Genomic DNA, 144,179 nt, shown 5'->3' on the forward strand with positions numbered 1-144,179 from the left:
CAACTTCTTGGAGAATCAGTTCCTACTGTTGTACCATATGTATCATATCCCTTTAATACCTATTTGATGAATAAATGAATGATTAAACAAATAACATTATAGTTCCATTCATTCAGAATGTCTGAAGAGGTTTTACACAATTGAATAGTCTTATTAAGTGAAAGTTACTATCTATACAATATATATGGATGGTCATTAGAATGTAAAATAAGTCAAAATTATATTAAACATAATGTTATTTTTTAGGATTCAAAAGGCACTTCAAAATCTTTAAATTACAAAATAAGAGAAACTAACTGGTCTTCTAAAAAATACATCTTCAGTTTTTTTGTTTTGGTCTACCAGTACTTTACCATGCCTTTGAAATAAATCTGCCTTTTCAAGTTGTCTAGTATGGATTATGAATTTTTAAAAAAACACAACAATTTTATACTCTGGATGGAAAGATTTAAGAAGGCTGAAGTACCTTAATAAAGACAATATAGCACTGAAAGTGATTAAAATGATTGTATTTTAATTATTCTTTAATACATTCGTATCTCGACATTACATTTCTAGACCAAAACGGTTTATACATCTCTGTTGCTTGAGCAGGAGGAAATCATTATTATGAAAAGAGTTATTGAAAATGGTCCATGTTGTGTAATTCCCAGGATAAATGGGCTGAGTAGCAAATATTTCTGTTGTGAACTGTTTTATACTGAAATGTGCATTATTAAACCCATTTGTTGAGCACATTGGAAGATCCAATATCCTCCTGACCCCACACTGGAAAACATTTATTTGCCATTCCTCTCCTTCCTCTGCTCAGATCTTGTTAGTTATTGTTTCTGGGTTTCCTGGAATCCATCCACATTAGAGGTGGAAGAAATCATAGATGAAGAAACTAGAAAAACAGAATTTACAATTTATAAACACATATTTTTAACAAGATCATAAGAAATTTAAAATAATATACATAATAGAAACAGCATGTGGGAAAGAATATAGGATGATGTGGTGGCTTATTTTTTACACTATTATAAAGATCCTATATGTCTGAAGAATGCACACAAAAATTCTGGCTCTGAGAATTTGAATACAGCAAAAGATTGTTAGTGTTCAGGATGGCTTGGGGGTGATGTTATGTTCCTTTGATTTTATAAGTATGTTACTTTATGTATACTGTATTTAAGTAATATGCATTTAAGTACTGCCCTTTTAAAACACTCTTTGTGCAATCAAGTTGTTTTTATTTCATTTAGGATAATCATATGTGGGCCTGATTCCATGTTGCAATTACCTCCAAAAAAAAAGTCTATGTTGAAAAATCAATGGAACACCCAAAGACCAGGAATGAAGGTGATAGCAACAGCTGGGGTAGAAGCTACAGAAAGCAGTCTTCCTCTTTGATAATCTTTTCTTCTTGAATTAATACCACTTAGCCTAGAGTTGAATCAGAAGTAGAACATCCGGGTATCGATTCATTTATTTACTAATTCATTCAATAAATATCTACTGCGTGTCTACCATATACTAGCTTGGTACTAAGCATGGGGACATGTTATCAGAAGTTGTTAATGTGACATTGGACTTATGGAGAGATCCCAAGGTTAAAAACATAGAATTAGAAGTCTGATAAATGGTGGTAAAAGTGACTTTGAAGCAGACAAAAATTGAGGTAAGTTCAGTGGAGAGACAGGTGCATGTTGAGGAGATGTGGAGGGGAGGGGAGAGCAGTTACATTCGATGGCTTCAGGAAGTTTCTGCCATGAACGACACAGGAAATATACAGGAGGTTTTGAGGTACACGGGCAAGAATTATTTGTGTAGACCTGTTGGGGAGAATGTCCCTAGCAATGAATCAGGGGATTGTTGTTGGCATTCTGGTGCGGTGAAAGTGAGCATGAGCATGTTGCAGTTATCTAGAACAGTTGCAGGTTTTTCTCCAGCAGTGATCTTGGCATGAACAGAAACATTGGACTGTATGTAAAATGTGGGTTTGCTCACTGAATATGGGTCACAAGAATATGATGGGGGTGTTGGTGTTAGAGAGGGCAGTGATGGGCTGAGAAGAGGACTCCTGAGTGGATTAAACTGTGAAGAATTTAGTGTTGATTGGACCTGGTGAACAGAAAGCAAGAAGAGGTTGGGGGTTAGGGGGAGGGATGCCGTGGTAGTTATGGGGGTCATGTATGAAAAATGAGAATTTCAAGTGCCTGTAGTGGTTCACTTCAGGGAGTGAGCTTGCTGGTACGTGGCTGAGTAGGGTGGGGCTGGAGGATTGCAGTGGACAAGATCATGGGACTGCACAGTTGAGGTAACTCCTGGGGTCCCTAGAATGAATTCTGAAGTTGTCAGAAGTGATGATGAAGAATGAAGCTGTGGAAGAAAATCATAAGCCAGGTGCTGCATTCATCTAGAAGGATGGGAGTGGGTCTCACAGGAGTTCAGTAAACAACAGCTGTGGTGCCTTTATGACGGTGGAACAGAGAACGGATGTCAGTTTTAAAGAACGAGGAAAAGAAGTGGACAGTTGAGGAGTCCAAAAGTTTAAAGTATGGGCTTATAAATTTTACTGGAAAAAAAAATCCCAAGAGGGCCAGAACTTATTTCAAAGATATCCATATAATACATATCATCAGACAGCCACATTTTTTTCTAGATTCATTCAAATAAATGTTATTTGTTGTTGTAAATTTGACTTCATCATTACGGATACTGCCAGTGGTAAGAAAAAGGTTACTTTATAATCTGCCTGGATTTCTTTCTGACACTGCTTTTGTAGTTTTTTTCTTAGTTCTTCAGCTTTAAGTGTCAAATAGTGGGAGGAAACACTTTCCCAAATATCAGATATCCTAGGCTTTTTACATACATCAAGAATGAAATCCAGTTGGCTGAACCACTAGAGAGGATGTCATTTTTCCAAGTAACACTCTCTATTTAAAGGAAATACACTGTATGATTCTGAATTTTTCACCCCTAAATACTGTAGCTTATTTAAACTTATGTATATAATCATAGTCTTGGACTAGTTTTTGAAACCACCATTAGATTAAATATGTAAAATACAACTGATGTGATTGTTGAAATGTGTACCTTTTGCATTAGAATAGAGAACACAAATTTGTATGAGTTTCCTGATGTATGACTAGTGGTCTGATGACTTTCTACACACACACTCGTATATCCATAGATACTCTGATTATTGCAAAGTCAGTTTCTTGCATGGGTAGCTACCTAATTTATTTGCAAAGTTAACAAATGCTATTTAATTCACAGTATAATAAAGCCCTCCCAAGGAAATTCCTTAGTAGGGGTAGTTTATTGTGGCAGTAAAGCTGGACGTTGACAAACACCTGTCCTTTATGTTAGGTGCTAAAAGGCAGGTGTTCTTACCATTACTATGCTTCTATTGTGCTTTTCCTCACTGGTGTTAACACTTAACTGAAACTGTTGATAGTTTGAAAGACTTCATAGCAACAGTACCGTTAGAGCTTTATCACTAAGAGCAAACAAATCCTATTCATTCATTGGGATGCATTTATTACTTTTTAATCCTTATGTAAGCAAACCAAGTTGGTAGAATGCCAAAGTAAGATATCATGACTTTCCTTCTTTCCTTCCTGCAGTGTTATTCTCCTTTTGGAGACAGTCATCTTGCTTGCTAGATTCTTCTCTCAGTCTGACTCTGTTTGGTATGAGATCAAAGGGCTTCCATTTTCTGTATCAGGCTGGCTGTGTTGTTGCACTGAAATTAAGTAGCCTCTGGAGACTAGTGACACCACAACAGTGGTGTAGATGAGCTGATGCCTAGCAAACAATATGGCTGCCTTAATTCTTTCTAAATGATCGTTTGTCTAGTTTGATGTCTATCTTTTATGATTGTGCCTGTGGCTCATTTGTTCAGGGCAACTATGCAGCACACAACAGACCTGATAACCAGTGGTTGGAGTTTCTAAAAAGGCTGCAGAGACACATCAGTTCTTTCCTAGGCTTAACATGATTCCCATAATAAGGAAAGGACCGACGTTTCTGTTTCTTTCATTTTTTTCTTCTAGGATAAACAGTACCAGCATATTTAGTCCAGATAAATTCTAAATCTTATGTGCAGAGTTTACCCCAAGTTGCTTAAAGGAAATGTTATGAAAGCATTTTGAGCTCCAAGCAATGTAAGCTGTGTAAGTCGTGCTTGTCCAGCTATATGGAGACCCTCAGGCAGAAACTCACAAGAGTTCTTCTTCCTCCCTTCTTCAGACTCCTCTAGGCTTAAACCTACTCTTTCCTTCTTCCCTGGTATGCCAGAGGAAAAATTTCTACCCCTTTCCAAGTCTCAACCTTCAGCCTGTGCCCTAAAGATCTGACTCTCAGTAACTTGTCTCCTCTCATGTTTTTGACCAGTCCTTTCTTTTCTGGGCACACGTGTGCTCAAGACTCCCCCAGACGTTAAAAAGTAAAAAACAGTGACAAAAACAACCACTCTTTCTTTAGCTCAACTTCCTTTTTTTCTGGGCTAATGCTTTACGTTTCACCTTTTCTTTATCATCAAATGCTTAAGAAAGAAGACTACATGAGTTCTATTGATTGGGTCCTATTCTCTTTTTAATCCACTGCCACCTGATTTTTGACCCCTCCCCACTGCTCTCACCCAGGTGGGTAAGAACATTCAGCTACCACTCAGTGGACATTGTGCAATTCTGCTTGCCTCTCTTCTCCATTTGCCAGTAACGATCAGTCTCTCCAGCAGGAACGCATCTTGTCTTCTGAGTTCTGTCTCACTTCCTTCTCTTGGTCCCCCTTGAATATACTACTAAGTGTTCTGGCTCTTCTTTATCTTCTGTCCCTCTGTTCACCCCTTAGAAGGGCATTCCTGAGAGTTTCGTTCTCGTCCTCTCCTTGTCCCCCTTCACCCCTTGGCAATCTCATGCTTAGATCTGCATCTCCAACTACTCACAGGAATTCTCCTTGAGGCACCTCAAAATTCAACACACAGTAAAGAACCGATCTGGTACCCCTCCCTATGTACTGTTCATGCAAATTTATTTTCTCATCCTCCTTGGTTCAGTCAGGACCCAGTTATCCTCCCAGATGCCCAAAAGTGAACCAGGATCTATCTTATCTCCTTCCCACAGTTCTATTTTCTGAGAAGCCTTCTTCTGTCCCTACATTCTTCATTCTTTTGCCTCAGTCTAGATGAGAGTTCATCTGCTTACCCCTGGAAGGTGGCATTCAGGCTTTTCCTTAGTCATATTTTTATCATGTCACTACCAGAATGAGAGACTTTCTTCAATTTCCAGCTGCCTACAGGATATACCTTAATCCAAGCTCCTTCATGTGGCACGTAATCCCCTTCAGAATACAGCGAAGTCTAGTTTTGTAATTGTACTCTGGTCTCCTACTCTCTTATGCCTTTACCCACTCCAGAATGTTCCCTGACTATGCCTTCATAACTAGGAAAAAGGTGCTTTCCCCTGGAATGTTCATTTTCCTTCTCTCCTCTTCTCTGCCTGTCAAATCTCAATTCCTCCTTTATGTGGAGCTCCTGTACCAGCTCCCTTGTACCGCACTGGTCTTCAGTGACCACAGCCCCCACCCTGTTTCAACAACTTTCACAAAATTAATTGTTCTGCTTTGGTGTGCACAGAACATTTTATGTACACTTCTACTTAAAGCCCTGTCTCATTGCCTTACAGGTATTTGCCTGCTGATTTGTCTTTCCCACCAGGCTACCAGCTCCTCTAAAGCCATGTTCGGCTTTTTCCTTATGTCAGATTTGCTCCCTGAGATCCAGCTCTGTCTTCAAAAGGAACTAGAAAGCCTTAGCTGACTGCCTCAGGCAACATTAGTCTTCTGTCCTTGTACATTTTTCTATTTGTGTCCTTTAGTATGGCACTTATTAATATTGAAGTTACATATTTACTTTTCCATCTCTTCCCACAGGGACCTCACCTTGTTCATCACTGCTATCCAAATGGTTAGCATAGCACCCAGAACACAATGGGTGCCAAACAAACGTCTGCTAAATAAACTGTCAGCTCCCTAAACCTTATCATTTGTGTTTGAGGTTTTTTTCTCTGTCAAAGGTGCTTTTGTTTTGAACAGCCATACAGGACACATTTTATAAAGTGCTTATTACATTTATTAACATTCCCCACCTATGACCACCAATTGAAAAAATTTCAATTGCTAGAGAAGTATCTATATTAAGTTGGCAGAAAACAATCTTGGTTTGTGGGAAACTGAGCCTGAGAGAATGCTGGGTTAAAAGGAAAGGCATGGACACACAGAGTGATATACAGTGCTTACTCATGGCTTTGCAATGCCAATACATGTGTAATATCCCACACCCTGGAGTTCCTTTTTTTTTTTTTTAATAATTATTAACCTCATATATTGTGAAAGAAAAAATAAAAAAGAAGGTAACTATAGTTACTTAACAAATTTATGCTAAAATGCAAGATAAAAATGACACAAAAAATCCCTAGTCCCAAGAAGCACAGTGTCTCTGTAGAGTGTATTCCTAGTGTTTTTCTCATAATTGCCAAGTTACGGGATATAAGAAAACATAATCATATTCTTGATGAGCAGAGGAGGGCTTGAGGGTGAATGGAGAAAAGTTATTGGGGGAGAACGGATCAGAAGAACCAGCCCTTCTCTCTTCCCCTACATCCCTGACCCTTGTAGATTTGTGCAGCTAATGCGTACTCACTATATAAAAATCAGTCAATGTGGATCAGCCCCTTGGGCTATACCCTGCAATACTGACCGGACTGAGTCTGGTATCAGAGCCCCCATCTTCTATGTGCAAACAAACTGAGTTATTTTGTGAGCTTCCCATTACTATTTGGTTTAAGTGATTGAAATCATGAGTAATACAGATTAGTAACTGTATTAAATAACTCCACATTTCTTCAAGCCTGGTGAGTTCTCTTAGCATAGGGCTGTTTCAGCCACCCAATACAGCTACTATCACTGTATTTTTCCTTTTCCTTTTTTTCTCTTTTTCTTTGAGTCATGTTGTGCTGTGTATGGGTATTTCCCAATATTACCAGCCCATGTACATTCATTTTCACTTAGCCCATATCCTGCTTCCTACACTCTTCTAAGCTTTATTTATGAATCACTCAAAACTTTACATATTCCAGAAATTACACATTTACTTGTCAGTATATAGCAGCCACTCTTCCTCCCTTATTTGAAATATTTTAACATTCCTTCCTAAGTGAACTCACCATTGCTCATCCTAGTTTGCATAATTATAGTTGGCTTTTATGAGTAATTATCAATACCTTTTTTCTTTCTTTTTCCCTTGCTCATCTTTTTTTATTTTTTGTAGATGGTGGGGAGTTGGAGGAGTTCTCTCATAGGGAGAAAGCACCTGGCTGTGAGGGCACTTCACAGCTCATTCATTATCTACTGGGCATTGGCTCATTTGAAGAGTATTAGGTTGGTTGTGATTTCAGACTGTAGAAACCAGGGTAGAAAATAATTTACCTACTTTATAAAAGAATCAAGATGTTGAGCCTAGATTCAGATAGTTGACCCAGGCCTGTAAAAGGATTTTGGATTTGGGAGTTTTTAACAGCTTTGAAGGATGAAGGTAGCTCCTAGTATACTAGAATTAGAATTAGGAAATGTTTCAAGTTTAAAAAGAATAATTCAGTTTTGCTCAATGAGATGGAATTTGGGGATTTATATAAAGAGGCAGTTTAGGCTAAAATTATAAGAAGTTTCCTGGGAATGAAAACATAATTTATTATTGAAGGGTAGATGCGATGCTTGGGAGTTCATAACTGTCAATGTATAATAAATATAAATAAAGATGTATGTATAATAAAGATATAAATAGGTCATTTTAACTATGGCTTTAAAAAAGTCAGTCAATACAAAAGGGTATACAATGAAAGTAAGTCTCCCTCCTCCTTTCCTATTCACAGTCTCCCTTCCCCTCTCCCTCATCCTCCTAGTTCCCCTTGCTGGGCAAAACCACTGTTCTGTCCTGTTGTTATCTACTTGTTTACTTTCCTTTTGGAGAAATCCTTTGCATTCACAAACATTTGTGTGCGTTATTTTTTTTTCCACCATGTGAATGATAGTATACTATGTACACAGCCTGCACCTTATTTTCTCCTCTTATCAATGTGGCTTGGAAATCTTGCCTGTGATCCATATAGAGCTGCCTTATGCTTTACAACCCCTGTAACCATTCCCTCCTGATGGACATTTTAGGTTATCTGCATACTTCTACTGTTACAAGACTATGCCGTATCACGATTGAGCAGAAATAACAGCATGAAAACCTCCTGGTGGGAAGGTTGGAGGAAGGTTAGGACAGAACGAATTGCTACTCTCACATGAAACAAATATTTCCAGGTTCCAGTTCTCTGTGTGCCTCATTGTCATGCATAAAAGGGGGAAAACACACAGGAGCTCCATGAGAAGGCCACTTACTGTTGTTTCTCTCTTAGGTTAGGCACATTTCCATTGTGTGGAGTCATTATGCAAAGTATCACAAGTTTTGTATGGCAGTGAGGGTACATTTAAGGAATATACCTGAGTTTGAGGAGAGAACTACAGTATTGTGGAAAGAACACAGGGTTTGGGTCACAAGAACTTGTTAAAAGCCTCAGCTGCCTTTTACTGGCATGACTTCTCTGAGCCTTCTGTGAGCTTCTTTAGTTTCTCTGAGCCTTATTTTCTTCTTCTGTAAAATTGGGATAATAATTCCAAATTCATGTTTCAAGGATTTTATGAGATAACTGAGCTTATGAAGTGATTATGTAAGCCACTGGTTCATGGCTTACCTAATTTAGAGAGTTTCTGATTCAGAAGGTCTGGAGTGGAGCTTGACAATTTACATTTATAATAAATACTCATGTGTTATTGACACTGGTGGTCTGCGGACCAGAATTTGAGAAACATGGCATAAGCCATACAGGACTTATAGGCTGTGGTTTGCTTTGTCACTGTAGTTATTCTGTATAAAGAAAGAACATTACCTTTACAAATGTCCTGAGAGAAATGAGAGAGACCCTGTTAATTAAAGTAAAAATTCTCCTAGCCAATTAAGTACAATGAAAATCATAGAAATCTCTAAAGAAATTTGATTTGGTGGAGACATATTAAACACATAATTATGTACACTTTGAGTTTATTTAAATGTTCATGCACCTCTGAATTTGCTGGTTAACAGCACTTGACAGGAAGTGGAAGTACAAAAATAAACAAGAAAGGCTCATCTCGTGGCATTGCTGCCTTAACTGAACACAGGAAGTCCTGGAAATCTTGCAAGACTGTCTGTTCCTTCATGATGATGTCTAGCCTGATTTTAAGATCCCAAAGTATTCTGTTTGTATTTGTCAGTGTTCTCCAGAGAAACAGAACCAATTGGAGAAAGATATATATGCAAAGAGATCTATTATACGGAATTGACTCATGCAATTATGGTGGCTAGAAGTCAAGACCCAGGAGAGCCTGTGATATAGTTCCAGCCTGAGTCTATGAACCAGGAGTGCCAACTGTGTAATTTCCATTCCAAGTGTGAATCCAAAGACAAGGGAAGACCAATGTCCCAGCTCAAAGACAGGCAGAGAGAGACTCTTCCTTATGCACCCTTTTATTCTTTTAGGCCTTCACCAAATTGGATGAGGCCCACCCACACTGGGGAGAGCAATCTGTTTTACTCTGTCTACCATTCAAATGTTACTCTCATCCAGAAACAACCTCACAGACACACCCAGAAATAATGCCTAATCAAATATCTGGGCATCCTGTGCCCCAGTCAAGTTGACACATACAATTAACCATCACAATGCTGTTGATGAGCATCTGAAATGAGCACCTTTCAGTTTGCTTCTCATTGGTTTTCCAGTGCACAATGCTGCTTCAAAACACTTGAAGTTTCAAGGACCACAGACTTCAACTGTGGCTATTGGTAGACTCAGTTTCATATTCTAGCTGTTATACATCTTACAGCAAAACATTTCAGTGGACTACTTACAGCTAAAGCTCAAAATATTTCTTAAAAACAGAAAATTTTAGGTGAAGATAGCCAGTTGCTGTTGTTACCACCACCACCACCATACTTATACTTATTACAAGAAAGATGATGTAACAGGTCCATCTGCCAGCATATAAGTACTGTTCAATATTTAAAAACATGTTAAGGATAATTCAGAATCATTGATTTATTATTGTCACAAATATGTAGGAATTTAGATATTCAGCTGTTAGCACTGAAGTATGATCTTCTGAAATCTGCCATAGATATTATCCCATCCCCATCCCAACAAATAAATACAGTTTGTGGAACAACAGACATACCACAATACATTCCTGGGATCCCAAGAGATGTTTTTAAAGATGAATATTAAAATTAATGAGACAGCCACAAAAATTTGGAGGTAAATTCATATGAGGGGTGAAGCAAAATTTTCAAACCACACTATAGTAAGAAGACACAGTTGAGTTTGTAAGTGAATAATGCTTTTGTGAAAAGGGCATCTTATTATGGTGGGTTTCCTTGCTTTCCATCTCGCCGATTCCCTTCTTGACATTGTACAGCTATTTCCTTTGTAATACAGAAACTCTCCCTTCCAGAATCTTTTTCCACAGCTGGCTTTCATCAGTTTTTGATAGGTACCTAAATATTTCAGTTTCTTCCACTTTATTTTCCCTTAACAATAACTGCTGCCCAATCAAATCATTCATCTTTCCCCTGTATAAGTATTTGAGATATTGAATGAGTGTTTATCAAGCACCATTTGGAATCCCCTCTTTTCTCTTGTTAGGCATTTTCTTGATTTCAACTACACTGAATGTTTGAATTAAGTTTGTTTAATCATTTAAAAATTTTGAGCTCAAAATTCTTTGTGTTGTTCTATAGAGATTTTTGTTTGTAAACAAAACACTAACCTTAAAACCTAAGACTTATTTCACAACCTGTATACTAGACTGTGTACATTTATAAACAATATTCAGACATGGGGCACAGAAAAGCAAATATTATGCTTTAAATCTCCACAACTGACAATAAGAACATTTATTTTCTATTTGTTATGAAGTAGGTATATGTCTAAGTTCTGTATATGCATTAATTTATTTCATCTTTCCATCAATCCTAGAAGTTAGGAATTTTATTTAGTGTTTTCTTGCCATTGGTGTCCATGGGAAATCTTAGGATTATTATAAAAGTTTGATTTGAATTTCTGATATTTGTAACCCAGGAATATTCATTTATGTAAACATGCTACATGTTATTATGTACACATGTGTCTTTGTAAATGCGTAAAACATCGTATATCCTGGGCAAGGAGAGATCAGATAGAAAAGGCCTGTGCTTTCTCTGTCCCACCCATTTACAGTGGAGTTTACGAATCTCCAGAGGAACTTCTTGGGAAATAAAAGAAAACCAACAAGGACTGGGGCCAGGAAATTCACTTGTTAGGACTTTTCTTGCATGGACCCTTGGAAAGGACTTGACCTGAAGAGAAGAAATCTGAAGACTGCATAGGTAAAACATAAATATGGTTTAAAAACCAAAAAGTATAAAAAGATATACAATAAAAGGTCTCCCTTTTTACTCTCCATCTGACCAATTCTCACCCAGTCCCTACCATTTCATTGGTAAACACTGTCCTTAATTTCCTATGTAAATGTCCATAATTTCTTCAAGCATATCAAGCCAAAACAAATATAGATTCTTATTTTTATCCAGTTGTTTACAAAGGTAGTGTATTTTACAAACCATTATGTACCTTGCTTTTTTTTTCTTTTTCTAATCTTGGTTGTCTTTCCCCATTGCTATGAAGAAAACTTCCTCATTCTTTTTTACAGCTGCTTAGTGTCCTATGGTATAGACATTTCATTTATTTAACCAGTTCTTTTTGATGGCCATTTGGGTTGTTTCTAATCTTTGGCTATCACAAACAATGCTGCAATGAGTAACTGCACAGAAGTAATTTCTCACCTGTGCATAAACATCTGCATGATAACTTCCTAAGTGATTCTGAGTCTTACGTAGCTTTTGCCATTTGGAAATTGGAAGTAACTGCTTACCAATCCTCTCTGTGGAGATGCATGCTGATGGGAGAAAGAATGCATTCTATGTAAAGCTAGAGAGAGTTACAACACCTGATGGCCCAAGCTATCCTATTATTAGAACTCACCAACCCAGGAAGAAGAGCTATATTTCTGTCCCCTTTCAGAGGAACGAAGAGTATGTGTTCTAAGAGTTGCTAAAGCGGTGACACTGGAGTGGAAATGGTGGCCCGAGTGAAGCACAGAGCTGTGATTCAAACGTGAAGCAATGATTGTGTTGTAGGCTGCTGAGACTTGAGTACAGCTTTGCAACAATTAGTGTCCCAGCACTGAAGGTGGTCCTGGGACAAAGGTTGGCACAAGGGCAACTCTTTCCCCTGTTCTTATATTTTCTCACATGGTACTGACCAGCTAACAAAAGCCATAACACTGTGATTTTTGCATTCTATATGCTTAGAAAAGGTCTTAAAAAAAAGAAGGAAGTTAATAGAAATTTTCTCTAGGAGCACAGGTAAGAAGTTAATGTCCCACTTTGCCCACCTCTTGATGCTAATAAATATTAATCAACTCTACTGAAAGTTAATATTATCTTTCCCGAGTTTTTCAGTATAGCTACATATAGTCACCAACATAAATATTTTTTCTTGAATAAATAGGATATTTCTATATATACATATATTCTTTAATTATCTGTTTTCCTTTAAATATATTTTGGAGATCTTTCCAAGTTAATATATAAAGATCTACTTCAATCTTTTTAAATGCTGATAGGAGTCTGCTGTAATTTATCTGACCATTTCTGATGCTTGACTATTACCAACAATGCTATAGTAAATACCTTTGCGATTGGCTCTGGGCATATATGTGAATGATTCTCAAAGACTAATATTTAGACATAGAAATCCTGGATTGAGGGGTATGCACAACTAAAATTTTGATTGATACTGCCATTTTGTCCTCTAAAAAGCCTGTATTAATTAATTTTCTTCCCAACAGTGTAGAAGAGAGATTGCTTACATTCTTACTACTATTGGATCTTATCAATCTTTTAAAGTTTTGCCAATTATAGTTTTAAAATTACAGCACATTCTTGTTTTAACTTACGTTTCCTAGAATACTTGATGTTGAACTCCTTTTTATATGATTTATTTGTATTACTTCTGTAAGTTGCTGTTTATTTCCTTTGTCCATTTTTCTATTAGGTAGTTGTTTTAACTAAGAACTTCATGTTTGTTTGTCCTATTAACTCTGAACTTGGTTATATTATTAAGACTCAGTTGGGTTTTAGTTTGTTCAGCTCTATAACAAACCTCCACAGACTGGGTAGCTTATAAACAGAAATTTATTTTTCACAGTTCTGGAAGCTGAAAAGTCCAAGATCAAGGTGCCAGCATGGATGGATAAGGCCCTTTTCCTGGTTCAAAGCTGGCATGTCCTCACATGGAGGAAGGGGCATGGGATCTCTCTGGAGTTTCTTTTGTAAGGGCATTAACCATGTCCATGAGGGCTCTGCCTTCATGACCTGATCACTTCCCAAAGGCCCAACCTCCTAATCTTTGGGGGTTAGGATTTCCATATATGAATTTGGTGGGGGACAATAGCATTCCAACTCTGGCCCTCCCATATTCTATCCTTTTCAAACACAGAATGCATTTATTCCATCCCAACAGTCCCCAAATTCTTAACTTGTTCGAACATCAATTCAAAAGTCTAAATTTGAAGTCTCATTTAAATAACATCCAAGTCAGAGACTGGTGAGATATTCATACTTGGGCAAATTGCTTACTTGCTTGTGACCCTTTGAAATCAAACAAGTTGTGTACTTCCAATATACAAAGGAGGACAGGCATGAGACAGGCATTTCTATTCCAAAAGGAAGAAATTGGAAAGAAGAAAGAAAAGAAAAATACATTAAGTCCAAAACCTTACATGGGGCAGAGGTCCCACCTTTGGACACACGTGGGTGAAAGTTGGGCCCTCAAGGCTCTGGGTGGACCCTTCTGCATAGCTTTGCTGGCTGCACTCTTGGGCTTGGAGTCCCCCGCCTGCCCTTCTTTGGGGCTAGGGTCTTTGCCCAAGGGCTTCGATGGTCACTGTCCTAGTGGGATCTCTTGGCAGTGGCCCCTTCCCATCCTGAGCCCGCTGCTCTGGAAGGCTCCATCCTTCCAAGCCTAGGTGGAGATATCCATAACCCCAAGGCCTAGTGGTTGGTCGTTAGTGCTCTGTGAGCTGGGTAGGAACTTTGCCAAGGTTTACTGCCTGTGCCCTCACCTCTGCGGGGCAGCCACCAAGGCCGCCTGCACAGCATCTGGAGGCTGAGGCATGCAGCACCAGTGCTGGGGGAGACCAGCCTACAATGTAAGGCAGCCAGCAGCCTCCCTTTGAAATTGGTCAGCCTTCCAGGCCCTTCAACTCTGCACCTGTGTGGGTTGGCCAGTCCGCAAATGCCTGCGGGGTTATTCTTCCATTGCCTTGAACAACAGGTCTTGGCTTCACTTTCCAAGGCCCACCCATCTCCCTATTATACTGATGAATAGATCCTGTCTTCCACTGAGATGGTCATTCCACGCTAATCTCCTAAGCAAATTTGGCCACGTACTTTATGTGCTTTCCCAAAGGAGCTTTCTTCTTTCTTTCAAAATGATAAGCTGAGAATTTTCCAAGTTTTAAAATTCTTCTTCCCTTTCAATTAACAATTCCATCTTAAAACCATTTTTCTATTTGAATATTACTAGAAGCATTCAAAAGAAACTAGGCCTCTCCTTCAACACTTGGCTTAGAAATTTCTTTAGCCAAATACCCTCTACCAAATACCCTGTTTTCATTACCTAAAAGAATTCTACCTTCAACAGGACACTAGGACAGGAACACAATCCATCTAAGCTGTTTGCTGCTTTGTAATAATGATAAGCTTTCCCCCGTTTCCAGAAACATATTCCTCATTTCCATGCGAGACCTCAACAGGATGACCTTTACCATCCATATTTCTAGCAACACTCTGTTAACAAGCACTTAGGTGTTTTCTAAGAAGACTGGAGCCTTCTTTACAGGGCTCCTCTTCTGAGTTCGCTCCAGAATCGCCCTTTACGGTTCATTCACAGTAATGTAGGCTGTCTCTATCCTGCCTCTCAAAACTCTTCCAGCTTCTACCCATTGTCCAGTTAGTGAATGAACTGAGTAGACACAAATCCCTGTCTTGGTGGAGTTTGCATTCTACCTTTAGTTGTGATAGTTTCACTCTCAGGTTCGGCTTTGTAGATCCCAAGCTCGCATCATTCTACTACCAAGTCCAGTGGAAGCGGGAAAAATCCACTTCTCCAACAGGTCAAACCAAACATGAACCAGCAATTGAATTTGTCTTTGATATTTCTGACTTGTGTTTTCTTCCAGTTTCTGAAACAATCACTGCCAGGTAGTTGTGTTGCTTTATTACCTAGGCATGGATCACCTGACTTCCCTGGAACCAGGGGAAGAATCAAATTGCACTGGAACCACAGGAGCTGAGAGTAGGGAAGGGTGGGTGGACAAGTAGGAATCAGTTGCTGCTTAGAGAGTATTTAGATTTAGGGCAGCCTAGTTCAACCATTATCCACTGGTTGGGATGTTTTATTGAATAGAGTTTAAAATTTTTCTGGTTCTATCTGTCTATCCTTTCCTTTATTATATCCGGAGTTTGTGCCTCATTTAACACAAAATTTACAAATATATTTTCCCATACTAACCTCCACACTTTATCATATATTTAAAATATGTAGCTCTTAATCCCTCTTGACTTTATTTTTGAGAATTGTGTGATGTAAAGATTGTCTCTTTAAAAATGTGCATTTATCTGATACTCTGAGTTTTTATAGGGAAAAAGGATGGACTTGTATGATTGAAAAGTGTTCTAAAAGATTGACTTTATAATCATCTATGTGCTAGGATGTTTATCAGGTAATTGTTTAGCAAGTTGATTGAGATCACTGGAGTCAAATGGACCAGGGATTAAACTCTGCCACCAGGTAGCCATATATGTTGAGCGAGTCTCTGAGCCTCTATATCCTCCCCTGTACAATGGTGATAACATCACCTCCTCGTTGGACTGTTGTCATAAATAACGTGATAACTTTCATAAGAGATATAAAATAGGTCCTTGTATGTAATGAACATGAATACTGAATAATAGCTATAACATTTATCTGTGAAAAGGAGGAACAATGTTTAATAAAAGGAAATGGTTTAAATAAATTAGTAAATCTATGTGATGGAATATTAGGCAGGCACTGAAAATCGTACTTTAAACAAACGTTCAATGATAAAGAAAAATGCTCAGTGTAAATTAAAATAACTAAGCAGGAGTACAAAAGTGTACAATGTTTGATTCTAATGTTGAAAAAATGTGTGTGTGTGTGTATGTATAATTTTTTATTATACTCTTAGACAAAAAGGCTAAAATGAAAGCCTCTAAAATGTTAAAGGGGGATATCTCTGGGTTCTAAGCTTATAAATTTCTACATTTGTCTTTCTACTTTTTTATTTAAAAATTTCTGTAACAAGAATTATTTTTATAATTAGAAAAATTGTTACAAAATGCTATGTGATTTGTGCTATAATGTAGTACCTATGGGTATTTGCAAAAGGGGAAGAAAGACAGGAAATCCACAATAGGAGGTTGAAGAAGTGGGTTTTGGAGTTTTGTAGGGGGAGCCAATAAAAACCACCCATCTACCCAGGGGCTTTGGCACCAACTGTGAGAAGCAAACGGGGATCAAAACAGTTACTTATATTACTAATAAAGGTTGGATGACACGCCTTTAGGTCTGTTAGCTAAGCAGGCTTGTTAACAGATCTATAGAGTCTGATGGTGTCAGCCTCTGACAGCCTCTGAACATCAAGCAACATTATAGCCTGAGAACAAAGAGGGAAAATTTGGAAAAGAGAATAACTGATGGTAGAGTCTAGGAGCTGGTTGGAGGCAATATGGGAAATGTATTTTTTTCTGAAGTAGGAGGTTCCATCCTTACTTCAGTCCAAGAGAGAAGCCATAAAGAGTCACTGGGAGTTGACTAAAGATAGCTGGTTAAGTGTGAAGGCCCCAACAAATTTCTAATTGAAACAGTTAATACAGTTATTTAATTTTTATATGAGTGCAGAAGCAAAGGAAATAAATATTTTGGTACATTTGGCTTCATGAATTGGCAAGGTAGAAATGACTTTTAAGGATTAGGCAAAAAGACCCAAACAAATGAAATAAATAAAATTTAATGGGTCAAGATTTTTTTCCTTCCTGAAAATAAACCTGTTCTAGGGAATAAAATTCAGAAGGAATTTGGGGAAACATAGGCTTAAGTTATGGTAAGCTTGAAAAATAAAGGTTCATTTTGTTGAGCAACTCCCTAAATTATGCTTTATTGTTATTATCAAATCTAATTCCATTGAAAACAAGCATATCTAATAAAGCTAGCTAATATGTAATATATATTAGAAATCTGTAAATAATGCAGGTGCTGTAAATGATCTGCACTGAGAGTATGTGCCTGTAGCAGTACCTGATTTGGATTCCAACTGCAGCTTTGGACATGTTCAATGAGACAAAGCAGACAAACATACATAAGCTTTGGTTTTATCTAGTTACTATGATCGTTAAATCCTTTGCTCTCATGGAACTTCAAAACTGGCAAAAGAACAAAGTTAGAACTTAACAGTGCTGCTATTTTTAATCAGTCATGTGTTCCAAATACATTAATTGCATACCAACTCTTTAAAATAAGTGTGCTTGGCTAAGAGACAGGACATTGTGTTCTAGAAAGAAAGCATTTTCCCAAGTGACCACTTTTCATACATGTAATTCATGTGAAGAGTTTATTACAGATTGATCATGGATGTAATACTGACTACTATATGAAGTGAGGAAATAGTTCATACTTAGTGTCTGACCTTCTCCACATTTGATCCTATTTGCTCTGATAGGCTCTTTCTGTGGAGGACTGTTTTATGTATGTGGAGTGGCTCATCCCCCTCTCCTAAATCAAGTAACAAGGAAGTAACAGAGATTCAGATTCAAGTTACTAGGTTTGAATAAAAATATGGAGGGGAGAATCTAGGAAAGATGGAGAGCAGAAGCAGGTTGCCATGTTTAAATCAGGACTTAGAAAACAAAGTCACATTTGCCAAGTCAAGGTCAGGAACACACAATAATTAGTAAAGTAGGAAAAGGAAGGAGAAACATTGCAACAAAGAATAGGCAGATTGCTGGAAGAGAGTGTTTTAAGTAGCTTAATAATTCTTTCATCTCCTAACTGACTTCACCTATCAGATAAGCTCCATTTGGTCAAGGCATGTGTTTCTCTAAATAAATAATAGCATAATCTATGAAAACAAGTCATCTTTCATAGGTAAGCAGGAATCTTCCTGAACCATATATAAAGGTATATTTTTTGATTGTATCAGTAGTGATGATAAATTTTGGAGAGCCAAAGTGTCACTTGGGATAGCTTGTGAGCATACAGGTGCTATTGACTGGAATATACAGCATGACTGGAATTAGCTATTGGTCCAAATTCAAGGCCACTCAACAAAACAAACATCAGCACCCAGTTAGGGGTCAAACTCTTAACTTTGGTTTCATTAGCACCCTTCTCTAATCAGTGAGCTAATTTGCAAATAGACAGACTGTTATCAACAGACAACCAAGTTGCGTACATACAAAGTCAAGGGGAAGGGAATTTTCTGGCTCTTCATTTTTAAATTTCAATTTTGCAATTATCTCAGGCTTTTTCTCTTTAGTCAAGGCAAAAATGAAAAAAAGAGAGAAGAGAGTGGATATGGATGAAGAAGAATATCTTTTACACTTGTTTCTGAATATTGTGCAATGAATTCTAAGAATTCTTTGGGAAAAACTCAAGTTTTACATACTGTATGTAATTGGATATCTATTCTTGTGAATATAAAGCAGTTTCATTTAATCTCTTTCAAGTTACCACTTTCATTTTCTAAATCTGGGGTCAGTACTCTTTCTCTATAAAGGGCTAGAGAATAAATATTTCAGTTTTCATGGGTCATACCATCTCTGTAGCAACAATTCAACTCTGCAGAGCAAATGTAGCCATAGAGAATATGTAAATGCTGGGCAAGACTGTGTTCCAATAAAACTTTATTTACAAAACAGGTGACAGACTAGATTTGGCTTCATTTGCTGACGCCTAGTCTAAATTCATGAAGAGTGCTTCAAGTTTATTGTATTTAGGAAATTGAAAATAATAATAGATAGTATTCACTGTATTCTTACAATGTGCCAGGTACTATTCTGAAATCTTTATTAATTCATTTAATATCTATACTAATTTTCTTCTACAGATTAAGTAACCTGCCTAAAATCTCATATACTCCACAAATGGTAAAGCACAGATTTGCACCTTAACAGTTTAACTCCAGAGTCTGAACGTTTAACTGTGGGAAGTAAATAACATCCAGGGGACAGTTCACCCTTCTCAGGTGTCTCCTAATTATTCTGCATTTGTAAAAGACTGGCAGGTGGTTTACCTCACAGTACTTCAGCTGTCCACCCAGTAGCTTTTCTTCCACTTTATGACAGGGTGGCCCAGCTTCATCAGGGTGCAGCTTTTCCATGTGGAGAGCCACAGGAAAATGGGGCTCAGGCCACATCCCTTTGTACTATCCTGGATCTTCAGTCCTCACAACACACCACCTGAGCTTGCAGGGGTGCTTCCAAACTGTGGGGAAGTCTTGGTGTGAGCAATAGGAGTTCTGATATAAGTGGACAGTATGTAGGACTGTACACTATGTGGGTCTGCCCCCATAGCCCAAAAGAAAAGCACAAAAGAATCCAAACCTTTTACACAGAAGACTCCACTAGAAACACTTGTTTCTAACCTTACTCCCCAATTTTGAAGCTCCTCTCCTCTTCAAGGAGCTCCTTTCTTCAAAACTGCTTAGTCTGAATCCTTACTCATCCTTGTGGGAAATCTCACATTGGGCCCACAGAGTGTGGCCTGGAGCTTGGTTCTCCCTTCCTCCCTCACATGCCAGGCAATGTGTGGAATCTCGTGACCTGGAAGGATTCCATCAAGAGGCTCTGCTTCTGGCTCCTGGAAAGGCTCAGCCAATGAGGAGGCTGGAGAGTGAGGGCTGAATGGGTGTGGCCTGGGTCCCTTCCTTCAAGTTGGCCAAGATGGTCAGTTTCATGATTCAACGAAGCTATAGTTCCCAGTTATTCAATCAAACACCAATCCAGGTGTTGCTGTGGACATATGTCATAGATGTGATTAACACCCATAATTAATTGACTTTCAGCAAGGGAGAAGATCCTAGGTAACCTGGATGAGCCTGACTTGATCAGTTGAAAGGCCTTAAGAGCAGAATTTAGGCTTCTCAGGAGCAGAACAAATTCTGTCTGTGGATAGGAGATTCATTCTGTGCCTGAGAATTCCAGCCTGTCCTTTCTGAAGGCCTACCATACAGATTTGGCTTTGCCTTGCCACCCCCCACAATTACATAAGCCAATTCCTTGCATTAAATCTCTTAATGTTTATCTTCTACTAGCTCTGTTTCTCTGGTTGAACTCTGACTAACACATAGCCTTGAGCTGGCGGTGTCTCTTAACCAAAGGCCAGTGCTCTTGTCAAATGGCTAACTCTGGATGACTCTCCTTCCTAGTGTGTAACTGCTTCTGGACTAAAGGTGGTAAGCCTAGTTACTGTATCATTCCTGCTGGTTCTTCTACACCCTGTACTTGTACATAACCCTTTTGTAAGTCACCTGTCCCTGAATTAACTTATTTTGAGTGTGCTGTTCCCTTTTGGAACCTAAGTGATACATCTACTAATAAGAACATTAACATTAAAAAAATCATTAAATAGATTAATTTATCAAAAATATTATTGAGTGCCTATTATAAGTAGGCCAAGTACTAGGCTCAAAGATATGATAGTTAATAAAAACAACATGTTTCATATCTTCAGGAGCTTATAGTTTGGGAGAAGAGGTAGACAAGTAAATAAGTACTGTTTTTGTAGGAAATTCTACAATAGGAAAGGATAGCATGCTATCAGAGCATGAGGAGGAACTCCTAACCCAACCAAGAGTTGAAGCATCTAGGAAAACCTCCTTGGAGGAAGAGATATCCAAGCTGAGGCCTGAAGTAGGAGAGAAATGAGTCAGGCAAAGGGAGGTGTAGGGAGATGGTGTATATGTATGATGGGGGGAATGTTTCAGGAAAGGGAGTAACATGTAAAGGCATGGAGTCCTAAGAAAGGGTGGCTTCTTTAAGACCTGAGAGTCATTGGGTATATAGGGGAGACGGTGCAGGCTGAAGAAGCCAAGCAGAAGCCAGATCATGAAGGACTTTGAAGTCAGGTCAATGAGTTTGGGTATGGGGAGCCACTGGAAGGTTTCAGGCCTGGGGATAATGTAATCAGACGAGTTTTGGGAAGACTACTCTGAAGAGTGGAGAAGATACTGAGGGGTGAGGCTGGAGTTCTATTTACACAGAAAAGAGGTGACAGTGACTTGTATAATAGCAGGGGCAAGTCCAGAAAAAGAAAAAATGACAGATTTCTAGAAGTGTTTGGAAAGTAAACTTGACTGGTCTCAAGGAACAATGGGATTTTGGCTCTGGGGTTTGGGGAAGGTGAAGGAAAAAGAAGAGTTAAAGTGTTCCTTAGTTTTTGGCAGAGGTTGGACAATGATGGTGTGATGTCTGAGCTAGGGGACACAGGTTTGGGGAGAAGAAAAAGTGAATTTAGTTATGAGCATGTTGAATTTGAGGATATGCAGGGGGAGGATGAGTAGGAGGATATACAGGTTAGAAGCCCAGAAGAGTGTTTTGGATAAGAGGCAAAAATCTGAGGTTCATTAGCAAATGGATGGTGACTGATACTACGAAATTGAATAGGAAATTTTAGGGGAAGATATAAAGTAAGAAAAAATAGGGTCTGAGACCAAACCAAGGAGGGCCGTATTGGAAGGAATGGTGAGGAAAGGATCCTCTGAAGGAGTTTGAAAAGCAGGAGAGGTAGGAGAAAAACCAGGGGAGGAGGAGACTCCTCAAGTCTGGGAAGAGAATGTTTCAACCAGTTTTTACACAAAAGTGGAGCAAGAAGGGTCTGGGGATTGTACTGGGAAATGAAGAAGGCATTGGTCAGATGGAGTGGGGTAACTGAGGAACTTCCACTTGAGAGACTGCAGAAGTCGTAGCCTCCTTAAGGATGAAGTGTGCCTCGATTAAGGCAAAGTGGTATATGTTCAGAGAAGAGTCTGGGAAGAGAGGAATTTATTGCAGAAGGGATTTCCAGAGGTTATAGCTGTAAGTTTGGAGAAAATGCCCAGAGAAGCATGACGATGTGTTCATAGGGCAATGGTGTGCTTGAAGTGACCCTGCCGTCTCTCCTCCCACAGCTGTCGTGTTCCTAGCATACCAGCAAGATAAACCACCATCTCTCCACATGATAATAATATTTAGACATATATACAATGATTATCCAGCCGTGCAGGACTCCAAAGTAGTGACCAATGGGGCTGATAACATAAGGAAGAAGCACACTTTGGCAAAATAAAACAAATAGGAAATACACAGAGTTAATTTGACAAGTTCCCTGTGTTGCTGTGTACACCAGTGATTCCCTACAGACCAAGAAGACTTCCCTCATTCAAGACAAAATGATAAAAATACAAATAATGTAGTGAATTTTTTTGAACTACTAAATATATTCAATTTCAATAACTGCCTTTTGCTGTTAAATTACGGTATTCCTTTACTTTTTCAGTTGCTACATTTTTTTTCTTTAATGAAGAAACGATAATAATAAATGACAATTTATTCTAATGATATTTTTGGCAAGATAAAACAGTGGCAACCTACTTATTTTACTGGTCTTTGAAATCTCCAAATTGAAATCTCTCATTGGTTTCCAGCTTGTGAATTTTCTTTGTCAGTGATATAAATAGTCCACGCCCATTAGGAACTGGGAAAACAGGGCCTAAATGTAACTGGATGTAATACTCATTCTGTTAGTTGCCTAGTAACATCCATTAGCATCCCCTTTGGGACACAGTTTGGGGAACCTAGTAAATGTACTAGAACTCTGAGAACAAGGGATTCTGCACTCAATTACATTTGATAAACCTTGCATACCAAAATCTCCTTCCTGGGTTTCATAAGGCAATATCACATGAAAGACTAAGAAGTCCCGGAATCAAGAAATCAATTAAATTTTGTGTAGTGGATGAATAAACAAATTTGTTTGCTGTAGGAAAAAATTTTTTGGCACACTTAATTAACATCTGGCATAATCTGTTAAGACCAGTTTGAGAAGTGTTTAAATAGTTGCTCTTGAACAATAATCAAATACATGCCTCCATGATGTAATATTACAGCCAGATACCTAAGGAAATCCAGTCAAAGCTAAAGCCTATTTAAGTGCAATTTCATTTGCTTTTAATCATATCATACTGCTTTTTAGATACCTCAGTCTGTTGGCCATGCTAAAATATAATAGTAGCAAATATTTATGTAATATTTATCATGTTTTAGGTGCTATTCTAAGCATTTTTTATATGTGTTAACTCATTTATTCCTCAAAATCACTTATGAAATATGTACTATTACTATCCCCATTTTATGGATGAATGTACTGAGGCACAGAGAGGTTACCTTACTTGCTCAAGATCACACAGCTGGGTCCAGGGCTCTCACCCTTGGTCCCTTTGCTGCGCAGCTCTCTGATGGGCTCTTTGTGGCCAGTATTGCCTGCCAAACTCAGTTTCCCACTGCACAGTGGGATTGGCCATCTGTAAACTTGCCTAAAGAATGGATGACGGATTGAAGCGCTCTGAAACTATTCACGAAGGGTCCACCTGACCTGGACTGCCTGTTTCTCAGGCTTGGTCCCACCACAAGACTTCCTGAACTTTCCACAGACTTTGGAAATAGTAGCAGCTTGGGGTGAACCCTCTTTGAAAGGAGTTGCGAGGATACAGACTGTGAACACTTCTAAGGAACCAGGAAGAGTCTGCCTCTGGCCTCTGTTGAAGGAATTGGGTTGCAGGATTGGAGTAACTTTTTGATCTGAATTTACTCTGGGAGAAGTTTTGGTTTCAAGACACTTGGCACGAATGCTCCTGGGAAGTGGTTAGACTGGAGCTGGCTAGTTTCTGAGGCTGGGCAGACACAGCTGGTGGCAGGGGGTAGATGGGGGAGGCCTGCTGATCCCTAATTGGACCTCCTCTCCAATTCTCTGCTCAATTCTTAGGCTGTCATATGCAATTAACCTTTCATTTGAGAAGAAATAACATTCTGCTTTCATGCCCGTTAAGAAATTGCTCACATAAAACCAGTGACTCAGTTGGCCTCCAATGAAACAATTATATGTCACTAGTAGAAAGCCTGTAAACTTTCAGTACTAATTTAAGTCCACGATTGTTCTGCTCCTATTTTGTGGCCAAATTATATTGGGAAAAATACTTCTGAATACCTCTGGATACCTTCAAAGTTCATCGTGCATTTCAATAATATGTAGTTTTTTTAAGCATATCAAAATCAATCCTGCTGGGAGTGGGGGGCACAATGAAACACTTCATTTAAAGAAATTAAAGCAAGAACTAAGTGAAGAAAGTAAGTAGAGAGAGGAATTGAAATTAAAGTCATACTTATTGGACAGCAAGCATAGTTTTAACAAAACTATATATAACATAGTTACACAAAAACCCAGGGAACCCACAAATACAAGTAGTAAATCTACTTGGCTAATTTGGAATGTAAGCAGGCATAGGAGGCAAGGAAGGGTATTTGCCTGTTCCTAGGACATTAGCAATAAAGTCCAAGGATGGGTGAGAAGAAAATCCTCTTCTGTGAGGGGATAGTTCACAGGCCATTTACTGATGGGCTCCTATGCCAGAGGAATTCAAATTTTTTAGAAATCTCCTCCTAGTATTCTTTAGGGTTGCCAGTTTGTTTTTACTAGTAATTGCACATTAAAAGTCCACTTTGTTTCACTAAACAGATGACATCTAAGACCAGAGATGACCAAAGACAGATTATCAAGGGAAGTTGTGGAAAATCTTTCTAAACTATTTAAAAAAAAGAAAAACTGTAAACCAGGAGTAATTAAACCCAGCCTGGTCTAAAGCTGAGATGCACAGGGTACATATCATAGTCACTTCTATGCCTGTAATCAAATGATGTTGTGGTTCAGCCCAGTCTTTCATGCAAAAATCAGTCTGTTTGATAGAACAAAATGAAAGAAAAATCTTAAGTATTAGATAAATTAGGATTGACAATAGATTATTTTCTTAATTATCTAATTATCTGTTACTGTAAAAAAATTCAATGTAAAGAATGCCTATAAATGTGTCAAACCACATACTCGTGTCTATTATTCTCTGAATAGCTTTGTAGCATATTTAGTGCCTTTTTGGTATTTATTTGACTCTGCTTCATTTTTAGATAAGGGTATATATAAATACTGGCTTAATAGCATAACAAGAATTTTATTTGCATAGAAGAAAATGCCTAGAGGGTATTGCAGGCGTTTTTCTGTTCATTCTCCAAGACCCAGCTAGAAGGTCCCCTTCACAGAAGCTTTCTCAGCTTTACTTACACAAAGTCAGTTGCTCCCTCCTCTCTGATCGCACAGCACTTAGTCCAGACCTCTACCATAGCATGTAACTATTACTCTAGTGTAATTATTTGCTCCCCTTTAAGGTGAGAACTTCTTAGAAGCAGAGAACTTGCCTTACTACTCACTGTTGTCTCTAGCACCCGACACAGTATGTAGCATGCAATAGGTACACAACCATTACTATTTACCAACAGTCTTGTCAATAGCAAGCAAAGGTAGAAACTCTGTTCAGCTTGCAGATACAGTTGCAGCTCAGAGGCTGAAACTGTTTGAGACTTCTTTTTTGCCTTTTAGTTTCTCTAGTATCTCAGTTCAGAAAGTCAGCCCATCCCTGATTTTTATGCTTGATCTTGTTCAGTCTTCTAGTCTGCCAAAACTCCCAGGGAGTAGTCCAAAACTTTGATTATACTGAATTTGTGCTGAATTCAATTCGACATTGGGGAGTATAGGTGAAAAATCCAGAAATCTTTGGACTTTATATAAAGACTTGGGTGTAAGAGTTAACCAGTTCCATATATCCAAAAATGGTGCACCTTTATAGTTACCCCATCCACTCCTTGTAGGACTATGGTGGGGCAGTCTTTCTGTCTTCCAGTCTTTAACTTAATTTTACTGCATTTTTAAAAATAACAGCTTTATTGAGATATAATTCATATCCATACATTTTGCCCATTTAGAGTGTGCAATTCAATGGTTCTTGGTTTATTCATAGAGCTGTGCAACCAACACTACTAATTCCAGAACATTTTTATTACTGCCCCAAAACTGTACCCATTAGTTGTTATTCTCTGTTTCCTTCCTCACCCCTACTTCCCAGGCCCAGGCAACCACTAATTTACTTTCTATTTCTGTAAGTTTGCCTATATGGACATTTCATATAAACAATCATACATTATGTGGTCAATTGTGACAGGCTTCTTTCATTTAGCATGTTTCCAAAGGTCATCTATATTGTACCTGCATCATTATTTTCTTCCCTTTTATTGTTAAATAATATTCCATTGTATGTATATAATGCATTTTATTTATCCATTCATTAGCTGATGGACATTTGGGTTGTTTCCACTTGGTGGCCTATTCACATCTGAGTTTTTGTGTGCACAAGTTTTTGTGTGGATGTATGTTTTCATTTCTCTTGGGTATATACCTACAAGTGGAATTGTTGGATCACATGGTAACTCTATATTTAACTGTTTAGGAAACTGCCATTCTGTTTTCCAAAATAACAGCACCATTTTACATTGCCACCAAAGGTGTATGACTTTCCATTTTTCCACATCTTCACCAATACTTGCTATGGTCTTTTTTTTTTTTATTATTGCTAACCTAGTGGATGTAAAGTGGTAGCTCATTGTGGTTTTGTATTTATTTATCATGGCTAAGGATGTTGAGCATTTTTTCATGTGCTTATTAGCCATTTGTATATTTTCTTTTGAGAAGTGTCTACTCAGATATTTGGCCCATTTTAAAATTTGGTTGTTTTTTTATTAGTTGTAAGAGTTTTCAAATTCTAGAAACAAAGTCCCTTATCAAGTATATGATTTGCAAATATTTTCTCCCATGTTGTTGGTTTTCATTTCACTTTATTTTTTAAGGTAACATTTGCAGCACAAGAAGGTTTCCATTTTGACGTAATCCCACTTAACAGTGGTTTCTTTTCTTGCTTGTGCTTTTGGTATCATACGTAAGATAGCACTGCCTTATCTAATGGTGAAAGACTGAATGTTTTCCCCTGAGAGTGGGAACAAGACAATAGTGTCTGCTTACCATATCTATATAGCATTGTACTGAAGGTTCTCAGTAAACCAATTTGGGGTGGAGTAAGAAATAAATAAAAGGCATCCAGACTTGAAAGGAAGAAGTTAAACTATCTCTACTTACAGATGACATTATCTTATATGTAGAAATCCTATGGAATTCACTGAAAAACTATTAAAACTAACTAATGAGTTTAGCAAAGCTGCAGGATGTAAAAGCAATATACAAAAATTGACTGTTTCTATACACTTGTAATGAACAATCTGAAATGAAATTAAGAAAATAATTCCACCTACAATAGAATCAAAGAGAATAAAATACTTAGAGATAAGTTCAGCAAAGGAAGTGAAAAATATTCTGGAAACTATGAAACATTGTAGAAATAAATGAAAGACAACCTAAATAAGTGGAAATATATCTCATTTTCATGGATTAGATGTTACAGGTATACTAATGTTCAGTACTCTCCGAACTGATTTACAGATACAACTCAATCCTTATCAAGATCCAACATGGCTTCTTTGCAGAAATTTACACACACACACACAGAGGCTATTAGTTTTTTATATAAAAGGTGGCTGAACAAATATACCCCCAACTTACTGATAGTGAGTATCTCTAGATGGGAAAGGAATGGCAAAGAGGAGTGAAGGAGGACTTTTCAGTTTTTAGCCATTACTACCAATGCTGTAAGAACATGATTTATATACATCTTTGTAGGAAACCAACCTCAGCAAAACATGAAATCTGAAGGCTATAAATGAGAAGATTGGTAGACTGACTATGTAAAAATACTCTGTATCAGTCAGGGTTCAACCTGAGAAGCAGAACCAACAGGGACACTAAATAAAAGTATAAATAAAAATATTATATAGATTGATTGATTGATGTGATTGCTGGGACTGGCTAAGGGCAGGTCTTCGGGATGGGAATATCATAGGTAGGCCAGAATTATATCTTTTTTTTTCAATTGAACTTTTTAAAATTGAAGTTAGTTGTTATACAATCTTATATTGGTTTCAAGTATACAACACAGTGGTTCACCAGTTATCCACATTATTAAATCCTCACCCGACCTAATGTAGTTACTGTCAACATAGGAAGATGTAACAGAATCATTGACTATATTCTCTATGCTGTACTACCACCCCCATGACCAATTTATATTATGATTGAAAACTTTTGTGTCCCTTTACTCTCTCCCCGCTCCCCACCCACTCACTATAACCCCTTCCCTATGGTAACCACCAATCACTTCTCAGTATCTGTGAGTCTACTGCCCTTTTGTTCATTTTGTTTTATTTTTAGATTCCACAAATAAGTGAAATCACATGGTATTTTTCTTTCTCCACCTGGCTTATTTCACTTAGCATAACACCCTCTAGGTCCAGCCATGTTGTTGCAAATGGCAGGATTTCTTTCCTTTTTTATGGCTGAATGATATTCCATCCTATATATGTGCCACATCTTCTTTATCCATGGAATTACATTTTCTCCTTTTGGGAAAAGCCTCAGTCCTGCCTTTAAGGCTTTTCAACTGATTGAATCAGGCTCCCCAAACTATTCACAATAATCTCTCTTACTTAAGGTCAACTGATTAGGGGCTTTACTTACGTCTGCACAATACCTTTACAGCAAGGCAAAGATTAGTATTTGATTAAATAACTGGATACTATAATCTACCCAAGTTGACACATCAATAAAGCCATCACATATACAAATTGAAAATTTATGTTTGGCAAAAGACACTGAACAAAGAAAGACAACAGTTAGGTAAAATATATTTATAACATAGGTAATGAAAGGATTAATATTCCAAATGTATTGACAGTTCCCCCAAATCAATAGGAAAGACAAGAAACAGCTGATAGAAAAACTGGCAAGGTATATGAATAGGCAATTTATAAGGTATAATAGTCAGATGAGAAATGTAAGAAAATCTTCAAACTCATTAGTAATTAAGAAAATAAAATTAAGAATGATAGCTATATGTTCCTGAACATTTTGGCAAAGAAAAGAGAAATGGGCATTTTTATTTATGTAGAAAGTTTAGTGAGAGTATATATTGATAAAGCCCTTTAAAAAGGAAATTTAGCAGTATCTGAAAATTTTAAGTGAATGTACCTTTCACCTGGTGAACTACTGCTAAGAATCTACCTTCTTTTACCCGCTTTGTTTATCACCAAGTTCCAATATTTAATGTTGTATGATTGGGCCTCCCAACAAATTACCTGGTTCTTCTCCCCCTGAGTTCAACTTATACACTACTGCTAGACAGATATTCTTAATTCTCTCTCTCTCTCTTTTTCTCTTACACACACACACACACACAAATATGCTACAGCATTGTTTGGAATAGTCCCAAGCTGAAAACTCAAATGTCTAACAACTATAGCATGGATAAAAGAATTGCGATATATTCATGCAACGTAATATTTAGTAAAGAAAGTGAATAGACTATTAATTACAAACCTCAACATAGATCACTCTTAAAAAACATTGTGGGCAAAAAAGCAAAAAAGCAAAGGAAACATAAACCATGATTGCATTTTAAAAAGTTCAAAAAAGGCAAAACTAAACTACCTTTCTTAGGGATGCATACCTATGTGGTAAAACCCTAAGGAGAAGCATGGAATAAATGGTTTTTCCAAATTTTAGGGTGGTGATTACCTTGGGTGGGAAAGGAATGGAGTTGTGATTGGGAGGCAAATTCAGAAGACTTTTGGGTTGCTGCTGGTCTTAGGCTTTTGGACCTTGATGGTAATGACATATAAAACTGAACATATGTGTTTTATGCTTTGTCCTTATTCTCACAATTTTTAAAAATGCCACCAGGGAGCTTTCTGAAGTGCTGACAGTCTTCTATTCCTCTCTTTTTTCCAGCTTTATTGAGATATAATTGACACATAACATTATGTAAGCTTAATGTGTACATGGTTGACTTGATACATTAATAAATTGCAAAACGATTACCACCATAGTATTAGCTACCACCTCCATCCTGTCACATCTGGTGGTTGCAAAGATTTTGCTTTACCAGTTTGTAAATTAAATTTACATATCATGTCCACACTTCTCTGTTGTATTAGAATGAAAAATTGTTTTAAAAAAAACTTAGATTTAAAAAACCTTTATGAATTACTCCCTGCCTACAGAATAAAGTTCAGACTCCTTAGTGTGAACTTTGAAATTCCTCCTTACACTGTTATCAGCCTTTGTAATCCTAACTCCCACTACTGTCTTCAGGGGAAACCAAAAAAAAAAAAAAAACCCAAACAAAACATAACAAAAAAAGCCCCAATAGATACTAATTTTACTAAATGATTTTACAAAAAAAAATCGACCTTTCCTCTTAACTCCTTATTTGAAAGTAAATGGGGGAGGATTTGAATTGCCTACCACACATTCTTCTAAGATGAATCAGAGCAGGATGAGATGCCTGCTTAGTCTTTGGCTGTGATGAGTATGTGTCTGTAACACAGTTCTCAGAAAGAACACATTTCTCCCAAGTTATTATCTAGTTGGCATTGCGTGTTTAGACTAAGAATTTTCTTTCAGTTTAAATAAGCTGAAAAAACTTGTTAGATGCAAGTATACATGATGTCAGATGTAAGTTTGTGGCCCGCCAAAGCACAGTGAAAAATAAATGACCTGAACTGAGCCCTGTGTCCTCATGCATAGACTATCCATTTCACACTTAGTCACAGTCAACCTCACACTTAGATGCCACTGAAAGAACCAGGGCCAAATGTTCCTGGAAAATAGGACTTCTTAGGCTCACAGACATTTGCTGCAAATACCTGAGCCCCATGCTTGGGGTGGAGATCTCAGCAAGAAGATTGATGGGTAGCTTCCAGGGGAAAAAATGAGGGAGGGGCAGGATGTGGTCTTGGTGATTCAGAAGGGGCCCCTTTCCACCACCAGTCTGAGTCAGCATGCAGCCACACGGCTCTACATGGTACATGATGGCTCTCCATGAGCTGTCATACCAGGTCCTCCCTACTTGCTTTCATTAAGGCTGTTGGTGATTTCAGAACCCCAGTTTGCAGAAGAGTATTTTACTCCCTTTTGGAATTAGTCAAGCAACAAATTGTTGAAGATTTCTGATCTACATGATTTGGTGGCATGAAGTATTGTTGGGCATTTTAAATACTTGCTTGTCTCACCTGGTCCTTAAAGTGGTAAAGCAGCATCAGGAATTTGGGGGCAGCCTGGCATAGCCCCTGGGTGTTGGAGCCAAACTGACCGCATTCAAATCCCTGCTTGCCACCCCTGGACTTGTGATTTTAGATGTGTGCATGTATCTTTTTTTTTTTTTGTCCTCAGGCATGAATTGTGTGCTCTTAATGTGACTGGAACCCAGAGTCATCCTTGTTGGTGCAACAGTGGCAGAGATTAGAGCGAGCTCCAGCAGAGCAGAGGCACTTCTGCTGGTGGCCTTGTCTGAGCTCCAGGGCTGGTCGGGTGGCATAGTGAGTCACACAGTTCAGAGCTGGGCATCAACTTGCCATGACTTACTTTGGGGTATCATTCATGACTATGGAGTCCTCAGCCTGGCCATGCTGACCATTCTGGAGTTAGGCAATGACCTTTTAATACATTCTTTTTTGCTTAAACCAAGGTTTTGATTTCTTCTAAATGTTACTGAGGATATTGACTAATAACAATGACCTTGGGAAAATTTGTCTTCTTAGCCTATTTTCTCATTTGTAAAGTAGCTTGGGAATATCTGTCTCTTAGGGTTATTGGGAGACTTAAATATGTTAATGCATGCAAGCACTTGGTATGGTGCTAACACATAGTAATGGTCCCTAACATATTAGCTATTATTATTAATAATTTGTTAGGCACAGGAAGAATATTTGGACAGTCTGTAGGAAGGGTGAATCTTGGTATGAGGAGGTCCTCCCATTTAGCTTAGCATTAAGAATGATGGCTTGGAGTCTTAATAATTGGAAGATCATTACATGTCAGTTTCAAGATTCAAGTCTAGGTGACCCCATGTGAATAGTTATGGAGAAGAAATAATTCCCTCTTTATTGCCATAATAGGATTAAGAGTAACCTAGGAATTTTTATGGCTCATGGCTTTAGTTATGGGTAGTTGATTCAGGCAACCATGTATCTTTTGTTGTACTTATTTAAATTTAACATATGGACTGAAACAGGCAGAAATCTTAAATTTGTACCCGATTATCACACAAAGCAAGATGATGAACATTACCAACACTATGGAGGCCTACTTTGTGCTCCCATCCTCTAAAGGGAACCACTACACAGATTTTTCATACCATGAGCTAGTGTTGCCTGTTTCTGAACAGTTATGTAAATGAAATCACATCGTATGTATTCTCTTAGTTGCTAAATGTATCTTTGAGATTCATCCATGTTGTTACCCATGAGAGAATTTTCTTCATCATTGTGTAGTACTCCATTACATGTATATACTACACTTTATTTATCCATTCTACTACTAATAGACATTTGGGTTGCTTCCAGTTTGGTGTTATTAATAATAATGTACCAAGAATATTCTTGTAATTGTCTTTTCATGTACCTATGTATGCATTTCTTTCAGATTGAAACCTAGGGTTTAAATAGCTGAGGCATAAGGTGAACCTATGCTTAACTTTACTGGTAACAACATTTACAAAGTAGTTTTACCAATTTACACCCCCACAGCATTCTGATTTCATGGGTTCCTGGTGCTCTATATCTGCACTAACACTTGGTACTGTCAACCTTTTAAATTTCAGCCATTCTGGGGTATGTATAGAGATATCCATCTGTTTTATTTTCAACTTGCATTTTCCTGATAACTAATGATGTTGAGCATCTTTTCATGTTCATTGGCCATTTGGAGATCCTCTTTTGTAAAAAGAATCCTGTATATGTCTTCTACTCATTCTTAAAAAAATTAATCTTTCTCTTCCAGATTTATAAGGGACCTTTATATAGTCTAAATATGAGTTCTTTTTGTGATCTGTATACGTAAAACATCTTCTCCCACTTTGCATCTTTTCTTTTCATTCTCTTAATGGTGTCTTTTGATGAACGGTAAAATAAATAAGACTTTATTTTGTAAAGCTAAAAGTTTACAGAAAAATGAGCAGAAGGAACAGAGATTCCCATATACTTCTCTCTGTGTTCTCCTATTATTAACATCTTTCCTTGGTGTGGTACATTCTTTACAACCAATGAACTGATACTGTTACATTATTAACAAAGTTCATAGTTTACATTAGGGTTCACTCATTTTGCTGTACACATTTTTGGGTTTTGATAAGTGTGTAATGTTATTTATCCACCATTATAGTAACATACCAAAGTTTCATTGCCCTAAAAATCCTCTGTGATCCACCTCTTCATCTCTCCCCAACCCCTGGCAACCACTGATCTTTTTTACTATCTCCATAGCTCTGCCTTTTCTGGAATGTCATATAGTTGGTATCATTCAGTATGTAGCCTTTTCAGACTGACTTCTTTCACTTAGTCATATGCATTTGAGATTCCTCCATGTCTTTTTATGGCTTGATAACTCATTTCTTTTTTGCACTGAATAATATTCCATTGACTGGACATACCACAGTTTAACCATTCACCTACTGAAAAGACACCTTGGTGGCTCCAAGTTTTGGCAATTATGAGCCCTAAAGCTGCTATAAACATCTGCATACAGGTTTTTGTGTGGGCATAAGTTTTCAACCCCTTTGGGTAAATACCAAGGAATGTGATTGTTGGATCATATGGTAAGAATATGTTTAATTGTGTAAGAAACTGCCAGACTGTCTGCCAAAGTGGCTGTACCACTTTGCATTTCCACCAGCAAAGAATGAGTGTTCCTACTGCTCTATGTCCTCACCAGCATTTGGTATTGGTCCATGTTCTGGATTTTTGCCATTTTAATAGATGTTTAGTGGTCTCTCGTTGTTTTACTTTGCATTTTCCTGATGACATGTATTATGGAGCATCTTTTTCACCTGCCTACTTGCTATCCATATATCTTCTTTGGTGAGGTATTCATTAAGGTCTTTGGCCCATTTTTAAATTGAGTTGTTTTTTTCTTTTTGTTGAGTTTAAAGAGTTCTTTGCATATTTTGGATAACAGTCCTTTATCAGCTGTGTCTTTTGCAAATATTTTCTCCCATTCTTTTTCTGGTCTTCTCATTTTCTTAACATTATTTTTCACAGAGCAGAAGCTTTTAATTTTAATGGAGTCCAGCTTACTTATTTATTTTTCATGGGGGTTGCTTTGGTGTTATACGTAAAAACTCAAGGCCATACCCATGGTCACCTAGGCTCTCTCCCATGTTATCTTCTAGGAGTTTTATAGCTTTATGTTTAGTTCTGTGATGCATTTTGAGATATTTTATGTGAAGGATGTAAGGTGTGGGTCTAGATTCATTTTTTTTTTTTGTATATGGTGCCCAGTTGTTCCAGTATCATTTGTTGAAAAGACTAACTTTGCTCCACTGTATTGCCTTTGCTCCATTGTCAAAGATCAGTCAACTCTATTTATGGGGATCTATTTTTGGGCTCTCTATTCTATTCCATTTATTAATTTGTTCTTTCACCAAAACCACACTGTCTTGATTATGAAGACTTCTTTTTTATAGATGCCTAGATACCCTGAGTGTGGAAAATAAAGCTCATTATATAGAAGATGCAATTATAGCCCTACATATTTATTTATCATGTATCTATGTATTTATCAGCATCTATTTAGACTTATCCATAGAACCAGAGATTGTTTATTTGTAACCAACTTGAAATTTACTAGTCGGTCCTCTTTCATTGTCAAGTAACAGAAACCCAGCTCAAACTTAAGCAAAGGAAGGAATGTTTTGACTTGTGGGAAGTAGGAACAGCCAAAGTGGAATTGGCATCAGATATATTCCAAATTTGCCCCTCTGTCTGTCTTTCTCCACCTCTTTCGGTCATTTAGAAGATTTTCAATTAGATTTGTTTTCAAGAAAAATAAAAAACTAAAAAACCCACCTCCTACTTGCTTAAACAATAGTCCTTTATTTCCTTCAAGTGATTGTTCAAATCTCATTTCCTCAGCGAGACCAACCAACCTTCACTTTATTCAACACCAAAACCTGTCTTCTGTTCCTTTTTACCATGCTCTACTTTTACATTTTTTCCACTTACTATTTCCTAACATATTATAGAACTTTCTTATTTGTGTTTTTAGTTTATCATCACCTGGCTAAAATGTTAGTTCCACACGGGCTCTTGTGCATTTTGTTCACTGAGATATTCCAAACACCTAGAACAGGGCACCTATAACATCCTACATGGTAGGTGCTCAATAAATAGGACTGGGTCAATGAAAGGAAAACTTATTATACCATGTAAGAAGAAGTCTTGAGTTGGGTGGTCCCAGGATTGTTGGTTCCATGGCTCAGTGACATAACTGTGAACGATGTTCTCCTCATCTTTCCTATTTGTCATCCTTAGCATGCTAGCCTAATTTCTTAAACTAACTTTCTTCATAGTTGCAAGATGGCTGCTGCAGTTCCAGGCATCACATGTCAACAGGACACATCCAGCAGTGTGGATGGATGGCTGCTGTTTCTCATTTATCTCCTTTTTTTAAAAAAACACAAGGGCACATAATTGCACTGATTTCTAAGCTAACCCTTACAGGCAAGAATACATATTCTTAATATAAATTACATAATTGCAACAATGTTAGTTTTGAAATAAATATATCAACGTAAATTTATGAAATGTCAGGAAGGCATTTCTGGGCATAGTAAGTATAATAATTTGGATATTGCTCTTGAAAAGTTTAATAGCTGGAAAAATTATTTTTTCAAATCCGTATTATTTATTTTGATAAAATTCTTAGAGAAAAAAATGGATGGGGAAATTTGCCATGAAGATAACTAAATGGAAATACATTAAATAAGAAAAAGTGTCTTTAAGAATGGTAAAAATTTAAAAATACAAAATTTCCATAAAGTATGATACAGCCCAAAACACAAGACAATTTACACATTTTCTTTTTGGTCTGATCAATTAAATTCATATTTTGACTTAGGTTATAGGTCAAATGGATTAAAAAATTTACTTCTGCTAAGAAAATGAGATAGTGGTAAGGGATTTGTTGAACTCATTTGATATTAACTATATTGAAAAAATAAAGAATATGTACTGTGAAAGTTCATTAAAAATGGACTATTGGTTGCAATATTGTTCAACATATGTGTAAGGCTCATGCTTATAAAATCTGAAGAGAAAAAAATTACAAATCACCCTGCTAATCTGATGGGCATTTCTAGCTAAATTAAGTTTGTCCTTGTTAAGGAAATTATCTTTGTCTTTTCCCCCTCAGGAATGCATGTAAAACAGATCCTGTCTCGATGTACGCCTAAGGCAAAAATTCAGGGCTCAATTACCTGCTGTCTGAAGTTTCATATTTTGCAGTGAGTAAGTGAAATAGCATTTTAATCTGGAGTCTTGACCCATGCTCTTTTTTTCCCTTCACCACTACACTGCCAGCTCTTTGGCATATGAAGATCTTGGCCTGAGAAAACCATCGTGGATGACCACGACAAGGGGAGGGAAAAGGCGACACCTAGGAGACTTCAGGAAACAGTAGAATCATGCCAACCTAATCTGTGTTAAAATGCTTGGAATGTGGGAGCCGCTGATGATGCCTGTTGTCTGTGTGTCTGACTGAATCCTTTCTTTTCGCAGAGCAGCAAAGCAAAGCCTGGGAACCAGGCCAAATGCCTGCCACTTACCTTAAATTGATCAGCCACTTTGAGATTAAAACCCCTGAAAGCTGCCACACCGTGAAAACAAGGCCTCCTTCACATTAAAGGCAAATGGCGACTTTGGGTTTGCTGTGATCTTTTTTCCATTTTATCCAGTTTTTCACAGGGCACACTTTTTTTTCCCTTTCCATTTACGCTCCTATGTAGAAGCCAATAGTTACAGCCTCTTGGCCAAGCACTCATTAAGGTTTATAAGAACAAAATTTATGGTTATTTAGGAATTGGCACAAAGACAGACTGTTGTTGGAAAAAGAAAAAGAAATACAGGTGGGAAATTTAAGCCTCAACAAAGGCCCAGACTATCTAGTAGTGTGCTAAGTTCTCAGTAGTGGTCTGGGAGGAAAATTATATAGTATTTAAAACCAGCTACTCTTCTATTCGGAATCCCTCCCACTTTATGGCCCTGCAGATGATTGCAACAAGTATACTGGTCATTTCAAGAGCTTTTTCTAACTTGTGTAAGTGCTACCACTTGCAGAAGCTGGCAGCTGTAGCCATAAATAGATGTCTGTCAATCTGGGTGATAATCTGTCAGTTTGGTTAATGGATGAAGTACATTTAAAAAATATATATGATGGATTGGAATAAATGCTTTTCCATTAAGAGAAGAGTCACATTATTCTTCTCAGTAGAGAATGGCCTGAAATTTAGGGTGTGGGCAAAACACACCCTTAATCTTTGAATTTGGGTAGTAATGTGGAATTCTGGCACAGGATGGAAGCCTATGTTCTCCCTCAGGAAATATTGCTAATGATTCTTGGGGTTTTTTGGTCTTTATTTTTGTTTTAATACTTTCTGATTTCCTGAACTAGGGGAATAAGAAGGCGCCTTGTACTGTCATTTGCAACATTTGTGAAACAAACATTTTAAGAATATGTCTTATTTTCTACTCATTGTTTTCCAACAAGTACCTAGGAGTACTGACATGTATTGAAAAAATACACAGCTTCTGTGCTTCATGATGTAAACTGCTCCCAAAATATCACTTGTTTTAGCTGTGCCAGTAATTTGCTGTATGGTTTAGGGAAAGCTAATTTAAATGACCAGCCATCTCCTATTACCAAATGGGAATATTAATACCAGTACCAATACTAACAATACTAGAATTAGTACTCTAACTACTACTACTGTATATTCTCTCAGGTACACTAGGGTAAGGTATTTGTTTCCACTGCCATGACCTTGCACATACTAGAATGTTTTCCTCCTTCCTCTTCTTGAAATGAAGTTCACTTATTTTACTGATTTTGTTTTGGAAATCTCCCACCTAATTCTCCTAATTCTCCTTATTCCTTTTTAGCAGTACCACCTTAACATGGAAATGCATACAGTGTTACATAAACTTGCATTTGTTCAGTTGTTGCTCTGCAAAGGACCTTTTTACTTGTGCAGACACATGAGTACTTTCCCCTAATTACACACACTTTTGGCTCCTCAAGGGCAGGGGTTGTGATCTTATTATCTCCTCACCAATAAGACAGTCATTAAATTTGGAAACTTGGATATACACACAATCTTTTGCATCATTTCACTGAATGCTCAGTTCAACTGTGGCTACATGAGTGCACAATGTGATCATCATTTGCAGGTGATACTGATTACTTCTGAGCATGGTTGGGCCTGTTTGTTAAGGAGTGATTAAAAGTCACTTCTCTTGTTTTGAAGAGTATCCGAAAGTCTGAGCCATTATAGAAGGAATAGAAAGAGCTGTTGTTCAGTCTGCTGCCAATCTCTGTCTCTGCATCTTTTTAACCAGTTTGCCATACAACTTTGTCATTTAACTATTCTATGATGCCTAATGGACCTTTATCTTGACTACCAGTTTCATCATAACTTCTAAGTCTTCATACTTCGTATTTCCTATTAATTCTGATTCTTTCATATTTCATCAGTTATCAAATATTTATGGAGGGCCTGAAACATGTTCAGGGCTAGGCTCTGGGTAATCAGAAAATCCCTATATAAGAAGTAGTTGGTAAGAAAATAAAAGGCAAATGAACAACTATCTGCAGTAATTTGCTTTGTATTTTGTTGCATAGGGTAACAATTTGAGGACAATTCAAGAGCATGTAAAATAGTCATATTTCGCGATGAAACAGCCAATATGGCCATTTAGAGAGTGTGCATTGGAACAATTACAGAATGAATAAGGCTTGAACAGGCCCTAGAGGAATGACAGAGAAGGGAAGGAAGTCTCTCTAAGAGAGGGGAATGGCATAAACAAAGGCACAGAGGTGGGAATTAACTTCGTCAACTCACAAACCAGCCAAGACGTGTGGGTGCAACGGTCAGAGTGTGGCTAAGAGTGTGTTGGGAAAGAGGAAAGGAAACAAACAAGATGTGACTAATGGAAGGCCTTGAAAGTCAGAGGAGTTGTGATTGTCTAGGGGGAAAAATGGGACCCTTTTAAGGTTTTGAGTTGAGAATGAAAGATTTAAGATGACTATCAATTCTTTTTAATGCAAAGAGCCCTGGACTTGGTATCAGAACACCGAGGTTCTGGCCTTGGTTTCACCATTTTCAAGACATGCAGCCGTGAGCAAGTTAGGGAATCTGTCTGAGCCTTAGCAGTTGCCTTCATAGGACAGGAATGATAATAATACTTGTCTTGCAGTCTGGCTCAGCACAGCACTGACAGCCATTGCAGCCACACAGGTGTGGAGGAATTAAGATCTAGAGGGCAGAAGTGGCTGCAGAAACTGAGTGGAAGACACAAACCAGAGGGACCTGCAGGTGCTGACACCATATCATATAGGTGACTCTGGTCTGCTGGCCTCTGGAAAAAATAATGCTTCCAATTGACTTTGTTCCTTGAAACTCCATCTCCTCACCTGACCGCTCTACAAACCCTGACATTTTTCTGCTTTCTCTTCCCTTGTCCCTTTACAGGAGTTCTGTTGTCCCTACTTACATCACCCAAGAGACTCAGACACTCTCTGAGAAGTCACCAACAGACCCCAAAAGGCCTGCTGCCTATTGAGTTTCTCCTCCACTTATCTTATGCACTCCTTCCATTAACACTCCTTAGTACCATGGCCTCCTCATTTTCTGTAAATCTCCGAAGCCTCCACTGAGTCTGACTAAAATTATTTTCTATTTCCCATCTAAAAGAATTTGCTTTCATCCACTTTCCCAAATCTCCCACTGATTCCTTTCCCTCCTGCTGTTCCCCTGATCTTCCTGATTACTCATTGCCAGCACACCTCTATTTTCTCCCATGCTTTCTTCTCATTCTTGGATCTTCTGGCATTTGAAAGCATCAGGAAGCCACACTACTAGTTCCAAGTCCTGGGGAGGATGTGGAGGACAGAAGCTCAGATAGTTCTGGTGAAGAGTGTTAATTGGTACAACCAACTGGAAATCAGTTTGGCAATACTTAGGCCAAAGATGCTCAGACCTCTTCCTAGGTGTCAGCCCCAATAATAAAAATTGCTGTCATATAGTGAGTGCTTACTTTGCATAAGACTCTGTTCTCATTGCTTTATACTCTTGAAGAAGGTGCTATCGTGATCTTAATTTTACTGAAGAGGAAACCAAGGCACAGAGAAATTAAGCAACACCCCCAAGTTGTGTTACTTACACACAGTTACACAGTTGTGATTCTGTGGTGGAGCTTGGATTAGCAGTGGGCAATTGGGCTTCAGAGTCTAAGTGTTAGCCACCAAACTCTTCCTGGAGAAGTTCATGACCCAGGAGCAGTATTTATGAATGTTTGCTTCAGTGCTGCATTGAACAGCAAAAAGCTATGACTGGCCCAAGTGCCCCTCCAGGGAAAATGGGTGGATATGTCCATGGATTTTGATTCAGGAGTCAAAATGAATGAACTGGAACCACAAATATCAACATGGATGAATCTTAAAAACAGAATCTTGTGTGAAAAAAGGAGCATACAGCAAGGTATATACAACAACACCAGGATGTAAAATTTTAATATAACTGCAATAATAATACATAACTTATAGATAATCACATATGTAGTAGTTAAAAACCTTAAATGTGAATGAACTAGATCAACTGAAAGTTATCTTACTTTGAGGGAGAGAGAGAAAGAGTTTTAGGAATGGGGGTGATTTCTCTGGGTTTATAACATTTAAGCACAAAAGAAAGGGTTGATGTAAATATGGCAAAAAGTAATATTTGTTTAATCTAGGTACTGGATACATAAATATCATTTTATCTTTCAGTTCTTTACTCTATGTTGGAAATATTTTATATCCACAATTTGAAAACGTTTATAAAAGAAATGAGCCATTATCCAAAAATATCAGGAGGGACCATCATTCTTGTGGCTTTTCAAGCCAAAACGAGTAATTCTCGAGCACAGATTAAGTGCTCACTACTGTGAGACAATAAAAAAGAAGGAAAAAGCACTTTCCAGGAGCTTAGAGATTAGTTAAGAAGACAGAACCAGACCCATATGGCAATTAGGAAACCACATATACACAGGTAAGAAGTTGTGAAGCACACCTCCTCCTGCTAGGGGAGTTTCACCTGAGAGGTTCCAACAGCCTGGCTGCAGTTGGTGTTGTAAGGGACAGAGAAGTGTCCTGGACTAGTCTTTGAGCTCTGGCCAGCCCTCTGAGTACAGCCCCTGCTGTGAGAGCTGCAGCTCTGCTCTTAAGAAAGTGGAGGTTAGGATACACATGGGCAACCCATTCACACTGACAGCTTGTTACCCACAGGGATAGCCAGAAACGTAATTTCATTATTTTGTAGCCATCCCTCTGTTTATACATCTCATGTCACAGATCTGGTATAATCAGGGCCTGGAGATAATTCCTAAGGTACTTTTTGAACATGTTCATTCTGACTGTGTAATGTATGTTATTTATTTAACTCTCTAAATATACAGGATACTTGACAAATATGTAGAAAGACAAGTTTCCTGCCCTGGGGAGCTTATGCTCCAATGTGGACAAACAGAAGGGGTGGGATGTTGACTTGAAAAAGACTTGGCAGGCAGGGAGAGGCTACCTGGGCAGGAGAGAAGAGCAGCTGAAATCTGGAAGAGTAGGTATGGGAATGTGGGAAGAATGGAGGACTTTTAAAGAAATTCATTAACATTAAACATGATGTTCAGTTGGGATAATGCCCTTGAAAAAGGTTTTTGAGAGCAGGGGAAAAGTTTAAGAAAAATGAACCCGACTGTGACAATAATAAGATGAATAGTGAAGAAACGTTAGTCTTTGGCAGCAGCTATAATGTATTAAAAGTACCATATGCCAGGCAATGCGTGTGACTCCTTGCGTACAGTATTTCCCCAATTCTGAAAGGCTGATTTTAATGTCATCACTTTACACATGTGGAAACTGAGGTTCAGAGAGGTTAGGTAACTTGCCCAACATGACACAGCTAGTAATCTGATGAGCATGAATTCAAAATCAGGTCTGAGTCCAAAGAGCATGCTTTTTACTCTATACTCCCCCAAAGCAAAGAGAACATCTAGGAATGAGGAATGGACAGGAGAGTAGGAACACAGGCTACTTGCACACCCTGGGTAGCTATACAATGCAACCACCTTAGCATTTAAGGAAGTAAATTGCCTTGTGTGAGAAAAAGAAAAGTCACAGCTGGTAGGTTAAATGACTGAACTGAATTGCATTTGTCACTAGCAAATAAAGAAAAATCTGTTGAGACTTATACTAATGTCCTGGAAGAGCAATCAAAGAGTAGAAATACAGGGCATAACCACAGAGAAAAGAGCAATGAAGAAAGAGGAACGGGATAAGCTACAAACTTCCTCAGCAAGTAGACATTTAAGAGTTCTGGATTTGCAAGTAAATATATCTATCATTCTTGAGTCTGTGATCAGGCTGTGTTTTGGCTGTCTGCCTACTTTTTGCCCCAATTGTGTAAGAGTTCATTGGCATAGAAATCTGCCTGTTTGCCTATGTATTCTATCATCTCCCATCTCTTTTCCAAAAGGACTAAAGCAATTTTTTACAAAATATATTTACCCAATAAGATTAATACAGTTAAATAATTATACATTTATCTGCAATGCTCTTTCCCAATCACTCATCCCAGTCAACCAGCCACCATCAAACTCAATCTCATACTTAAAAGATCCAATTCAAAACTCCTCATCAGTCTGGAGTCCTACTCTATCTTGTCCTACTACTGTTCCATGGGCATAATTTTATCATAGCATTTATCACATTGTCTTGTTCCATTGAATTTTCTCATTAGACTATGAGGTCCTTGAACGTGGGAACCAAGTTGTGCTCATCTTGTATTCACTATACTTGGCCAACTGTCCAACACATAGTAGGTACTCAAACAGTTATCGAATAAGTGAGTGATTAAATAACAAAATCAAGGAAAATAAGCAAGCATTCTAAACAAACAGATTAATATATATTCTTGCTGATCTTCAGATTTGGCTCTGGAAGCCAAGACAAAAAGAGAAACACAGAAAATTATATTATTGTTATAAAAGGAAAGGGCACACATTATCAAGGAAGCAGTGTTTATACATAACTATACCTAATTAACCTTTGTTTGGGACATTTAAGTAATATGTTATAAATTGATTTTTCCAAGCAGAAGTTTCATTAAAATACATTTTAAATAATGCAAATACATATTAAATAAGTGTATTTGCAAATGATGACCAGGTTGTCAAAGAGTTATGACCAGAATTTCCCAGTATCATTGTCAAAAGATTCCTAAATTTGTTTTTCAAATGTGACAATATTACCATGAAAATGCCTTCTTGTTTTGCTGTTGGTGAGTCAGTATGCCACCAAAGGAAGTACATTCTAATTACGCATCAATGTAATTCACAACAGCATTATTTTTTAATCATATGTCAAGTGCCATGTCTTTCAACATATTTGTTTTGAGACAACTGTGGTTAGTAGAGGATGCACTTGGAACAGGGTGTGCTTAGGCTCATTTCTAGTTCTGCCACTTTTATGCAGGGTGATCCTGGAAAATTATAACCTCTCTGAGCTTCAGCTCTTCATCTGTAAAAATTATGTAAGTGGTATATGTCAAGTACCTAATATAGTGGCCCTCATATAATAGTCACTCAAACAAACATGGTTATTAGGGGCACAAACCCAACCATCCCCGCTCTTAGCTAGGGCACTTGAAACCATTCCATACATTTTTAGGGCAATAAGTAAGGAGTGAACACATTTCACGTTGTTCCCCGGGGGCATGTTGCCTTTGACTGTTGCTCTGCTGATATTGCCAAAATAATCACTATCTCAGCTCTCACCCTGAGGATGTCATCATATGTTGCAACAGGCAAGCTGGAATTTTTGCCTATCTGAAGCTCTCTTGCTTCCAGTGGCACTATTTTTCCCTGGCATCTATCATACAAATTCTACTGGCGCAGACAGGAGAATTTCCTTAGATTTATGCTGCTCTTTTTTATCTCCACAGCCTGCATCTTGGGCTTTATCGCTTACCTTCACTCACTTTGTTCCAATTCTTTCTATCCAAATGACCAGGACAATCTTCCTCAAACTCTTGAGTTCAGTGTTTGTTTACCACTTTTTAGAATTTAAGAGATAAAATATGCTAACCTATCAGATTCAGGGTCCATCCATGTGAGTATTTTATCTCTACACCAAGGAAAATCTTATGGGGAATCTTTTTGAAAATACCTTAGTTACCTTTAACAGTTTCCTAGTGACCTATTATCTATATATCTAGAATTTTTTTGTCTCCTCAAGATTGGTTTCTTGGTATAGATAGTGACATACTATATTGTGGGAAAAGCCCCAAAGGAGAAAGAAAGGGTCCAGATCTTTCTTTTGGTTTAATTTCAAGCTTTCTGCAGAGAATGGGAATCAGTGACCTAAGGCCTGTGAGCTAGAGGTGATTGAGCTGGGGTGATAATTGGTGATAATTTATTTCAGCAAAGAAGTGGAGAGAAAAATGCTCTGATGTGATTTCTGCTTCTCTTAGAAAATGAGACTTCAGAAGGAAAGGGCAAGAAGATATCTACCTATGCCCACATAGGTAAAGCTCTGCCTATGAGGAAGAATAGCAGTAACTGCCTTAACAGGCACCTTAGAACTCTCTGATCTTAAGTTTCATTCCCTTTAAAATCCTGATTTGTGCTCATCAGAAAAGACTCAGGATCGAGATGCTGCATTCTGTAGCTTCCTGTTTATTACCTATATAGTTAAATTTAAACCAGAAAGCACTTTGTCAATCACAAATCTTTATTCATTAACTACAGCAAGAAAGCCAGGCATTATAAGCCAAATAGATTAGCATATGGCTACAGTGGCCATTTGTGGGATTTTTGGATTTGCTTTTTGGCCGCTCAGTGTTCAAGCTCCTTCCTACCTGCAGGAATGCCCCAGAGTGGGCATTGGTGGGATGCAAAGAGAATGGGGCAGATGTCCCTTTTGTAGCTACGGCGTGGACATAGGATATAGGCTGACCGAAGGCATGTAAACTAGAGGCGATAACATCTCCCCTTGGTACTTTTTATCCTGAACGCAGTGAAACAAAGACACAGGGATTGTGTAAGAGTTATTTATGGCAGGCAGCAGAGAGACCGCAGCAGCAGGGATGTTGGGGCAGGGACCGTGTGCCAGCAGTAGGGTTAGACTGATAGTTCCTTTGGCCTGAACAGGACTGTGATTCTTATTGTGGTGTCTCTGGCTCCTGTCTGCTTTCTGAATCTACTTCACTAGCCTCTCTTTGTATTTTTCCCGAGTTAGTTAGAGAAGATTTCTGTTGCTTATCAGCTAAGTGTGACTAACGAAATACAGATAACAGCTCCTTTCCACACACCCTGCCTCAGGAATTCAGTCTACCTTCGCCTCGTGGCTCTGCTGGTCCACCATGGCTTCCAGGGCACTGCAGCAGAAAGAGAACGGGAGAACTTGCACTGCCTCTTTCATGCTTTGGCCCAGAAGCACACGTGGCCCTCCTTCTCCTGACCATTAACCGCGATCAGTCACATGACTCCCCTGACTGCCGGGAGGCAGGAAGACTAGGAGGGAGAGGAGAGTTCCACCTGGTAGATGCTCGAAGTCTGGGCCACAGAGTAGACTAAGTGCTACAAGTTTGCAAAACGTGAAAAGTGAAAGAGGCTTAGAGAGGCAGAGACTGTGTGTCAGAAACAGCCTGGGTGGTTCCTCTGGGTCCCTCTGTACTAGCGTCTCCTGGGCCCTCCTCCACCGGCTCGGCCTCCGTCGCAGCTGCAGAGCCCACGCGGCTCCAGCATGTGGTGCTGACCAGTCACTGGAAGTAGCTTCTCCTCTTCTGGACTCGAAGGAATGCTGCACGGCGGCACGAGGAAGCTGGCTTTTGGAGAGGATGCCAAAGGTGCTGAATGTGGCAACCTGGAGGGGCTGGGAGGCTAACTGCCTCTGAGTCAGACTTTGAGTAATGGAAAAAGGGAGTCAGGAGGGAAGCAGGCAGCTACATCCCCTCATCTTCTCTTCTGTTCAAGCTACAATTTATCTGTAAGGTCAGTCAGGAGACCTGCTCTATCTGGCCCATTGTAAAGCAGTGGCCAGCATGCAAATCTTTCACCTAGTGTGGCTTCCTATCTTTTCCCGTTTCAGTTTCTTTTTTCCTTGCTTTTGCTGGCTTGGGATTGTATTCCCAGATAAAACATTGTGAAAAACAAAAAACAAAAAACCCCTCAGTTTCCTCCTCTGTGGCATTGCTCTGTACTGTTACCGCACTCACTTTGGCCACCAAAATTGCAGGTTTTCCCACACATATTAGCATTTCCCTGATTCTTGGTGGACACCTCTTTGAACTCACTTCTGACACTATCCACCTTGAATTGTCATCAGATCCCATACGCTAAGGGCTCAGTCCCACAAGACTGTCCCCACTTCAGAGGCCAAGCAAAAGCTCAGTTTGTTACCTATACTTCTGACTGACTGGCTATAATTCAGAGTTCCCATGACCCCCTTCTCAAGTTCAGTAATTCACTAGAACAGCTTACAGAACTCAGGGAAACACTTACTTTTATATGCTGGTTTATTATATAATAAAGGCTGTGATATAGGATACAGATGAATAGGCAGATGAAAAGGTATCTAGAGCAAGGGTTAGAAGGGTTCTGAGATTACGATTCTTGCAAATCTATACACAAATCTGATAAACGTGCAAACTGTTCTGTAAGGTTCTGAATGGGATGTGTGCCTGGAAAGAAATAACTTCTATTGGAATCATGTCAAGCAGATTTAGAATCTGGAAAGACATTAAGAGAATATCATACTATAGGCATTTACTATATAAAAGCTCCAGTCAGAGTCAGAAATTCAGTCTTCTACACCTGACTCCCTCCCACGATATCCTCACAGAGTGGTCCTTTAGCTTCTGTTTGCAGAGTTCTAATCATGGAGAATTTGCGTCCTCAATAGAAAGACGATTTCTGATGTTATCATGTGTGAAAGAATGTTTTAAAAGCAAAATCGTCCTTCCTTTAATTGATCCTAGGTCCTTAAAACCAGACAAAAATGGTCTAATTCTTCTTCCATATGACAATCCTTAAAATACTTGAGGACAGTTTTCATGTTTCTCCTAGGTTTCCTGTGCTCCAGGCCTAAAGTCTACTACTTCATCAGTCACCTCTCCTATGAAAATGTGATTTTGTTTTGGCATAGCCCATATTTAGTTTCTAAGTGAAGGTGGAGAGTCTTAGTAAGACTTTCTTTCAAGGAAAATTGTATCTTTCAAAAATGTGATGCCCAGATCTGAGCCCAGAATTTAGGTTATTTTCAGACCAGCAGAATGGATTGGATTGTCAATTCCCTTATTAAAGATTATATACTTCTATTAATGTAGTCTAAGATTGCATTACTATTATTTTTTGATGGCTACTGTTGACTGCTATAAAGCACAGTCAGCTAAGCCATTAGTTTTTTTCCCTTCTGTTGCTTCTCAGCGCCAGTTCTTCTCAGGTCTCTCCTATCTTGTCATTGGTACTGATATTTTTATTTTTTTATTTTTTTGAGCAGGCATCTCTCATATTTATTGCTCAAATGGTTGTTAACAACAATAAAATTCTGTGTAAGGGACTCAATGCACAATCATTAATCAACCCCAAGCCTAATTCTCAACAGTCTTCAATCTTCTGAAGCATAATGAACAAGTTCTTACATGGTGAACAAGTTCTTACATAGTGAATAAGTTCTTACATGGTGAACAGTGCAAGGGCAGTCATATCACAGAAACTTTTGGTTTTGATCATGCATCATGAACTATAAACAATCAAGTCAGATATGATTATTCATTTGATTTTTATACTTGATTTATATGTGAATCCCACATTTCTCCCTTATTTTTTATTTTTATTTTTAAATAAAATGCTGAAGTGGTAGGTAGATGCAAGATAAAGGTAGAAAACATAATTTAGTGCTGTAAGAGGGCAAATGTAGATGATCAGGTCTGTGCCTATAGACTAAGTATTAATCCAAGCTAGACAAGGGCAACAAAACATCCACGGATGCAGAAGATTTCTCTCAAAACAGGGGGGTGAGGTTCTAAGCCTCACCTCTGTTGATCCCCAATTTCTCACCTGATGGCCCCCCTGTGACTGTGCCTGTCTTAGGTTGTTCCTGCCTTGAGGAATCTTACCCGTCTCTGGCTAACCAGCCGTCTTCCGGGACCATACAGGGAAATGTAAAGTTGGTAAGTGAGAAAAAAGCAATATTCTTTGAAAAGGTTAGCTTTTTACTTCTTTGCAGATTTATGTCCTGTGGCTTCTATGCCCAGCATTTGTCTTGAGGTATCTTTACCACTTAAGAATTATGATACTCGGTAATTTTCGATATGAGGCACGAATTCTACTAAAGGGCTGTACTTAGGAAGGAAGAAGAAAAACTGTAGAAGTGGCAGATGGAAGAAAACATGGGAAGATTGATTATTTCTTTGACATAACTTCTTGTAGAGTAACATAAGCATGTATAGGTTTTAACAAACTACTAATTAAATTGTGGTACTGATATTTTTTAACTCAAATCAAGCACTTTTCATTAATTGTTATTAAACTTCATCTTATTTGATTCAGGTCATCATTAAGGCCTGTAGAGTGTTTTTTCTTTTTGATTAAAAATCTGTCACCTGATATATTTACCATCTACTTAAATTTTTATTACATGCCTTCAATAAGCAACTGACAAGATAAAACCATGGACGGTGCCCTGTGGTATGCCCAGAGATAGCACAGGTTCATCTTAGTCTGAAATTCAATCAGTTCTTACTGGGTGCAATCATCAATCAGTTAAAATGCCATCTGGTTGTACCAACTTCCAAGAGACTTTGTCAGAAGACCTGTTGAAATACATTTCCACTTTGTTTAGAAAATATTTTTCTCTTCTGCCATGTTAGAGACAGACTTCCCCCTCTATGCCAGGCACAACCAGAAAGGCCTGAGTGTTGCTGACTGAGCTGGCATTCACAGGTAGGTCTTGGTGCTCATTTGTTGGGCATAAAGTTTCAGAGAATATCAACCACAGACCAGGCCACTGTTTGACCATGATTGATCAAGACAATGACTCTGTCACCATGTGTGAACACAGACAAAATGTGAACACTGTCAAGTCACAAATTACCCTACACACCCCTCTCCTAGCTAGTGAAAGTACTCCCTCTTTGGCTTTATCTTCACTCTAGTCTGTCCTTCTTATAGATAAGGCTTACTGAGATACCTAATCATAGAATTAGCCCTGCTGTCTGACAGCACCAGTTTAGAATGGACTCCCATTTCCCTTCAACCTCCCCCAAATTACCCAACCAAAGGCCCAAATCCTATACGCTCCTCTGACACCTCTGACTGAGATGCCCCATGGCTCCCACATGGAGTGCTATCCCTGGGTCTAGGAAGCAATAAACCCAACTTGGTCAACTACAGGTGTGTTCCTGGTGGCCTTCGGTTGGAGAGCATTGACACCTGTTAGAAAAGAAGAAAATGGTATTCTCTCTCTCTCTTTCTCTCTCTCCCTCACACACACACACACACACACGCTTTTCCTCAGGGGTTAGGCATGAGTCCACAGTCACAGAAGCCTATTATTATTTCCCCTGCTTAGTGTCCTGAAGAGCCCACTGGCCTTTCATCAGGAGACAGCCTTCCCTCAGCCCTTGTATGGGTGCAGCTCTGCTCATGCCGGTTCAGGCACAGGATGGTGGGTGGAATCCCTGCTGGCCCAGGTTCCTTAGCACAGGTCTTCCATCTATGCTGCTACCACCATCGGCAATGCCTGCATTGGCTTCCAGAAACTAATCTGCTTATGGTGACTGATGTCCAGCTCCATGACAGCAATTCTTGTCTTGGGTTGTAGGCAAGCTTGGCTCATGGGCTGAGGTCAGGGGTGGGATAGAGGTGAAAGCTTTTCTCCCCTCTGCAGAACCCAGCTAGAACCAGACTCACCGGACCAGACCCAGCATTACAAATATTATACTCATATGTAGTTTGATATATTCACTTTGTGTCATGGAATGTCTGTGTTTTCCTGGCACTGGAGTCCATTTGCACTTGAAGACTCTGATTCTTTTGTCTACCAGTTTACTCACCAACTGTTGCCTCTTATATCATAACAATCTTTCTTTTCCATTTAATCAACAAGTATTTATTCAGTATACATCAAAGAGCTGTAGAAAATACAAAGATGAATCAAACACAGCTCTGATCTTAAGTTGAATCTAAAAAACGGGATCAGACATGTATATAAGTGACTGGACATCACCCTGTCAGTCAACAAATATTTATTAAGCACCTACTCAATGGCAGGCACTGGACCTAAGTTGCATATTGATAAATGCTGTGAGACTACATGCTAAAAGGATAGTGTTCAAGGATAACAGTATTTATTGAGCCCCTTCTATGTGCAGGATTGAAACAAGAACTTGTACCTGAATATCTCCCTTAACCCTCAGAAGGACCCTTTGAGATAGATACTATTATGGCTCTGTTGTGCAGATGCAGTAGCTGTGGTCATGGTATAACTTGCCAAGATCCCAGAGCTAGTTGAGTACTGGAGTCCAGATTCAAACCCAGACAGTCTGTCTTTGGCTCTGTGCCCTGAGTGAATACTTATAATTTGTGATTTGTTAATGATTGGTCTACAGTTTTTTGGTAGGTTATTGATCTCTGAGAACTTCTGCTTTGGGGAAGAAGAAAAAAATCACAATGCAAGCTGACATCTTAGAAGGTGTTTGAATTCTTTTCCTGCAGTTGCTTCATATAGGACCCCATGTAAATTCATGGGCACCAAAGCAGAGCCTGGAGTCCACAGCTATGACTATACTCCCGTTGTTCTATGTATTCTGTACAGTCTTGGGAGGTTATTTTTAATGCAACATGCCAGAGTGGCATGTTGAAAGATCCATAGTAACCAGCTAACAGTAACAGCAGGGCCTGCCAAGTCAAAGTTCCGTAAATCAGTCATAAATGCAGTTACAAAATCTGGCCAGTGTCGTGTGCTTTAGGGAGTGTCTTTGGGGGAGGCACAATTCACTCACAGTTTCATGGGATCTCCTTGAAATTCCATGGCACTAAAGAGCTCTTGTGGCCCAAAAAAAAAAATTTAAGGGGAAAAAAGTGAGAAAGAGGCTTCCTGTAACTTTATTCTAATGGGAAACTTTCTCCCATGTGATCTGGTAGCTTGGAGAAGCTAAGGAAAAGTGGCTCAGATAAATGAGTGTTTCAGATACCAAGTGCCCCCCTTTCTTGTGTTTTTAGTATTTTTGGAATCATTCCTTTTCCACCACCACAGCCCATGTTCAGGCCTTTGTAACTTGGTGTACTGAAAAACCTCAATGCTTTTATCTGTCCTCCCTCAAATCTACTGAATTCACAATGGTAAAAATCTCCCCAGGCAGGATTCTGGATACCTTACCCTTCCAGTGAGAATTTTACTAGGAGCTCCCAAGTACTACCAAACTAAATAAAAGCTCACACTTCAAACCCTGAGGGGCTTTCTCCTATGGTAGACTGACAGCAAACTGTGAGGGAGCAACATGCTCTACCGGGGGTTTGAGAATTATGAGGCTTTGGGATAAGAACTTTCACATCAGCCAATGGCTACGTCATCAGTGAATACTAACAAGTAATGTGTTACCTTTGAGAAGTCAGAGAAATCACCTTTACTTATTTGGCTTCTGGCTATTGCAGAAAAACTGGGAATAGAGAGCAGGCTGTTCATTACTGACAGAGAATATTACACGAGTATAAAATACACCATGGACAGGACACTGGGTCATTGATCATTTAATGTTCAATAAAAGATTTAACCCATGCTTGCAGGAGGGGATTTCAGTGCCCTTCCCCACCCACCCACAACCATTCACATCACACATACCTTCTTCACTGGACCTTACAAGTGGCTGGTTCTCACCTTGCTTACCTATTTGTCTACAAATCACTGTCCTCTTTGAGAGGCAGATGTTGGGTAAGTGCATGCAGGAGATGACTGAAAAAATCTGAAGGGAAAACTTTTCCAGCAATGCCACCTGAAAAGAAATTTTAAATGAGATAAAACCTCTCTGACTATATAACCTACGTTACTGGGAAAAGATGAGTTAGCCTCTAACTTTATAGGAGGCTGGTACTGGTGAAGCGAGGTGTGTTTGTGTAACCAGTTGCAAAGGCTATAAATAAGTTTCAGTGGAAAGCTCTCTCCCAGATGCTCACACCGGGTGCCCACCTCAGGTGGGAATTCCCCACTTCAGGTTTTCCCCCAAAAGGAGATTCTTATCAGACGCAACGGAGTTATGAAACTGAGTTTTCTTTGTTTATTACGAAAGTTTTAATTTCAGTGAATTTGATACTTTGGATACTTTCTTTATTCTATTGTGATGAAATACATATAACAAAATCTATCATTCTAACCATTTCTAAGGTGTACAATTCAGTGGCATTAAAAATATTCACAATTTTGTACAAGCCTCACCACTACTCATTTCCAGAACTTTTTAATCATCCCCAACAGAAACTCTGTATCCATTAAATAATAATTTCTCATTTCTCCTTCCCCCAACCCCAGGTAACCTCTATTCTACTTTCCATCTCTATGAATTTGCCTATTCTGGGTACCGCATATAAGCAGAATAATATTTATTAGTCCTTTTGTGTTTGGCTTACTTTACTAAGCATAATGTCTTCAAGGTTCATCCATATTGTGGCATGTATCAGACTTTTATTCCTTTTTAAGGCTGAATAATATTCCATTGTATGTCTATACCACATTTTGATTATCCACTCACTATTGATGGGTTTTGAGATTTGGATTGTTTCTACCATTTGGCTATCATGCATAATACTGCCATGGATATAAAGTGCACAATTGTCTGTTTGACTCCTCATTTTCAATTCCTTTGAGGAAATTTGGGCACTTTTAAATTAAGAGTATAAAACACAGAGGTAAACTCGTTTTGGAAGCTGAGCTTTACGAACCCAAATGAGAAGTGTCAATTGGGTTTAGGAAAAAAGAAAAAAATGATTGGTGACTCTGATGTGAGCAGTTTGGTGCAGCAGTGAAGACAGAAGCCAGGTGGGAGTGGAGTGGCCAGTGAAAGCAGTTGAGTAAGTAGAGATAGTCATTGGTTCAACTCTTGAGAATTTGGATTGTGAAAGGTGGGAGAAAAGTAGGGTGGTAGCTAGAGGGTCAAACTTGATAACAAGTTTTTTTCCATCTTTTTTAAGATGGAAGAATCTCAAGCAGGTTTAAGCACTGGTGGGAGGTAGGTATGAATGTGGTGATAGTTAGCAGAGGCCTCCAGGAAGGCAGGAGAGGACAGTGCTAGGAGTCACCTTGGCCTGCACTGAGTCTGCTTCTGTATAATGAAAGAAAGAGGATGGGGTAGCTTCAGGTGCAACTGTACTTAATCATTCAAACACTTTTTTTGAGTTTTGTGTGGGGTATGTAAAGTGAAACAGGACCTGGATTTTACTATGAATAGTACAATAAAGGAGGGAAGACCTGAACTTCCAAACTACAAATAGGGCACAAAATGCTAAATGTCACAAAGGAAAGGTGCAGAGAAGGTATTATAACCTTCAGCAGAGGAGAAAGTACTTCCAGGTGTGGTGGAAGACCACTAATAACAGAAGTCTTCATCACATGGTAAACTATTTGGGATGGGATTTGAGATCTAAGTAAGTGATGATGGCTAGGAAAGTGGGGCAAAGTTCATGTTTCCCAACTGTTCTAGTGATTTTAAATACTCGATGAGAAATGGGTGTGCTGGTCAAATTAATTTAGAAAGCACTATATACAGGAGAACCATATTACACAGCATGAGGCATTTAAAAAGTTACAAGAGACTCTATTAATTATTGCTGGGGTAACAGGTGTGCATTGGGACCGTCCCATGCAAACTGGGATGAGCCGTTACTCTTATTTTATGCCATAATCCCCATTTGGAGATTTAAATGAACATTGGGATGTTAAAAGTTTCTGAGAAGTAGTCTACGAAAGAAACCTGTTTTATATTGGTTATTCCAACATATCCCAAATTTATTTGACCATGGAACCCCCACCCTGTTTTTCTCCCCTCTGAGGAGCACATATTAGCACCTAATAAGTGCCCCAAAAGCAGAGAAATGAGAGATGTGGGAGTCAGGGAGAATGTGGTCTGGCATAAAGACAGCGATATGAGATCAGAATGTGGACTGAGCCACGTCCTGAAGGCCTTGAAGGCCAGATTCAGCACTTTTACTTGACAAAAGCCATTTTCCATAGCAGCCCACAGAATATGTGCCTATAACTTGGAAAGAATTTCAAAGAATCATTACTTTCAGGACAGTAAAACTGGTATACTTTTCCTTACTTTCCTATTCTTGTTCCTTCCCTAATCTCTGAGATGAGGGAAGATGAAAAACTCCAACTGAGCAATTTTCTTTAGTTCATGGGATATTAAGGGCTGAGTTATAAAACTCCTTTCTGAAGTCATGACTTCTTATCTTACTTTGGTTTCATTTGTATGGTCTAAAGGATAAAGGGATGGAGGAATGCAGGTTTTGAAAAGAACAGTCATCTTGAGCCCATTTGCCTTTGTGGGTACTAAAGTTGAAGATGTAGATTTGAATACAAGGAATTTGGGCAGAGTAGAGTGGCAATAAAGCAAACATGAGTGATTATCATCACTTGACCACAGTTAGGGTCCTAACTAGGGGTCACTTAGCTGGCAACCTGATTTAAAGGACAACAGACAGATAAGAATCAGGAATATAGTTAAAAATAAACTCCTTGAGAGGCACAAACTCTACACACATTAGGAGCCACAGACAATTCTCAGAGAGATGCCCCTTACTCATTTGCACACACTTCCAGTAAATTTAGTAACCCAGATTTCTAGCACACAAAAAATTTAACAGCAAATTAAAAGGGAAGGAAAAATTAATAGTGGTCAGTACATCTAAGTGAAAAGGGAACATGTAATACTATAAAAAGTCAATAAAAGGACTAATATGCTGTAAGGATCTGAAGGCATTTTAGAGGCAAAAGTCAACCAAATCTCAACTGTGCCCTCCGAGGATACACTGTGCTATACCATGCAATCCACACTTTTAAGGGTTATTTTGATTCATCAAAACGTATTTCAGTATGTTCCATTATACGGTTAAGATGGTAAAAAGCATATAAGACAGTTTAGACAGATTTCAACCCAAAAGGCTTATGATTTTAAAAGTTTGGTCACTTAAAGGTGTCTGTTATCTGAAGGAGTCGTGTGAAATGATATTCCGTCCAGGTGCTGTTTCCTTTAGAAAGAAGTTCATTGTCAATTTTTTCCCAACTGTATTTCAACATCAATTATTACTCCTGTAGATTAAAAGAGGATTAACATGGCAACAAAGTGTTTTGAAGTTCGCCTCTTGTGATTTGAAAATTAAATAAATCATTAAATTAAATCCCTCCACAATCAAATGTTTATGACTGTTTAAAGTTGGCCAGCTACTGGCACTAAGCAAAGGAACACCAACTGAATTATGTCATAAAATACAGCAGCTAAGCTCTATCTTATCATCTTAAAAGCCACTTGTGGTTCTTATATGGGAATGCTGGCTGTTCAGGTTGGCAGGGGACAATCCTGTGGGTAAAGAAGCGCCTATGGGCACTTTATCAGCTGCCTTCCACATGGCAAAGGGCCAGTGGTGCAGTCCATAGGCAGCTATTTTTTTCCTTACTATTTGATTTTGGAGTGTTTTCACTCACTTTAAAGACACTGGGCAATTTTAACCACATTAAAAAGTGGGAAAAAGTGAAATAAAGGTGCCCATATAATAAACATGAAAAGAGTTCAGCAGTTCTGAAAAATTAACACTACTGAATGCTGTTTGCCACTATTAAAAATAATAAAGCACAGTGTATAACATATGGCTATCATCCTTATTTCTTCACAAAGAACAGCATTTCCACTTCCCATTCCAAACTGAGTTAGACATTGAAGAATGAATCATATTAGAAAAGTACATTTCCTAATTTATATCTCATAATTTAATGAGATTTGCTTTTAACCATTCTTTCTTTAACAGAAATTATACATGGATTTCTAAAAAAAAAGCTGTCTCTAATGTATTAGCAAACTCTGGGAACTGAAAAAACTAGCTATAAAAGTCTACTTTACAAGATGTGGGACACTCTATTGACTGGTAGGTTGAAGAAGAAAAAAGGAACAAGCCTTGCTCTATGGCTGAGGGGCATTATGGCTGCCATTTCAGGAGAGAAGTTGTGAGGGACACAAAATTTGTCCAATCTATGGAGTGTGATTTTTAGAAAGTAATAGAATTTTAGGTTTGAAGGACTATCAATGTGTGATCCTGGACCATCATCACTGGCATCACCTGGGAGCCTGACAGAACTGCACATTCATGAGTCCCACCAGCCTGGGACACCTACATCAGAATCTCTTGGGGTGGAGTATGGGAATTTTATAAAGCTCTTTCACATGATTCCTGTGCATACTGGAGTTTGCATACCTCTCACATCACTGCTGAACATCACTAAACCTACATTAAATGTATAATGGGACATTCCTTCTCTTCCAAGGCAACCCATTCCAGAGTTGAACAGCTTTGATTTTGCTGAGATAAATCTTCTGAGTGTTGAGCTGATGTCTGTCCTTGAATCTTTCTTCTGTGGTCCTAATTCTATCCATTAGGAGTCACACAAACAAGCCCAGTCCTATTTCCCTTTGTTGCAATGCCTTATGTAATGGTAAGCAACACAAACAGGTTCTGGGTTTGAAGGTGGACTCTGTCACTAATGTACGTGTGACTTTGGGCAAGTTACCTGACCTCTCTGTTCTTCAGTTTCCTCATCTTTAAAGGGAAGATAATACTAGTATCTTCCTCATAGGGTTATGGTGGGGATTAATTTAGATAATGCATGCACTTAGCCCATAGAGAGCACTCAATAAATGATAGCTGCTTATGATTATAATTCTAAACGATGACCCTTTAAAAAATTTAAGAGCGCTATCATGTTGCCTGAGTCTGTTTCTTTCTAAGCTAGAAATCCCCCATTCTCCCCACAATTCAGACTTTGGATTCTTTCACCATTCTGATTGCTGTTCTCTAAACACCCTTCAGTCTCTATGTCAATGTCCACACCAAAGTGTAGCTCTATATTCCAGGTCATATCTGATTTCTACATTGTTGAATGTGACAATAGTCTCTTTATTTTAAATACTCTTCTTTTGTCAGTGTAGCCAAAGTTATGTATTTTGACAATTATTTCATCCTGTGGAGTCATACTGATCTTGCTTTCAGCTAAAATACTCAAATCTCTTAAGATAAATATTATTTTTAATTACACAGGTGATATACATCCAATAACCAAAAAGAAAAATAATGTCACCAATATCCACTACACAGAAATAACTATGGTTAAAATTTTGGTATGTACCTCTCTAGACTGTAAAAAAATTATGTTAGGTAGTTTTTTGGAATATAGCCAAGAAAATGGACTTTGAAATAATAGCTAGCTGTGGAACATTTGAAAAGTTCTATAAGCTGTCTTCACTGGTAAAATGGAAATAGGAACATCTACCTTAACTACTTTATACAAAACAAGATTTTAGAAAATGGTATTCTATTATCATCATTATAATTACATGAATTACATGTATATTTTATATGAAATAGAATTGCCCTTTCTGATTTATTGCTTTTTTCAATTGTTGAAATATTATTAATAGCTTTCTATTTCAATAAGCTTACTTTTTCTACTTTTTATTTTGAAATTGTTACAGACTCACAAGAAGTTGCAAAAATATTACAGGGAAGAATAGTACAAAAATATTACTGTATTCCTCAGGTAACTTCCCCCAGTGGTAACACGTTACCTAACTATAGTACATTATTAAAGTCAGAAAATTGATATTGGTCAATAATGGTTTAATATCACTAACTAGACAATAGAACATATTTGCATTTCACCAGTTTCAATAAATTTATTTCTACAAATTCATTTTAAATTGCTGCACATATAAGAACACAATGTATGCCTCTATTCCCACCTTATGACATTTATGTGCATATCAATGTATATGTGTGTGTGTATGTGTTGCCATTATTAACAATGCTGTGATAGTCTCTTCAATAAATGGTACTGAGAAAACTAGATATTCCTGTGCAAAAGAATGAAATTGGAACTCTATCTTACACCACTCAAAAATAACCCTAAATGGATTAAAGACTATATGTAAAACCTGAAACTAAAACTCCAAGATGAAAACTATGGAAAAAAGCTCCTTGACATTGATCTTGGCAATGAATATTTGGATAGGAAACCAAAACCACAAACAAAAGCAAAACAAAAGAGTGGTATTGCATCAAACTAAAAGGCCTCTGCACAGCAAAATAAACAATTAATGAAATGAAAACACAACCTATGCAAGAGGAGAAAATATTTGCAAACCATCTATCTGATTAGGGTTAATGCCCTAAATATATAAGGAACTCATACAACCCAATTACAACAAAATAATCTGATTAAAAAATGGGCAGAAGATCTGAATAGACATTTTTCCAAAGAAGACAACCAAAAGGTCAAAAGATACAGGAAAAGATACTTGATTTCACTAATCATCAGGGAAATAGAAATCAAACCCATGAGATATCACCTCACATATGTTAGAATATTACCAAAAAGACAAGAGATAAGTGTTAGCAAAGATGTGGAGAAAGGGAACCCTTGTTCACTGTTGGTGGTAATGAAAATTGGTGCCACCACTATGGGAAACATATGAGAATGGAGTTCCTCAAAAAATTAAAAATACAATTGCCATAATGATAAAGGGGTCAGTCCAAAAAGATGATATAACCATTACAAAAATCAATGCACCCAACACAGGAGAACCTACGTATGTGAAACAAATACTAACAGAATTAAAGGTGGAAATAGAATGCAATGCATCCATTTTGGGAGACTTTAAAACATCACTCACTCCAAAGGACAGATCAACCAGACAGAAAATAAGTAAGGACACAGAGGCACTGAAAAACACACTAGAACAGATGGACCTAACAGACATCTACAGAACTCTACACCCAAAAGCAGCAGGATATACATTCTTCTCAAGCGCACATGGAACATTTTCCAGAATAGACCACATACTAGGTCACAAAAACAGGCTCAGTAAATTCAAAAAGATTGAAATTGTACCAACCAACTTCTCAGATCACAAAGGTATAAAACTAGAAATAAATTGTACAAAGAAAACAAAGGCCCACAAACACATGGACGCTTAACAACATGCTCCTAAGTAATCAATGGATCAATGACCAAATTAAAACAGATATCAAGCAGTATATGGAGACAAATGAAAACAACAGCACAACACCCCCAACTTCTGTGGGACGCAGTGAAGGCAGTTCTAAGAGGCAACTATGCAGCAATGCAGGCCTATTTAAAGAAGGAAGAACAATCCCATATGAATGGTCTAAAGTCACAATTATTGAAACTGGAAAAAGAAGAACAAATGAGGCCTGAAGTCAGTAGAAGGAGACACATAATAAAGATCAGAGAAGAAATAAATAAAATTGAGAAGAATAAAAAAATAGAAAAAAATGAATGAAACCAAGAGCTGGTTCTTTGATAAAATAAACAAAATAAACTCCTAGCCAGACTTACTAAGAGAAAAAGAATTTACACACATAAACAGTATCAGAAATGAGAAAGGAAAAATCACGATAGACACCACAGAAATACAAAAACTTATTAGAGAATACTATGAAAAACTATATGCTAACAAACTGGATAACCTAGAAGAAATGGGCATCTGTCTAGAAAAATATGACCTTCTAAGACTGACACAGGAAGAAACAGAAAATCTGAACAGACCAATTGCCAGCAATGAAATTGAATCAGTAATCAAAAAACTACCCAAGGACAAAACTTCCATACCAGATGGATTCACTGCTGAATTTTACCAGACATTTAGAGAAGATATAATACCCATTTGCCTTAAAGTTTTCCAAAAAATAGAAGAGGGAATACTTCCAAATTTTCATTCTATGAGTCCAGCATCACTCTAAAACCAAAATCAGACAAAGATGACACAAAATAAAAGAACATTTCAGACCAATATCCCTGATGAACATAGATGCAAAAATCCTCAACAAAATACTAGCAAACTGAATTCAAAAATACATAAAAAAGATTATCCATCATGACGAAGTAGGATTTATTCCAGGGATGGAAGGATGGTACAATATTTGAAAATCAATCAATATCATAAACCACATCAACAAAAGGAAGGGCAAAAATCACAGGATCATTTCAATAGATGCTGAAAAAGTGTTTGACAAAATTCAGAATCCTTTCATGATAAAAACTCTTAACAATATGGGTATAGAGGGTATGTACCTCAGTGTAATAAAGAACATATATGACAAACCCACAGCCAACATCTTACTTTATAGCAGAAAGCTGAAAGCTTTTCCTCTAATATCAGGAACAAGACAAGAATGCCCACTCTCCGTGCTTCTATTCAACATAGTACTGGAGGTCCTAGCCACGGCAATCAGACAACACAAAGAAATAAAAGGCATCCATATTAGTAAAGAAGAAGTCAAACTGTCACTGTTTGCAGATGACATGATATTATACATAAAAAACCCTAAAGAATCCACTCCAAAACTACTAAAACTAATATCTGAATTTAGCAGGATAGAAAATTAGTACACAGAAATCTGTTGCATTACTATACACTAACGATGAATTAGCAGAAAGAGAAATCAAGAAAACAATTTCATTCACAATTGCATCAAAAAGAATAAAATACCTAGGAATAAACTTAACCAAGGAAGTGAAAGACCTATACTCTGAAAACTGCAAGACATTCTTAAGAGACACTAATAAATGGAAATTCATACCATACTCTTGAGTAAGAAGAATTAATATAATCAAAATGGCCATCCTGCCTAAAGCAATCTACAGAGTCAATGCAATCCCTATCAGAATACTGACAGCATTCTTCAACGAACTGGAACAAATAGTTCTAAAATTTATATGGAAACATAAAAGACCCTGAATAGCCAAAGCAATCCTGAGAAGGAAGAATAAAGCAGGGGGTATCTCACTTCACAACTTCAAGCTCTACTACAAAGCCACAGTAATCAAGACTGGTACTGGCACAAGAACAGACCTAAGCATGTATGGTCAATTAATATATGATAAAGGAGCCATGGATATACAATGGGGAAATGACAGTCTCTTCAACAGCTGGTGTTGGCAAAACTGGTGAGTTACATGTAAGAGAATGAAACTGGATTACTGTTTAACTCCATATACAAAAGTAAACTCGAAATGGATCAAACACCTGAATGTAAGTCATGAAACCATAAAACTCTTAGAAGAAAACACAGGCAAAACTCTTGAACATAAACATGAGTGACTTCTTCATGAACATATCTCCACAGGCAAGGGAAAAAAGCAAAAATTAACAAGTGAGACTATATCAAACCGAAAAGCTTCTGTACAGCAAAGGACACTATCAGTAGAACAAAAAATCATCCTATAGTATGGGAGAATATATTCATAAATGTCATATCTGATAAGGGGTTGGCATCCAAATTATATAAAGAGCTCATGCAGCTCAACAAACAAAAAGCAAATAATCCAATTAAAAAATGGGCAGAGGAGCTGAACAGACACTTCTCCAAAGAAGAAATTCAGATGGCCAACAGACACATGAAAAGATGCTCCACATCGCTAATCATCAGAGAAATGCAAATTAAAACCACAAGGAGATATCACCTCACACCAGTTAGGATGGCCACCATCCAAAAGACAAACAACAACAAATGTTGGTGGGGATGTGGAGAAAGGTGAACCCTCCTACACTGCTGGTGGGAAAGTATATTTGTTCAACCATTGTGGAAAGCAGTATGGAGTTTCCTTAAAAAAGCTAAAAATAGGAATACCATTTGACCCAGGAATTCCACTCCTAGGAATTTACCCTAAGAATGCAGCAGCCCAATTTGAAAAAGACATATGCACCCCTATGTTTATCGCAGCACTATTTATAATAGCCAAGAAATGGAAGCAACTTAAGTGTCCATCAGTAGATGAATGGATAAAGAAGATGTGGTACATACACACAATAGAATATTATTCAGCCATAAGAAAAAACAAATCCTGCCATTTGCAACAACATGGATGGAGCTAGAGGGTATTATGCTCGGTGAAATAAGCCAGGGGGAGAAAGACAAATACCAATGATTTCACTCATCTGTAGAGTATAAGAACAAAGAAAAACTGAATGAACAAAACAGGAACAGACTCACAGAACCCAAGAAAGGACTAATAGTTACAAAAGGGAAAGGGACTGGGGAGGAAGGGTGGGAAGGGAGGGAGAAATGAATAAGGGGCTTTACAATTAGCACACATAATGTGGGGGGCAGCATGGGGAAAGCAGTATAGCACAGAGAAGACAAGTAGTGACTCTACAGCATTTTACTGTGCTGATGGACAGTGACTGTAATGAGGTATGTGGTGGGGACTTGATGATGGGGGGAGTCTAGTAATCACAATGTTGCTCATGTAATTGTATATGAATGTTACCAAAATATAAACAAACAAATAAATACCATTAAAAAATACAATTGCCTTAAGTTACTCTACAAGAAGATATGTCAAAGAAATAATCAATCTTCCCATGTTTTCTTCCACCTGCTACTTCTATAGCTTTTCTTCTTCCTTCCTAATTATAACCCTTAAATAGAATTTGTGCCTCATATTGAATTTACCGAGTATCATAATTCCTCCAAGTGGTAAAGATACCTCAAGACAAATGCTGGGCATAGAAGCTGCAGGGCATAAATCTGCAATGAAGTAAAAAGCTAACCTTTTCAAACAATCGTAAGGCTTCTCTCTCACTTACCAACTTTACATTTCCCTGTATGGCCCCGGAAGATGACTGGTTAGCCAGAGACGGGTAAGATTCCTCAAGGGAGGAACAACCTAAGACAGGCACAGTTGCAGGGGGGCCATCAGATGAGAAATTGGGGATCAACAGAGGTGAGGCTTAGAACCTCACCCCCCCTGTTTTGAGAGAAATCTTCTGCATCCATGGATGTTTTATTGCCCCTGTCTAGCTTGGATTAACACATAGTCTACAGGCACACACCTGATCATCTACATTTGCTCTCTTACAACACTAAACTATGTTTTCTACCTTTATCTTGCATCTACCTACCACTTCAGCATTTTATTAAAAATAATAATAATAATAATAATAAAGGGAGAAATGTGGGATCCACATATAAATCAAGTATAAAAATCAAACAAATACTCATATTTGACCTGATTGTTTATAGTTCATAATGCGTGATCAAAACCAAAAGTTTCTGTGATGACTGCCCTTGTACTGTTCACCATGTAAGAACTTATTCACTATGTAAGAATTTGTTCACCATGTAAGAACTTGTTCGTTATGCTTCAGAAGATTGGAGACTGATGAGAATTAGGCTTGGGGTGGATTAATGATTGTGCATTGAGCATTGACTCCCCTATACAGAATTTTATTGTTGTTAACAACCATTTGATCAATAAATATGAGAGATGCAAAAAAAAAATACAATTGCCATGTGATCCAGTAATACCACTTCTGGGTATATATCTGCAGAATATGAAATCAGGATCTCAGAGATATCTGCACCCCTATGTTCAATGTAGCATTATTCACAATAGCTAAGACATGGAAACAATCTAAGTGTCCATCAATGTATGAATGGATAAAGAAAATGTGTTATGTGTATATATGTGTGTATATGTATATATAAAATATTGCATTGTATGTACATGTATACACACACATACGTATAGGCAATGAAGGAAAGCCACGAAGAAGGAGTGTAGAATGGTGGTTGTCAAGGGCTGGGGGCTGGGGGAAACGGGGAGATGTTGGTCCAAGGATACAAACTTATAGCTATAAGATGACTGAATTCTGGGGATCTAATGTACATCATGATGACTATAATTAACAATATTGTGTTATATACTTAAAAGTTGTTAAACCTAAATCTTAAATGTTATCACCACAAAAAAAGAAAAAGTGGGAATTATATGAGCAAATTGATGTGTTACCTTACTGAGGAAATAATTTCCTAATACATATGTGTATCAAGTCATCATATTGCATACCTTAAACTTACATGTACCTGTTAATAATATCTCAATAAAGCTGGAAAAAATATTCTAATAGCTAAACACTCATGTACATCCCTAGCTATTTAAATAAGAAAATTCCTGGAAGTGTATTTATTAGGAAAAAGGTCTGCATGGTATTATGATTTCCAATATGTATCACCAGATTGTTGCAGAAAGGTTTATCAATTCACACTTTGACATGAAATATATGAGAATGTCTATTTCTTCAAATCATTGTCAGCATTGAGAACTACTACTCTTCCTATCAGTTTGGCAGACTGAGAGATTACTGTTTTAATATGAATCTTCAATTAATACGAGGGTAAACAGTTTTTCTTTATTAATCATTTATATGTCTTATTTGTATGGCTGTCAGTTCAAGCCAGCTCAAGCCTGAGTCATTAAACACATACACGCACACACACACACACACACACACACACACACTATTTCATGCCTCTCCCATCCTGTATTTGTGCACAGGGTTTTTTGTTTTTTTTTTTAATGGGCCAGAGTGCAGGAACTTAATATTTTCCCCTTTGTAATCATCTTGTTAAATTCAGCCAAATGTTTCAGCATTTTGGATCCTGATTCTCCCATCCGGTGTTTGCTGTCCTTTCTGGTTTGTTTTGAACTGCAAATCTGATAAATTGCAAAAATATCTCTCTATTCTCATTTTTTCAAAAAAGTGTTAGCAGGACAGGACTCTGCCCTGTGGCACTCCCTCAAGAACTGGCCCTGTCCTGACATCAATCCATTAATTAGATGGGTTTACGGGATTAGTTCCTAGTAGACAGAGCTGTCACCACCACGGTGGATGATGTTGGAATCCTGAGTGCTCAAATGTTCTCTCAGCTTTAGGATTAATTGCTGCAACTGGGTGTTCCGGTCCACTGAAGCAACAATATTACAAAGTTTTGATTTCTTCATTTGCTATAAACTTCTTAGAAGTTGATGACAGTATCTTACTCCTATCTTTTGTCTCTCCTCATCCCTCCCCCAGTTTCTGGTCCCTAGCAGTCATTCCATGAAAGTATATAAAACTGAATGTAACCTTTCCTGGCTGTTTTACACCTAGGGAAAAATGATTCACCTCCTCTCTCTCCCCACACAGTCAGGCCTATCAATCCAACATCCAAGTAGCAATGTAGGCATGATAAAATTTCAGTGAACTGGATGCCAACATGAGAAATTTCATGTTATGTGCTCCATGCTGTAAAAGGAGGGAAACACCATTAAAAAAATCTTTATACCTTGTAGTTTTAAAAGAGTAATTTATTTTTTGTTTTCTGCAGTTATGGATCTATAGTAAGAATTTTGTTTTTGAAAGGCTGAGGCACTGAGAGTTTTTCAGTCATAAAATAAAGATGAAATTCTCTTTTTTATTGAGAAAAGCATACCAATACACTCTGGAAAATGTTTTTTTCAAGGTAGCTTGAAACTTAAAAATAAATTTCAGGTTACTCAAAACACACCTGTTTCAAACATTCTAGTTAATTGAGATTTACTATGTTGTTCTTTCCTTGAAGTCTTGCTTCATTACAGTTTCAGACCATAAGCATTTCGATTATTAGTTAATTGCCAAGTCTAAAATTCTGCATTCCTGTCTAAGCACTTTACAACAAAGAAATGCACAGAACATTTTTAGAGGTTTACATGGAATTATAATTTACATGGACTTCTGATGGTGACATCAATTATTTTTAATATCATACTTACATGATATGTAGAGTGATAAAATGAAATTTGAACTTATAATCCTTGGAGCTCTTATTTAAGTAACAAAACAAAGACAAATTTAGGAATCCAACACAAATAAAATTGCAAAATGATGTAATTAAGAAGAGTAATATATGCTTGATGTGATGGATGGACTTGTTTGAACTTTAGGTTCATAAAAGAAAGAAATATTTATAGTAACTTGATTCTTTTGATTTTAAGCACTATGAACCATGGTTTGAATCATCATTATCAATATCATTAGTTTTCCTCTTAACCAATGATCTTGTTTTTAACATTGACATCTTGTTTTTAAAATATGGGTCTTAACATTTAACAGTTGAATAATGTACCCCCCAAAAATACTGAAAAGTTTTAAAAAGCTGTTTTATAACAAATCCTTCACTGTGGTTTTGCTGTTAATACTATACAAGATGGTAAATACCAACCAGGACCCACAGTTTATCCACTTCCAGGGTGAATGTGGTCCTAATGGCTGCAGGTGAATTCTTTCAGTCTAATTTTCCTTTATTCCATACACTGTGTGACGGCTGGGTCTGAACCTCTAAGTTGTGCTATTTGCCTCTAGGCCTTTTGACTTTTCATGTGGTGAGAATGAGATTGTAAACACTAATAAAAGCATGGGCATTAATATTATCTGGTGGTGGTTATAGGCTGGTCATTCAGATAATCTAAAAAATGTTTATGGTACACTTTAAAATTTTTTGTTGAAGTGAAAATTTCAAATTAAAAATTTCTAAGACAATAGGGTTGATCTTTTTTTTTAGATAATTATTTTTTATTGAAGGGTAGTTGACACACAGTATTACATTAGTTTCAGGTGTACAACACAGTGATTCAACATTTATATACATGATAATTCTAGCTACCAGCTATCACCATACCAAGTTGTTACAATATTTTGACTAGATTCCTTATGCTATACATTACATCCCAGTTACTTATTTATTTTATAATTGGAAGTGTGTATTTTTTTGTTTGTTTTGTTTTGTTTTGTTTTTGTGAGGGCATCTCTCATATTTATTGATCAAATGGTTGTTAACAACAATACAAATCTGTATAGGGGGGTCAATGCTCAATGCACAATAATTAATCCACCCCAAGCCTAATTTTCGTCAGTCTCCAATCTTCTGAAGCATAACAAACAAGTTCTTACATGGAGAACAAATTCTTACATAGTGAATAAGTTACATGGTGAACAGTACAAGGGCAGTCATCACAGAAACTTTTGGTTTTGCTCATGCATTATGAACTATAAACAGTCAGTTCAAATATGAATACACATTTGATTTTTATACTTGATTTATATGTGGATACCACATTTCTCTCTTTATTATTTTTAATAAGATGCTGAAGTGGTAGGTAGATACAACATAAAGGTAGAAAACATAGTTTAGTGTTGTAAGAGAGCAAATGTAGATGATCAGGTGTGTGCCTGTAGACTGTGTGTTAATCCAAGCTAGACAAAGGCAATAAAACATCCACGTATGCAGAAGATTTCTCTCAGAACAGGGGGGGTGAGGTTCTAAGCCTCACCTCTGTTGATCCCCAATTTCTCACCTGATGACCCCCCTGCGACTGTGCCTGTCTTAGGTTGTTCCTCCCTTGAGGAATCTTACCCGTCTCTGGCTAAGGGTTGATCTTTTAAGAAACATTTTTAACAGCTTTATCAGGACTAATTCATGTGTCATACAATTTACCAGCTTAAAATGTAAAATTGAGTGGTTTTAGTATATTCATAGGTATGTACAACCATCACCATAGTTAATTTCATAACAGTTCCATGACCTCAAAAAGAAACCTTGTACCCTGTGTTATTACCTTCCCTTCCTCTAACTTCCCTCTACCCCCTCCACCAGTCCTAAGCAAACACTAATTTACTTTCTGCCTCTATAGATTTCTCTAGTCTAGACTTTCATATGAACAAAATCATATAATTAGTCTTTTGGGACTAGGTTTTTTTCACTTAGTATGTTTTCAAGTTCATCCATGTTGTAGCACCTATTGGTACTTCATTCCCTTTTATGGCCAAATAACATTAACATTCCATTGTATTGATAGTCCACATTTGTGTTTCCTTCAGCAGTTGATGGACATTCGAGTTGTTACCACTCTTTGGCTATTATGAATAATGCTGATTGATAAATTCAATTACAAGTTTCTGTGTGCACATGTTTTCATTTGTCTTAGTTACATATATACCTATAAGTAGAATTACTGGGTCAAATGGTAAACCTATGTTATTTTCCAAAGTGTGCAATTTTACATATAAGGTGTCCATGTCCAAGCCAACATTTGTTATCTGACTTTTTGATTTTAGTCATTCTAAAAGTGGGTGTGAAGAGGAATCTCACTGTGGTTCTAATTCTGTATTAAACTGTGTTCAGTATTAATTCTTTACCTATTTTATTCATTATTTCTTGATTTTATTTAAACAATGGAAATCATTCCTTCATTTATTTGAACATTTTAAACTTAAAAGTCTTTATCACATTATTTCATAAGTTATTTTCACTTAGAGTAAATTAAGTTGTAATCATTTAGTCTTTCTTAGTATTATATTTCCTCAAATATTTGTAACTTCAGTGTGCAGGCTCATTTTCAGTTGGAGATACTTAAGACCTTCCCCACATTGTGCTCACTTTGCCAGACCCAACAGTTTGGCGGTGGCTTCACCTGGCCCACCATCCAGAAACAGAACTCATAATGACATGCTGAGGACTCACTCGAAAGGGGACATTGCGTATCCAGTGAGTGAGCCAGCAGGAGGCTTCACCGAGGAGTTGTATTTTTGATCTGCAGACTTTCATCTTGTTGAAGGCAGAGCCCTAGTTGGTGGTCAATAATGTTTTTTTCCAGTTTCCTTTCCCAGGTGATGCAGGTCATATGGTCAGAGGGATGGATAATATAGAGGATTGAGAATGGAGTTGGAAGTGGGGCAAAAGCCCAGCTTACTTGTAACTTTTTTGAAATTGCGTTATGGTCCACCAACTCCAGTTCTGCACAGAGCTTTATGGGGGCTTTTTGTTGTTGTTTTTGGTCTACAAAGATGTTTATTTTTATTTTAAAAATGTTCTATTTTATCTTTCCATTTTTTGTGGTTGGAGCAGAGGGGCTGTATTAAAATGTGGACTGACTGCCTCATGTTCACTAGAAATCTCTATAAGGGAGAAAAGCTGGAGGCTGAGGTCATCTTGCAGCAGGAGCTAAAGAGACTTAACAGGTCTCCAGGTAAGGAGGGAGAGTGGGCATATTGTTTTCCTGTCCCAGCATTCTTCCTCACATTAGGCAACCTCAGCTTTCCTTTGGGAACTTCCCCTCCCTCTGACATTAGTCAGTATGATTTGGCTCATCTTACCCGCACAGCATCAGTATGTGACTCAAGGCCTGGCCAAAGCAACAGGTTCAGAGACGAGCAAATACTCCAAGTTGTCCAATGAGAGCCCTCCCTATCATATTCTGTCAGGAAAGAGATCTACTTTTCTTTCCACATCTCTGGTTTCCAGAATCCTCACCTACAAAATTGGAGTGCATAGTATCTGTTTCATAGAGATTCTGGGGGTAGGAGAAAATGAGATGAGGCAAATAAAACACTTAGCACAGAGCCTGACACATACTGGCTAGGATTATCATCACTGTTATTATTCTTCCCTGTGAAGATTTAGAGAAGGGAGAAATCACCCTGGACTGGTCTGGTCTAAGAAGGATCAATACATAAGGTGGGATTTTAAATGGATCTTAAAGGACAGGTGGGTATTCGACGGACAGGAGCAGAGAGAAGGCATCATACAGAGGTGGAAGAGGACAACGTGGCAGTGGGCTACTGGGACTGTGAAGAGGTGGGCCAGGTGAAAGCTGAGGTGCATGTGGCAGTGGGGACATGCAGGAAGCTCTGTGGGGCCTGAACCAATGAACTGGGCCTTTGCTTTATAAGTATTAGGAAATCAGGGAAGATTATGTACTGGAAAGTAACATGATTGATGTGGATGGCTTATAATGAAATAACTCTTCTTCTACAGGCAGAGAAGTGAGCAATCACCCTGTGTGCTCCTTCACTGTAATCTCTTGATGATTTAAACCTCAAAGCCAAAACACATAGGAGATGGTCTAGGAGCATGAAGGAAGAGCGTGAAACAGCAAACATGTTCCTCCTCCCTCAGTGAACCCAGAGCCTGTGTTTCAGTTTTTTGTGTATTAACCAAGTCAGCTTTTTAAAATCTCTGGACCAGGTAACCTGAGGGTGTGCATATGTGTGTATACATACCCACATACATATGCATTTTTAGCATATAAATTTGTACAAAATAACATTTTCATACAAATTTGTACAAAATTTCATTTTCATACAAATTTGTGACTTGTACAAAATACACAGCAATTTTAGAATTTGGTATAGTTAGTTATGTTCATATCCCTTTTACTATTCTTTCTTTAAATAAATCATTGTGGAGATTCCAGCAAAGTTTGGGATCCTTTGCCTAGCCTCCTTTGCAATATCTGAAGACAGCGGGCATCAAATGGCTAGACTGGAGTGGTGATTGTTCCCTTTCAAGAAGAAATGTGTTCCACACTTTGCTCCAATTGTCATTAGGCCTGTTATCCCCCAACCCTGGCCCTGTGCCAGTGGTGTTTCTCATCACACTAGTGCTATTGTTTGTTTCTACTCAATTCCATACATTGGTTTTCATTCTCTACTTGGCCTCTGTGGGCATTTTAGCTTGTGACTCATGGACAAAACCAATTTCAATTTTTCCTGTCTGAAGTTGAATTTTTATAGGTATGTCTACTAAGTATCCCAAGACAAGCTAAAAAGCAGCATTAATTATCCTAAATACTGAACAGTTGAGGTCAGGCCAACTCTCGGTTGTAACTTATGTATACCACTTTTCTTGGCCTGGCTAATTTTGTGCATTCATTGAGAAAGGAGATCAGCCAGGAGTTGTTTTCTATCTGGTTGCAGGCCAACAGATGCTGTGAAATCATGCCACATGTGCCAAGTTGTCACCTCTACATCCCTGTTTATCAAGGACTTCATTGTACAAGTCCCTTGTCTACCGTTGTGTCATATTTACTTACTCAGAAAGATAAAGGTCCATGCCCAGATGAACAAATTCTTAGGAAAGTGCTCCTTTTACCCAATTCCCTAAACCACATATGAGTGACAAATATTTCCATAGGATTAATGAATAGGTGTTTCAGTCTCCTTCACCCTTGTTAAATACTAGCTTTTTCTTTCTTGGAACTCTGTTGAATTTGCATGAGAAACATTTTCCATATGTAATGAATTCAAGGACTTTTTCACCTATTAGATTTTGTTGTATGTATTGGTCACTTTTGTGAGGAATTGTTTCTAATCTAACCAAGAATCAGATAATCTGAGAATCTGGTACTCCTCCACTTAGAATATTTTAATATTTTGAAGTAATATACATAGAAATTATTTCTTGATAAGATCAAGAATTGATCAAGGAACTTGTAGCTTTAGCCATCCTTGTTTTTATCATTTGCCAAAAAATTCCCTTTGCTTCATAGAAACCACACAGAAACCAAATGACTTGGTTTTCTTTCCACTTCTCTAGGCAACAAACCAATTTTTTAGTTTCCATGGACACCCAGTTGAGTAACAGTAGTCAGATCTGTAAAACTGCTATCTGACTTGAAGTCTGATGGTGACCTACCCGTCAGCACTGTGACGGTAATTCAGGCTCTGACACATGTGAGACAGCAAGTGATTGTCTGGGACAGTGCCAAGTTATTTTCCCTTGTCTTTTTCCAATTTTTTAACTTGTGGAGGTTCACAAATTATTATGCATCTTGTCTTGATATCTGGGTGGTCAGTTAAAAAGATCCAAAATAAGGCAGTAGGAATGGTAATTAAACAAGTCTGGTCGAAAAAAGATTTACTTACCACTTGGTGAAAAGCAAGGAGCCTCACATACTGATGGCTATGTTAACTCAGTTAAGAAATAAAACATATTTGGAAACCTTTGTGGAAAGCCCACAAAATACATTTGAAATGAGAGAAGTCATAGATTTATGTTTTGGTACATATGAAAGATAGCTCTGACTCTAGGCAGTAACTGGAAGTTTGCCACTTCAGGTTCAGCAGAAATACAAGGAAAGATGGAATTGTCCAGCACCATGTACTGATTTTCCAGGCCTATTGCTCCCTAGCCTAGGATACAACAAGTGACTACTTGGAAAGATAAATGTGGTTTCCAAGTTTTGTTCTTTGCTTTTGCTTGCATTGTATAAAATTCCCCATTTCCCAGTTGCACCAAAATTAACTTAAAAACTGAATTTTCCAGGCCATTAGTGAGTGTTGGAAATGGTGAAAGAGAAAGGCATTAAAAAATAGTGAAAATGGCACTTTAATTGGCATTAGGGGACACGGCTTTGCCACAAATATTCTAAACCTTTGTAGGTATGTTATCTCTCTTTTCTCAATCTCTTGTCTTCTCATCCATAAGAGTAGGGGAATGGTTGCTAATATTCCTTCTAGCCCTAGTGTTCTACTTGATGAAATAGTCAGTGAAGAATCAATTTTAATTCCACATACAACAGAGGCTGTGTCATGATCTTGAGAGATCTGGCTCTCTACAGGAATAGAGACTTCAAATTTATGCCACAGGAAATTGGATGAAAGAACCGATCTTGTACTTTCCAAAAAAGCCTCTCATCACTTCTATCTTTCTTTGTGTGATGAAAGGTTTCCATGAATGCCACAGAGGGAAAAGAGAGTGGGTTTTTCTCAGAGCATTTTATTTTTGGTTTGCTCCTAGGAATTTGAGAAAGACAAACAGAAATGGAATTTAAACATGTAATTTATTTTTTAAAGAAGAAATAGTAATAGATGGTAGTTAGCTATTAGAAATCAGCCAAAGTTTTGTGGATATATAATGAACTGATGATCTGAGAAGCTATATAGTTTGTCATTAGCAAATTAGAGACAGATTTAAGAGAAATGTTACAGAGAAACTTTAAACTTTACAAACTGATGGACTGACACATTTACATACCATAGTTTCTTGACAGCTCCTTTATTGTATGCAAAATTTCCCATCTCACTAAAGTAACCTGGGCAAATATGGAGGAAAAGTCCTTCCAGGTAGAAGTAACACTGGACAGAGATGGTAGTATGAGACAGCGTGGTATGTGGGGCAGTGCAAAAAGCGTTCAATCCTCTTGGAGTATGAAGTGTAAAAAGGGGCTGGATCACTCAGAGTTCATGTGCAGATAACAGAAACCACTTTAGCAATTTTATGATAATCGTGGAGAAATGTGAACAGAAACCAAATGAAAGGAGAGTCACTCAAGAGGATCAAAAGTAGCTATAACATCAAGAAAATCAGGGCTGAGGAGTGTTTAGTGGCTTTGACCATTAGGAAATCTTTGATGTCCTTAGCAAAAATAGGCCCAGGAGTAAACTGCAGTGATTAAGTATGAATGGGAGATGAGGAAGAGAAAGTGGGGTAATCTGTGTGTTCTTGGAGGTTGTCTCTGAAGGGAAGGAAAGCTTTACCTGAGGAAGAATGGAAAATGGAAGGACATTTTTATCTTAAACTGCAAGAATTTTAAGTAGGTTTGGATGCAGTTCAGTTAAGAACTGAAGGCACAGGAAAGAGACAGATACTAGATGCCTACAGATTTGGAGAAGAAAGATCCAGGGTCTAGGAGGCAATGCTGTTCTTAGATAAAAGGAGTGTTTCTCTTAGAAAAGTCAAAGGAGGAAAGCTTGGGTAAAGTAGATGTATTTGTAAGTTGGAGAAAATAAGGGAGTGGAAATCACACCTGATAGGTTATTTTCTTGATGATGAAAGAGGCAAATCATCTGCTAAGAGAAGGGAGAATGGGTTGGGGGTGAGAAAGGGTGGGGTAAGAAGTTTAAGGGAGAAATGGGTTGGGGGAAATGAGCCAGAAGTGATCAGAGACCCGTGTAAGAATTGCTAAGCAGGCCTGACCTTGAAGAAGTGAGGAGATATCTGAGAAAAGGCATAAAGTAATATCATAATTGTCATGATCTTGGGATATTTGGTCTTTTAGGATGTTGTGTGGATATTTAGAATGGTGGTGTTCTTCTATAAAATATATTGTTTTGGAGCTGTCTACCTGAGATTAGGTAAGGCCTTTAAATCATTATTTTCATCATCACCTATTAATCATTAATAAGATTAAACTTTTATTTGTACTGCAATCTTGAGTACTTTGAATAGGAATGAAATAAAATGGTGGAAGTGTATCATTAAGGGAAGAATTTTCTAAGGACTTGAATTTTGAAGAATTCTTCTGTTTCTTTTCTGATGACTGAAAGTCATCATTTTAGGTTAAACCTGATTTGAAAATTTGACAAATCTGCCCAACAGATTGAGTAAGAACACTGAAAGATGCTTAACATTTTTAGTCACCAGGGATATGTAAAATTAAACCACAATGAGATACCACTACATACCTATTAGACTATCTAAAATTAAAAAGATTGATCATATCAGGCATGTACAAAGATGTGGAACAACCGGAATTTTTCATGAACTGCTGGTTGGAATGAAAATGGTTCAATCACTTTGGAAAACAGGCATTTTCTTAGAAACACATACACCCACTTCATATGACCAAGACATTCCATCCTCAGATGCTATAAACATTTGTGTAGAAGTCTCTGCATAGACTACCCAAGAGAAAAAGAAATATATGTCTATATAAAGATGCACGCAATGTTCATAACATTTTGGTAAAAAAATGGAAACAACAATGTCCATCAACTGGTGAATGGATAAATAAATTGTGGTATATCCATACAATGAACTACTACTTGACAATAAAAGGAAATAAACTACTGATGGCACAGCTACACAGATGAATCTCAAAATAATTATGATGAGTTAAAGAAGTCAGACAAAAGAGTACGAAGTGTATTGTTCCATTAATAAAACAGTCTAAAAAATCCAAGCTAATGTATCATGAAAGCAAACAGATTAGAGGCTGCCTGAAGATGGTGGTAAGGATAGGAAGGGAGATTAAAAATGCACAAGAAAACTCTTGTGGGTGATGCATATATGTTCATTATCGTGAATGTGATGATGGTTTCACAGGTACATTTATAGGTTATCACTTAGAAAGTTGTTCACTTTAAATATGTGAAGTTTATTATACTTTAATAAAGCAGTTATAAAAAAATAACATGTATGTTCAAAAATTAGAGAATGATTTGTTATATGGTAGTAAATTTTTTGAACCCAATATCTTTGAAAAATCATGTTTTTGAAGATGATTTAATATCATCAGAAAATGTTCATAATATTCAGAGACAAGCACAGTTCTGATTTTTAACAGTATGTTAACATTTGTTGAGTGTTGAATGAATGATACAGTGTTAAGTGAAAAAGCAAGATACAAAAAATGCATATATAATTTAACATGTTCCCAACTATGGTAACTCTCTCCCTCTCATCTTTCATGGATGAAAGAAAATTCCTCAAAATGCTAACATTGGTCATCTCTATGAGGTGGAATGACATCTGATTTTTATTTTCTTCTTATGCTTTTGGGGCTCTTCTAAAGTTAAGCTTCCATTTCTTTCTTTCACAAGCACACAAAAACTTAATAAATGCCCCTTCAAAGGATTCCTTCCCACACAGGGACTCCTTGGTGCAAATATTTTTAGAAAATACATCAATCTAATTGAGGCAGAGAGCATCTTTTCCTGTACATCTTGCACAGTAACATGCTGCTGAATGGTGAGAGATTTTAGTGTGGGATGGTGGGTATGCTGGAAAGAAAGGCAATTATACCAACTGCAGCCTGCAGCTGGCTTGTGATATACAGCCTAGAAGGCCTACTTAGAAATATGTTTTATGTAGCCTCAAGAATTTGCTTACCTTTATCACTTCACCTCTAGCAGTCTCTTGGTAAAACAAGGTCAGACTAGAATAAATTTCCTGGACCACTCCCCAGCACAGCTCTGTCAGGAAATGTTCCCTGAAGTTGTCCTGATGAGAAAAGGAGAGAAATTGTATGTGGGTGTTCCTGTAAAATGCAGATAACTCCTCAGTCTTTTGTCCAGTCAACAGTCAAAGGTGGGCCTTATGCACTTTTGACTTTTTTCCTCCTGAGTCAAAAAGAAAACCAGGATAGAGGGAGCCTGTGGGGCAAAGGCAAAGGAGGAAGGCTAGTGAAGTGCAGGTCAAAGGTTCCGAGAAGTTGAGCAAGCTCTTTTGCACAGATGTGCCTATGTTACCTTCCTCCAAAATATGAGGGACATTTCCTGTGAGACTCTGTTCTGCTTTTTCTGCCCCGGGTGAAGAAAGGTAGTGCGGTGTGATTCAGGGGGACAGGGTAGGGCTGGGGCCTGAGGGAGAGATGTTGATGAGACCCCAGGTGATGTTCATACCGGCAGAGCCAGGATGTTGGAATTGTATCTCACAGCCTGAAACATGAAAATTAAAAATAAAATGGCACTTGAGCTTGGGGTGGGCAGGGCAGGAGATGTACCCCCACCTGGGAGCAGCAAGGAATGGGTAGATAACAATTCTTCAAGTTTGCAATGAAAAGGGGCCTCCAGTAAACCTACACTGCAGAAAATGGGAAAGAAACAGAATGGAAAGTGTAAAAATATTGAAGAGGCAGAGCCTGAAGAAACTGTGGTGGAAAGAGCACAGGAGCAGTGAGTAGTGAATGAGAAGGTGGAGTAGGTCTTGACATGGAAGGAGATGCTGACAATATTGGAAACCTGAAGAAGATTTAGATTGTCCCGGGTTAACTGAACCTTTTCTTAATTGTCAAAGAGCGGGTAAAGAAGAGAATGGTACAAAAAGAGAACCTTTATCTGACACTGTCTTGCCAATGGGTTTCAGCCCCGGGCAAGTTCAGTATGGATTCAATGTGACCAAAGAAATTGACAGCAAAACGGTCTTTGGGATGAAAGGGTTTATTACCTGGCTTGTTCTCCGCTGGTAGGTCGAGCACTAGCATCTCTGCCTCCACTCAGTGCTGGACTGAGCTCTTTGTATAGTGCAATAATAGCTTATTGGCTACAGGTGTGGAAGCGGCAGCCCAGCAACAGGCCAGTTACATCATCAGGTGGTTTAAGTTCAGTGAGGAGCCTGGCCAAAGGAACCCCAACTTTCCCACAGACGGTAAACCTGATGATAGCAAATCAGAGATGCTGCTGACAAACCAAGAGGCTTTGCAGGGGCCTTGAATCTGAAGGAATGATTGGTGCCACAGACAGCAGTAGAGAGTTAAGGTTTCTCAAGAATCAGATGAGGTAAAGCTGGTGCTGGCAAATGAAGCAAATGCAAAGTGTTCTCAAAATGTAATTGCTTTTTACAAAAAGAGGCTACCTTGACATTCTTGTCCAGAAAATGAAACTCAGTAATTATTTGCAATAATATATATAATATCTGATATATATAAAATCAGGGTCTTGTTTTTCTGATTTATTAGTTGAAGAAATAATTGCATTCTAATGAAAATCAAGTTTGATATGTTTGTTTTGAAGTAGTATTGGGGGACTCCAGGTTTATTTTATTTTTTGCATCTATAGCACTGGTTACTTTGAACAAATAAATAAAGCTTTCTTAGTTTCTTCCTTTATCAGAGAAGAACATTTGATACTATGGTATATTACTTCCTCTGCATTGGAGAACAGCTTTTCTAAATGTTGGGGAAAATCCCCATAGTCATTACTCAATCATACTTTGTGTTAACTCTTAATGCCTAAGGACAATTCTGGGTTTTTTGTTTATTTATGTGTATGCATAAAATACATATATAAATGTTTTTCTTTTGTTTTTTTTAAACATTCACCAAAACAAAAATGTCATTTCATAACCTTGGATAAGGCCGTATTTCTGGGATGGCTCATTCTATCTAAGCAACCTAAGAAATAAATCACTTCAAATTAAATAGAATTTTTTCCCCAAAGCCTTCATCTTTCAAATTAAATAGATGATTCTCTAATTAACCAGACAATTTAAATATAATATACAAGTTAAACTGGACAATTTAAAAGCAGCTGTACCAGAATCCATATATACATCTACAGTCATATAAATGTAACTTTATTTGCAAAATCCTCGACAGGAAAATTTTATCACAGCCAACAATCTCCCACCCAAATGAGAAAATGCGATAAATTCTGGTGTGTTCTAATTAGTCAAGCAAGACTTAGTTAAGTGGACATTTAAAGGTTCCTTCTAGTGACACTTTCCTTTATAAGAAGTTATGCTATACTGACCAAAAGGTCAATGTCTAAGATGTAGCTCATAGAAAAGTGATCAGATGGTTAGAGATGTTAGCAATTTAGGACCTACTGGAATTAACAGATGAACAAACTTTTGTAATCTAAACTGTTGACCTGCGTGTTTTTTTCTTTACCCACAATTTATTCTTTACACATGGACCCAATGTTTTCAGTGTTTAGGTTATTGGTTTAGCAGAAGCCTGGGAAAACAGTAACTTTGTAGTTAATCAAAATGTTGTCCAACTGCACATTGCTTCCTATACTGTAAATACTAGTGAGCAGTGATCAATAGTTTTATATTAAAAAAATAAAATGGTTATGTAAACTTCTACTTTTGAAAATCATCAGTAGCTTGTAATATTTTAGCTTTAATTTCTTCCTTTGTTGATTATTTAAGGAGCTGTAAACAAACACCTGAAAATGTGTTTCTTCAAATGTCCCTGGAACCGACTGTAATCCGTTTGCTATGTGAATAATCTCACTCTTCAATGTATCACCTTGCAAATTTATCTTCAGGTACTTATCTTGAGTATTCTGCGTCTCCCCCAGCCCCACCCCCAACTTCCCTGGAATTTTGAGGAGGAGCTCCATCAGAGCTCTTCAGCTTTCTGGAATTTACCCTCAGCCTCTGTACCTCCTCAGCTGGATCATGAAGCAATTGACACTACTATCATTGGATAAACGCTGTGGGAATCCAGTCCCTACTGCCTGCCTAGGGTCAGGGGTGGAGTGGAAAAGGGAGTAAGGCAAATCCTCTATTCAGGAACAAAGTTTTAAGCATCACAGGCAAGAATTGCATATGCTTTTCTCCTTAGAAACACTGTCACATATGTAGACTAAGTTCTAGAATGCTATGATGGTGTTTAGCCACTTATTTGTAGTAAAATAAGTTTTAGGGGCTCACCTGTGCATTGAAATTCTTTGGGAGTTGGTATACATGTGTATATATGCTATATCTCTCTAGTTTTACAAATAGTCCCTAACATTTAGTTGAAGAATAGCTAACTCATATTCCCTCTACCAGACTATTACGGAATCATTCAGTTTTGTACAGGCAGGAGTTATTTCATAAATAATTGAAGTCTTTTCAGTATTAAAAAAATTTTTTTTGTACTCCACGTAAATTCCACACATGTGAACAAGTAGTTAGTGAAATTCTGAGTGTGATATTGATTTAGATATGTTTTTTTAAGACACTCTTGAAAACCTAAAGAATCATCTTGTACACATCAGTATTCAAAAATGAGATATCCATAATTATTTTAAGGAGGTGATCTTTCTGAAGTCTGTAATAAAATCATTTCGGAACACTGAAATAAAACCCAGGCAATTTAGGTCTTGAGAATCAATTTTAGAATACACTGAAAATGCCATTTTTGGCATTTTAATCCTAAGATTTATTTCCACGAACAGTTTATTAAGGTAGACTTGTCAATAGATTGTTGTTCTTTTTAAACACGGTTTTAACTCGGATGAGAAATTGAATGCTGCATTCATTTTTGAGTTCTAAGGATTATGGATAGGTGATATTTATATTCTCCTGCACATACAGAGAAAAAAGTCATTTTGAAATAGAAAACTGCTTCATTCCATAAGCATGCCATGAATGCAGGATTCAAGATGTCATATTTGGATGAGATAACCACATTCCTTAGATGAACCAAGTAAAAGCAGCTGCTTCATTTAAGAATGATTTAGAGATACATACATTGAAGACAGTAGATTGAAAGGGAGGAAAAAGAGAAGTGTAAGGATATTACTGATAATGTAATATGATTAAAATTGTCATTATGACTTTTGGGCCAAATTGAAAATTTTATGCTCATTCATTTTTCAAGGAAATACCACCAGATGAAAGTATGGCTCTAGTTCTACTATTAACAAGTACGTATTTGATATTGACAGATGTAGGTGCCATCATTTTGAGACTATGAATTTGAAACCACTGGGAATCATTACAGACCAAATGAACTAACATTCTCTGCAAATTCAAGTCCAAGAAAGTTTGTTTTTGATAATAATAATTCATGTTTATAAGGTGCCTTTCATTCAACTCTTAAGACTCTGTGTATAGATGTGTTTAAATATTCATGGACATATATCACTGTCTTCATACATCATAGTCCAAATGTTTCAATTTCTTGGACATAAAACAACTTTATATTTCTTGTAAAAATACAGTCCCTACCCTTGCCACACAAATTTTCTACAAATAGCACCTTCTTCTTCATGCTCCTATAATAGTTTGGACTGAAAGATTGTTAATGCAATCTTTTCTTAAAGCAATGTTTTAAGAATTCTTTAAAAACAAAACACCTGTGTTTTCTGGCAGGACAACAATGTATCAGCCAAAATAGCTTTATTTAATGACTGACTGTGGTTAGCTAGCGCCCCATAATTCATTTCATAATTGGAAAAAAATGTAACATTTGCTGACATCATCTGAGTGCTGATCTGGACCCATTGAACAGGGAGTTTTCCAACAAAAACGATTTAATTTTCCACTTCACAATTCAGGAAGAATTTAGGATTAGGGAATTCATGGAGCCTAGAAATGGTTTTTGTTTTCCAGATTTTAGCTCAAAATTTGGACAGGAAGGAAGATTGGACATAGTTTAGTTTCCAAGGCAAAATTCCATCTGTAAAATCTCACTTCCTCTTATGCATATTGATACCAGCCTGAAAAAGAAAGCCCTGAAGAGAAAAATATTGTTAGAAATGAAAAATCTAATGGGTGAGGAGAGAGAGAGTTATCATAAGTTCTATGCTGAAAGAGTTTCTTAAACAAAAATCTATTTCTGATTCTTGCCTATTTGGATTTCCAGTTTATTGGAAAATTTGCAGTGCAAAATATACATGGATTGCATCAACAATTATTTTAAAATAATGCACTACTAGTTGTAGTGGTGTTATTTGATTTGATATGGTAATAGGTTCAAAATTTTATACACTGTACAGCAAATATGGGTAAAGAATATCTAGCTTAGTCTTTCTTAAGAAAGCTCATCTTTCTATCACAGAGGAGACAGAGAAACTTATTTTTAAAGTTGCCTTCTTCAGTATTTTTGGCTCTTCTATCTTAAACACTGTTGTGAATAGCCTTAATTCTCTATCTACTTCTCTGGGCTTCACTTGCCTCCAAAGTCATGATCTGGGTTAAATCTATCGGTCTGCTTACCCTGTGCTGGCATCTGAGCAACTGAAATGGCTAAAAAAGAACCCCACAATTGTGTCCTGGTCTCTCTTTAAGTCCTATATCACAAATGGGCACTCAACATGTCCAGAATCTTACTAAACTTTAATAATATTTTCACCATCCTACATTTCTGTTTTGGTCTGCTCAGGCTGCCATAAGAAAATACCATGGAGTAAGTGGCTTAATCAACAGAAATTTATTTCTCACAGTTCCAAAGGCAAGTCCAAGATCAATGCCATTCAGTTCCAGTTTCTGGTGAGGGCACTTTTCTGGCTTGCACACGGCTACCTTTTTGCTGTGTCCTTACATGGCAGACATTCTGTCCCCACCCACTCCTCTTTCTCTCTTCCCTCTTCTCTCTTTCTTCCTCTTCTTAAAAGGCCACAAATCTATCAGGTTAGGGCCCCACCTTTGTGGCCTTATTTAACCTTAATTATTTCCTAAATACCCTATCTCCAGAAACTATGGCACTCGGGCACAGGGCTTCAACATGTGAATTTTGGGGAGACAAGTCAGCCCACTGCAATTTCTGAATGACCATTCCCCTCCTCTCTGAAACTCTTATATTACTCAGCCTCTCCCCTATCCCCACTAATCACCAGAAGCTTATATTTATCAGGGAAGTAGAAACAATTAAGACTTCCCCCATGAAATTTCCTCATCACCCATGAAAACTTGCATCATTTGTATCATTACTATTTCAGTATTTTTGGCTCTTCTATCTTAAACACTGTTGTAAATACCCTTAATTCTCTATCATTTGTATCATTACTTCTCCTCTTAGACTTCCTTCTCATTTCTATGGATGATGCAGCTTGGCTTAGGCCAAAGGCCAACAGGTCAAAGACAACCTGCTCAAAGGCCACCATTGTGTTCCAGATTCTTTCCAGTGACACAGTTTCTATATTTGTGACCTCTCTCAGATGCACATGTCCTCTGAATTGCTGTTCCATTTCTCTGTCCTTTTCATAAAAAGTTCCTTCAAAGAATTATCTGGAGTTGCTGCCCTTAATTTTCCAACTTACATTCTCTGCTGACCTACCTCAGCTGGACACCTGTCCTTCAACTTCATTGATTCTACTTAGTCAAGATTGTTAATAACCACTGTATTCCAAATATTAATGGCTATTCTACCATTCCTCTCTTGTTTGCCATCTCAGCAGTATCAACAAAGTTCATCCCCACTTCCTTTAAAAAAATCATTTAAAAAAATTTTATTGTGGCAAAAATACTTAACATGATATCTTCCCTTTTAACTGATTAAGTGTACAATACAATATTGTTATTTATAGGCAAAATGGTGTGCAGCAGATCACTAGAACTTATTCATCTTCCTTCTTGAAACACAGTTACTTTTCTCAGGAGTTCACACCACCATACCACTCTCCCAGTTTCCTTCTGTTTCACTGGCTGCCTCTTAGTCTCCTTCATGGGCTTCATTTCCCCTTTGCCCAGATGGACTCCAGGGCTCTATCTTGGTCTCCCTCTTTTCTCTATCTATACAGCTTTTCCAATCAGTCTCATTTAATCCCATGTTTGTTGCTGATAATTTACAAATTTTTATGTTCAGTTCTGACCTCTCCCCTGAGCTCCAAATTATATATCCAGGTTCCTGCTTGACATATCCACATTAATTTTAATAGGTATCTCAATTTAACATGTCTAAAATAAAATTTTTATTTGTCTTTCCCAAGTCCACCCCTACTGGCTCCTTTTTTCTTTCTTTCAATAAATGGCATCACCATCTACCCAATTTTGCTTAAGCCAAAAATCTAGGAGTCAACCTTGATTACTGTCCTTTACTCACTCATCCTTACATCCAAATCCTTTGTAAGTTCTGCTGACTCTACCTCTTAAAGCATTCTGAAAAATTCCACTTCCCTGTTTCCTCCACTACTCGCTAGCCCAAGCCACCAGAGTCTCTCCTCCGAACTATCTCCATAATCTGCTGGCTATACCGGGGTTCCCTCCTCTTCCTACCTGCAGTACAAATGGAATCCCAATGGAATGGGTATGTGATAGCCAGAGTGCTTTCCAAAAAGGAAAATCAAATCACTACCTTTCCTGCTTGAAACTTCTCTGATGACTTCTCATCAAGATCAGAATAAAATCTAAAGTCTTGACCTAGAAAATTTAGGGCTTGTTGCATTTTCAATGTATTCCATGAGGGAATTAAGTTCTGCAAAATGACTTTACCATTAAGTATGGATGTTAGGCATAAGTTTTTCATAGATGGCCTTTATCAGGTTGGTGAAGTTTCCTTCTATTTCAAGTTTGTTGAGTGTTTTTATCCTGAAAGGGTGTTGAATTTTGCCAAATACTTTTTTGGCATCATTTGAGATAATCATGTGATTTTGTCTTTTATTCTATTAATATGGTATACTATATTGATTTCATATGTTGAACCAACCCTGTGTTACTAGAATACATTCCACTTGGTGGTGGTATGTTATCTCATTTATATGTTGCTGGATTCGGTTTGCTGGTATTTTGTTGAGGAATTTTTTGTTTTCTCATGATAATTTTGTCTGGTTTTGATAGAAGATCTATACTTACATGAGTTTGGAAGTTTTTTCCTCCTTTTCTATTTTTTTAAAGAGTTTGTGGAAAAATTGGTGATAATTCTTCTTTATGTTTGGTAGAATTCACCAGGGAGGCCATCTGGGTGTGGATTTTTCTTTATGGGATGTGTTGGATTATTAACTCAATCTCTTTACTTTTTATAGGTCTATTCAGGTTTCCTATTTATTCTTGAGTCAGTTTCTGTAGTTTGTATCCCTCCAGGCAATTATCCATTTCAACTGGGTTATCTAATTTGTTTGTGTACAATAATTCACACTATTACCTTATAATCCTTTTTATTTCTATAAGAGCAGAAACTTATTACTATTTTAAAACATTACTTATTTTAGTAATTTGAATCTTCTCTCCTTTTCTTGTTAGTTTAGCTAAAGGTTAGCCAATTCTGGTAAAGTTTTTCAAAGAACCAACTTTTATTGATTTTTATCTACCATTTTTCCATTCTCTATTTCATTTGTTTTTGCTCCAGTCATTATTGTTTTCTTCTTTCTGCTTTCTGTGCACTTAGTTTTCTCTCCTTTTTCTAGTTTCTCAAAGTAGAAGTTTAGGTTATTGATTTGAGACTTTTCTTTTTTATTAGTGGGCATTTACTGCTATAAATTTCACTCCAAGCACTTCTTAGCTGCATTTCCTATATTTTGGCATGTTATGTTTTCATTTTCATTCATCATGAAATTAAAAAAATTTGCTTTTGGTTTAGTCTTTTACCTAGTGATTATTAGGAGTGTGTTGTTTAATTTGCTCATATTTATCAATTTCTCAGGTTTTCTTGTATTACTAATTTCTAATTTCAATCCATTGTGGTTGAAGATCATACTTTGTATTATTTCAATCCTTTAAGTTTATTAGACATGTTTTATGGCCTAACATATGGTCTCCTCTGGAGAATGTTCCATATGTACTTGAGAAGAATGTGCATTCTGTTGTATAGAATGTTCTATAGATGTCTGTAAGATGACTGTAATTGGTTTATAATGGTGTTTAAGTCTTATTTCTTTGTTGATCTTCTATATGTTCTATCTTTTATTTACAGTGGGGTATTAGAGTCCCCAATTACTATTGTTGAATTGTGTAGTTTTCTCTTCAATTCTGTTTTTGTGTCACGTACTTGGGGGCTCTGTTATTAGGTGCATAATTTACATATATTTTTAACATTGTTATAGCTGAAATGTGCCTTTTTTGGACCAATTAGAAATTTCATTTTAAGTGCAATTATCTTGCTTGAAAAACTCTATAAAAACTACAGTACATTCATTCTTATGTTGTCTATCTGATCACCATAGTTTTCTATGCTTCATTTAATAAACTCTTAGAAATAGTCATTAATATGTCAAATAGCTTAATTCTCTAACATTTCCTTCTGAGTTCATAAACTTTGAGTTGTTTCCATTTTGTTTCTTTGCTTTCATTATGACTTGTGTTTTCAGTGAAAAAAATAAAATTAAAAATTGCCTGGCTCTAGGAATCTAAACAGGGTCATCTAAATTCTCTCTCTCTGAGAAGAATAAATGGAGAAACATTTATTGCATCTCTGTATTGGCTGCTTTTTCAGGTGGATTCATTTTCCTAAGTCCAGAGATCTCCTCTTTCCAATGGTTTCAACATCCTTGCATTGACTTTCATACCTATCTCTGAACAATTAATGTGACCAGAGATATTGAATTCTTTATTACAATGATTGAACAGGACTGGGACCTACATTACCTACGAGAATGGTGGTAGAATCAGCCCCAACCACCCACAGGGACCGAGAGGTGGGGAGAAGGCTTTTCTAAAGGAAAATTAAGGTGCCCTTATCAAAATAAAGAAGAGAAATTGGGCAAGAAAAAACAACAGACAATCAATGTCCTAGATATGTCACATCATAAGAATCACCAGATAACTGTTGAACTACTGTGTTGTATACTTGAAACCAATATAAGATTGTATATCAATGATATTTCAATTTAAAAAAAGTGATCACCAGAATGAGTGTTAAAACCTTCTCCTGAGTCCTACCCCATTCGTACTGAATCAGAATCATTTAGAGAAGTTATGCAGCAACTAGTGTTTTTAATAAAATTCATGACTGCTCCGCTATAGTCATTGCTTCTGCTAAAATGTAAATTGGAATATTCTGTTTTTCATCCTCTTAAAATATACTTCTCAGTTAGGTTACACACTCAAGCTAAAGAAATGAGCAATTATTGACTGCATTTAAACTGTGAAGGTATATACTTGAAATTGGTATTGAGATGATCTGAAATAGATATTGTTTGTTACTTCTCTAAACCATCAAGGAATTATCCAGTCTTCTGGATAACTGACTTCCACAGTGTAAAGTCAATGAATTATTTTACTTTAAAAAGAAAGGGAATATGAAAACATAATAGAAACTCTTCTAATTCAAGTCTTTTTTTTTTTCCTAAAACGTAAAAACAGGTAAATGGCTGCACTCGGGATTTGTTAAACAAGAGGACCATCTTTTTCATGCCTTAATTATACCCACATTCCTCATTATACAACATCCATTTAGGCTTCAACACCAGAAGAGATTTCCTCAGCAGTCACAGGGAGCACCAATGGGTCACGTGCTGGGCATCTATCAGCTATGTTGGCTGATTTAAGTATGTCATGTGTGAAGTGGCTCTGAGAATGGAGGTTTACTGCCTCCTTTGACTTCTCTGGATTCTATGTACCTTGTGGATCTGAATTTTAAAGCCAGTATGTGCCAAATGTACCAATATTTATCAAAGGAATTTAAACTATAACACATACTTATGTATAATTAGCACCATGGAACTCATGTGCTTTGAAAGGTTGCTCAATGGCAACAATACCAACAGCAATATATTCAATTAAAGATAACATTTATTGAGTATTTCTATGTATCTACTATTGTGTTTAATATATTACATGGATAATCTCATTAAATCCTTACAACAACCCTATGAGGCATTTGCTATCATTATTTCTATTTTATGGCGAGGAAATGGGAGCATCAACTAATCTACCTATGTTCACATAGCTATGAAGTGGCTTTAGTATAGTCTGTCTCCATCCATATCCACCTACCCTTTCCTTCTAGTGATGAAAGGATTTACAATGCCAGTGGGGATGTGTTCAGTGATAATGTGTTCAGTTGACATATAGGAGGACAAGATCAGCAGGATCGCCTTACATAGGACTGCATCAATGACCGTGACTTCATTAATTCGATACTCCTCTAAGATAAACGAGTTTAGCACAGACTCAGGTGCTTCAGAACTTGGAAGTGATGGAAGCCTTGCCTCAGGGTTGATGGCCCCTGGGCTGAGAGGGAACAGGCTTCAGGAGGCCCTGCTGTCTGTCCATATGGAATAGACAGATTAGATTCATAGAATAAAGGCAAATGAACATGCATGTAGGAACCTGCACCCTTTAAGTTCAATGAAAGCAAGAATCAAACTCATTCATTTATAGCCACCACCAAGAAAGTCCTCACTTATTCAACCTATGTCTCAAAGGAAACATTTTCACTTTTTTCATAAAAAACTTATTTGTATATTAATTTTATTTCTCTAAAAGTGATAGTAGATTGTTGACAAACTTTTCTTGGCCTTTTTAATTAGCCTCTTGGAAAGTCAGAAGTAGCCTGTGGTCTCCAAAACTGGTTTGAATTAGATGCACAATTATGAGTCCATCAAGATGGAGAAAGATTTCAACTTTCCAACACTGGTTTATCATCCTTTTTATAAAACAGGTATCAACAAAAGAAAAAGGGAAAGCCTGCCTCAACAATCCTATGCAAGAGCCTCCCAGTTTGTTTTTTCTTTAATTATTGTCAGTCCTTGAGAAATGTACGTATCTGTTGCAATAAGCAGGAGTTGTGGCATGCTCTGTGAAGATGCGCCAAATCTCCTGCAGGACTGTGTGAACGGAATTCAGTATACATTGCAGCCTAAAAATATGGTAAGAGCATTCCATTCTTCTCATGTGACTTTTCTTTCTTTCTTGTTCAGCTGTATGCAGATCTCTGTGGGGAGCAAGTGAGAATCTGTGGATTCAGTGAAATGTAAAAGCAGTAGAGACTTTCAGAGCCTTCTTTCCATCCTTTAAGGTCTTCGTTTGTCTACAACACTTGATAGATCATTTAGTGCAGAATTCGCTGATACAGGAGAGATACTGACTTGCCCTATTGTGTAAACATAGAAAGCCCCAAATCAAAACCCCTGCCAGTGACCCCAAGCCCCAAGCTCTAGAAACCATGGGATTGAGACAAGAAATTGTGAGAGTCAACAATGGCACTGACAACCATACGTTATTGACTAAGACTGATTGGAAATTAAAGCACCAGCCCCAGAGGAAAATTTGCAAAGAAATCAGGGAGTGCTCGGGTGCTCTATATTCTTGAACTCTCGTTCTTGCCTTGACTGGACCAGTATTAGCAAAAACAAGTCGGAAAGCTGAAAAATACTTTTGTAAGCTCTTCTCCCTTTAAAATAGTTGTCATCGACTATGGTTTCCCACATGAAAAGCTAGGATAGGACTTAGATAATTTATATTAAGTTTTGCCTCTACTTCTGAATTGATGTGACTTTAGGGAATTCATATCGCCTCTGGGTGCCTCTATTTTTTAAATTTACACAAAGTGAGGTGATCATATCTTCTTCCTTCCTAATCCTCCAAGATAGTTAATCAATCAGGCCTTGGACAAAGCTGTGTTAAATTCTGAGCACGGGAGCGACCGATGAAATTCAGGAGATTTTTTCATTTTACTGCTATATTTTCCCTTTGTTAAGTATGAATCAGTGTAGTTTCTTTGCATCCAACAAAGAACAGAGTAGCACAGATGTGTTCTGTCTTGTTCCTGGTTATCTTCCTTCCCTCCAAAACATTATCAGGGATTTCACCAAAAAGAAAGCAGAATTTGGAAGATTGGATTTGTCAGTTAACTTGCACTCCCTCTGCTGGTTGAACACCTCATATTTAATTTTTCCTGACTCGGAGGTTCTTAGATTAATTAACTAATTAATTAATAATTTATTTATTTATTTTCAGTAAAGTTGGAAATGATGTATGTTTTTTGGAGAGTGATCAACTTAGAATGAATTTGTGATAATTCACGTTTTCTAGTATTTGGCAGAGTTGCCGTTTCATTTAGCATAAATGTAAAGGCCATGTTCATAAAACTAAGTTCTATCAAGGTAGAATTATCAAGGATAGAAAACCTACCCAACTCCAATTTCCTGCTGGTACATACAGATAAAGACGTATGAATTCAGGGATCAATCACTGCCTTTAAAACACTGGAGGGGTAGCTCAGTACACTTGGGAGAAGTCTGATAAAAGCAGGGAGAACGACCAAATATGTTTCAATTCATTGCTTCGTAATAATATGTAAAAACCCCAATGAGTCACCTTTGAATGATGATAAAGAATCAGTTCATTATTTTGAACACTGGTAAATAAAAGAAAAGAATGAAGCAACTATCCTGTCTTTTCTGTATGAAGTATAGTATTGAGTAATCTCAAGTAGAGGAAAGTATTTCTTTATATGAGTATTCTAGCCAATAAAGATAAAAGAAATGATAGAGTTAGATATCACCATTTTGCAATCCCTAGTCAATGAATGTATCCAGGCATCAAGGATCAAAGGCTACATAAAGAGCTACATCAGGTATCTCCTGATGAAAGAACACACCACCACCTACAGATTTGCCAAGGGTATTGAACTTGAGTCTAATCAAGCCTCTGGGATCCAGCTGCCAATCTACAGGAAAGACAAGAGGACAGAGGAAATGTTGAACAGTATCATGAGCATGCAATCAGCAAAACTCAGACTGTGGGAATCTCACAAATCAAATGCCCTGGGTTCTTCAACAGATACATTGCAAAGAAAAAAGAAATGGTTAGAGAAGAAATATCCAAAATAAAAATGACTTCAGACAGATATCGTTTTTTAAAAAAGGGCAAGTCTTAACCAGAATATTTGAGGTGCACCCTTAGGTGATGAAACAATGAAGAAATGGAAAGAATGGTGATGCTGCTAGTCAGGTTGGTGCTTACTTCTGGGAAGAGGAAAGGTGTTGAGATTGGAACAGGACACACGGAGGTGCTTCAGGAATGTTAGCAAAACTCTGTTTTTTGACCTGGGTGGTGGCTACATGGTACTCACCTTACAATAATTCATTAAGCTATGAATTTGTGTGGTTTTGGTTTTTATGTTTTATTTTACCATACAAGTCTTTAAAATAGGCATTCTTTTAGCTGCCTCAGTTCCCCTTCTCCCTGTTCTCTCCATTTCTCCCCCTCTCTTCTCTTTCTCTTGCCATCTTGGTCACTCTGCCTGGTTCCCAGCCCTCAGCCCCCTGTGTACCGCAGCTTCTGGCACCTCCCCCGTGTGGCTCTTTTAGATCCCAGCTGAAGCTCTTGCCTGCTGGTTGGTTTTGGTGACCGCCTGTGTCTACACTCAGGTCACAGCCAAGTGGGACAGCTGGGAAGAGAAAAGATAGTCCAGAAATCCGCTTCACTCTTGCTGGTTTTCAAACTCCACCAAATAAACTCAATTTCATCAGAGCTCATGTTGTATTAAGTGTTTCCCACTGTATATTTTTGTACATTTACATGATTGCTTATCTCTTTTAATCTGGTTTATCTTCTCAGTTACTTGCAAATTCAACTGAGATTTAAATGGTAGACTCAAAAAAGATGCATCAATATTTTAGACAAAACTATTTAAGAAACAAGGAATGACTTTTGTTGAGTACCTTTTATAAGCCATGCACCAGGTTACTTTTCTTGACAGTTGTAAAAATAGAAGCTACTATTTATTGAGCATCGACTATACACTAGGCAGTATACATATATTATCCCTGATCCTGTAAAGGATATTTCTCTACAATATTGGTATTATTATCTGTTTTACAGGTAAAGAATGAGAGGTGCTGAAGGGTAAAATGATTTGCTCCAGATAGTTACTTGTGAAAACAAAATTGAATTCCTTTTCTTTGGCTCCATTCTTTTTCACCATGAGATGGTGACTGAATATCAACTTACAGCATGGGAGTTATCATTATAGAGTTAAAGTGTTGTATTCTGGATTGGTCTCATGAGGAGGTTCAGCACTGGACTTGAGTAGTAGCAGGAGCTGAGATTTACTGTGGGGGATGGTGCTTCGGGGGTGGCTGCCCTTCCCTCATGAGAGTAAAGTACAGCTGTCATGGCAAACAGATAAAATCATATTTGAGTCCTAAAAATTAAGGCTAATTTTAGAGACTTCTTGCCCTGCCAACTAGCACCTTTCCTTTTCTACTTCTAATGCTGCCTCATCTCAACTTCCCTCACTCCTTTCGTGATTTGCTTTCTCTAAACACAGTGTGATGGAGGCTTGATGTGTTGATAACACACTGCCAAGTTCTTGGTACTTCAGTGGAAAGTAACTTTCCTTCTGGACTACTAGGTATTGATAAAGAACTGGAATACTTATAAGGAAAGTGGACCCCATATGACATTCAATCTCAGAACTTGTTTGCATTTGGACACCTAGGAGACAATAAACAAATCAGACTAAAAGAGAACATATTCGTTTTATTGTAAAATTATTCTTTTGCAACCTAATCCTCACCTAGAAAAAAGCCACTGGATGCTGGGAGTTTTTCTGTCCTGGGGATCTGCACAGTCCAGTTTACTTACTGCACAGGAATAAATATGCCTAGAAAAGGGGATAAGAACTTGACTGAGTTTCTTGTTTTGTAGCAATTTTATGAGAAAAAACTTACTTCATTAAAAAATTTTGCCTTTTTTATTTCTTTCTTACAGCTTTTCAAATGGAATTTGAAAAAGGACTGTGATTTTTTGTCGGGGAGAGAATTGCTTTCTGGTTTGCTTGAGCATTCATGTGTTGGCAGAGTTTATTTAACCCATCTGCCACAACTGCAGCAGAGGCGGTATTAATGCACAGTATATTTGTATCAATCTTACTTTCATAAGGCTATTTTTTTCATGTTTATAAAAGTGTAGATATTGCTGATATTGCTTTTCTCTTTAAGAATCCAAATCTCCCTCTCCCTCTCACACTCACACAGACACATGCACATGCATGTGCACACACACACGCACACATATAATCTAAAACCTGTGCTTGTCTTGGAGAGTTTCTTCTAGATAGTATGCCCTCTAATATCTGGGAATGAGTCTTTGGCTACTTTTGTTTTTTAGGCAACTAATGAAAGATCTTTTAGGTGCTAAACATGGCCTTGAGAACTATTTATATGTTAATACCTAGACTTACTGAATATTTCCAAAGCAACCAAGTTGTGTATCTTTTGTTTGAAGAACCTGACGGCCATTGGAGATCCTCAGGACACTCCACAGACCCAGTAATGACAGGTGTACCTAAAGTACCTAAAGAGCTCTTAAAACACAAGAGTCAAGTATCTGACTCTACTATACAAAGTGTAAAAGTTCTTTGGGCGTCTTACTACACTGATGGACAGTGACTGCAATGGGGTGGGGTGGGGGACCTGATAATATGGGTGAATGTTGAAACCACAATGTCGCTCATGTGAAAACTTTATAAGATTGTATGTCAATGATACCTTAATAAAAAAAAAAAGAAAAAAAGTTCTTTGGGATAAGTTAGCAGTCTACACTAAAGAAAATCCTGTAGCAATTAAGACCCAGAGTTTTAAAAATCAGTCATCCCTTAACAGCCTGTGGTTCTAACCTGTCCCGTTAGAATCACCGGGAGGGAGTGGGTGTGAGTGCTTTTAATATTGATGCCCAGTCTTTTTCTAGGTCTCTAGGTATGGATCAGTATTTTTAAAAGCTTCCTAGATAATCTCCATGTACAGCTAGTGTTGAGAACCACTGCTCTACATGATCATTTCCAAATACACTGCAAATTCTTGAGAAATGTGGAATGATTTATTTATTGATGAGAAGGTTTGATTTAAATATGGAAGATAATCAGCAAAGTTTGCTCACTGGCTATTGTTTTATTTCATTTAGAAGGTGTTGCTACATGCAGGGGTGGGGGGTGTTAAGTTTGTGAAGGCTCCAAAGATATTTTACCAGATACTTGTGGCACCAAAGCATATAGAAACTTTTCAAAATGTTATGTTTCCAGACTGCAGAAGATTTATTCACTTGGGAGAGTGTGAAACAAGTGCTTTTTGGAGTCTTGGAGAGCTTATTACAATAAGGGCATTTAAGGAAAGTGAGCTAGAAAAGCTTCTCCTTCCCTTCATTTGTATTTTCCTACATTGCGTTAGCAGTACCTGGACTGATCAAGATATAATGATAGTCACCTGAATGACCCAGGGTGCTGCTTCCCCTAGGGAAGGGCAGTTTGGAAGAAGCCAAAAGATCAAACCCCTGATGATACAGTGGGCATTTTGCCGTTGGGTGGCTTTTTGTTTGCTCAGTTTACCTGATCTAAAACAAGGGTGGTCTACGGAGTGGATTGGCTTTGTGGACACTGTTGCATTCTAGTGGAAGGAGACCAGCCTGTGTGGCTCATTCTAATTTATCAAAAGCTGCCAGGCTTGGCTACACTGAGGATCTAGCAATCTACTTCAATGTAAACATTTTAATTACTATTTCTAACATTTGGCTTTTATTAAGTTAGAGAAAAACTTAAAAATTTTTTTCGTAAAGTAAATACTGGAAAAACCCCTTTAAAGAATCTTTCCCTATTCCCCTCCCTGCCCCTCCCCCTCAACACACCACACACACACACACAGTTTTGATTTAAAAATAATAAGCAAAGTCTATAAATAAAAGAAGAAGAACAAGAACAAGAATGGGAGTGAGGGAGGGAGGAAAGGAAGGAAGGAAGAAGGGAGGATGATTGAAAAGAAAAGGAAAGAAAAAAGAAAAGTATGGATCCCTATCTTTTACCACTCACAAAAATTAATTCTAATTGGATTAAAGACTTAAACCTAAGACCTGGTACCATAACATTGCTAGAAGAAAGCATAGGGAAGAAGCTCCTTGACCTTGGTCTTGGCAATAATTCTTGTCTATGACATCAAAAATACAAGCAACAAAGGCAAAAATCAACAAGTGGTACTACATTAAATTAAAAAGCTTCTGTATAGCAAAAGAAATAATGAACGAAATGAAATTGCAACCTATGCAATGGGAGAAAGTATTTGCCAACTGCATATTGGATAGAGGTTAATATCCTAAATACATAAAGAACTCATACAATTCAATGACACAAAAAAACCAACAAAATCCAAATAATCCAATTAAAAAACGGGCAGAGGACCCGAAGAGACATTTTTCCAAAGATATACAGATGGCTAACAGTTAACAAAAAGATGCTTGACATCACTAATCACCAGGGAAATGCAATCAAAACCACAACGAAATGTCACCTCATACCTGTCAGAATGGCTGCCATCAAAAAGACAAAGAGATAACAAGTGTTGGCAAGGATGTGGAGAAAAGGGAACCCTCTTGCACTGTTGGTGGGAGTCTTAACTGATTCAGTCACAATGGAAAACATTACGGAAGTTCATCAAAAAATTAAACATACAATCACCATATGATCTAGCAAGCCCACTTCTGGGCCAAAGGAAATGAAAACAGATATCAGAAAGACAGCTGCACTCTTGTGTTTACTGCAGCATTATGCACAGTAGCAAAGTCATGGGAGCAACCTAAATGCCTATTAATGGATAAATGGATAAAGAGGATATGGTGTGTGTGTGTATGTGTACATACATATAAATTATATATATATTATAATAAGTAAATATTATTCAGCCACAAGAAGGAAATCCTGCCATTAGTGACAACATGAATGGACCTTGAGGACATGATGCTTAGTAAGATAAGCCAGTCAGAGAGAGAGAAATGTTGTACTCTACTTACATGTGAAATCTAATAAAGCCAAACCTGTAGGAACAGAGAGTAGAATGGTGGTTACAAAGGTCTGGGAGGTGGGGGCACTGGGGAGATGGTAATTAAAGGGTACAAATTTGCAACTAGAAGATGAATCAATTCTGGAGATCTAATGCACAGCATAGTGATTATAGACAACAATGCTATATTACATACCTCAAAATTGCTAAGAGACTAGATCTTAAATGTCCTCACCACAAAAAAGAAATGGTAATTATGTGATGTGATAGAGGTGTTAGCTAAAGCTATGGTGGTATTCCTACTGCAATACATAAATGTATCAAATCAATTGCACAACTTAAACTTACACAATGTTATATGTAAATTACATTTAAAAAAGTAAAACAAGCAAACAAAAAAACTTCAGTAAACCCATAACCCAAAACTGAAGGCAAAGTTTAGACACTAAGAACATGAATAGAAAAGAGGACACCTTGGATTGATTCTGAAATTCAGAAATATTCTTGTGGTGAAGTACTTTTATAAATATGATGCTTGGTGAGGTTTAAAAATGTTTTGGAGATATATTTTCCTGCCTACTTTCAAAAAGATCTATGGTAGTTTATGAGATGTACTATGGTGCAAAATGTACAGTTAGCATTGAAAACAGAACCTGGTCTATCTGATGGAAATTGAGGAAAAAAATGTTACCAGGAATTTGGGATGAGTTGCTCATTCATCTGGGCAATGGATTTGCCTTTAATTTTCTTGGAAGTTAGGGCATAAAAGGAAACATGTTTTTTATAGTTTCCTTCCTTCATTTGTTCTTTCCTTCCCTTTTCTTGACAAAGAACATATAAAGTGTCTTAAATATGGAATTGTTATAGGATCTACAATGAGTTGTAAATGTAAATGTTTTCAATGGTGGGCTGCTTTTCAAATTTTTTAAAGGTCACTGTATCATTACAACAACCTTCCCTTTTGCTTCTGATTTTGAAACACACACATACCCACATGCACACACATACACACATACACACAGATAAAAATCAGTAGGTGACACTGACCCAAAAAAGGCTGCAGTACAATCTGATGAGCTCTTCCCAGCTAGCTCTGAAGGTCACTTTAAAGTCTGATTTGGCAGAATGTACGTTAATGGATAACACAAGCTACAACTTTATTTATCCTCCTATACCAGGAGTGTTAATTTCAGTTGACATGTTTCTTGTTATGATATGCAACTGACAGGCAAAGCTGAAAGACTAACTTTATGTTCTAGTGAACAGTAACCTATCAGGATCTTACTGGTTCTTCACAAAACAGAGAATGAGAGCAAATAGGTAGGGGTCATGGTGGACTGTGGCAAAGACACAGGATATTAGCTTGAGTAGAGAGGTGATATAACCTGGCTTATATTTTAAACAACCACCTTGATTACTGGGTTAAGAGTAGCCTGTAGGAGGCAATGGCAGAAGCAGGAAGATCAGCTGGAAGATTGCAATAGTCTGGCAACAAGATGATGTAACTTGGACCAGGATGATCATGGTAGAAGTAGTCAGAGGTAGCAGAGTCATGGACATCTCTTAAATGTAGTGGGGACAGGATTTGGTGATGGATTGGATGCTTGAAAGAAAGAGAGAAAGGAATTGAGAGCATAATGTTTTGGCTTTGAACAACCAAAATGATAGTTGCCATTCACTGAGATGAGGAAGGTAACTGGAGGAGCAGGTTTTAGGAGGCAGATTTGGGGTTTATTTTTGGATGTGTTAAGTTTGAGAAGCCTATTAAACTTTCAAGTGGGGAAGACAGTATTTGGTGGAGGACAAAATAGACCCCTCAGGGAGTCTGGAGTTCAGGAGAGAGGCTGAAGCTGGAGGTAAGAATTTGGGTCAGAATCAAACAGTGAGGCATGTTATGTTGCTATAGAATATTGGTGAAGGCATTGCTTATAAAAGGGTGACTTTTAGGACTTTTAAATTATATCCCCTTTTATGTTTTGCCCCCTTTTTTGACAAATGGTTTTTTCTATAGAGAAATATCTTGTGCTATTCTTTTAAAAAACACTATAAAATAAAAAATGGATAAAAGTATTAATTTATTCAAATAAGAAATATAAGTGGTGCTAAATATGAAAAATCTCGAATGTTACTAGTAATAAAAATGTTTGCAACTACAATGACAACAAAATACTCTTTTCCCATTAACTTTTTATGAACTGGGTTTTGAAGGTTGCATAAGAGTTTTACCTATCCACCTATCAGATGAGTTGAATGTGAATTACAGAGCACATAAGAGAGAATAAGGCACTCTAGAGGTTTGAAGTAGTACTTTGTGTTCAGAGCTATATGAAAAGTTCAGTACTGCTAGAGTTCATCATGTGAGAGGGAGGAGAAGAGTATAGAGTGAGGCGAGGTAAGTAGGAAGGCTCAAGATTATGGAGGACATCAGGCATTAATGGTGAAAACCTTTGTATCCTGAGGATGATCAGGAGTAAGTGCAGGGCTTTCTCTACAGGAAACCCCAGTTGGATTAGAGTTTTAGAAAGAGCACTTTGACCCTGTAGGCAGGGTGGGGCTGAAGACAGAATGATCACTCAAGCCTGTAGTTGGTCTAGTGAGATGTAGGAGCTTGAACCTAGCAGAGAAAGAAGGGCTGAAGAGGAGAGCAACCAGAGTTAAAAGCAGTTTCTGCAGCACCCCTCCCTGAGTTAATAGGGTTTAATTTGTGATACACACTTACATTCAGAGACAACACTCTCAAGGTCACACCTTTCAATTTTAACATAGGTTCCCTTTCAGAGTTAAGATGCCTCTCCTTTTTTCCCACTGGAGTAACTGGTGAGGGTCGGGGGACAGGAGGCTATTGGTCCAGAGCTGGGTGTAGACTGTGGTCAGTAAAATTTGTGGGCTGCTTTCTGCATGTCACTGTGGTTAGCTAGTCCTCGCCCTGGCTGGAGGTATCTGATAAAGCAAGGATTTGGACCCAAGTTGTAGGTACTGCCTATCTTAAAGCTCCTGCCCAGACCCTAGAGGAGTTTCCTGGAACCCTGGGCTCTACTGCTCCACACTTAATCAGCTCTACTCGAAATGACAGCCAGGGAGATACCTGGGCTCTGAGGAGAAAAGAACCCTAAAAAAGCCCTATAGGTCTCAAGAAAGACTGAAAAGGTCTTCAAATTCTCCTTTGGAATTTATTTTTTGCCTTTCCATGAGCATAATACATCTGATTTTTGCCCTCCTAATTCATTCTGCATAGTTTATAGCTATGCAGTTTATAGCTAACCCTCTTCCATCATCCTACTTCTTCTTTTTTAAATTGTAGACAATTTCACAAGTTGATCAAGAAACACACAATTTCACTTTTAAATTATAAACTATATTTTTTATGGCTTAGCTTAGGGAAAATTTATATGACTAATATTTTTTAAATTATAGAGAATAGGGGCTATAACTATAGTTAGGTGAGTGGATCTATGTTAAATATTCAGAAATCATTGAGGTGCTTAATGTCGTGTTTTAGCTGAGCCACTTGGAGCTAGTAAGAAAGCATATGAGTAGTCATTTGGCAAACACTAAGAGTCAAATATTGAAATAAAGTAAAAGCAGTTCTTTGCTGGTTGGTCGGGAATGAATAGGAAAGACCACAGATATAAGGATGTAAGGACAGGCATTTCAGAGGTGAGGGTGTACAGAGCACAAACCCAAAGGGAGTACGTGCTCTCTACATAGTTTATATATAAGGTCTGAAACCCAAGTAGTTAACTGTCTTGGCCAGGTCACACACTGAGCTTGTTAGCAGCACAGCCTGGATGAAAACTTAACTTCTTTTGACTCAAAGTCCATTACTTTCTCCTGTATTGCATGTTATCTTGTGAATAACTATGGAGTTGGATATTTCAATGACTATGGAAGCACAGTTAAGACACCAGGATAGGAAAAGTGATAAGACTACATAAGAAAAGAATAAGAATAGAGCTGCAAAAACTAAAATAATAGATCTGACCGATCTTCTCAGGGTGTAGGAAACAAGGGCTATCTCTGCAAGCATGAAAGAGGAGAAAGGGGAATTTACTGACCAGAAGGGTACTCTGAGCCCTTATTTGGTGATTAGCTCATGAAACTATAAGAAAAACTTGTATGTGATATTTTATGCATACACACACACACACACACACACACACACAAATGGCCAAGGATTAAAATGTCCAATTAAAGAACTTACCTGATAGAAGACTCTCACACATTGTTAAATGATTATATTGCCCTTCTAATCACCAGCGAAGAGGGTGGAGATCTGTACAATGGACCAGGCGCTACAAGGAATCCAGATAACAGCCAAAGACTGGTTATAAAAAGATTAGAAGCACTTGAAGTTGACTAAACAGAAGGAGTAGATAAAAATGCACATCTGTAGGTCTGAAAGGCATGAACAACCGAACCGGTGAACCTTATAGGACTTCCACCTACACGGCGTGAAGTGGAAGGCTGAGTAAGAATCTGACTCACTCAGGTGTATAAGATATTTTGGTAAAACAATTTTCTAGACAAAGCTGGTCTGAAAAACTGGTCCTCAATTTTGGGCATTTTTCTGTAACCGAATCACAAGATTTTTATGATAGCTGTGAGAAAGAGAACTCCAGGGACCTATGATTCATTAAGTAAGCATAGTGTTCTAATGAAGTGGAAAATAAAAATACAGACATGGAGCATCTTCTACAACCAGGCGCTGTCCTAGAGTCTTAATTCTAGGATTCTACCAGCATTAGTGATATTATCCCTATTGTACAGACCTCAGAAAGGGTTTGGACAAGGTCATTTTATTAATAAATAAGTGATGCAGCAGGAATTTTTCCTGGTTTTGTCTGATGCCTATTTCTCATATACTACAAAAGTACATCAGCTGGAGGAGTTATAACTTCTCATTTTCTTCTCTGTCAAGGTTAGAGTTGAGGGAACTGAAGAGGATACTCAGAGGAGGGAGATCAGTTCACGCTGTGTGGGTTAATGTGTCCTTGACCCTAAAAAAAAGGATATGCTACAAAATTTCCCAGGTAGTTTTAAGGGGAACTTAGAGTTTTCTTGACCCTGGGTCCCACACATTGTACAGATAGCAATGGTTCCCCTGTTACTGTAGGATAAGATGTAGCATCCACACACTGCATTCTGGCACCTCTACCAGTCTGCCTCTACTCTAGCAATTTTGCTTAAACTATTTTTATTGTGAACTATAGCAAATACATAGAAAAGTACATAAACATGTATATACAGTTTAAGAAATGATAATTTATGAGTAGCTATTCTATTCTAGGCACAGTGATATTTGATCTTCATGAAAACTCAAGGTATCTTTATTTCATGAAGGAAAAGGTCATGTCTAGGGGAAGGTGGTTGTGGGGCGTTTAAGTAACTTGTTAAAAGTCATATAGCCACACAGCTAGTAAGAGACAGAGGGGTTTGGATTTCAGTCTGCCTAGAATTGTGTACTTCCTGTTTGGCTAAACATGTCCTCCCCATGTTATTTAGGCACATTTTTCAACTTTGTCCTGCCCCATCATCAGCCTCATCAGACCCAGCATGGCCCATAGAAGCTGCTCATCATAGCTGTCCAGATCCCAGGTGAGGAAAAATGGTCTTGGGGGAAAGCGGTCAGGCAGCCAGTATATATACATGGGGAGCTGACCATTTTGCCATTGCTTATTTGCTTTAGGGCAAAAAAAAAAAATCTTAATAGTTGGGAACACATATTTTTTGGTTCTTGAGAGAGTTGACAAATATTCCAAACATTTCAGAACTAAAAAAGTATGTGCTGTTTATCTGAAATCCCAATCTAACTGGGTGCCCTATGTTTATTTGTTAAATCTGGTAAGCATAGTCCCTGATGAGAAAGGTTTCCCATTGCTCTCCTATTCTTCAAGTAAAAAATAAATGAAAATAGCTAGAGCAAACACAGAGCTAGAAGCAAAAGATTCATGACCCCTAAATACATAGAGCCAAACCCTTCTCTCCCTCAGGCTTTGCTCCTTGGGGCAGCAGAAGGCAGGGGCTTCAGGAAAAAGATCTGTGTAAACTGGCAGTTGGACTTCTCTGGGTGAGCAATATTTGAGCGATATGCTTGATCTCGTTGAACCCAGTTTTCTCATTGTAAAATTAACACACTAGACAAGATAACCCCTGAAGTCTTTCTAGTTCTAAAAAGAATTCTCCTTTTCATAAAGGAAGTGAAAGGAACATTTGGTGAACCTATATTGAGTGCCCAGCATTGTACAAGATAACTTCATATCTTAGTAAATTCTCACAATAATTTAGAGAAGGAAATAATTAGAGAAGCAAATTGTATTGTCCTTGTAATCAGCATGTGCTTCTTCTTAGTGATAACCTTCATTTTTCCCCTACTCCCACTTTGAAGAAAGACTAAGTACTTGTAGAAATGGGTTAAGTTGCACAACACATTACCTAGCGATGAATAGTTCACTGAAGATTCGGTGGGGTGACAAGTACCACTACACCAGATCTTTATCTTCTTAATTGTGAACTTGCAATCTGGCAGCAGCTACCATCTTTATTCTCAATTCTCAAGTTGCTTTCTCCCAAACCCTTACCAATCATATTGTCCCCAGTAATCTTCTTCATTGGGATTAAACTCAGAAGTAAGGCAGAATTCAGGGCATTTTCCAAGTGTAGAGAGGCTATATGAACTGGTCAACAGTAACCAAGAACTACCTTTCAAGCACAGAATATCTGACCACAAAAAGCTTTTGGCTGACTTAACAAAAGGTTTTTCACCACTAAAATGTAATTAAGGGGGAAAAAACTCTAAGTTTAACCAAACAGAAATTCACATGGAAAACTTTGTATTCTGCAATATGCCTGTGTGTTGTGCTTCAATTCTAAAATTGCGTTAAAGAGGCTAAATTCAGGATCATAAAATCATACAGTAGAAAGCCTTTTGAATCTGGCATTTATCACTCAGCACAATGCTCTTGAGATTCACCCACACTGTTGTACATATCAATAGTTGTTAGGTTTTATTACCAAATAATATTGATATGGATGTACCACAGTTCGTTGATCCATTCATTCACCAGTTGTTGAATATTTAGGTTCTTTCCAGCTTTTGATGACAATGAGTAAAGCTGGTAGAACATTTACATGTAGGCTTTGTATGGAGGTGTTTTTATTTCTCTTGGGTAAATTCCTAGACATGTAGTTGCTACATTGTATGTTTATTTTTAAATTTAATATTTAACTGCTAAATTCTTAAATGTGGTTGTGCCATTTTAGATTCCCATAAGCAATGTATGAGAACTGTAGTTACTGCACATCAACACTTGCTATTTTAAAATTCTAGCCACTCTGATGGGTGTCTAATACTATCATATCAGGGTTTCAATCTGACATTGGGCATCTTTTCATGTGCTTATTTGCCATACGTGTATCTTCTTCGGTGAACTGTCTTTTCAAATCTTTTGCCTGTTTTCTAAAATTGGATGGTTTGGTTTTCTTATAAGTTTTGAGAGCTCTTTTACATATCCTAGATATAAGTCCTTTATCAGATATATAATTTCTAATATTTTTTTTCTAGTCTGTGTCTTATTTTTTTAGTTTTCTTAAAGCATCTTTCAAGGAGCAGGTGTTTTTAATTTAATGAAGTTGATTTACCAATGTTTTTCTTTCTTGTTTCATGATTTGTATGTTTTAAGAAATCTTTGCCTAACCCAAGGTAACAAGGATTTTTCTCTTGTTCTTTTTTTTTGAAAAAGTTTCATAGTTTTAATTTCATAGACTTAATTCTGTGAGCCATTTTGAGTTAATTTTGTACATGGTAGTAGAGACCAAAGTTCATAATTTTTGCCTATGGATGTCCATTTTCCCAATACCATTTATTGGAAAGACTGTTTCCCCTTATTAAATTCCTTTGTCAAAAGTTAGTCAGCTCTATATATGTGGATCAGTTTATGACTTTCTTCTATGTTTGTTTTTATGCAAATGTAACATTGCCTTAATCACTGTAATTTTATAATTACCAGATGATGGATGACCACCAACTTTCACCTTAGTCTTTACAGAGTGGTCAAATTTGCAAATTTTTGGAAGGGATATTTCTTTTTTCACATAAATACTCTGAACATTTGTACATATTCTGTAAGCATCCCTTTGTTTCCTTTAATAATTTATATCAGTTGCTACAAAGCCTAAAGTATTCCAATATATTATAAGTTCTTGCTTTAATGCTCTTTTGCAGATGAACCCCTTAAATGGATCACTTCATGTCTATGCGGTGTGTAATTTGTCATAGAGACCGCTAGCACCAGGTCTCCTGCCGTGTGGGAGGCAAGTGGGCAGCACTGCCCAACGGCTCTGCCTCTCAAACTGTCAGACCCTCTTGCTCCCCCGTGGTCTCCTGATGTCTGGGGGTCTGACTCCTCAATTCAGAGGCTTTGGGAACAGGCTCCATTTGCAATGGCACAGAGCTCACTTTTAAGTCTTGGGAATTTCAAGGGAAGAAGCATCACTTTCACCGATTCAGTCCAAGGAAATGAGGAATCAAAAACGTTAGTTATGAGAACTATCATGTCACAAATCAAGGGGATATATGTTGAAGACAGAGCTCTAGCCTTGTCTTTTGAATGTAGGGACCCTCCCCTCAGTTACCAAAGGGATTTTTTTGGACAGAAACATTTCATTTGCTAGAGTATTTGCATGGTGGAAGAAGTGTGTATTATCACCCTTAACATTCTATAATTCTTTTCTTATCTGTCATTTTCTCCTCCCAAACCAGTGAGGGACAAAACTTGATAAATAATAAATATGAGTTTAATGGTGAATGACAAGTGTCTTTATGTAACAGCAGCTCATTTGTTTAGCAGTAGTATTGAAGAAATGTAATGAAGTATTAGCTTGAAAACAAAGCTTTTTTTTTTCTAAAATGAATCGTACACATCCTTATTTTCATAATGGGTTATGTTGAACAAATTTAGTCTCACCTGGTAACTCAGGGACTATGGAGGATGTTATGCTGTTTGCCCCTGTATGAAATAATCCTTAATTATTGTATATTTTACTTCCTGTGTCCCTTTAATCACTTTCCTCCCCTCCTGTTGGTATGTCTTTTATTTTGCAGCAAGATAATGAGATTATTGAATCATATTAGAGATGAGATAATCTAGCTTGCTGAAACTGTGAGAAAAGTAAGAGTACATAGGTTCTGTGTGGGGCCCAAAGGCTTCTCCTAATAGTTCACGACTTTTCTCATTAAACTTCTGACATGGTTTGCCTCCTCAGTGACTCAGAAGTTCTTGGCTTTGTAGTAGATAGTTAAAATTGCTGGAAATAACCAATTGTGTGGGATGGGGGATGGGGTGAGGAGGGAGTTCTGGTGTGGTGTCTATGTGCTAATATGAAGAGGTAAATACATGGATGTGTACATATACATGTATTTTAAGTTCCTCAACAGCATCTCTATCTACCCATGTCTGGTATACAGCCTTCAATAAATGTTTGTTGAATTAATGAAAAAACATGTACACTTTGCATGTATTGATAGGTGATAGCCATAGCAACTTTGACAATTTTATAATTTGTTCTGTAATGTGGGAAATGTGTTATGTCATCCTGGAATGATGCCCCAATTCCTTTTGGAAGAGATGGTTATTCTGATAGCATTGTTATGACTACTGGCCACACCAGCTTTTGGGGCCAAACTTCCAGGCAAGCAGCTTTGTATAGAAGGGCGTTAACTGTTCCACCTGTGCCCATCCAGCTCAAAACCCCTCTCTTGCCACTAAGGGCTTCTTCATTCTAGTTTTCCTCAAAAAATAAATAGCCTACTTGCCACTTTCTAGTTAATAACATTCTATCTAGAATATTAATATCAAAGGCCATTGCACCATCAAGATTTTCATACTGCTATTGGATTGAAGGGAAGCACATTCTTTAACTGCTAATGCTATTGAGAGTAGAAACTATAGTAGAATTTAGTTTAGAAGCTATTAGCTTTCCCTCCTGGAATCAACCAGTAAAACACAGTTGGTCTGAGAGTGGAGAAAGGGATATCAGACCCAACATCCCAGATTTCATCTGAGATACAAAAATAGGACTAATAAAATTGGACTGTCTCTATCATGCAGGAAGATATTTGGTTTGACAAGGGTCTTGCTTAAAAAACTGTTTACATTAATTTTTTAATCATTTTAAATGACATTTGGGGTCTTCATCCATGAAGGACCAGTTATTTCTAATGGTGTCTGTAATATCTCTCTTCTTAATGCTTATTAGACTGGTTTGGCATTCACATTCTCTTCTAAAAAATACTAATGCATCATGATGCTTAAAATGACTGATTTAGATCTTCAAATTGCTTGAAGTTGACTTTGATTTTGAATCGACTTACTTTACCCATTGACAAGTCATATCAGCAGCCAGTGAACACACAGATCATAATACTGTAATTTCTGATGTAAAGATTACAGCCAGGGAGAACATGAAAGAATATAGAATCTCATAAAAGACTCCAGTGCAAAACCTCTCACATCTCTTTGTGCATACAAGGGATCAGATCTAGCACTCAAAATCTCAAATCTTCATGTCCTAATTGAGATAATCCTGAAGTTACGATATCTGCTGGGGCTCAAATTCAAGATAAAGTGCCCACCTTGTCAGTTGGAAAAACACGATGAAGAGTTAACCTTATGATATGTAAATGTTAACACCATGAATCTTTGTAAAACCATAACAGACCTTCTTGCTGCAGAGATACAGCCCTTCTTTAGTCTGGGCATTGCATAATGGACTCAAATTGTTTTCATGCAGCCTTCATTTTGTAGGAAAAGGGACTGTTAACAGTGGTGAATGTATTGGAAAGCTCACAAAGCTTAAACTACAGGGCCCTCCATCTGCTCTGACCCCTTCTAAATAAATCTTCACATCCATATGTAATTTTGTATTTGTTATTTAAAAACATTCTTCTTAAAGAAGGCTTCAATATTATGTAAGCATCCGGCTCCCAGGACCTGGCTTTGCCCAGCTGTTACTAACAGGACTTCTAGCAATGAATGATGTGACAGAAATGGCTGATTTGCGAGCAGCAGTCTTTTCCACACCACTCACAACTAAACATTACCCTTTTGTTTCTGCTGCTTGGGCCTTGTTTCTAACTCTACCAGGTTGCCTCACAGTCTGCATAATGTGTCTGTCCAAAAAGCATTTCCCTAAGTCTGAACTTCCCTATGTCAGGCTGGTCTATCTGCCTCTTGCCTTTCAGGATAAGCCATGAATCCCTCCTCCGATCATTCAGCAGCCAACAACCGCTCAGACATTTTGCACACATCTGGGCTGATGCAGATCGGCAATAACCAGCCTTGCTTGGGGTGTGGCAGATGGGCTGTGAAATCTGGGAGACTCCTGGGTATCCCCAAATCTCACGTGCTTCTCATCTCTGGACTTGTGTGTATCTGCTGCATAGAATTTGCAAACTATGTTTCTCTCCAGTCAACTGTCCCTCCAAATATTATCAAGCACATTGTTGGAAGTGTTTTGTGTGTTTGAGCTGCACAGACTCTCTAATACTACAGGATCTGTGAGTGTTAGAATATCAAGGCAAAAGTTTAAAAATTTAGGTCAAATAGTTTTGTTACTACAGAAAAGCCAGGACTTTTTCTTTCTTTCTTTCTTTTTAAAATAAAAGTGAACAGATTCTGTCCTGGACTTACACACCCAGTTACCTTTGATGATTTTTTAAAAATTGGGAAACACTGAGAACTATGCAAATATTTGAAAATTGTTATCACCTTGTCAGAATTAAGGGAATTTTAATACTGTTAGGTTGGGTGGGTGCTAGTAAGATATGTGCACGATCGTGGATGCTGCCAGCAGCTTACAAACACACTTTCCTACCTACCTGATGGCCTGTTTCTGGAGGAAGGCAGGGACTCCCTTCCACACTGCTTGGGTGCAGCACCCCCACAGCTGGCTTCTCAAGCGCAGCTGCATGGAACACACTGTGGGAAAACCACGATCCCAGGCTGATTTTCATAGCCATTAGAAAAGCACAGGGTCCTTCTCCCTGCTCTGCAGGCTGGACAACAGCTTCCCTCTCACCAAGGCGATTAGGAAGGACAACTGTTTTGAAAACACAGCCCTCTGGTTACAAACTATAGAAAGTTTCTGGAAAGTGCCAAATATTCTCTCCAGTTAGAGAGACTGCCTCTGCTGTCCCTTCTTAGACATACGTCCCCTGGGCTTCAGTGGGTGTCCTGCACGAGGGAGGACTCTGCGATTTGCTTTCGCGTAAGTTTAATATTTTAAAATTGTTAAGGCTGGGAATTATCTGCACACCCCTTGAATGGCCCCTTTTCTTTTCGGGCTTCTGTGAAAATAAGGTGTCTGCTAAGACCAAAGGATGGGGCAGTAAGTAATTATTAAGGTAAACAATTTTATACAGGGAAGAATGATTTATTTTCTCTGTGCCCATTTATTTTAAACTCTTTCTGAGCCTACCCGGCACATCCCAATGCTCTTCTCTAAGAAAGATTGAGAATTAAGTTCCCTACCCTTCCCATCTCTTTCGTGTTCTAAAAAATGTTCTCAGGCTCTCTTCCTGCCACTTTTCCTGGGATCGTGACAGAGGTCCATAGATGAAGATTGATTTCAAAATAAGCATGTCAGTGCAAAGAAGTGAATAAAGAAAAAAGAATGGCAGCCTAAAAGAATGTGGAGGTTGACAGAAAATAATGTACCTCCTGTAAAAATCTTAACTGCTCAGAGAGTCTCGGTTTCATGGAATGCCTCTTTGGCATGATTTTCTTTTTCAGTGGCTGTGATACATAAAGGCCACTGAAACTTGCTGTTACCCTCCCCCTGCTTTTTAAAAACCCCTCAAGTTCGGGTCAGTTTTCATGTGTCTAAGCCCGGGTGGCAACTCTGGTTTAAATGCCATTTCATGCCTGATAAAATTTCATTAGGCATTTTAACTTTTAATTTCTTTTATTGACTTAACGTGCAGATGGGGAGAAATGTTTAGAAAAGGAAAAAAATTTAAATGGGGATTTACTGAAGTCATGTTTCAGTAAGGAAGGAAATACCATTGACTTTATTACAGCTGCCTAATGTTTTCCACAAACTGTAGAAATAATGTGTTGTATCTTGGTGACCTACAATAGCAGCTGACTGCTTGCACATGATGGAAATGCAATTTGGGTTTGCTAAAAATTAACTGTTTAATGTCCTGGTGTCTGTGTCTCACTGTATCTTGTGTTCGGTTTGTTCTATGTGTACTTTTCGAGCTATGGAAAGCCATTTGTTGCAGGTTTGAATGTGTGAGTGTGCAGCTTCCTGAAAAGTGGCTGGGGTCTTATGGGGAGAAAGCCATGTGTCTGTTTGCTGTCCCTACATGGTCCTAAGAGCTGATGTGAAGATGTCTTCTGCCTCCTCCCCATGTCCCCTTCACCTGCCCCCCATCCCTCACCAGCCCAACCTAGCCCAGACCCCTCCCTCTCCTCATCCCTCCCTCCCTCAGCTGGGCCTTATCTGGTATGTTCAGTGATGCGATAAAATAAAAAGGGAAGTTTTTGATTGCACGAACCCACCCTTTGGAGAGATTCCAGCTAGAGAAGAGTCCATTAAAGTAAGTGAGAGCAGTGTAGGGAGGCTTAGGTGCCAGGACTGAGGAAAATGCAAGTTTAGGAGGAAAAAATAATAACATGCTAGAATGGCGGTGGTGGTTTCGAGAGGTCTGGAGGGTGGAGCGAGTTCAAAAAGGAACTTGCCTAATGAGGCCTCTCTGAAGATTTACTGCTGTGGCTGCTGCTGAGAAGAGGATCCGGAGAGAAGATGTTCTGCCCTGACTAACTTCACAGGAAGTCAGACAGGGCTTGTATTCTCTGGCAGGCAGAGGAGAGAGATTGCTCAGCCAGCAGCATCTAGGGACTTACAGTTTAATTGTTTTTAAAGAGCCCCCTTCCACACAGCGTTTGTGACCCTTATACACATAGCTCTCAAGGCAGAAAACCAAATAGGGAGACCATCCTGGACAAAAGCCGCTCCCGAGCTTGTCCGAAGGATGACGACATGAGTTCCCGGGGGTACCGTTCCTCCACTAACTGCAGCTCTTGTGTGGCTCAGAGCTCAGCCGCAGCCATCAGCTTCTTGGCTGAAAGGGCATGACAGGCCATCCACAGAGGTAGGAACCCTATCTGTCCTTTAAAACCCGGTGGACTGGGGCCTGGCCCTCCCCCCAGTTCCTCCAGCAGGACCAAAGCCCCTCTTACTTCCAGGGCCTGGAAGTGAAAACAAAGTGCAAACACCACTGCAGCAGGGGCCTGCACTCAAATGCAGATGCTTTCTTCATGCCGAAGGAGTTACAAGAATGAAACCACTGGTGGAATATCCCCCTTTTCAGGGGAAAGGGCTTCATCTCCCCACATCTGAGCAGACACCGGCACTGCCATTTGACTTAACGGGGAAATGGGGGCTTAGTAAGCAGAAGTGATTTGCTCAAGGACACTGAAATATTTGGCCTTAGAATGCTCCTATCCCATCTGACCACTGAAGGACATATGCACCTCGCTCCCGTGGACTGGCTGATGTCATCTTGAGAACCTATTCTGGGTAATAAATCAAATCCTTCAAGGGGAAGAAAGACAAATGGTGTTCTGGGTATTTTCTCACAAAAGACAGGAAAGCAGCCCATCTGGTCCACCATGTAAATCATAATAAGTGAGGCAGAATTTGGAAAGAGATCCAGAGTTGGGGATTCCAACCTCATCCTACAAACAGGCTGAAGTGGGCTCGAATCAAGTGAACTCGACTCACCTGGCAGGCTCGGGCAGACCCACGGGAGGGCTGAGGGCAGCCGCGGAGTGGGGAGAAGAGCACAGGGATTCTCTGCGGCAGAGACACGTCCTGTGCTCGCTTTCCTCAGAGGCTGAAGGAAATGGCAGCGGCAGGAGGGGAGTCTCCCTTCTTCACTCTACAGTGTGAGGCAGTGGGTAAGATGTTGTGCGAAGGGAGGTGTGCCGCGGACGTGAATGTGGACGCGGCGCCGAGGTCTGCGCAGTTCTTCCAACAGCCTCAAGTGCCTTGACAGTGCTGGGCGTGCGCGTGCACGTGGGCGTGTGTGTGCGAGACTAAGAGACAGAGACTGGCAAACACAGAGAATGTCGTAGACATGCTTCTGCTTCTCGAATGAATATGTGTTAACAAAGACCTTCTCTCCAAGGAACCCTAAGCAGAAAATAACTTCATTAACATCTGTTTTCATAGAAAGAGAATGCTAGTTGCCTACCGAATATGTTTCCCTCTTCTTAGTAACGAAAACCTGATTTTGGTGTGGGGCGACTGGAGGTAAGTTGCCCATCTAAAGCTTTTATGGCCAGTAGGATGTAAAGTAAATTTGTTCGTTGGAAGATTTTGGGAAGTTCCTTAAAAGAAAAGCAGACTGATGACAGTTCTCTTGTTGTACAGTGCAAAGAAAGCTAAGTGCTGAGGATGTCAGAGCAGAAAGATAGAAGTAGCCTGTGTTTCTAATGGTGTCCTGTTGGCTGCATAAAAACTGGATTTCCTTTCCCAGATTTCTTTTACAAGAAAGAATAAATCCCTAATTTGTTTAAGCCATTGTAGCAGAGTCTGTGTTACCAGCAGGCAAAGCCAATTCCTAGCAGATACAGAAGGCAAGCTTCGTATTTTTTTCTCAATACTTGGGTAGTACACATGACACAAAGAAGTGAAGGCTCAAATACAAACTAAGTCAATAAACACAAGGGGGTAGATTGGAACTCCAATCTATAACATTCAGGCTGTAGATGTGAATATCATAACCTAAATGTCACAGAACCGTTTGAGAGGCTGTGGGAAGCTGTTAACAATCTCCGTAGGGAAATGCGTATACATATTTACATAAAAAAATCTTCACACACAATCTCAAGCATTTTATGGAATCTGTGAAGCCTGTTCCCAGAGCCCTTGTTAAGGATTTCTGCATTAGGTTACAATTACTCCAAAAGGCAGAAAAGAAGGGCCTAGATCTGGCTTGGCTAATGGTCTGTGCATTCAGTTTTTTTCTCAGGGAAGCTCATGCCTAGATTGGGTTACCTGGGAATCATACATCTTTCTAGAAGCCTTCTAGGAGAGCAGTCTAAATCTTTTGGATTTGGAGTTGATTGCTGAGACCAGTTGGTGCAAGAGAAATCAAATGCCATTCGGAGGGATGGTAGGCCTTCAGGACCCGGGGACAGGACGGACCATCACAGGGAGATTCTAGAGGCTACTGATGCTAGCTGTAGCCCAAGGTATATAAATAAAACAAATAAATAATGAATGGATTTACTCTGAAAACCTGAGCAAAGGTTGTTGGGAAGGGCTTGTGACAGTTATGAACTGTCTTTGGAGAAGTATCCATTCCTGTTCATTGGATTTTAGCAGAGTTTGAATAGTTTTACAGGACTTTATATGTTTACAGGATACACTGACAAGACATTCTGAATAGCTGGTTGGTTAATGAAAATGTAACAAGATATTTTACTTATAGAGCAGCTGTTCTAATGTTTGAGCATTCCATTTCGAGCTGCAATGAGCTGATCTAGTCCAAAGAGGCTTTGCTGAAAGTATGCTGTAATAAACAGTATCCATTGGGTGAATTTGCCTAAATAGTTTTTTGTGCATTATGTCTATGGGAAAAGACATATGATATTTTGGAAGTTGTTTTGCTTTGATATCCCAGCAAAGTAATCCTTCTCTCACAAATTCTGATTGTATGATGCCATAGAACAGGCTTAATCCAGGTTGTAAAAAATGTGTAGTCCTACCATATTAATCCCCCCTTTGGAGGATATGTATAACTCGTTTCCTCGATTCTTATTATGCATGTTTTTCTCTTGAAATATATGTATATTGAACTCTTTTTTAAAAAAAAAACAAAACTTCACAAACAAAACAATAAATACCCCAATTCTACCAATTTCAACCTCCAAGATTACATGAGAAATAGAATAACACAGTGTCTGTGGAACATTTTCTCATTTTGTGAAATAGCAAACTAGAATATTCTGGGAAGCTGTTCTCAAACTTAACTGTGCAAAGAAATACCTGCGGAGTATGTTACATGCAGATTTCAGGCCTCCTCAGGGTTCTTGTTCAGAGGCCTCCGGTACAGCTGACCGTTGTGGTGCTTTAAGACAGCAGCAGTTTGTCTTATAGAGCCAAAGTCTCTTGATAAGAGAGTGAGATTATTTGCTTCCTTTATTTGATTCTTTTCATTTGAAGACCTTGGAATGCTATGTGAAAGTTTAAAACAATTTTGCACTAGACAATAATAGGGATAGTGACATCAGGGAGAAAAAGTTTGGTTCTCACAGCAGCTTTGCCCTGGGTAGGATGCAGGATTACATTTGACAACACATGAGATGATGTATGTGCCAGGGACACGGTTGATAGTCTATCATTGGTGTGGATTCTGATGCACCCCAGCATTTTGATAGTGTCTCCTAAATATTGTGTTACCTCAGGATTTGAAGACACCCTTCTCTTCTTAGACTATAAAAGTTATGATTGAATTGATGACAATATCAGGAAGAGAAATTTTTAAGTACTTCTCAGATGTTGTTCCATCTGCTTCATGTCATAAACCCACAGATGGTCTCTTCTCTTTAGGGGACTTCTAACATTCTTGTTTTACAATGTTAGGAATTATAATATATACAATATGCTTCTCTGAAAGTGTCATTTATGTTTGTAATATACTATCCTTTAACCTAGAAGCATGTATCATGTATACTACAGATGTCTACTTTTTTGCATTTATGTGGAGGGTCTCTATTACTTACTGTCTGTTTTCACTAAACTGTAGTGTGCAAAGAGTTTTTCTTGATATATTTGACTTTGCTTGTGAGAGGCAGGGCAGAGCTGGCAGAGGAATGGGGCTCCTCCTGAGAGGGGTCTACATGACAGAGTGGCAGGGTAATCCATAGTGAACAGTGTTCAAGGAAGAGAAAGACAGAATCAGGAGAAGCCCAGTGCATCCATCATCAGTGAAAAGTAGGTGTGGATAGGTTGGAATAAGACGCAAGGCCGGGATGACAGAAGGGAATGGGTGCTGATAAGGAAGATGAGGAGGAAGTGAGAGGGTCCAGGCCGTTTTCCCATGTGTGGGTCTGGGATTCTTCACACTCATTTTTAGTAGCATAAAATTCCATTTTCTGGACAATACAAGCCCTTGTGGATTACATTTTAAGTAATCATTCAAAGCATCTAGCTCTATTTCAGCTCCCTTCAAATGCAGGGTCTATAGCAATTTTGGAGTCTCAGCTATGTATTCACAAAGGCTTAGAGGTATCTGAAGGGAATTCGTAACCACTGCAGCTCCTCTTTTTGTTTCAGCCACCTTTGAGGACCATGAACGGCACCACCACCCCACAGCTCTGATGCCATTGCCTGGGATAGAGGTCCCTTGATGCCCTCTAAGCTGCCAGTCCTTGACACGCCAGGGCAGGGCAAAGTTCCCTAGGGCCCTGAGGTGAGAATGCTGCTCTGTCCAACCCCATCAGGGGGAGAGTAATTCTTCCTACCTGACTGTCCGACTCAGTCTCCTGGCCCCAAGCAGTGTGGCTCATATCTCCTGCCTTACAGGAAAACTCTTCCTTCAGTTTCTGCTCAGATATGAGCCCCCAGGGGCTGTATGTGGTACCATGACACACACCACATTATTCTCTTTGCCCTCACTCTAAAAGCCTACTCCCTCCTCTGGTTCTTCAGACACAAACTCTCATGCCAACCAACTCTTGGGACCAGTTCCACGGGTTCATTAGACATGACTGGAATGCGTATATCCACTGTGTGAAAAGTCAGACCTCCCTGCTTCTGGGGTCCACATCCCCATGCAAGCATTGGTTGGCTTGGTCTGAAACCTCAGAATCTGTGTAGATGCTGCTCCACAGACCTGTAGCTTTCTAGCCCTTGCCGTTGCTTTCCCCGAAGACTGGGAAGCAGCTGAGTTAACCTCAGAGATAGGGAGTAGATTCTCACATTCCAGCTAATATGTATTTGCTAAAATATTTCTCCATCTCAGGACCTGTGGCATTTCCTGCACAAATTCCTAGTTTAGTTATGAGCCTCCAAGGGTGAATATGTTGTCTAACATCCTCTTAGGCACCCAAGTCACCGAAGTGACTTTCAGTTAGAGAGAGTAAGGTTGGATGATTAAACTCAGTGAGGATTAATTACCTTTACACCTGAACAGAATCTACCCTAAACAGCTTTATGATGAGATGAGGGTGGTCTGGTGGCACCACCAGCTCACCCTTTTCTCTGCTTCCACCCCAACCTCATCCTGTCCCAGGAACCCTCTGCCCTTTGGAGAAATAAAGGCCAGATACAGTGTGATCAGAGACAAGGCTTTAGGGTCAGAAAACTGTTTCAAAGCTTAGCTTTGCCACATATTAGCTGCATGACCTTGGGGAAGTTCCTTAATGTCTCTAAGCCTCAGTTTCTTTATCTGTCAAATGAAAATAACCTCATTGTGATGATGCGACTGTTAAATGAGATAACATCTGCCCTTTAGTTAGGACTCAATAAATAAAAGCCATTATTATTACCGTTTTTAAAAGTTATTTTGTTATTGGTTTATTTACAAAGGAAACATATGATTTTCTCTCCTGAGATTCCCACTCTCCCCAGACACATCCTTTCCCTTCCCCCAAATAAAAACTGCTCTCAGAAAAACATCAGAAAAATGATTTTTTATTGTAGCTGTTATGTGCCCAGGGCAGAGGGGAACTAGCATGGGTGTAGCACATAATGGACATTTAAGTTCTTTGAGCCAATTAAGGTTCTGGTGATAGATATGCAGACAATATTACTACAGAAGGTATCTACATTATCAAATTATGATAAGAAACTTAAAAGTGTTTCATTCATTCAACCAACTGTTGTTGAGTACCTGCTGTGTGTCAGGCACTGTTTTAAGTACTTGCTATTTATACAGTAATATTAGATTGATAACGTCTTTCCACTTGTGGATCCAACAAAACAAATGATAATAATGGGATTTCATATACTGGTGATTGGGTGGGTTGGGATGTAAACTCCAGGCATCCTCCTACTCACAAATCATTATATGTTATTTTATAATTTGGTGGGGATGTTGGAGGAGAGAGACGTAGGGGATTCGGAATTAGGAGGAATGATGGTGAAGAATGGATTAAAAGACACAAAATTAAAAAGAAATTTAAATTCTAAGTTAAAGATCATTCCAACAGGATGAAAATAATCACAAACAAGCAGCCCTCCTTTCAAATGATACCTTGACTGAGATTCAAGATTACAGGCTAGCTCCCCAAAGTAGCTGGGACTCCAGTTCATTAAGAACATGCCTTTATGACCAGACTCAGCAACACAGTCATTCCATAAATATGGATATTCTGTAAAATGGAAATTGGTAGTCTTCCTAAGAAATTTATTACAAAATACTTTCTCATCCTTCAGCAAATTCATGTACGGCCTTTTCTCTCTATTAATTACTTAGGTTACACAAAAGCCTAATAAAATTACATGCACACTCACAAAATTATTTAAACCTTTACCAGTCACTTGGGCTAAAACCACTGCATTTCTTCTAAAATGGGGTTATATAAGAACAAATTTTTTCATTATAAATTAAGTAAAATTTTGGAACTTTGGGACAGCTAGTAAATTTTGTACAGTATGTAATTTGATTATTCTCTATTTGTGATTGATTGGTTTAAAGAATTTAAAACTCATAAACCTAGCAGCCCTTCCTACAATGGATCAGGCACTGTGGTAGGCACATTTATAGAGACTTTTCTCTTTTAATATCATTTAATCATTGACATCATTCTGTGAGGTGGGTTTTATGCTCATCTTACTGATAGGAAACTGAGTTTTCAAGAGGTTAAGGGAGTGACTCAAGGTCATCTGCCTAATAAGTGGAAGAACCAGCATTTGTACCTTCAGCCTAGACCTTTTTCCACTAGACCACATGGTGGCACACAAGTCTCTATGCATGGCAGTTGTGGCAGCTTAGATTTTGCCTTTTACCTGAAAACGGTTTATAGGATATCCTCTGATTCATAATCTGCAAAGGTTTCAGACTAAGTTATTCCATAGAAGCAATTTGTCCAGTCTTGAATGAACTTTGAATCACCTTTGTATGTCAAAACCACAAAGTCCTTAATGATCTGACCCCTGGTTGAAAGAAAAAAAAAAGAGGGGATGGGCAAAAGGCAAAGGGGAAAAGAGTAATTCGTTTTTGGTGCAGCAGCAAGGAGTAAGAGACTGATTTCCATGAGAAATGCCCAAATGGATGAGAGAGAGACCCATATTCTGCAGGAACTGGTTACCTGCCTATTGTAAGCTCTTGAAGACCTCATAAACTTTCTGAGGTATTATTGGCATACATTATTATGCATATCTATTATGCAAATCAAGTCTATGCATATTAGTTTCAAGAGTACAACATAATGATTTGTTATTTGTATATATGGTGAAATAATCACTGTAAGTCTAGCTAACATCATCACCATACATAGTTACAAAATTTTTTTTCTTGTGATGAGAACTTTTAAGATTTAATCTCTTAGCAAGTTTCAAATATACAATACAGTATTATTAACTACAGTCACCACATAGTACATTATATCCCTATAACTTACTTTATAACTGGAAGTTTGTAGCTTTTGACTCTCTTCACCTGTTCTGCCCAATCCCCTCTTTGCCTCCCACTTCTGGCAACCACCAGTCCATTGTATGTTTGAACATGGATTTCTTTTTTTTTCTTTTTTGGATTCCAGATACAAGTAAGATTACATGGTATTTGTCTTTGAGTTATTTCATTTAGCATAAGACCATCAAAGTCTATGCATATTATTGCAAATGGCAAGATTTCATTCTTTCTTATGGCTGAATAATATTCTATTGCACATATATACCACCTTTGCTTTATCCATTCATCTAGTGATGGACACTGAGGTTGTTTCCAAATCTTGTCTACTTTAAATAATGCTGCAGTAAACACAGCAGGGCGCAGATATCTTTTCAACTTAGTGGAGTTTTTTTCCTTTGGACAAATAAATACTCAGAAATGGAATTGCTGAGTCATATGGTAGTTGTATTTAAAATTTTTTGAGAAATGTCTATACTGTTTTCATAGTGGCTGCACCAAATTACATTCCCACCAACGGTGCACAAAGACTCCCTTTTCTCCGCATCCTCATCAACTTGTTATTTCTTGTAATTTTGATAATAGCTATTCTAACAGATGTGAAGTTATATCTCATTATGGTTTTGATTTGCATTTCCCTGGTGATTAGTGATGTTGAATACATTTTCATGTATCTGTTGACCATCTATATCTCTTCTTTGGAAATAAGTCTATTCAGATCCTCTGCCCATTTTTTAATTGGATTGTTTGCTTTTTGTTATTGAATTGTATGAGTTCTTTATATATTTTTGGATATTAATCTCATATTAGATACATGATTGGCAAATATTTTCTCTCATTCAGTAGGTTGTCTTTTCACTTTGTTGGTGGTTAATGTAGTCCACTTATTTATTTTTGCTTTTGTTGCCTTTGCTTTTGGTGTCAAATCCAAAAATATCATCAAAAAGAACAATATCAAGGAGCTAACTGCCAGTGTTTTCTTCTAGGAGGTTTATGGCTTAAGGTTTTACATTCAGGACTTAGTCCACTTTGAGTTAATTTTAGTGTATGGTGTAAGACAGTAGTCCAGTTTCATTCATTTGTATGTGGAAGTCCAGTATTCCAACACCATTTATTGCAGAGACTGTCCTTTTCCTCATTGAATATTCTTAGTTCCTTTGTTGTAAATTAATTGACCCTATATTTGTGGTTGTAAATTAATTGACTCTATATTTGTGGGTCTATTTCTGAGCTCTCTATTATATTCTATTAATCTGTGTGTCTGTTTTAATGAGCAAACCATACTGTTTTGATCACTATAGCTTTGTAATATAGTTTGAAGTCAGGAAGTGTGATGCCCCCAGCGTTTTTCTTCTTTCTCAAGATTGTTTTTACTACTCAGGGTCTTTTTTGGTTTCATGCACATTTTATAATTGTTTTTTCTAGTTCTTTGAAAAATACCAATGGAAATTTGATAGGAATTGCATTGAATCTGTAGATTGCTTTGGGCAGTATGGGTCTTTCAACAATATTTAATTCTTCCATTTCATGAGCATGGAATATTTTTCCATTTATTGGTGTTTTCTTCCATTTCTTTCATCAATATCTTATAGTTTTTACCATACAGGTCTTTCACCTCCTTGGTTAAATTTATTCCTAGATATTTTATTCTTTTTGATATAAATGGTATTGTCTTAATTTCTCTAATAGTTTGTTATTAGTGTATAGATTAGTTAGCATAACATATTTCTGTATATTGAACTTTACTGACTTCATTTATTAGTTTTACCAGTATTTTGGTCTTCAGGATTTTCTATATTTGGTATCATGCCAACTTCAAAGAGTGTTTTACTTCTTCCTTTCCATTTTGGATATCTTTTTATTTCTTTTTTCTTGCCTAATTGTTGAAGCTAGGAATACAACTAATACTTTGTTGAATAAAAGTGGTGAGAGTGGTCATCTTTGTCTTGTTCCTGACCTTAGAGGAAAGCTTTCAGCTTTTCACCATTGAGTATGATGTTAGCTGTAGGCTTGTCATGTATGGCCTTTATTATGTTGAGTCACCTTCCCTCTATACCCACTTTTTTGAAAGTTTTTATCATAAATATGTTGAATTTTGTCAAAGCTTTTTCTGCATCTATTAAGATGATATAATTTTTATCCCACATTTTGTTAATGTAGTGTATTATATTCATTAATTTATGGATGTTGAACAATCCTTGCATCCCTGGAATAAATCCATTTGATCATGATGAATGATCTTTTTAATGTATTTTTGAATTTAGGTTGTCAATATTTTGTTGCATATATGGTTATCAGGAATACTGGCCTGTAATTTGCCTTTCTTGTGATATGCTTGTCTGGTTTCCATATCTGGGTAATGCTGGCTTTGTAAAATGAGTGTGGAAGTGTTCCGTCCTCTTCTATTTTTTGGAAGAGTTTGAAAAGGATTAATATTTGTTCTTTGAATATTTGGTTGACTTCACCAGTGAAGCTGCCTGGTCTTGGACTTTTGTTTGTAGGGAGTTTTTAAATTACGGATTCAATCTCCTTGTTAGTAATTGGTCTGTCAGATTTTCTATTTCTTCATGATTCAGTCTTTGAAGGTTGTATGTTTCTAGGAATTCATCCATTTCTTATATGTTATTTAATTTGTTTATTTATAATAATTCCTTTAATATAAATGGTCCTTTGTATTTCTGTGGTAATGTTTTGCAGAAACTTTTATACTGGGAATGCTACTAGGAGGTATTAGGACTGCTTTACTGGGAAGAGAATAGTCATTAGAGATCATATACCTCTTACATGGAAAGGTTCACTAAAATTTAATGCTTTGTATTCAAACTCATACACAAAGTAAAATAGCTAAACACTGTAAGATTTTTGATGATTTCTGGATACAACATTTGGTTTCAAGTATGTGCAGACAATAATCTACCAATTTCCATTTCTATCCAGTGCAGAAACCAACTTGATGGACCAATTTTATCTTCAATATTTGTTCCAGACCTGTATTGCATTTTGATAATGCCAAACATATAATAGCTAAAACCCATTAAAGAGGCATTTGAAATCTGAAATCAATATTTATAGTGTAGCTATGACAGCTGCTGGACAGGTAGTTGAATTTTAAAGACATACCTTAAAAAGTAGGAAAATGTGGAATATAAATTTGAATCTACTATATTTAAATTCTAATTAAAATTTCTAATAAAATCACTTTTTTTAGTATCCTTTTGTTTCTATAAACTATTTGTAAAATTACTTTAAAATATATAACAACAAGTGAAAAAAAGTATTCATTGGCCCAGATGGTAAATGGTGGAGACTTTTTCTGGTACACTGAAGATTATTGAGCAACCTAATATCCCAATGTATACCAATAATTGAATAGATAAAAGAACAAAACTAGACCTAATTATAAGGATGTGAAAGGATCTTCAAAAAAGAATATACAATAAAAGAAGGTAAAATAGAGAGGAAATTAAACTGAAGGAAAAATAAATTTTAATTTTCAATTTTAGGCCTTGAGAAATACAGAAAAATATAGCTACAGGTTGTAGCAACCAGTGAAGTCTCTTTAGCTGTAGATAGTGCTATCACTATTCCTGTCCTTCTCATCATTATTTCAAAGTTATATGGTAGCTCCAATTCCACACCCAGTTTAGTTACAAAATTGGAGACAGAGCTTTGCTACCTAAAGATAGGTTATCTGAAAGAAGATATTGTGTGAACAGTCTCATGACTGTGAAAAATATATTACACACCTGAATGCAACTTTCAGTGAGTCTCTATTCTGTTTCTATAAGCCAGTTGCAACTTATTGCTTAGTAGCTTGCAGCTTTATACTTTATGCAACACCTGTAATTCACTTCTTGCTGCTATTATCTGCTCAACTGATTGTTTCCACAGAGGCAACTGCATCTAAATATAATATGCTTAAAATTTATGATGTATATGTAAGGATGCTTATAGCAGCATTATTTGTATTACTGAAAAATTTGGGATAAAGGACCATAAATAAAGAAAGGACTAAGTAAACCACTATATACTGATATTTTGGAATATTACAGAACCATTAAAAAGAATATATATACTGGCATGAAAGGTTGTCCATGATATATATTTGTGAGTAAAAATAAAGAAGTTACAGAACAATATATTTGACAAGATCTCATTAAAAAATAAATCATCTGTATGTAGATATATTTAATCTATTTCATTTATACATGCATATATCATACACACACATATATGTGTGTGTGTGTGTGTGTGTGTATATATATATATATATATGTGTGTGTGTATATAAAAACACTGGAAGGATACTCAGAGATTCGTGATCATTTTTGGGGAGTAGGAGTAATGTGCGCTATTTAAAAAAATTAACATATTCTTTTTTTTAAACAAGAAAGTAACATATTTATCATTATTTTTTTTAATTGCAGCATATTTGCTGTCAAAATTGTACTTTATAGTGAGATGTCCACTTTTATTTTTATTTTCCAAAAGTGAATTGTATGTAAAATTGGATCTGCAGTAACTGACTTTTCATGTCTGGCTCAAATGTTTCCTACCTGTTGAAACTGCCATTGTCATTTTCTATTTGAAGAGTAGAAAAGGCAAAGAGAGGTAAAATGATTTTTTATCAACATCCAAGCTCTTGGTGGTGGAAGGCCTTATACTTTTATATTCTGAGGGCCACACTGTGGGGCAGGAGACTCTTTGGACCAACTTGACATCAAAACAAATGAACAAATAGAAAAAAGAAGAAGAACCCCCAAACAATCCAGCCCCCCAACAAACAAATAAATCAGAATTACAATTTTGATTAGCCACAATGAAGTGACAGCAAATTTTATTACATATGATGAATTAAAACTTCATGTCTGAAACAAACACAAATCACAGACCACCTGCAAGACTTCACAGTCACTTATGAAACGTGAGGCTATTAGGCTGACCTGGGGTTTTCTGCTCCCACTCTCATCCCTCAGAGGACACAGGGGGAACAACGCAAAGCTGAATTTCAAAATATTTCACAGAAACAATTTTTCTTTTTCACCTCCAACTTTCAACTCAGTCAAGGAGTGCTTAATTATTCACCCACTGCCTGACTGTAAGATGTTTGAATGTAAATTCCCTAATAATGGGATCATGGATAGGTATAAGAACACATTAGGGGCCTGCTGTACTTTCCCAGTATTTGCCTGTTTCAGAAATGCATCAGTTCTTCCACCTTCTTTTAAAAAAAATAATGTATTCATCCATTCATCCATTCATTCATTTCTGCAGAGTGAGCACTTTTGTTTATGAACATGAGCTCACATACCTGCACGTGCGCACACACACGTCACAGGAATAGATGGGGACTCAAACGGCACAACAGGCCTACGCAGGCAGCTATTTATTAAACAAGCCCAGGCCGAAGAAACAAACGGTGGTCCTGCAGTCCTACAAGAGCTCAGTGTGTGCACCCTGTGCAGTATTGGCTCAAACAGTTCCTGGAAGGGAAAGGGGCTCATCTGTAAACCGATCGCACATCAGTTCCCCGCTGCCGCAGCCCAGCGCTGGAGCGGGCCAGGCCAGGGAAGCGTCTTCCCTCGGGGTTAGCCAGGCAGAGACTCCGGAACATCAGACACATTCCAGCGGTTGGCATCTGGGCGCGCAGCGGCCTGGCGCAAGCCAGCGTGGGCCGGGGGGCAGCCGCGGGGCGGGCGGGAGCAGAGCAGGCCCCGCGCCAGGGCCTGCCACACGCGGCCCGCTGGCCAGCTTGGGCTCTGCAGCCTCTGGCCTTGTTACCGAGAGCAACAGCTTTACCTAGAAAGTGTGTGCTGGAGGCTGGAAGCCCCCTGTAGGGCGAGAGAGTGGGGAGTAACTCTGGCACTCCCGAGGCTCTGGGGCGAGGGGTACTCCTTGTACCTCTGTGCTCCTGACGCAGGCCAAAGGGGAACCCCAGAGTTACCACCAAGCCATCGCTGCCCTGGGCTTGGACTCACCAGGGAGCTAAGGACAATTTTGGGAATAGGCTTTCACCTAGCACTTGGGAGTGCATGCTTGCGTCTGAGTGTGTGTGTGTACTGTAGGCCTCTTTTTAAGAATGAATTCCGCTCCTGATTTTCATCTTTGCAAACGGATGGGGGGTTGGGGTTGGGGGTGGCATGGTAATGCTTTTTAGAACTTCAAGGAATTGGTTTTCACTTGAGAGAGCTTCAGAAATGAGAGATTGCTGAAATTATTTGGTAGCAGCTTCTGAGAGACACTTACCACGGATTCATTTTCAGAATTTCAGGTCATTTGAGAGCCAGTATAGTTAAATTCACCAAAATCAAAATTAAAAAAAATTCCTCGATTCTTCCTGGCCTACTTCACATCATCAAACTAGGCCCCGCTGGAGGCCCCATTAAAATGGCAGCTCCCACTGAGAGAGAGACAAAAGCCCCCTCTCTGAATGGGGATGCTGAAACAGTGATGGACTCTCAGAACTGCTTTTTTTTTTTTAATCCATTAAAAAAAAAGTTACCTCTGCATTGACTGTGAGAGAGTATTTATTTAGCTCTCCACACTGTGGGAAACAGAGGCGTTCTCCCTTATAAGGACACCCAGATCTTCTTGGGAGAGAAGAGAAATATGAATCCATAACATGGCTGAACAAATTCCTCCTCGCAACTGAATTCATGGAATGTTTCGGATGTGAACAGCTTAATTTTGGTGTGGTCTGGGACAAATTAATATGACTCAAATCTCACCTCACACAGGAAGCCTCTCTGATGAAGTGGGTGGGGTGAGTACACTCACTTCCCTCCGAATCCTGACAGTCGTCTCTATTATATTTCAATACAGCTCCCCCTCTACCCCAGGAAGACAAACTTTAAAAAGGAATAGAGAAATCAAGAACAATCTAAAAGTGTATCTAAAAAACCTAATTGTAAAGTATTCGGCATATGGCTGTGATATTTTAGGCTATATGAATGATACATGAGTTTTTATGCAACAGAATAAAATCTCCTAGAGAACAGTCCAGCCCCTCTGTATCTGGGGAGTAAATGTGTTGCTCTTCCAGTGTTTCTCATGAAGCTCAGTCATTCCAACCACACAGGCTTAGGGACTAATGAGGAGGTATCATACTCTTCTTCCAGAAGATGGACAAAGCTTTCACCTTAACACTCAGGTACTTTGGTTCTCTCATATTGAGCTCAGTCTCTTTAGTGGGGAAGGACAATCACCTACTTAAAATGAACTTTGATGTCATCCTCTCCAGGATTAGATTTCTTTATATTTGCAAAGTGAGAATAAAAAGAATTACTACCACATATGGGAATTGGTTCTTGAGTGAAAGCTACTGTAAATATCAGGTATGTGCTTTGAATTTAGGAACCTACCATATGGATTGTTCACACACATTAGTTACTCTTTAGTTACCTTTTATTTATAGAAGGGAGTAGTGAGAAAGAGCACTACTCAATGATCAATAATAGAAATCACTGGTATTTGGCTTTGGGATGCATCAAATGCTTATTCTTTCTGTAGATCTCTGCATGCAATTATGTTTGGGTTCAGTGAGTGTTAAAATTAGATTACTTTCCCTGAATAAGTGATAATCAAGAGAAGTTCTCCAAGAAGCAAGGTGGGTTGTTAAGGTACTTAGGGGTGGAATTCCAGGCAAGATGCCATTTTTGAGATGCCCATAGGCTGATGTAACCAGGTGAGAGTGCTAAGACTTAGAGAACCATGAAATGTAGACAGAACCAGCTGATAACACCACTCTGTGGGACTATCTCTGTAGTGGGGAGGGGTGTGCATGCAGTCTAGGACAGTGCTCCCATTCCAGATTAGGCTGCTCAGAACATGTGTCTTTTCATATGTAGTACATTATGTACTTTTCCATATGTAATACATTATCCATATGCTGTAGTATGTCATCAGTCTTTTACCAGAATAGTATTTTGGTCAAGAATCAATAGGAGAGATATCCAATTTAATATCACTGATAGAAATCTCTGAAAAATATTTATCAAAAAAGGTACATATTTATGCATTCCTTTTTCAATACAAGAATCATAGACCTTTGGAGGTAGAAGGAAAATCCTCGAGAATGGGTTTTCAAATGCTTTTTCCCCCATGGTAATGCCTCTTTTAAAAATAAAACAAAAATAAATACAAGCCTACATGGGATTCTAATATGTAAAGTAATATTTGAGCGTCTTATTAAACTGAGGGGAAATTAGGGTTCTAGGAGCTTGTTTTGAAAATCACTGTGTTAGTGTGGTTTTTAAGCTACCTGAACAAAAAGCTGTACAAATCATCTGACAATGCAGGGGACAGTCACAAACCCAGAGGTCCTAAAATATCAGGTAAATGGGGTCATGTCATTGTACTATAAGAGCACCTACTTGATACACAGATGCAGAATGATGGTTTGCAGCAAGGAGCCAAAGGTTACAACCAGTCTATGACAACCTCAGGACCCAGATTTTTTTTCTCCCTACTTGCAAGTCACAATGATGCTGTCTCTGGAGTCTGGAATGCCTTTGAAATCAGGCTGTATGACACTCTAATCAATTTTAATGATCTACAGCTTTTAGAACTGGGTAAAAAATTTGATAGCAAAGGACAACTCTCTACAGTATTCTGTGCTAATATTAAACTGATCATGATTCTCAGGGATATTTTCATGTTGATAATACTCATTCCTTACATTTATACAGCCTGATATGCATGGTTTAAAATATCGTCTCTTACATTCTGGAGTTGGACATAGGACATGACATCCCTGACCAGTAAATCCCTTGAATGAGTGCATTTTCCCCCTCTGTGCATGTCTCCTTCTAGTCCATTGTCTGTCTTCTTTTCATGCCTGTCAGGCAGTGGCCATGACTGTGCACTTATAAAGGTCAGTGACCCAGCAGAGAGGGCAGGCCCTGCAGAAAGCGTGTTGGGGAAGCATTTCAATGCACACTGAATTTGTTAGCTCTCTAGCTTACTCCCAGGGCAGTCTCCAACTGTTTCCTGTGTGGCATGGCACCCACCCGGAACTCTTATGGTAAGGGCCATTCCAACCAGGAATCTCTAAACCACATCCTACAAAATAAACACCCCACATTTCCCATCTCTCTAAATTCATTTATCTGGCTCTCCTTTCCTTAAATTGTCCAGTGTACCCAGTAAAACTAGTTAAAATAAAGTTTTCCCTAAGTGACATAAATGGTCAATCATGGGGTTTTTTCAAGGAATTATTTGTAAAACAGGGAGGCTACATGAACACTAAATTATTATATTTCAGGCTGAAGAGTTTTAGAAGGCTGAGGTCCTAAGGTTCTATTACAGATACTAAATTTAAAAAGCCAACATGATATTTCATTTGACATTATCCCAAGGAAGATAAGCATTTGTCTCCCTCTTTGGTGCATTTACCTTTAAAGCAATGATGATCTAGAATGATTCAAAAATAAAGGGCTCAACCCCAAATTTCCAACTGCCTCAATTTTGCTGCAAGTGAAGAAGGCAGTTCTCACTTAGGTGAAATCAAATGAGAAAGGTATCTACATGTTTTGGCTTTGGTCATGGTGGAATAGCTTGTATCAGACTCGTCTTCCTACAGATAGTAATTATGAACTGTAGACAAAGTATTAAAGGACAATTAGTTAAATGTATTAGAGACTAAAGCAAGCAGAAACTGAAGAGACTTTGAATCTTGAAACACGGAACCACACTGGATAAGATCAATAAGATTATGGATTTTCCCGAGGGTACTCTATAGTCCACCTGGTGCAGGACAATTAGAACTCAAGCAGAAAGCCACAGTATATTTGGCCAGAGGATTTAGAGGATGGAGTTTGGAGGTTATCAACAGTGACTGGAAATTAAGGGGCAAAAATCCCAAAAAGAGGATCACAGAAGGAATGGCATCAAATCTACTTAGATCATCCTCTCAAATCTTTTGCTGCCTCCTGAACTGCACATGTGCAGGAGAAACTCCAAGTTGCTGAGTGGAGTTCAGCTGGCAGAGTGAAAGAACGGAACAGAGATTAAGCTCCTGTCCACTACATACATGGAGACAGAGCTTAGAGTCTGAGTCCTGCCAAGTTTGGGGGGTAGGTAATTTTTTAAGATTTCCACTTAAATTCTAGAAAAGTCATGCCTTAGGTATAAAGACTAGATACCCTATTTAAGAGACTTGCGTTAGGACTATTGACCAAACTGAATCAGATCCCATCAAAGCATCCAGCCATGCCTCTACAAGTTCAAGGTGATCAGTCATTAATTTAACTACAAGCTAGAATAAAATTCAATACTGTTCAGAGGAAAATGACAGAAACCAGAGTGTATGATGTGTCCTCACAGTGTTCAGCATACAATTAAATATTTACTAGATATGAAGAAACAAAACATATGACTAAATAGTAAATGACTCAGGATGACCCAGATGTTACAAAGACTTTAATGTAGCTATTATATATTTGTTAAAGGACTTAAAGGATAAGATAATTATATTGAGCAGACATGTAGCGAATTATAGCAAATAAATGGAAATATAAAATGAACCAAATGGAAATTCTAGAACTAGAAAATATAATATTTGAAATAAAATTCACCAGATTGATTTAAGAGTAGTATAAAGGGTTAGGAAATTTGAAGACATCTGTAGAAACTATCCAACCTAAGAATAGAGAGAAAAAAATTTTCATAATGATAAGATCAAATCAATAGTAATAAATATTTCAAAAAACACATTTATGATTACAGTTCAGCATAGTAATAATAAATGTGTATGCAATTAATAGCAGAGCTTTAAAATACATGAAGAAAAAACTGACAAAAATAAGGAGAGAAATAAACAAATCCACAATCATAGTTAGAGACTTTAACATCATTCTCAGTAATTGATAGGAAAAACTAGATGAAAAATCAAGAATACAGAAGATTTGAACATTACCAACCACCTCAACATAATGGACATTTATAGAATGCTATACTCAATAAGTTTAGAATATGTATTCTTTTCAAGTACACAAAGTATTCATGAAGATAGACTATAAGCTGGGTCATAAAAATAAGTCTTGAATTTCAAAGACTGAAATTTTACAGTTATTTTCTTACATGGTAAAGTTAAAGTTGAACTTAATAACAATATGATCTATTGAAGACTGTTAATGAACTGTGAGTCGAAGAAAGAAAACAGGGACATTAGAAACTACTTAAAAATGAATTATAATGAACATACAACATATCAGAATGTGTGGAATGTAGCTAAGTCAGTGCTTAGCTGGAATGAGCTTTAAATGCTTATGTTTTAATAAAAGAAAAATATAAAATCAATGATGGAAGTTTCCACTTTAAACTGTTATAAAAAGAAGAAATCAAACCCTACATATATATAAGGAATATATAAGGAAAGAAACCCCATAGTTAAGTGAAAGGAAATTTGTTTTAAAAAGAGAAGAAATCAATAAAAGAAAACAGAAAAATTAACAGAAACCAAAAGAAATTTCTTTGAAAAGATTAACAAAATTTATAAACTCCTAGCAAGTCTTATTAGGAAAAAAAGAAACACAAATAGCTAATATTGGGAACGAAACAGAGAATAATACTATAGATCCCATAGACAGTAAAATAAGAAGAGAATAAGGGAGTATTATGCCTTTATGCCAACAAATAGCATACTGGGACAATTGGATAAGCATACAGAAAAATATGAGCCTCAGCTCCTATGTCCCACCATACACAGAAACTGACATGAATTTTAGAGCTGGACCTAAAATCTTAAACAACAAGGCTTCTAGGAGAAAGCATAGGAGAGTATCTTTGAGACCATAAGATGACAAAGATTTCTTATGAGACAAAAACACTGAACATAAAAGGAAAATTTGTAAATTGGACTTTAGGAAAATTTAAAAACTTTTGCTTATCTAAAGGACCAATTAATAAAATAAAATGATAAGCCATGGACTGTGAGAAAATATAACACATATATCTGAGAAAGGTCTTATATAGGGAATACATAAAGAACACCTACAAATTAACAGTTAAAAACTGAACAAGAATTTAACAATGACAAGACACTTGAATACATACTTCACAAAAGAACAGATGTATAAGAATAAATACTCAAACACTATTCATGTTCTGAGAACTTTAATTGCAATTAATTGTAGAGAATTGCAAATTAAAATCACAATAATATAACATTTCATACCAAATCTTGGTGAGACTGTGGAATACCTTAAACTTTCATACAGTGTTAGTAGGAATATAAAATGATACCATCTATGGAGTAATGTCTTATGAAGTGAAATATACAACTACCTTATCACTCAGCAATTCTATTCATAGGTATTTACTCAAAGGAATTGAAAACATGTCCACAAAAAGATGTATATGAGAATATTCATGGAAGTTTGGATTTACTGGAAGTGGGTGAAAAGGAACTTTCTGAGGTGATATAAATATTCTCTGTTCCATTTACCAAAATTCATTGAATTGTGTACTTTTGATATGTGACTTTTACTATAGGTAAATTACATTTCAAAAAAATGATTTTTAAAACTAACAACATCGTCAAGATATCAGTTCTTCCCAACTTGATGTATAGATTTATTGTAACCCCAAAGTTCCAGCAAATTATTTTGTGAGTAGCAACAAACTGATTCTAAAGTTTTTATGGAGAGGCAAAAGACCCAGAATAGCCAACAGAAAATTGTAGAACAAAATTGGAGAATGGACATTACCTGAATTATAGACTTACCATAAAAGCTATAATAATCAAGACAGTATGGTATTGGTGAAAAATGAGATCAGTGAGATAGAACAGAGAGCCCAGAATTAGACCCACATAAAGAGAGTCAACTTTGTTGACTTTTTGATATTTGAGAAAGGAGCAAAAGCAATACAATGGAGAAAAGACAGTCTCTTATCAACAAATGGTACTGGAACAAAAAGACAGCCACATGCAAATAAATGAATCTAGATACAGACCTTCACAAAAACTAACTCAAAGTGGATCATAGACCTAAATGTAAAATGCAAAATTATAAGACCAGAAGATAACATAGAAGAAAATCTGGATGACCTTGGGTATGCAATGACTTTTTAGACATAAAACCAAAAGTATGACCCAGGAAACAATTTTCTATCTTTTAAAAAAAAAATCAAGGTGCATACAATAAAACGCATAAGTCTTGGTGTCTACCTTCTTATATATACACTCATGTGACCATAACTTAAATCAAGATATCATTCTTGATCATTTCTCCCCCTTCACCTATTTCACTCATTCCCCTTCCCCTTCCCCTATGGCAACCACCTATCTGTTCTCTGTGCCTATGAGTCTATTTCTGTTTTGTTTGTTTGTTCATTTGTTTTGTTTTTTAGATTTCACATATAAGTGAAAGCATTTGGTATTTGTCTTTGAGTTATTTCACTTAGCATAATACTCTTAGGTCCATCCATATTGCCAACGGCAAGATTTCATACCATGAGAGAAATAATTGATAAGCTGGACTTCATCAAAATTAAAAATTGCAGCTTTATGAAAAATAATATCAAGAGAACAAGAAAGTCAGCCACAAACTGAGAGAAAATATTTTCAAAAGACACATCTGATAAAAGATGGTGATCCTAAATATACAAAGGATTCTTAAAATTCAATAATAAGAAAACAAATAACCTGATTAAAAAATGGGCCAAAGACCTTAACAGATACCTCACCAAAGAAGATATGTAGTTGGGAAATAAGCATATGAAAAGATGCTCCACATCATATGTCATCAGGGAATTGCAAATTAAAACAATTGTGAGATACCACTATGTACCTATTAGAATGGCTAAAATCCAGAACGCTGACAGCACCAAATGCTGATGAGGATGTGGGGTAACAGGAACACTCATTCTTTGCTGGAGGGGATGCCAAATGGTACAGGGACTTTGGAAGACAGTCTGGCAGTTTCTTATAAAACTAAACATACTCTTACCATATGATCCAGCAATCACACTTTTTGGTATTTACCCAAAGGAGTTGAAAACATACCTCCACACAAAAAACTGTATGTAGACATTTATAGCTGCTTTATTCATAATTGCCAAAACCTGGAAGCATCCAAGGTGTCTTTCAGTAAGTGAATGGGTAAATAAACAATGACATACTCAGTAAAGAAATATTATTCAGCCCTAAAAAGAAACGGGCTATCAAGCCATAAAAAGACATAGAGGAACCTTAAATGCCTCTTACTAAGTGAAAGAAGTCAGTCTGAAATGGCTACATACTGTATGATCCCAACTTCACAATATTCTGGAAAAAGCAAATCTATGGAGACAATAAAATGGTTAGAGGTTACTGGGGATTGGGGAGGGGAGCTGAATCAGTGGAACACAAAGGATTTTTAGGGCAGGCAGTGAAAACACTTTGTAGGATATTACAATGATGGATAAATGTCAATATACATTCGTCCAAGAGTTCACATTTGTTTACACCAGGAGTGAATCCTAATGTTGTGGTGATTATAAGGGGTCAATGTAGGTTCATCAATTGTAACCACACTGATGGGGGATATTGATAATGGGGGAGACTGTGCATGTGTAGGGAGGGGCAAGGGTCATATGAGAAATCTCTGTGCCAATTTCCACTTTTTTCTCCATGAGATAAATCAACAAATCCATAAAATATTGAATAGAAGGATATGGAAAGTATCCTTAAATGATGATCCTTAAGCCTTTTTATATTCTCTAGTCATCATTCCTATTTGCCTGTTTGTGGGAGTAAAAATGGTTTCTAATTCACATAAAGAGTTAAAAAGCTAAACTAATAACTGGTAAATGTGCAATTTCCTAGATACTTTTGAAGGACAATTTGACAGTACCTATCAAAACTCTAATTGCTCTACCTTTGTCTCCATGATCCCCCTTGTAGAACCCTGTCCCTAAAAATATTCATATTAAGTGGTAAAAGATACATGGGTAAGGATTTCACTGTAGCATGGCCTGGAGTGAGAACAAATTGGAGACAGTTTAAATGCCTATCCATAGGGCAACAGTTAACAAATTATGGCACATCTATGTTAACAAATACTGTGCAGCTGTTAAAAGAAAATATAAACATTAGATGTCTCTGAGATGGTTTTGTGTGAAAGAAGCAGACTGTAGAACAATATGAACAATATTATCCCAGTTATATAAAAATAACTCCCTTCTCTTTTCCTTCTTTCTCTGCTTCTCTACTTCCCCTTTCTTTGAAAATGCTTAGAAAACACTCTGAAGGATACACATCAACTATTATCAGTGCTTACCACCTGGAGAGAGGGGGTCGAAAAATGGCAAGTGGGAACTTTTTCTTTTTTAATTTTTGTATGTCTATATTGTTTAAATTTTCTTCTCAATAAATACATGGTTGTTCTGTGATTAAACTTTTTTTTTCCAGTTTTATAGAGATGTAACTTACATATAACATTGTACTAGTTTAAGGGATACAACATAATGATTGATATACACATATGTTGCAAAAGGATTGCCACAATAAGTTTAGCTAACACCCATCAGCTCACATAGTTACAAAACTTTTTTTCTTGTGATGAGAACTTTTAAGATCTATTCTCAGCAACTTTCAAATATACAATATGGTATTATTAACTATAGGCGCTGTGCCATACATCACATTCCCATGGCTTATACATCTTTTAACTGGAAGCTTGTACCTTTTGATCACTTTTATCCATTTCCCCATCACCTGATTCCCTGCCCCCACTCCACGTCTGCTTGTTTCAAAAAGGAAGGAAGGAAAAGGAATGGAAGGGAAGAAGGGAAGGAAACAACAGGTACCTGTACTGCAGAGGCGAAGGACAACCAGAGCATCATTGTTCAGGACTGGTCAGGACTTGGAGGAATGATTCCTTCTAGTTCCTGCTTGACTTCAGGTGTTACATGTGAGCACCCCAGATGATTCTGAATATTCCTTTTTTAAAAGACAAGAATAGTAGAGTCCACAACTTCTCTTGGTAACCACTTTCATGTGTAAAGATCTTTACTGTGAGCTACTACTTCCTTATATCTAGTGTAGAATATATCTGTCTCTAGTGTAGAAACAGTACAGCTGATCATCATATATTTATTTATACAGCATTAACTTTCAATTATCCGTGTTAAGATTCAGATGAGGAGACCCACCCCCATTGTGTTTCTATGTTTTCTTTTTTAGAGCCGTCACAAAGCTTGAAGAACTGGAAGAACAGAGGTGTACAGTAGGGACACAGGCTGGGAGCCTGACTAAACTGAAAGGCCAGATCTGTCTCCTACCAGCTGTGTGCCCTTAGGCAAAGTAATTAACCTTCCTGAGCCTCAGTTTGTCATTTGGAAATGGTTAGAATCATAATGTAATGTTGAGAAAAATAATCCCTTCTACTTTGCAGGCCAGCTGTAAGGATTATAAGAATTAGTTAAAGCACCTTGCTCATAGTAGGTGCTCAATCATAATTATATTTAATCTAACCCCTAAAATAACCTAGAATGCTTGTGGAGTAGAGATAAGAACCCACTTCTCTCTACTTCAAGGACAGGTCTCTACACTATAAAAGACTTTTGTTAGAGAGCCTCTTTTACCGCAATACCTTTTAGACTATCATTACTTTTCCAGACAGTTGCTCATTGCTGCCTCCCTTGTTGAGATCCACTGTGTAATTCGCAAGTTATATGCATTAGGCGCCCCTTACCTGCTGTTCACTTTCCACGGTTTCAATTACCTGGGGTCAGCTGCGTCCCAGAAGCAGATGATTCTCCTTCTGACCTTGCGTCAGAAGGTCAACAGTAGCGTCAATTCTACATCACAATCCCTGCGTCATTCTCCTCACTGCATCCCATCACACAGGATTTTATCACCTCAAGAAAGGTGAGTACAGTACAATGATATTTTCAGAGGGAGGGGGAGACCACGTTCACATAACTCTTATTAACAGTGTATATTGTTATTTGCTCTATTTTATTAGTTACTGTTGTTAATATCTTACTGTGCCTAATGTATAAATTAAACTGTCATAGGTATGTATGGATGGGAAAAAACATAGAATATAGAGGGTTTGGTACTATCAGTGGTTTCAGTTATACATTGGGGGTCTTGGAATGTATCCCTTGCAGATATGTGGGGACTGCTGTACACATATTCCAGGATGTAAAGGGTTATTCTCTACTTGAGGATGGTTTAGTCCTTCAAATCCTCATTGGAAAGGTTCATGCTAGAGGAAATGGGATTAAACTTCACCAGGAGGGATTTAGATTAGACGGGAAGAACTTCCTGACTGATGATTTCCTTTCCTGCAGTCCTTAAAAATAGAATAGTTCCCCATTTGTCAGCTTTTAAGATGCAGGCAGTTAGAGTAGTTGGTTTCTCAAGATCCCTTTTATTAGTAGTATTACTTTTGTCACAGGGCTGTATTTCTAAGGGGACTTGCTTTATGAATATGAATGAAGACAATTTAGAAAGATTTTTCCCCCGAAGCAATAGGAAATGCTTCTTGTCATGTCTCTGTCTCTTAAAAGGCCTATAAAACCATACAAAACTGGTTTAGCAAGCTAAAAAATAATTTATGGAAAATACACAGAAAGATTTAGGAAACTATTGTGTGATTAAAAATTATTCACTATAAATATTATTATTTCTTCATTATTTGGTATTTGAGTCAAACCTAAAAGGGGTTTAGGACTGGGTCTGATACCTAATTCGGAATGGGTGGTCTTCTGTGATATTTGATTCCACCATGCGGGCAAATGAGAATAAATATAAAGCAACTCTGACATCTAGTGGATCCTGTGTGTTACTGCCACTGGTGGAAGCAGAGCTTAAACTCAAATCTAACTGACACAAATTGGACTGAATGGGACCCGAGACCCATCTCCTTATTTTAAGAGTACTTAAAGAAAAAAGGTTGTCAAATGTACATTAATACTTAAAAATTATCATTTTATTGTTGTTTTAAGTTAATATTATTGTGGTAACGAAATGGGATCTGTGTGATGATGACTTGGATTTGTTGAGACTTTTGAAAGCTAACCTGTTCCAGCTTTTGTAATTGTCCGAAGTACACTTGAAAGAACATATGCTTTGTTTTGTTTTGTTTTGTTTTGTGCAGGATTATATATATACCCATGAAGTTTAAATACTATTTGGTCATTCAAGTTTTCTATATCCTAAGGATTTGGAGGGTGGAGAAAGTACGCAGTTTATCATATTGGGATAGAAATGAGATAAAAATCTTCCTCTGTGATTGTTGTTTGTCCACATCATCTTATACATTTGTCAGTTTTTTGCTTTTTGTTTATATAGTGTTAAATGCACATAAATTCATGGCTGTGGAATCTTCTTGGTGAAATGCTCTTTTTAAATTGTGTAGTTTCTCTCTTTATCCCCACAAATGCCTTTTGCCTTAAATTCCATTTTTATCTTCATCAGTATTTTCTACAGTAGCTTCCCTTAGGACAGAATCTGCCTGGTATTTCTTAAATCCTTTTATCTTTAACCTTTGTGTGTCGTTTTTGTCTAAGTTCTTAGCCTTACATGGCTGGCTTAAAAAAGAACTCTGATGAGCTCTATCTTTTAATAGTGAGTTGATTCTTTCTTGAATTGAGATTATTGGTATATTTAAATTTACTTCCACCAACTTATTTTGTGTTTTTTATTTACTGTTATTTTCCTTTGCATTTTATTTTTTCTTATGATCTGTTAGATTAATAATGTTAACAATTCTTCCTTCTACCATTTTTGGATACATTGTATCACTGTTTTTCTTTTACACATTCTTTTATTTTTAGTTATTTTTATTATGAATTCGTCCAACTTTATATGACTCATGTGCCCACCTCCAAGTTTTAGGATGTTTTAATAATGTTAACATTTGACTGTAATTGTCTCAGATTTATTAAATGAGAAAAACTACAGATTTAGTGGAAACCCCTGTGTACACCTCCTCAATCTCATCTTTCCTTCTCTCCCTTGAAATTAACCTCTATCATGAATTTGATGTTTTTTAAATTCCATCCATGTTTTACAATTTTATATTTCATTTTCTTATATTTACAACTCTATTTTCTAGTTAAATAATGTATCTCAGTAATTTTAAATATGTTGCTGGTTAAAAGACATATAAATAATATATCTTATCAACATAATGTTTTTGACATTCATTCATGTTAATATAAATTTGATTTATCATTTTAATTCCTGAATAGGAATATATAATACATAATTCCATTTATACATATATTTATGTTTTCTTTTAAGTGGTCAGCTTTCCTATGTATTCTTCTGCTGATTTCCTATGTATTCCTACATTTTCTTATGTATTCTGCTGCTGATATTTCTCCCTAAGTTTTTGTTATTTCAAGCAATGTTAGAATGATGTTCATTCACATTTCTCCAGGTGCACATGCATGAGAATTTCTTTAAAGCAACTCTTTTATTTGTGTATGCCCTAAAATAATTGTAACAAACTATGTGATTCCTTGCATGATTGAAAGATATTTTATTTTTTTCACTTAAAATTCTAATAGTGGCAAATGATGAGATTTTTAATTTGTTATAAATATTGATATTTTAAAATACAACTGTTTAGATATGAAAGCAGGCTGATAGGCACCACAACAATTAATATAAAGACACATAAGGAATCTTGGGGAGAAAGAATGGCAGAGCAGGAAGGCAAGGCAGAAACCTCCTTCCACACAGACCAAGGAAGCAACCACGGCAAATACAACTCACCCTGAAAATGACTGAAGACGGCAGAGCAGAACAGCTACACCTGGGGAAGAAGAGAAGGCCACACAGAGAAGGGTAAAGCAGCAGAACCACAACTGATCAGTCCACAAGTGGGAGGGAGAGGAAGTGGAGCAGGGAGGGGATAAGCACTGAGGAATTCTGCACACCTGGCCCTGGTGTGGAGGACAGGCATGCTCCCATCAGTACTACTGAGACCCAGCACAGAGGCAACAGTCTGAAAGTTTTAAAAGCAGCAGGAAGGGTGCCAGAGAGGTGAGGGTTGGACAGAGCTTTCTCCACAGGAGAGAGGGCAGGTGGATGACACTTCTCCAGACCTCTCTCAGCCCAACTGGTCAAGCAGTAGTGGGAACCAGCCCCAAACACTCCATGTCCCTTGCTGGCGGCTCAGTCCTGAGGTGCTTCCCTGTGTACCTGGCCTTCTCAGCCCACCAGTGATTTTTGCTCCCTGGCAGATACAGGGAGACTTTGTTGCCTGGCAGGTAGAGAAAAAGGCTTTCCCAGCTTTCTCAGCTGTCTGTCAGCCCAACTGGGGAGGTGCCTATGGAAACCAGCTCCCAACACTCCTTCCTCCTTGCTGGCAGCCCAGCCCCATGCAGTGCTCCCCTGAGCACCTGCCCTGCCCACACTGACAGCCCAGCAGTGCCTCTATTGCTGCAAAGCAGGCAGAGGGCAGCTCCACCCACAACCATCCTGGCACAAGCACCACTGCATGGCTCACAAAGAGCTCCAACTGTGGGGGACAAGATTAGCCACTGCTGGCAGACAGGCAGAAAGGTGCCCTGCCGGTAGCCCACCAGTAGCAACTGGGGCTCCATCACAAAGGAGAACCAGGCACTTGTGAGTAAAGAGTCTTGAATTGTTGGGCACCATAGGCTGCCTTCTTCATAAAACCATTACTCCCTAGACTGGGAGACATAGTGGATCTATCTAATACAAAGAAGGAAACAGAGAAACCCAGACAAAATGAGGAGATAGAGGAATATGTTCCAAACAAAAGTATAGGATAAGATCCCAGAAAGAGGACTAAATGAAACAGAGATCACCAATCTTCTTGATAAAGATTTCAAAGTAATAGTTGTAAATATGCTCACTGATCCACAGAAAAGTATTGCTGATCTCAGAGAGGACTTCAACAGAGAGATAGTAGAGTTGAAAAAGAGCCAGTCAGAGCTGAAGAATACAGCAACTGAAATGAAAAATACAATGGAGGAAATGAATAATAGATTGCTGCAAGTAGAGGAGATAGTCAACGAGATGGAAATTAGAGAACAGGAAAACAATGAAGCTGAGGAACAGAGAGAAAAAAGAATCTCTAGGAATGAAAGAATGATAAGAGCAGTGTGACAACTCCAGATGAAACAATGTTCACATAATAGTGGTACCAGAAGGAGAAGAGAGAGACAAAGGAGTAGAAAGTCTCTTTGAAGAAATAATTGCTGAAAACTTCCCCAATCTGGGGAAGGAAATAAATAGCCAGGTACTGGAATCACAGAAAGCCCCTAAAAAAGGAACCTCAGAGAGACTACACCAAGACATATAATAATTAAAATGGCAAAGATTAAGGATAAAGAGAGGGTATTGAAAGCAGCTAGACAGAGGCAATAAACTACTTATAGGGGAAACCCCCATCAGGATATCAGCAGACTTCTCAGCAGAAATTTTACAGACCAGAAGGGAGTGGCATGATATATTTAATGTAATGAAATGAAGGACCTTCAACCAACATCCTTTACCTGGCAAGAGTATCATTTAAATTTGAGGGAGGTATTAGATAATTTCCAGATAACCAAAAGTTGAAGGAATTCACCACCACTAAGCCAGCACTATAGAATATGTTAAAGGAACTGCTGTAGTGGAAATGTTCTTAAGCCTAAGTATTCTTTACCAGTGAAAATAAACCCACAGTAAAGGCAGTAGACAGATTACTTACCAAGCAAGTATGAAGTTAAAACAAAAGTAGTAAAACCAAGTATACATAAAATCAATTAAGGAATACACACACAAAAGGCAGATTATGACATCTAATACAGAAAGTGTGGAGGAGGAAGAAGAAGAAAAAAGAAGTACTTTTAGATTGTGTTTGAAATAGAGTGCCCATCAACTTAATAATAGACTGTTATATATTTAGGAAACTATTCATGAACCTTAGGGTAACTACAAATCTAAAGTCTAAAAGAATGGAGAGGAAGTACAAAAACAATCAGAAAACAATTAATAAAATTGCAATAAGTACATACCTATCAATAGCTACCTTAAATATAAATGGACTGAATGCACCAATCAAAAGACATAGGGTGACAGAATGGATAAAGACACAAGACCCATCTATATACTGCCTACAAGAGACCCATTTCAGACTGAAAGACAAATATAAACTGAAAGTGAAGGAATGGAAAAAGAAGTTTCATGCAAATAATAGGGAGAAAAAAGCAGGCGTAGCAGTAGTTATATAAGACAAAATTGACTTCAAAACAAAAGAAAGCAACAAGAGACAAAGAAGGACATTACATAATGATAAACGGGTTAGTCCAGCAAGAGGATATTACCATTATAAATATTCTGCCCAACATAGGAGCACCTAAATATATAAAACAAATAGTAACAGAACTAAAGGGAGAAACAGACTCCAGCTCAATCATATTAGGAGTCTTTAACACCCCACTTACATCAATAGGCAGATCATCCAGACAGAAAATAAATAAAGAAACAAAGGCACTGAACAACACATTAGATTAAACAGACTTAAGAGATATCTACAGGAAATCTCACCCAAAAGCAGCAGGGCACAACTTTTTCTCAAGTGTACATGGGATGTTCCCCAGAGTAGATCATCTACTAGGCCATAACAAGAGCCTCAATAAATTTAAAAAGACTGAAATGTGTTAGGCAACTTCTCAGACTACAGTGGTAAGCAACTCGAAATAAATTACACAAAGGAAACAAAACAAAAAAAACCCCACAAACACATGGAAGCTAAATAACATGCTTCTAAATAATCAATGGATCAACGAACAAACCAAAGCAGAAATCAAGCAATACATGCAGCCAAACAAAAATACACAGAGCAAAATCTGCGGGATGCTGTAAAAGTGGTTCTAAGAGGGAAGAACAAAGCAATACAGGCTCACCTCAAGAAACAAGAACAATTCCAAATAAACAGTCTAAACTCACAACTAAAGAAACTAGAAAAAGAAGAAAAAATGAAACCGAAAGTTAGTAGAAGGAGGAAAGTTATAACAATTAGAGCAGAAATAAATAAAATAGAGAAAAACAAAACAATAGGAAAAAAATCAGTGAAAACAAGAGGTGGTTCTTTGAGAAGATAAACAAAATAGACAAAACCCTAGCAAGACTTATTAAGAAAAAAGACCTCACACCAGTCAGAATAGCCAATAATCACAAAATAAGAAATAACAAACGTTGGTAAGGATGTGGAGAAATGGGAACTCTCCTACACTGTTGGTGGGAATATAAATTGGTGCAGCCACTGTGGAAAGCAGTATGGAGGTTCCTCAAAAATTAAAAATAGAAATAACAAACAAAATCAGAAATGATAAAGGAATAGTTACAACTAAACACAGAAATACAAAGAATTATTAGAGAATTCTATGAAAAATTATATGCCAATAAATTGGACAACCTAGAAGAAATAGACAAATTCCTAGAAAAGTTCAACCTTCCAAGATTGACCCAGGAAGAAGCAAAAATCTGAACAGACCAATTACCAGTAATGAAATTGAACTGGTAATCAAAAAACTCCCAACAAATAAAAGTCTAGGAGTAAATGGCTTCACAGCAGAATTCTACCAAATATTTAAAGAAGAGTGAATACCAATCCTTTTTAAAGATTCAAAAAAGTAGAAGAGAGAATACTTCCAAACCCATTCTATGAAACCAGCATCATTCTACTACCAAAACCAGACAATGACACTACAAAAAAAGAAAATAATAGACCAGTATCCATGATGAAGATACATGCAAAAATCCTCAACAAAATATTAGCAAGCCAAAGTCAGAAATACATCAAAAGGATCATCCATTACAGCCACATGGAATTTATTCCAGAGATGCAAGGACAGTAAAATATTTGTAAATCAATCAATATGATACATCACATTAACAACAAAAAAGGACAAAAACTATATGATCATCTCAATAGATGCTTAGAAAGCATTTGACAAAATTCACTATCCATTCATGATAAAAACTGTCAACAAAATAGTTATAGGAGGAACATACCTCAACATAATAATGTCCATATGTGACAGACCCACAGCTAACATAACACTCAATGGTGAAAAGGTGAAAAGCTTTTCCTCTAAGGTCAAGAACAAGACAAGAATGCCCACTCTCACCACTTTTATTCAGCGTAGTACTGGTGGTCCTAGCCATGACAATCAGACAAGATAAAGAGATAAAAGGAATCCAAATTGGTAAGGAAGATGTTAAGCTGTCATTACTTGCAGATAACATGATACTATATATAGAAAACCCAAAAGATGCCACCAAAATATTGTTAGAACTAATAACTGGATTCAGCAAAGTTGCAGGATACAAAATTAATACACAGAAATCTGTTGTGTTCCTATATACTAACAACAAACTAGCAGAAAGAGAACTCAGGAAAACAATTTCATACAATTGCATTAAAAAGAATAAAATACCTAGGAATAAACTTAACCAAGGAGGTGAAAGGCCTCTACTCTGAAAACTAAGACACTGATGAGTGAAATTAAAGAATACACCAATAAATGGAAATCTATCCCAATCTCATGGATAGGAAAAATTAATTTTGTAAAAATGGCCATCCTGCCCAAAACAATTTACAGATTCATTGCAATCCCTAGCAAAATACCAACATCATTTTTCAATGAACTAGAGCAAACAATCATAAAATTCATATGGTGTACCGAAATACCCTTAATAGCCAAAGCAATTCTGAGAAAGAAAAAAGCTGGGGATATTATGCTCCCTGACTTCAAGCTATACTACAAAGGTACAGTAATCAAAATAGTATGGTGCTGGCTCAAGAACATAGATCAATGGAACAGAATAGGCAGCCCAAATATAAACCTATGCACATATAATCAATTAATATGTGATAAATGAGGCATGAATACACAATGGGAAAAAAACGCCTTTTCAAAACTGATGTTGGGAAAACTGGACAGCTTCATGCTAGAGAATGAAACTGCACTACTTTCTAACTCCATAAATAAAAGTAAACTCAAAATGGATTAAAGACCTAAATGGAAGACATGAAGCCATAAAACTCTTAGAAAAAAACATAGGCAAAAATCTCTAGAACATAAGCATGAGCATTTTTTCCCTGGACACATCTCCTTGGATAAGAGAAACAAAATAAAAAATGAACAAGTAGGACTGCATCAAACTAAAAAGCTGTACAGCAAAGGACACAGTCAACAGAACAAAAAAGCAGCTAATGGTAAGGGAGAATATATTTGTAAACTATTTATCTGATAAGGGGTTAATATCTAAAATACATAAAGAACCCATATATCTCAATACCAAAAAAACAACTTGATTAAAATATGGGCAGGGGGCTTGAACAGACATTTCTCCAAAGAAATACAAATGGCCAACAGGCACATGAAAAGATGCTCCATCTCACTGATCTTCAGGGAAATAAATGCAAACCAAAACCACAATGATGTATCACCTCACACCAGTTAGAATGGCCAATAATCACAAAATAAGAAATAACAAATGTTGGTAAGGATGTGGAGAAATGGGAACTCTCCTACACTGTTGGTGGGAATATAAATTGGTGCAGCCACTGTGGAAAGCAGTATGGAGGTTCCTCAAAAATTAAAAATAGAAATAACAAATGACCTAGTAATTCCATTTCTAGGAATTTATCTGAAGAAAACAAAATCCCTAATTTGAAAAGATAGAGGCACCCTTATGTTTATTGCCACATTATTTACAATAGCCAAGATATGGAAGGAACCAAAATGTCCATTGATAGATGAATTGATAAAGAAGATCAAGTACATATACACAATGGAATATTGTTCAGCCATAAAAAAGAAAGAAATCCTGCCATTTGTGACAACATAGACAGACCTACAGGGTATTATGCTCAGTGAAATAGGCCAGGTGGAGAAAGACAAACACCATATGATTTCACTTATTTCTGGAATCTGAGAACAAAACAAAATGAACAAAATAGCAGTAGACTCATAGACACTGAGAAGTGACTGGTGATTACATAGTGGAGGGGCTGGAGTGGGAAGGTGGGAAGGGTAAGGGGGATAAAAGGGCACAAAAATTCTTAATCATACCATAAGTTGGTCGCAGTGATGGTTAGTACAGCATGAAGAATGTAGCCAATGATTGATTCTATAATATCCTTCTATGTTGACAGATAGTAACTGCACTAGTCGGGGTGAGGATTTAATAATGTGGGTATCTGTTGAACCACTGTGTTATATACTTGAAACCAAAAAAAGATTGTATATCAACTATGTGTCAATTAAAAATAAAAGAAACATAAGTTCTATCATATAATAGTCTGAAAATTTACATTGTTCCTTTTTTCTACCTGAACTCACATTTCCATTCTACTCAACAGTTTTATCCTAATGCATTTTTGATGTTTTGTAACTTTTAAATCTTTTCTCTATTGGTCTATCATATTTCCCTTTTTAAAAACTATAAATCAACATTTTAAAAGCATTTTTTCTCCATGACCAAAAGACTCTCAATGTTAAAACATTTTACTGTAAGTTGAGTTATTAGCTCTTGTAGTACAAAATAGATCAAGGCAGTTTAATAATTATTCTGTGAATAGTTTTTAGGTATAAGCATTAAATGTTATTAGAAACACATTTGATAAAATATATTTGAGCATTTTTTCTATTCATCTATATATCCATGGAAAAATAGTTATTGCTAAAAAGTTGTAAACTCAGCATCAATTCTATTCCTGTTTTTTATTGTTATAGCTGAAGCTGCTAAGAATCTTGTTCATGTAAAAAAAAGTGTATGGGAATGGAGTATTTTGCTTAAACTATGTCAATTATTTGAACTTGTGAGGAGTTGCACTGTAAAAAATAATGTAATTATCTATTATAAATGTTAATGATCTGTAAGCCGACAACTCCATTAGGTCTTCCTTCAATTTTATTGAAAGCAAAGATTTGGAAACACCTTGACTTGCAAAACATTTTGTTCTATAGATATTACAGTCATTCATTTTTTCAGTTTCTAGGAAACACATCCAAAAGACTTGAGCAGTCCAATGGAGAAACTATTAACTATATTTGTTGCCCTTTTACTTTCAGGCATCTTGTTTAACCCAATATAATCAAAGTTTTGGGAAAATAAATATATTGTTAATTTCAATATAGCTTTGCTAACATGATAAGTTTTGATACATTGCTATAATCTCATGTTTTAAATACATTTTCATAAAAATCT

The 144,179-nt window shown here is 37.6% G+C and overlaps 1 long non-coding RNA gene and 1 pseudogene across 1 annotated transcript; one reads left to right on the forward strand and one right to left on the reverse strand.

Annotated features, from left to right (window-relative positions):
• Nucleotides 1–500: 500 nt before the first annotated feature.
• On the reverse strand, nt 501–76,803 carry LOC118909105 (uncharacterized). Its single transcript, XR_005023495.2, has 3 exons — nt 76,744–76,803; nt 76,385–76,495; nt 501–886 (listed from the first exon to the last, which is right to left on the reverse strand). It is a non-coding gene; the product is annotated as an uncharacterized LOC118909105 (long non-coding RNA).
• Nucleotides 76,804–76,865: 62 nt separating this feature from the next.
• LOC118909088 (chromobox protein homolog 3-like) lies at nt 76,866–77,883 on the forward strand (annotated as a pseudogene).
• Nucleotides 77,884–144,179: the final 66,296 nt, after the last annotated feature.

The sequence above is a fragment of the Manis pentadactyla genome, chromosome 7, assembly GCF_030020395.1.
Source record: "Manis pentadactyla isolate mManPen7 chromosome 7, mManPen7.hap1, whole genome shotgun sequence".
Taxonomy (NCBI): Eukaryota; Metazoa; Chordata; class Mammalia; order Pholidota; family Manidae; genus Manis; species Manis pentadactyla.